Source organism: Zosterops lateralis (assembly GCF_965231275.1).
Source record: "Zosterops lateralis genome assembly, chromosome: 14".
NCBI lineage: Eukaryota > Metazoa > Chordata > Aves > Passeriformes > Zosteropidae > Zosterops > Zosterops lateralis.
The window spans coordinates 18,187,278-18,314,886 of record NC_139774.1 but is presented as its reverse complement, the minus strand read 5'-3'; the positions used below and the strand labels follow the sequence as shown (position 1 = coordinate 18,314,886).

At 51.5% G+C, this 127,609-nt stretch overlaps 4 protein-coding genes across 6 annotated transcripts; 2 read left to right on the top strand and 2 right to left on the bottom strand.

Annotated features, from left to right (window-relative positions):
- Window positions 1-6,003: 6,003 nt before the first annotated feature.
- Window positions 6,004-27,808, bottom strand: LOC310915128 (RNA-binding protein 27-like). 3 transcript variants are annotated; one of them, XM_083871770.1, is made up of 22 exons: window positions 27,699-27,808; window positions 24,964-25,082; window positions 24,065-24,189; window positions 22,428-22,534; window positions 21,654-21,844; window positions 21,171-21,254; window positions 20,605-20,868; window positions 19,853-20,086; window positions 18,783-18,917; window positions 16,662-16,811; window positions 14,636-14,780; window positions 14,203-14,356; window positions 13,122-13,379; window positions 12,905-13,033; window positions 11,944-12,066; window positions 11,360-11,434; window positions 11,087-11,251; window positions 10,557-10,661; window positions 10,279-10,470; window positions 9,929-10,015; window positions 9,377-9,487; window positions 6,004-8,776 (listed from the first exon to the last, which is right to left on the bottom strand). In XM_083871770.1, exons 1-22 carry the CDS (start codon window positions 27,755-27,757, stop codon window positions 8,690-8,692), a joined length of 3,099 nt encoding a protein of 1,032 aa, XP_083727896.1. In that variant the 5' UTR covers window positions 27,758-27,808; the 3' UTR covers window positions 6,004-8,689. The 3 variants fall into 3 exon arrangements, with proteins under 3 accessions (XP_083727896.1, XP_083727894.1, XP_083727895.1); XM_083871768.1 differs by lacking the exon at window positions 21,171-21,254; XM_083871769.1 differs by lacking the exons at window positions 16,662-16,811; window positions 21,171-21,254.
- Window positions 27,809-28,220: 412 nt separating this feature from the next.
- On the top strand, window positions 28,221-55,434 carry LARS1 (leucyl-tRNA synthetase 1). Its single transcript, XM_083871650.1, has 32 exons — window positions 28,221-28,259; window positions 29,212-29,330; window positions 30,748-30,835; window positions 31,410-31,490; window positions 31,909-32,049; window positions 33,109-33,270; window positions 33,936-34,048; window positions 34,431-34,494; window positions 35,042-35,109; window positions 35,463-35,688; window positions 37,178-37,265; window positions 37,357-37,433; window positions 38,090-38,143; window positions 38,804-38,944; window positions 39,670-39,747; window positions 40,611-40,696; window positions 40,795-40,860; window positions 40,954-41,036; window positions 41,674-41,812; window positions 43,840-44,052; window positions 44,907-44,964; window positions 45,751-45,814; window positions 46,426-46,609; window positions 46,810-46,900; window positions 47,736-47,876; window positions 48,420-48,560; window positions 48,641-48,751; window positions 49,590-49,700; window positions 51,747-51,851; window positions 52,964-53,059; window positions 53,539-53,671; window positions 54,339-55,434. Exons 1-32 carry the CDS (start codon window positions 28,254-28,256, stop codon window positions 54,542-54,544), a joined length of 3,534 nt encoding a protein of 1,177 aa, XP_083727776.1. The 5' UTR covers window positions 28,221-28,253; the 3' UTR covers window positions 54,545-55,434.
- Window positions 55,435-57,920: 2,486 nt separating this feature from the next.
- SH3RF2 (SH3 domain containing ring finger 2) lies at window positions 57,921-80,120 on the bottom strand (the record flags this gene model as incomplete). The annotated part of the gene is made up of 8 exons (XM_083871528.1): window positions 57,921-58,184; window positions 59,879-60,225; window positions 61,275-61,570; window positions 61,680-61,850; window positions 64,071-64,165; window positions 67,419-67,724; window positions 69,960-70,217; window positions 79,749-80,120. The coding sequence occupies 8 exons, from the start codon at window positions 80,118-80,120 to the stop codon at window positions 57,921-57,923; spliced, it is 2,109 nt and encodes a 702-aa protein (XP_083727654.1).
- A 9,983-nt stretch (window positions 80,121-90,103) lies between these two features.
- On the top strand, window positions 90,104-93,947 carry GRXCR2 (glutaredoxin and cysteine rich domain containing 2; the record flags this gene model as incomplete). The annotated part of the gene is made up of 3 exons (XM_083872136.1): window positions 90,104-90,207; window positions 92,512-92,727; window positions 93,768-93,947. Exons 1-3 carry the CDS (start codon window positions 90,166-90,168, stop codon window positions 93,945-93,947), a joined length of 438 nt encoding a protein of 145 aa, XP_083728262.1. The 5' UTR covers window positions 90,104-90,165.
- Window positions 93,948-127,609: the final 33,662 nt, after the last annotated feature.

Here is a 127,609-nt window from a genome sequence, read left to right as displayed (position 1 = left end):
TGTCTGCAGACTCAGAGGTGTCACTGCAGCAGATTTCAGAGATCATTCACCTACCTGTAAATAATTAATAGCATTTCTGGAAGAAAAAACCCAAACTCAGACCCTGATGAAACGTCGCTGGTGACTCACTGGAAATCTGAAGGCAAAAGTCAGATTAAAAGCGTGTTCTGTTTTATCCTTTGTCACAGTTCATGGATTGTTATCCATTTCCCTAATACATCAAAATATTCTGTTCTTATTTAGATTTTAATTCAAAGCTCATCACAGGGCAGTGCAAATAGGCTCTTGCTCTCTTTGTATTAACTCAATTTAGTTTAAAAAACATGCAGTACACGCTGACACAGGACTGACGGGAAGTTTGAAATAAAACCATGAGTTATTTATTACAATTATTACAATTTGTGCTCCTGCTTTGGAGGCTTTTCTCCCCTCCCCAGCTCACCCTGAGGTCTGGCCAGCTCTCCTTGTCTTCACTGTGGATCTGGAAAAAAAAAATCCTGTTTCCAGACCTGGGTCAGGATTTATGTGATAAAATAACTTCTGTTGCTAAAACGCAGCCAGTTATCAGAATCACAGACTGGGGATGGTTGGGGTTGGGGGGATCATCACTGAGCTGAACTCAGGGGGCTCCATGGGCCCACTCCTGTGCCTGGTCCATGAGGAGGAGGAGGAGGAGGAGGAGGAGGAGGAGGAGGAGGAGGAGGAGGAGGAGGAGGAGGAGGAGGAGGAGGAGGAGAAGGAGGAAGAGGAGGAGGAGGAGGAGGAGGAGGAGGACTGGAGTGGCTCTGGAAGGTTCCCCCAGGCCCTGAGCTCACAGAGCACATTCCCAGCGCCCCAGAGCCTGAGCCAGTGCTGCACCCCCATGATGTGGTTGTTCCACTGCACAATCTGATGGAGGAAACAGCTCGAGTTACCCAGACAGTCAATTATTCATCAGCTAAATGGCCAAGCATCAATTACCTGGCCTGATTCTCTTATTCATTAAGGAGATTGAAGGATCCACCTTAACAGAGCAAAAAAAAAAAAAAAAGTTGCTAAGTTACAGGAGCTGTCTGTCCCCAGTGTGGGGACACCAAAGGAAAGGTTTGGGGGTCTCTGAGCCCACAGAGTGTCCTCCAGGTGCTTTTGTGGAGCTGCCCCAGGGCAGGTCTGGAATCTCTGGGCTCAGGGGGAGCAGGAGGGGGTCTGGCTGTGCCCTGTGAGGTGCCACGGGGGCCTTGAGGGATTTCTGCAGAACTTGGAGGGTCAAAGGGAGGGGCCAGGGCAGGACCCCCATTGCCCTGGGGAGTTTTTAACACAGGTGGAGGTGGGATGGAAATTGTTTCACAGAGCAGCTGCCAGTGTCCTCACAGCAAGGACAGGATTCCTCTGCAGGCAGGGAGCACCTGCAGGTCCACACAGGGAGGAGCCCCCCACACAAACCCCCAGAGAGCCCCAGGGACTGAGCATTGGGCCAACTGCTGAACTTCCTCCTGAGGAGAGGGAAGGGGAAGCGTCTGGGGTCTGTGCGTGGCTTCAGATGAAATGAGAAGTGCTTTCTCTCCTCCTTTATAATTCAAATCCAAGCAGAGCTTTGGGGCTCTCAGCCAGCAGAGCCTTGAGCAGCTCCTTGGCCTCGGGCGGTGGCACAGGTGGCTCCAGGGGCTGTTTGTGGGTGACAATCCCAGAACAAATCCCGAAGCCTTTGCCATCAGCAGAGCGTTGTGGTTGCATTAGAACACAAGAGGTGCTGCAGCTTTGCCCTGCTGGAGGATGGGGCAGAACAAACAGCCTCGTCCAGCAGCAGCAGGTGGAAATCTCATTAACTTAGATTTGAATTTTTCAAGAAACAAGGTTTTGGTTTGAGGTCCCAGGAAAACAGGAGGCTGCTCTCTTGAAGGGGGAAGGGGGGACATCCTTTACTCACTTGTACATTAATTATATTATTTGTTACTTGTATCATTCACTGACATTAAAATCGTAATAAAGAACACATCAGTCCTCGATCAGAACAAACTCTCCCCTTCCTGCTGGAGAGGCTGGAGCAATGGGGCAGAGCTTTCCAGGGGTGGAACAGAACACTCAGGCATCTCCTTATATTTGCTCCTAATTCTAGAAATACATCTAAATGCATCTAACAGGACTCTGCTACCAGAAGTTAATGAGGAGCAAGCATTAATTATTCATTCCCTGGAACAGTAGGTCTCCATAATGTTTTTTGCCAATCAACAAGTGGAACAGCTGTATCTTGGTCAGGGCAATCATGGGGAGAGAGGAACAGCACTGACAGGCTGGACTGTCCCCAAAGTCTCACTCTCTAAGTCAGTGAAAGGTATTTGTCCCCAGCCCAACAAAGGTACCAGAAGGAGCACCATGAGCACTCTTGGCCCTGCCCTGCCCAGGAGCAGCATCCTCACCCCAGGGATGCTGATGGGAGGGTTTGGCCAGGGATGTCCCTGGAGCACGGGCAGAGGGAAGGTGCAGTTGCCCCCAAAGGCAGTGAGAGCTCAGGCTGTTCAAAGTCAGAGTTCACTCCCTTTGGAGTGAAATACTCAAGCTGACACCAGCAGCTGGGAGGAGCTCCAGGAGTTGCCCTTGCTCCTCTGCCACCCGCTCCTCTGACTCCAAAGTCACATGGAGCAGCACAAGGGGAGAGTGGACGGATGGAGGGAGGGATGGATGGATGGATGGATGGATGGAGGGATGGATGGATGGATGGATGGATGGATGGATGAATGGATGGATGGATGGAGGGATGGATGGATGGATGGATGGATGGATGGATGAATGGAGGGATGGATGGAGGGATGGATGGATGGATGGATGGATGGATGGATGGATGGATGGATGGATGAATGGATGGAGGGATGGATGGAGGGATGGATGGATGGATGGATGGATGGATGGATGGATGGATGGAGGGATGGATGGATGGATGGATGGATGGATGGATGAATGGATGGAGGGATGGATGGAGGGATGGATGGAGGGATGGATGGATGGATGGATGGATGGATGGATGGATGGATGGATGAATGGATGGAGGGATGGATGGATGGATGGATGGATGGAGGGATGGATGGATGGATGGATGGGTGGAGGGATGGATGGAGGGATGGATGGATGGATGGAGGGATGGATGGAGGGATGGATGGAGGGATGGATGGAGGGATGGATGGAGGGAGGGAGGGATGGATGGATGGGTGGAGGGATGGAGGGATGGATGGATGGATGGATGGATGGATGGATGGATGAATGGATGGAGGGATGGATGGAGGGATGGATGGATGGATGGATGGATGGATGAATGGATGGAGGGATGGATGGAGGGATGGATGGATGGATGGATGGATGGATGGATGGATGGATGAATGGATGGAGGGATGGATGGAGGGATGGATGGAGGGATGGATGGATGGAGGGAGGGATGGATGGATGGATGGAGGGATGGATGGATGGATGGATGGATGGATGGAGGGATGGATGGATGGATGGATGGGTGGAGGGATGGATGGATGGGTGGAGGGATGGATGGAGGGATGGATGGATGGATGGATGGATGGATGGATGGAGGGATGGATGGAGGGATGGATGGAGGGATGGAGGGATGGATGGATGGATGGATGGATGGATGGATGGATGGATGGAGGGATGGATGGATGGATGGATGGAGGGATGGATGGATGGATGGATGGAGGGATGGATGGAGGGATGGATGGATGGATGGATGGATGGATGGATGGATGGAGGGATGGATGGAGGGATGGATGGAGGGATGGAGGGATGGATGGAGGGATGGAGGGATGGATGGATGGATGGATGGAGGGATGGATGGAGGGATGGAGGGATGGATGGAGGGATGGAGGGATGGGAGTGTTGTCTGACAGAGCTCTCACCACCAGAGAGCACACAGAGGTATGTGATGTTGACTTGACTCCAAATAACTTTCACATGAATTACTAAAGAAATGTATAATTTATCAGTGTTTAAATAAATCACAGGAGCGCTTTAAGGCTGCCGGGCTATAATTAACTCCCCGTCACGGGGCGTGGGGCTCCGGCAGCGCCAACGCGACACCGCCGGGCTCAAAGGACCCGCTGCTAAAGGAATTCGGCTCCTAAAAATAAGATGAGTGACAGCAGAGCGGGCAGAGCCCTGAGCTGGGGGACGCTGGTGGCTCCTCCTCACCCCCGGGACGGGACGGGCGTTCCCAGAGCTGCACAGGGAGGGGACCCCGAGGGAGCTCCTGTCCCCACAGAGGGCACAGGGACACTGAGGGGCTGCTGGGGGACCCCGCTGGACTGACAGGGGTCACTGCTCCTGCTCCTGCCGGGGGTTTCCCCTGGCCTTGGGCACCCTCCCCTGCCCCAGCTGGAGGCACCGAGCGGTGTCAGCTCCTGTCACGGGCTCTCTTTGGGCTCCTGACCAGGTAAAATGTATTTTTGAACTTCAAATCCAAGAGGTGTTTCTGACAAAAAGCGTGTTTTCCAGATGCCATGAAAAGGTAGTGAAAAAAAACTTTTTTTTTTTTTTTTTTTTTTTTTTTTTTTTTTTTTTTTTTTTTGTGGGAAGCAGAGGGAAGCTCCAGGTGAAGGAGGCACACGAGGCTCTCCCTGCCTGCTCCCTGCACCCAGAGTCCCACAGGGATCAGCCCACCTGAGATTACCAAACAGCCATTGGAAATTATCTGTGGAATGATCCTGGGGAGAGAGAAAGAAAGTGCTCCAGTTTATGCATCTAGGTTCTGATCATCACAGCTGTAAGTCTGTCGTGGAATAAAGTGGTGGAAGCAAATAAAAACCTCCAGAGAAACATCAGACAAGCTCATTTTCCCCTTCTGAACACGCCTTGTGTCAGTGATCTCAGCAGTGAAGGCCCAGACACGTTACACAACCTGCTCCAGAGGACAGAACTGGGTCCCCTGTTTCCAGAGAAGAGTTAAAATTAGATTTCCACCTCTGGGAACCCTCTCCAGGAGTCAGTGCTGTATTCCACAGCCTCCACTGGAGACAACAGAGATTCTTGTCCTGACAATTGTACCAACAATTTATCTTTGTGTGACTGTTCCCTTCAAACAGTTCCTGTAGACATTTGCTCCCTTCCAAGGGGCTCCAGCAGGATTTTGGCTGTGGGAAGAGCTGTCCTGCCCTGCTGAAAGCTGCTGCTGTGCTCAGGGACTCTGAGACCACCTTTGGAATGGCTGGGGGAAAAAATACATCCAAAGCCACACACACACACAAATGCTACACTCCTTCCCATTTTTTATACACCCTTTTCGCATTAAAATGAATTTTAATCGTTAGGAAGCAGCAAGTGCTTTGGTCACTAAACCTTTCCTGCTCCATGTCAGCTTCTGTCTCCTAAAGGAATCGCTGCTTCCTGCAGAACGAGGCTGTGGGCAGGGAAAGGGGCTGGGGGAATTCCAAAGTTTAACTCCTGGCACTGAGAATGTCTCAAAGGCACAGATTTGTCATGGAGAGGCTCTTCAGCAGCACAGGAGAGAAACACAGGTTTTATATCCCCCTCCAGCACCTGCACACAGCAGGAACAGGGAGGGGCTGCAGGAGGGAAGAGCAGAACTGGTGAAAGGGCCAAAGACCAAGAATAAACATAATAATAGAACACATTGGTTTTCACCCCAGTGTGCCAAGGAGGCAGAAGGGGTGACACACAAATCCTGTGTCCTGCCAGGATTGTACCCAATAGCCCAGAACTCTGCAAATCTATGAGACTGGGAACCCACCCTGGACTGTACAACTTCCTCCAGCTTCTGCTGAACTTGGAGCCCCCCTAAAAATGAGAACCAGCCCTTACTGGACTCCCCCCACCCATCCCCTTCACCTGTCTTAATGCATTCTGTTCCAGGGCACTGAGGCACCTGGAAGATTCTCTCTCAGCTCTGACCTAAACCAAACCTGCACACACATTACACACACATAAATCCCCCTTCACACATCCCCTTCCCCCCAAAGAAGTGATAATGCTCTTTTTCTCAGAGTTGTAATTTTTTTTTGAATGGTTCTCCTTCCAATTTATTTCAGTTAGAATTTTGTCTTTTCTAAATCTCGAACCATTCCATACTATAACTTTATTGCAAAAAAGTCAACATGCATCTTAAAAATTTGGCCTGTAATCAATAAAACAATTACATATATGAATTTTAATGTGTAAACAATTAGAAATTCAACAATATCTGCTATTATCCTATTACACAAGTTCACAATCTGTAAAAACTATAGTACAAGGTTACTATACACCAAGAGGAGCTTTGTTCCTTTTCACATGATTTTGTTCAAGTGGTGTTTTCCTAAGCGGGTGCCTGGTTTCAGAGTTGAGGTGGTTTTGTTTATTTTGCCCAGGTTAACTCAGCAGGGGGAGGGAGGGAATTCTTTGCACAGTGACTTCCTTTCCCCATCCCCTCACCTTCAGCCCAGGCTGGTGACTTGGGGCACACAGGGACCCCTGAGGGCTGGTGAATATCCCAGTAAAGCATCACCACAACATGAGCTCAGCTCCACTGCCCTGCTGCCTATGGAAACAAGAAATCCAAGCCAAACCTCCCCAAGACAGGCCCAGAATGCCCTAAAATAGAGGGGGGTCCATGAGCTTTGGCAAAAGGCAGAGCAGCTTCACAGAGCTCCCCTTTCCTCCTCCAGCCCCCAGCCCCAGCTGTGGCCCCTCTGCCCCAGGCACAGCCAGGCTGGGGGCACTGCAGCCACCTTTGGGTGGCACCCAGCACCCAGACCAGCCTGCCAGGGGTCCTGTGGGGGCAAACAGCAATCCTGGGAAGCTCTTGGAGATGGCCCTTACTCCCTGGCCCCTGCCCCTGGACACAGGTGCCACCCCAGAGTCACTTTAGAGCTAAAATCATATGAAAAGGAATCCATTCTGTCTGTGTCGAAGGCTACTGCAATTTTTCTTACAGCTTAATTAATCCACTGTAATTTTCATTTTCCAAATACAAAAATACAACAATTCTTATTGAAATCTATACGCCGGTAATTTTAGTACACAAAAAAAGCAAAATATTTACAAAATTATACAGTTTAAGAAAAAACTCTGTACAAAAAAATATATAAATCCTTTTGATCCCTCTCTCCTTTTTTAAGTTGTCAGGACTTGGACATGTTTGCTGCAATGGACTTCTCAAGATACACTTTGTGCCACAGACATTAAAACCCCTAGAGGTGATGGGAGAAGAGCAAGACATTCTTGTAAATTCATGGGGTGAGTTTCTCCTCCATTTCTTCATGCCTGGAACTTAGTCTCAGCATTAGCAGGACAGTCCTAATTCTAGGAAGAGGAGAGGTTTGGAAAGAGACAGAATACTGGAGACATTCCCTTCAGTTGACAAGAAACAGGACATTGCACAAGGTGGATCCCTCAGCACAAGGACAGAGTCAGCAGGGCTGTCACCCCAAAGGGGGCTCAGCACCTCCCCTGGCCACACTCAGTGTCACAGGCAGGGGAAGGCTTTGGTGGATCCTGTCCTTCAGCCAGGAATTACTGGGGCCTGCACTCAAGGGAGAGGAGTGCTGTGCATGGACATGGAGCTGATTTTGTGTAGAAATGCACATCAAACATACTGAGGAGTGGCAAGTGGGCAGCCAGGGCAGAGCCTAGAGCCAGCCCTGCTCAGGGACAGCCCTGTGCCAGCCCAGGCCCTGCTGGGCCCAGGGACAGCAGAGAGGCACAGAGGATGGGACAGGAGGGACACCCAGCTCTGAGCACCCCTGGGACACCCACCTGCTTTGGGCCAGGCTCCACAGGACCTCCCAGTCCTGTGGGGTGAAGCCCACCCTGCTCTGAGCCCTGCAGGGCTCTGCCTGGAGCACAGCTGGAGCAGGGACAGGAGAGGGGCTCTGGCTGGTGCTCTGGGGTCAGCCCAGCTGCTTTTGAGGAAGACTGGAGCTCCTTCCATTCTTGCTCACAAATACTGAAATGCAATAACTTACACTGAGCCTTACACTGAAATGACAGAAGGAAATCAAGGAGGAGTGAAAATCCACTCCAGGGTGTGTTCCTGCTGATGTTTTCTGTGAAGCAGAATTTGGAGAAACAGAGTGAACTGGACAATGTTATAACAATACCCTGTTAAATTGTTTCTTCCACCTCCTCTCACAAAAAGCAGCACAACATAGAGACTGTGTGGCTGTCACAAATACTGAAGTAAATGATTTAAGAATCTAGCCACAAATAATTCCTACATGAGACTCCACAGGAAATAAAATGCTCCCTTTTTTCAACGAGCAAATGAGGCCAGTTTTTCTTTCATAATATTTAATGAAAATTCATCTTTTGCCTAACCCAGTAATATTGCTAAATAAAACCTGTAATATCTTTTCAATTATAAACTAACAAATCAATCACATTATAAAAAACCCAAAACAAGGTAATACAGGTGACACAAAAAGAGGACAAGAAAATACTGATTTCCAACCCCACCCTCCCCTTTTTTTTATCCTTCTTAAATAGAAAAAAATCACCACCCTGGTGAGCTTGATAATCCTGTAAGAAGTTCCTGGGCCTTTGGCTAGCTCAGTCTCACAGCTCTGTGTCCCAAATGTTTTCATACCAAACTGCTCATGGTAAATCTTGTGGTTTGAAAAGAAAGTAAAGCTCTTTTTGGCTCATCAACTTCCTTAAATAAACGTTTAAAAGATGTAGTTTGAACTATATTCCTAAAATTATACATTTCGAACATCAAGTTTCATCTTCTCCAAGAACGGGATTCATCCTCATCTTCATCGTCATCGTCGTCATCTTCGTGCAAAAATAAATCTGAGGTTTCAGTCTCCTGGAGGATGAAAAAAATGAACTTTCAGACACAAGTTCCGAGCTATGCCCAGGGCCACATCCCAGCTCACAGCACCAGCTGTACTGGTACTGGGTCTCACAAACACACAGCTACATCCAAACAGTTTTAGGGGAAGAACAGCAGCCTCATGTCAGGAAAGAGAAGGAGAGCAAAACTTCAGAGGAAGCAGGAATAAACCACCACTCATCCCCTCCCAAACAAGGTTTCATTCTGTTAAACGCCACAACAAAATAACCTTTAAAAGCTTAAGGTGTGAAGGTGAATTACAGGGAAAGACAAACAAATTCTCCTACAGTAGAGCAGGAGGAGTAAAAGGCTTTGCAGCCTGCACATTCAGAACCTGAGACTTGTTTACATCATTGACAAATTAACAGCCCATCCACAAAGTGTCTTTTTTTTCCCATTTTCTCTGTTTTAAATTGTGGAAAATGTACCTGACTACTCAAAACCAGTTGAGTTCCCGGTTTGTAAAAACATCTACTATGAAGTTTCTTCAGCACACAGGAAACTGAGTATCCTAAGAGCTCTCAGCTATTAGATTCCAGTAAGAATGATCAGGTGATTAAGAGATTTTCATACCTCTTCCTTGGACTCCTCTTCCTCGACTTCTGTGGACACAGAAGGTACCTTGGGTTTGTGCCAGGAGATCTGGAGCCGGCGGTCCTTGAAGCGCGATCCCTGGTTAGCAGCCTGGGCCGGGGGCAAACACACACACCCCTCAGGGACAGGACACCCCAGAGCCTTCAACATCAGCAACAAACCCCACCCACAGCATGTCTGAAGATCTCAAATATATAAACCACAATCACCCACTTCACTGTTCCAAGAGCAACTTCATCAGCCACACTCAAATTTTCCAAATCCTGCTCCTGCCCCGGCACTGTGAGAGGATGAGCAGAGCTCTGAACTGCCAGGGACACGCAGCTTTATCAGGGAAAGGCCTGTCTCATTGCTCAGAGCACCAGGAGGAACTTCCCCTTCAGTGGCACTACCTGCAGCAGCACCAAACACTATCAAGTTCAAACTGGGGGAATCAAAGCCTCTGAAATTTTAAAATACAAAGGTAGACATGAATAGTAAAAAAACTCTTATTTTAGGTATGTGAAAAAATATATCCATGATTCTACTTACATTCTCAGCTTCTGAGCGAGACTTAAAAGTTACAACAACACTTAATGGGGAATCCTCTTCTTGAAGATCTTCAATATCTCCAAATTTCTGTGAGGAAAAGTCCATTAGGACTGGCAGTAATGCTCTCCTCCACCTCCATATTCATGTGGTACAATTGTAGTGCACTGAAGTGACACTAAAATCTGATTTTTTGGACAGAAAAGCAAGAGCCAGAGGACTCCCAGCTCATCAGCCAGCAGTATTGTAGCACTTATATTTTTGGGCAAAAGCTCGGATTTATCGCTATTCTAAGACAACCTTGATTTTACAGCAGTAAAGGAAACAAATATTAATTTCCAGGTCCCACTTACAGAGAAGTGCTGTAACAATTCATCCTTTTCCTCTTCCACAAAGCCTCCCACGGTGAGTGCTTTGGGCCGGTGATCCACCACCATGTGGTTCAGCATCCCCCGGCCTCTGCCCCCGCGGCCCCGGCCCCGGCCCCGGCCCTGGGCTGCCACGGCCTTTCCTCGCCCAGCAGGCAGGATGCCCAGGCGGGCAGCCTGGGGAGAGAACACAGCCAGGGTCAGGGATCTGCAGCACCCAGAGTTCAGGAACCCGTGAGGAGCAGCAGTGCAGAGCAGCTCACCTCCACCTGTAGCTGATTGAGCTTTTTCCGCAGCTCGGTCGTGTCCTCTCCGGAGGAGAGTCTCTTGTGGAAGTCCAGCTCTGCATCCAACAGCTCCTTCTGAGCCTGGCAGAATGGGAGGTGGGAAGAGGAAACAGAAGGAAAAGGCAGAACTGTAAGGCACACTTGTCATGTTTTATTCCACTTCAGCAGGTCATTCTTGTATGTGATACAGACAGATCAGGACACAATAACTGTACTTTTCTCTAAAGTCAGTTTTGTTTTAATTGCCTCTGTGTGTGTGTGTGTGTGGTCCCCCCCATTTTTTGAAGGACCCAGAATTCTTTGCTTTAGAACTGGAACAAGCATGAATGAGCTACAAGCAAAACTAGGTCATGGAGTTCCTTCAAGCATGGCTTGTTTGTCCATGGTTACCATCCACATTAAAATGCCACTTGCAAATGTTTTATCTAATGCTGTTGCATTTTTAAGACATATTAATAGAAATAGTGACAGAAATCAAGCAGGCAAGTGTGTTGCCCAATAAATACCTCTGTCTTGGACTTCAGTTTGGATGGTGTGGAGGTTGTAGATGAAGTTTTCAATTCATCCTTTAACTGAGATATTTTTCCTGTTAGTTCTTTTAAAGTCTTCATAATTTCTGCTCTCTCTTCTGGTTTCATGGCCTTGTTTTTCTCCAGCTTGGATATCAACATCTATACAATAATAAAAGAACAGGAACATAAAATTCCAGGAAAAACAGCCCTGAACAGACAGGTATCTACAAAATCAGAATGTATTTACTAGCCACATCCCAGACTTACCTTCTGGCATTCTATTTGTTTTTCTAACATCTCTTGCTTCTTTTTCCTCATATCCTGCTGGAGTTTCATTGCCTCCTGTAAGAGGAGAAAATTCTTGCCATAAGTAAAAAGCAGTCTAGTATTATATGTACTCATAGAGATCAGATTGTCCTCTTCAAGCCATGGAACTGAAATCCACAACCAAAAGTACTGTCTGCAAATGAAGTGCGGCTGATTCCATAAATAAAAAATAAAATGCCAATTTCCTGCTGTAAGGTACCTTACTAACATTTTGTCCCCTTCAGACACCTCTTAAGGAACATACTGTGCACTGTAATGCAAATGTCTCACTACTGCAGGGATGAAACCCAGAAAACCTCAAGCAAACCCAGAAAACCCAACGTGGCCAAGTGCATTGAGTGAGACACCCCAAAAGGACACTCCACACATGATGACCCCAATGTGTGTTTGCAATTTGTCCTATAACAATGACCAACTCCACACCCACATATAAAGGAGTGGTTGAGGTGTCAGGTGCCCATCAAACCTTGTGTTTAAAGCACTTTGCTCCTTCCACTGTCAGTCAGCCATCAAGCATTAAGTACCTGTTTTTTTTTAAGGGCTTCTTGCACGTCGTGAGGCTTAGACCCTGCACCAGACTTCAGAGTTGTCTTCAAGTTTGGAGAACTGTAAACCATTTTTGAGTGGCTTGTAGAAGTAGGAAATATCTGAAGTAGTGAAAAACAGACGGTAAAATATGGAATATTTTAATGTGACTGTGATATATCAGCAGCAAATCTCAGTGGATCATGTTCCCTGAACTACCAACTCAGATGTTCAGATTTGTGCAAGGAGGCAGAAAGACCAAGGCAATTAAAACACATTGATAAAGACATCAGTCCAGTTAAAAGGATTTCTGAAAAAGATACTGTCTTTGCTTCTCCATAGCACACTCCCTTTGCATCCCAATTCCCACAGGACACTGCTGAGGGTGATGATCTGCACTTGCCTTGGTTTCACCTCTGCAGTTGCAGCCCAACATCCCTCTTGCTGATCAAGTAAGGCAGCAAAAGACACTCCATACTTCTTTTCTTAAAAGGACTTCCCCATGGCCCAGGACACATGCTGCACTATGGTATCAGTGGGAATTGAACAGTGCTGGCCTGAACTCTGGGTACAAATACTCTCTAAGCTTCTAGCACTGCTGTTACAGCACAGCATAAGCTCAAAAATTACTGGGACAGCCATTACATTTGTCAATAAAAGGCTGGTCTCACATACAAGTTGTCAGATTCGTTTACTACCAAGAACCACCAAAAATATTTTATGCTCTTTACAACACTGACAGTGTTGTAGGTGATTGCTCCTCAAGTCATTGTCTCTATTCCATATAAACAGTTGATGAAACAAACAAGGAAGAAGTGACTGACCATGGCTGCAGGAAACATCACTGAAAAGGAACAGAACAAAGTGGGAACAATTCACAAGTCCTCTTTGCTTGTTCCTTCCTGGCTGACAAGTCAAAGCTGTACCTGAGAGCAGGACCACGGTCCACTCTGAACATACCTGAGACTCCTCCACCCCAGCCCCAGGCTGGCTGAGCTCGGGCTGGCTCCCACCCGCTGCTCCAAGGCGTCTTTTCACGGGGACTTTGTTAAGGACGTAGGCACCAGATGCCAGGGGTTTGTTCATCACCTGTGTACCCACAGATTTGAAAACACCAGGGTTAGATACTCTGCTTTTCTGCAGCAGCAGCCACTTGGGAACACAGCTGAGCACGTACCTTGGCCAGGCTGCTGTGCACGGTGACGGCGGGCGGCGTGGCCAGGGCCTGCTGCTGCAGGTGCTGCAGGGCCTGTGGGGTGGGGGGCTGCTGCTGCTGCTGCTGCAGCAAGGGGGGCTGCTGCTCGCTGTCCCTGTGCCACAGCACCCGGATGAAGCGGTTGCTCAGCACGGCCTCCGTGCTGGAGATGGCCTTCCTCGCCTCGTCATTACTCAGGTACTGAATGAGCGCGGCCTCAGGATCGTTCTGGAAAGCAACCTAAGGCCAAAGGGCACACAGGCATTACTTCTCAAGAATGAAAACATTTAAATCGTTAGCAAACCCACCTACAAACAATGTGCAATGGTGAGCTGGGTATCATCCAGTGTATTAACAGCTCAAAACACTGGGAAGACACTCTATGTAATTAAAGTGAAGTAGCTGTTGTCAAACATTACATGTACTTGCAGCAAAGTCTATACACATTTAAATGAATGAATGAATGAATGAATGCTCCTCCACCAACAGCACCACACGCTCAGAGCACTGTGCAGTGCCCCTGGGGAATGTCTGGTGTCACTGGTGCTGACCCAAAGGACAAGCACTGCCCGGGGCTGCACAGTGCAAAGCCTCACCACACTCTCAGTGCAGCAGCATCTCAAAGTCTTGAATAAGCATCTTGTTCTCTAAAAATTTGGTATCACAGCAATAAAAATGTATCTCAGACTTTCTAAGTGTAGTGATTGAGACAGCATGGTTGAAATGCATTATTTCATCAGAGAGATGCAGAAAGCACCACAGTGTCTTCTGGGCTAAGACAAAGTTATCAAGAAATACAGAGGCTTCCCAGATAATCTGTCTCTTATTTAGACCTCTATCTGAGGACTTGAGAGGCAACCATTTTGTCTAGAAAAATAAACGTAAATTAAATGCTATTTTAACTACTATATTTTTTAAGTGCTTCTTCTGTTTTTTTTTACAGGGCAAGGACACCCAAGTTGGAGCCAGTTCTAAGATGCCAAGTGGTAACAGACTGAAGCAGGCTTCAGGGAAAATAAAATACAACACAGACAGAAAACTGGACATAGTTTTTTTTTTTTACCTGAATGTTTACAATAGTTCCAAATTTGCTGAAGTGTTCGTTGAGCTGTGTAATATTGTTCAGTTCTGGTGGAATTTTTCGAACTTCTAATTTTGTATTAGTATACTGATTCTTTTTCAAAAAGCCTGGCTTATTCTGGTTGTTATTTACTTGCCTAGAGAAAAGGAGAACAGGAAGAGTTCAGATAAATACACATGTGCCTAAGAAAGGCAGCAAACGTTAACACACATCTAAATGGCATTTTTCCCCTAAAAAATACACCCTCTACACACTAACAAAAGAGACCTTCCCCCTGACCCCACATTTAGTCTCCATATGATGTGGAGCCTTTCTGACCTCACCACCCCAAATTACAGAGACTGGTGAGCAGCAATGTTCACAGCACTGACAGCAATCGAGTACATTTGAATTAACATCTGTAGCTAATTCTTACTTTCCCAACCAGGGTTTCTTCAATGGTGGACACTCCATGCTGCTTGGAGATCTTTTCCTGCTGTCTGGTTCCAGGACAACTCTAGTGACATTGCTGTTATTTGTGATGGGAATGGGAGGTTCAGTTTGGATGATGATGTTGGCAGCTGGAGGGAAGGAAAAAGGCCTGTGTTATTCCACCACACATGGAAAATCCCTCACACAGCAAAACAGAACTGAGATTAAAAATATAAACATTAGGAAGACTTTACCAATTTGGTCAGTTTTGTTTCTGAACAAAATCATTCAGATCATTCCCCAGCCTAACTAAACATCCTGAGAGAAACAGACATGGTCCAGCTGGGAGGGATGGGGTTTGACCTTTAAGATTAGCAGTAGCTTGAAGAAACAAAGATAAAACTTCATTTTTCAGGTACTAAAAACTCAGATTCTGCATGAAAAAAAAAAAAAAAAAAAAAAAAAAAAAAAAAAAAAAAAAAAAAGAAAGAAAGAAAGAAAGAAAGAAAAAAGAAAACTCCAAATCCCAACAAAGCAGAAAAGGAAGAACAGAACCGTGGGTGCATCCCCAAGATTCAGGTTAGTGCTCTACAATGGGCAGGGGCTGAATTAACAACCAGCTTGCCCTGTGTGAACCCTTGACAGAGCAAAAGCAACCAGGAACCCCAGGAACAGCCATTCTTCCCACTGCCAGCCCTCATACCAGGTTTCAGCAACAAACTGTTAATTAAACTATTACACTCTTTTAAGACATTAGACTTAAAATTTGAAGGAAATTATACCAACACAAAGCTTGCTAGAAATTTATTTGCAACCTTTTCAAGATTATGCCCTTGGTGTTAGTCTCCTGTGAATGGCAAATATTCAACCCCTAAAAAGAAGTCTGAGTTATACAGCAATTTCTGTGGCTTTTATATGGCTTTATAAGCCAGGGCTCTGCTGGTTACACTGGTGAGAACAGAGACTGGGCATTTCTGGGCATGGCATCCTCACTTTGGAGGATGATGTGAGAGCAAACCTTTCACACCTGTGACAAAGACAGTAAAACAAGCTGTGTGAGGCCCTACACTGAATACTCACCCCTCCTCACCCCTGGGATGGGCTCTCTGAAAGAACCTAAGGGGCAGAATTAAGCCCCAGCCCTGTCTCTGTGACAGTCATTAAGATGCAAACAGCAACAGGAATTTCTACAATAACATTTAACCATATTCCTTACAAGATGAGTCATTGGAAGTAAATACTGAAAATAAAATTAAAAAAAATCTCTTATCTACTGAGTAAGAAATATTGGAGTGTAACAATAAAATCCAAAATTTATCATCTTTGGTTTTAAGAATCAGGGCAGGAAAAACACAAGGGAGAAAGGAAGTTTTGCTACCACAACTAAACTTTGAAGAGCCTTGACTTGTGCCCTTCCCTGAAAGATATTTGTACACATCACCAGTAAGAGACAGCAGGCACATCCATCCAGGCAGGGGCCAGGAATTATCTGAGTGCAGACTGGGATCCCCATGAGCTGGGGAATTGGAATGACACCTGGGATGTTCATTTCAGAGAGAACACCTGGCTGACAGAGTCAGCCAACACATTCCCCGACAGTTCCCTCCTTCACTGCCCTCACAACAGCCAAGGCAAGGAGCTTGGATCATCACCTCTGTGCCCGTGGCTGACCAAGAGCAGTCTGCAGACTGCCCTGCTAAAGCCATCTTTAGGCACCATTTTTCTTTCTAGGAACTCCCAGTACCTGGAAAATACCTTCAACAGGCTTAAGAGGTACAAAACCCCAACCAACCAACAAAAACCCTTGTAGCATCCCCAAGCAAGTGGTTATTTTTAATCAAAAAGGCTGCTTTGACTTTAATATGGGCATGTTAGCATTTAAAAAGGTAGAAATGTCAAAAAACAACAAAAAAAAAAGCTCAGAAACACTAGATCAGTGAGAAAAACTAGTGTTTTCAGCCTGAAAAGAGGGAAAAGTGTTGACGGTCTTGGATAAAAATAGCAACAGCAATGACCAGAACCCTTCCTACCTCGAGGGTTTGTATCCATCTCCCCAGATGTTAGGCCAATTAGATTTGGACGCTGCATTTGTGCTCTCGTAAAGAACTGCCGATACTGAGATCTACCAGCACTGGTAATACTAGGAGCTTCGGGGTTATAGCCATCTGGCTCATATGTATCTACAAAAAAAGGAGAGAAACGACAGAATTTTTCACGTGAGTTTAAGACTCGGGGTTAATTTTCCTTTAAGGAAGTGCACGGATGTCCAAGAGTCAGAAGCTGTTTTGGATGAAAGAAGAGAGGTGGTACAGCCACTGCAAACCCTCACCTGATCTGCAGGACTAGCCTTTCTCTTTTGGTTTTTATTCTGGTGCTGCTTGTCCAAAGCACACAGGTCACAATACAGAGTACTGCTGCCTGGAAAGGCCTGAGGTGTCTGTGACAGCATGCACAACATCTGGCAGTGTTTTAAGGGCAACAACACCGAGGCTTTGGTTTCAGCATTTATACTCTAGAGTCTAAGATGCAAAGAGATTTCCAGCCTCTGCTGCCCAACAGTCTAGTTCTCTTCAGAAAAGAATTTTAGGTGAAGAACATACTTAAATGATTTCACTCAAAGAAAGCTGAGAAATGAGGTAATGGAGCCAATACTTACCTACTGAATTCTCTTTATGTAAGAGTGAGATCAGCTGCCTAGCTTAGGTAAGGTACTAATGATCACTGTCATTAGAAGGGGTCACTGCAAGAATACAAGATGATAGAATTCACTCCTAGTGCTCCTCCAGCCCAAGGCCCAAATTGAGGATAACACATTTTTTTAACCTTAAAAAGGAAAAGCTGTACAAGAACTAGAATGAATGAGATCTGTGAAGAGCCTCCACAGGAACAGAATGAATGCCTGTACAAGGGAACCTGACAGACACGAACCCCTCCAAAATCTCAGTTCCTTATTCTGCAGCTACAAAGACAACTCTACAGTTAAAAATAGATGCCCCACAATATCCACACTGATAGCAGAGCCTGGCACTGCTAAACAAGAACTTTCTCTAACCTCAAAGGAGCTGAACCACAAACTCCTCTTCCCTGATTTAGAACATGATTGACTGCAAGAGGGCAACCAGCAGCTGCTACCACAACAGTCCAAGAACAGGACATGAGAATCTCCACAGAGGTTCTGGAGAACAGAATTGCTGTGAAGCCCTGTGAGCCAACAGGCAGAATCACCCATTAGAAGTTCTGGAGCTGAAAGGATCAGATGGTGACACCTGAACACCTGACAGGACTTGGGGATAACTGAAGAGATTATCTCATAAGAAATTTGGGTGTCTGAAGTTCTGAAAAGCATGGAAGTCACAAATAAAATGATACAGATCATGAATTGAACTAGATCCCCTCTTTGAATAAAATTCAAAATATTTATATTAAAAAAACCCAAATGAGATTATAAACCACTGACATTTAATTACCTTATTTTGGTCATACAGAGCATGGAAATGCCATTAACCCTTAAATTATCAAAGAAATAAACTTTGTTTATTTAAATTGAGCAATCTAGAACTTTCCAAGTATTTTGCTATTTTCCCTCATAGAAACATACTTTTAAAAATTTTGAGCTCTGTTAAGGAAATGGGACGTGTCCAGTGAAAACTAATAACTTTTAGAGAGCTAGAACCAGGGTGATTCCAGAAAAAGAACAGAAAAAGTACTGAAGTCTATGAAGTCTGCACAGACTATTGTACATATAGCTGGAAAAAAAAGCTCTCATCTGTATTAGTCCAAACTGGAGAGGAATAAAGCCAAAGTTAAACAGCTATTACAGGTTTGCAGATCCATCTCTCACTCACTAATGTCCTACTGAATGGCTCGAAGATGAAAGGAACATTTCTTATGCAACAATCAGATTGCTGTGAGCACATGAAGCCCAGAGCTCCCCACAGTGCACCTCCCCAGAGCAGGACAGAGCACTGCTGCCATTCCACTCCAGAATGGACAATGGGCTGAGCCAGGGAGAGCCATCAGACTTCTTTTTAGATCTGTATATATTGGAGGAAGACAGATCGTAATTTCTAATCACACATCAACAGAGAAAACTTAGAATTTTCATAATTTTTTAAAATCAAACAGGTTTAAACCAAGAGGCGTTTTCTTACGTTCTGACACTGTGTAGAGCAGGTTCTGAGGCAGAGGAGGAGGCAGCCTGGCTCCCACGGGTGCCAGGCTGGGCACTGCGCTGGTCCCCGGCTGCTCACGGCTGTTTATCAGGCTGGACTGAGTCAAGGGTGGTCCTGCAACGACACCACAGAACACATCACACCCTGGCAGCTCAAAGGCAAAACGTGCAGACAATTCAATGCTGTGTTTATGCCTCGCTCTGAGCAAGGTCAGGGTTGTAAATGTGTCCAAACCCACTACAGTAACAGTAAACTGAGAAGCCTGTCCAGGTAAGCTACTCTGATTCCAACACCTTTTCTCTTTCTCAGGAGAGACAAAGCTTTAAGGGAAAAGAAAAAAGTGCCTTTTCTTCCCCAGTGGTTTGTTAGTGCTAGAGATGCCTTAACCACAGCAGCTCCTCCCTCAGCTCATGGAGAGCCAAGGCTTGCTCTGAGCAAGAGATCACATCAGCAGCAGTTAGGGCCCTGGGGTGGGCACTCAGGAGCAGGGTTGGGGGTATTAGGGCTCCAGGTGAGGACTCAGGAGCAGGGTTGGGGTTATTAGCACCCCGGGGCAGTGACCCAGGAGCAGGTATCAGGCTATTAGGGCCAGGGACAGTGGGGCAGTGACTCAGGAGCAGGGTCGGGGTTATTAGGGCCCTGGGGCAGTGACCCAGGAGCAGGGTCAGGGTTAGTTAGGGCCTGGGGCAGTGACTCAGGAGCAGGGTCAGGGTTAGTTAGGACCCTGGGGTGGTCGGGGCAGTGACTCAGGAGCAGGGTCAGGGTTAGTTAGGGCCCCAGACGGGGACTCAGAAGCAGGGGTCAGGGTTAGGGCCTGGGGTGGGCACTCAGGAGCAGGGTCGGAGTTATTAGGGCCCTGGGGCAGTGACCCAGGAGCAGGGTCAGGGTTAGTTAAGGGCCTGGGCAGTGACCCAGGAGCAGGTATCAGGGCTATTAGGGCCAGGGGCAGTGAGGCAGTGACCCAGGAGCAGGGTCGGGGTTAGTTAGGGCCAGGGGCAATGACCCAGGAGCAGGTATCAGGGCTATTAGGGCCAGGGGCAGTGACTCACGGGGCACGGGCAGCACCACGGGCGGCGGGGGCTGCGGGTGGGGCTGGGGCACGGGCAGGCGCAGCCCGCGCACCGGGCCCGGCAGCGGCGGCAGGAGCAGCCCCGGCGGCGGCGGCAGCCCTGGTGGTGGTGGTGGGAACGGGATCATGCTCGGCAAGGAAACCTCGTCCACCACCAGAGGATCGTTCCCGTGATCAAACTGGCAGAGGTCGCCCAGGACGCAGTAGCCTCGCTCTGCAAAACAGGAGAAACAAACACAGTTTTGTAACATTTCAGGTTTTTGTGGAATTTCTCACTAAAGAAAACATGCATCCATTGACACGTTATTATACTGTAAGGTAAGGTTTCACAAAATAATTAAAGTTAGAAGAATCTTACATAAAAGCATACAAACTTACGTGCATTCGTCATAAAAGCTGTGGAAAAAATAGTCAGAAATACTGTGGTTTATTTTAAACACACACTGCAATCTGCACCAGGACTGCCAGTGGTTGAGGTATTTGTCTAGCACATAGAGAACTGTGAAAAAACTCCGTATGTTCTTATCCAGCAATTGCCACAGCATACTGCTGCCAGTAAGAATAGTTATTTCTCCAGCACAATAAAGGTCATCTCTGCATCTCTTACATCCAAGGTACACACCACATGCCACTGCAGTGTGACTTGCTGCTCACATTTAGAGAATACCTAAAAATAAAAAGTCACAGAAAATTTGAAATAAGGCATGGAACTGAAAACTAAGGAACAGTTACCATCATAATCTTGACATCTTCTTTTAGGAGGAGGGTTTCTGCCAAACGAACTGGGATTGCTGTGATTGTTGAAGTAATTTGACCAGCTCTCTGTGGTGCTTTCAAGGTGGTGTGCAGGTGCAACTACAGTTACAGCGCTGGGAATAGCTTGTGCAGAGGAATACTGTTCAGAGGATTTACTGGGAGATGCAGACACTGGATTATAGGAGCTCTCGACATCATTTTTTTCACTCTTGTATTTTGATCTCTCTCTCTCTCGGTGCTCTGTTTAAAAAAAGTAAAGTTGAGTAAAGCCTTCATGTTTTGCTCTGTATTGCAGAGCCATGAGCAAGAGATAATAACACATTCCCTGAAATACTCAGTTTTCTGCACACTGAACTGTTCTTGAAGGAGCTCAGTCTTACCAATGGAGTAATAACTAAATATAATTTAAATAGGGGTTTAACTTCAGAAATACCAAAGTTTGCTTTGCAAAATGCACATTCATTCCTCTACTAATTTCATTCTGGTTTACAGCTCTCTTTTAAAGGAGAAAGAGGGGCAAAAGCCTGAAACAACAAACCTACCTCTGCCCTTAACTAACGCGGTCTCAAGGTGCGTGGAATGCTGTAATCTGTGCCACTTACTTTTCCGACAGACCTGAACTAGCCCTAAAAGAACAATCATATGGTAACCACTGCAACTGCAAAGAAGCCTTCTCTAAAAAACACACAGTAATAAAACGAAAAGAGGGAAACACTGCTTTGTTCAGTCCTTAGGAAGAAAAAGGATAAAATCTACAGCTTTGTCAGAACACACAGCATAAAAATATAAGCTACTGATATCCACATCTGTGGATAAATTAGGAGGTTAGTGAAGAGAAAAACAAATCCCTTAATTGTTCTTCTCTGAAGAACAGCGTCTTAATTAATAATTTCAAGAACACAAAGCTATCAGAATTTGCTCCAACTTCTCAAGGGCGTCTCCTGCCTGCTACACCATTCAGGAGGTAGAAGCCACACTGTGCCTGCAGTGGGATCTCTCCTGGGGCAGCAGCTCTGGGTACTCACCACTCCTGCTGCTGTCCCGGTCCTTGCTGCGGCCCCGGCTGCGGCTGCGGCTCCGGCTCATCCCGCGGCTTTTGCTGCGGCTTTTGCTCCTGCCCCGGCGCCAGCTCGACTTCTCCCTGTACAGGTCACTCCTGTCATAGTACCTGTCATAGTCCCTCCACTTCCCATCGTCCCGCTTCTTCTCTCGGGATCTAGGAAAGACAGATGTAGATGGTGTCAGTGAAAAGAGAAACAAAAATAAAAAGGAAGCTTGCAACGCGGAAAGATACTTTTCACCCTCTCATCCATTTAGGCAGTGAAACACTCTGGTCAGAATTTCTCAAATTACACAGAGAAGTACAAAATCTTAAAGGCTGATTCACTGGTCTGTGGAAAGCAGAAGTAAGGACTGGCAAAGTGAGACAGTTACGATGCTCACACCAGAACAGGCTTTGGAAGTGATGCTGACACGGTGTGAACAACTGCCCCCAGACCCTGCAGACCCCAACAATGTCCTTCATTTATAAAACAAGGAAAATAGTGGAACTGATAACATTCCTAGGAATTTTAATTTGAAGAATACTATCTTTCTTTGCAAGAGGCCAACTTCTTGTGGAGACTTCTCATGCACGTGATCAGCATATGCACAACATATCACAGTCAAAGGAAGGAGAAAATCCCTATTTCTCACAAAAATCACTACCTACAAGGTAAAAAAACACAGTCAAAGACTGACAGCAAATACAGAAAAATTATATTGTGGCTCAAATATAAATATTGTGGCTCAAAGCTGACCTTTGCTCACTGGAATCTCCACGGCTCCTCTGGGGACTGGAATATTTCTTCTTCCTGCTCTCCCGCTCTTCTTCAACAGACTCTTGAAAATTCTGTTTAACACACAACTACCAAACAACAACGAGTATCACTTTTTTAATGAAGAAAATGACACCAAAATGTAGTTCAAGTTACAGACAGCAACCCAAAGAAAACAATACTCAAGCATTACTTGCCCAGAGTACTGAAGCACTACAAGTAATCAAGCACTCGAGTCTGTTGAAGGGTTTTGGTCTCAAAACTTGCTCTTTCTTTCTGCAGAAGAGACGTCCCTAAATAAAGCCACTTTGACATTTTGTTTCTAAACAGGATTCAGGAAAGACAAGATCTCTCTCCACTCTACTGCCTTATTTAGCATAAGCAATTCTACAAGTGAGGTATTTCCTGAACCTTTAATATGTTCAGTAACCTCTCCAGGTAGGGAAGTCACCAGCTGACATTTAAAATATCTGCTTCAAGGGAAAAACCTGCTCCCACAGTGGAACTGGTCACCTTTCTTGCTGGCCTCCCCCAGAGCAGGTTCAGAAATCTTTCAGCTGTACCACCACTGCAAACCACTGACCATTCTGCACTTCTGCCGCCATCTCACGCTGCTTACAAGTTACTGTAAACTTTGGTGGAAAAAGTTCACATGCACTAATTTTTAAAAGACTTTTTTTTTTTTTTTCCAAATTGAAACCAAAACGAAGTCTTCCTGCATCCTTGTAAAAGAGGATTATCTAGGGAGAACTGGCAGAAATACTCAAGACTTGTCTTGACAGGGCTCTGGAGAGCTCCACCTGAGGTGCACTAAGGTGTATCTCACGGTACCTCGGGTCCCCTCCAGCCCTGACCCCACTGTGATTCCATGGGTGGTTTATTTTGGGGCCTCTGAAGGAATCACAGCACACACACACCGAGCTTCATGGCACATCCTGAAGGCCTTGCTCATGTCAAAGTAACTAATTAACGTCCTGGATTCTGTGATGTTGTCCCATAAAGCTGTCCTAGATATCTTCTTTTCCTTACTGCCACTCCCCTCCAGCCCCCCAAACCTCCTCCTCTGCCCCCACCAGGACTTGCATTTGTTTTGGCTAACCTGAGTTTGGCTGACTGACAATTTCTGCAATTATTTGTCACCTTCTCTCAAAAACTTGATTGCTTTCAATTTTGCCAACAGAACTTAAATTCGAGGTAAAAGAGAAAACTTGGTAAAAAAACTCTACCTGACTTTCCAAAGTAATTATTCCAATACAGAGGCTGACACATTTCAATGATTTTTAAGCATGACAGAAAACACTTTAAGTAATTTCCACTCCTAACAGAAAATACAAAATTGGAAATGTTTTGGAATGTTTTTGCTGCTTCTCCCTCTCAAACTCTTCCAAGTAATTATCCACTGGTATTGCCAGAAGTGTGAATAGGATTTCTGAGTGCTTGATCAAAGGTAGACTCTGCAAAGGGATGTAAAATGTTCTTGTCTGAACAGTCACCTTCCATGGTTCTCTGGGCACAGAGATCATTCATCACAACAGAGTATATTTTTCTGTAACGTTTTGTCTCACAAATGTAGGAGAGCTAATTTTAAAATGAAAGGCAGGTAGAATAAATAACATTACCTCCTCCTTGACTTCTTCTTTCTCTTGCCCTGCAGGCTTTGCCTCTGCCTTTGTGGGCTCAGCAGAAGGAAGGTAACTCTTGGTGTACAAACTTTCAAAAAGTTTATCTACAAACCCTGAAGTTTCTGGGGATACAGATCACAAGAAAATACCGTTACATATACATTTAAATGCACGTTTACATTTACCAGAGAAGACCCTGAAAACAAACAGCTTGCAGCAGCAGCACCTCAGATTAATGAGCCTTAGCTCCACTGAAGTTGCTGGAATTACATTTGTGGCACCTGAGGCTGTTCACTTAGAGAAAGGAACTCCTCAGGTTTATCACAGACACCAACAGAGACTTCTCCTGTTCTAAGGGGCAAGCACAACAAGGAACAAGTCCACAGCTATCCACAAGTCCCATCAGCTGCACTCAGCAGCCTCTTTAGGGCAATTTTTATGAGAGTAAATAATTCTCAACACTCTCATCAGCAGTTCAACATCACAAGAGATGTACAATAACCTTCCCAGTGAGTGTCAGACTTTCAGGTGTTTAAACCCTTGACTATGAAGCAAAATGCCACACGTGAAGCTCCCCAGCAACCTGGAGGATTAACATGGATCAGGTTTTCAAAGGTCACTGAACACCTGCCAGAGAAGCTTCTGGCAACACGATTGACAATTTAAATTAAATTTAAATTAAATTGCTTTTATTTAAGAACATTTCCTCCCACTCACTGTGAAAAGTCCAAGTTACACTACTTCATCTTACAATTACTATTTTTTTTAATCATAATTTTATTCCTTCAAACTCTGTATGAAATATTCAAAGCCACCAAGAAAGATTCTGAAGGCAGTACATCACCCTCCCTCCTCCCAGCAAGAGCTGAAGCCCCAGGCAGCCGTGGCCACCAGACCTTTCTGCAGGAACACATCCAGCTGGTCAGCACAGAAAGCTTTCAGCTCCTTCTCGGGCTTGTCCTTCTTGACTAAGGCCACGACATAGTTGGCCAAGGCCGAGGGGTCAGCGTCACATCTGGGAGAGAGAGAGAGACAGAGAAGTGTGTTGGCTGCTGCAGGAGGCCAACCCCGGGGGCACAGCCCCTGCAGAGCCCCCAGGAGCTCCTGCAGCCCCCCTGGGCTCACATCCAGCACAGCTGCACTGGGCCCTGGAGCCAGCAAAGGGATTTTTACAATCACAGCCACGGATTTTAGTTGCCTTGTGAAGCCTCCACGTGACAAAGGTGCCCCTTCTCTGCTCTTCCTGAGCTCTGCTGAGGGAAATCCACCTTTCTCTTGCCCAGACAGACCCAGCTGTGGGCAGCTGAGCAGCCAGCAGTGCTGCTGAACCTCCTCCAGCCCAGCAGGCACATCTCAAATGGCTCTGCAAGCACAGCAGAGCCCGGGCCAGGGAGGGCACAGGCACTGAGAAAGATTAAATTGTTTAAAAATCAAAACATTCTTATAGAGGAGTTCAGAAAACGTCAGAGGTCCATTTTCAACACACACAGAGACTGTTCTGCACAGTCCAGTGAGTGTCCTGCTGTGCTGGGGTTTCCCCCTCAAGGACACTTCTCTGCCATATTTTACAGTCACCTTTTAATGCAGGTAAAGCCCCTAAAGCAGAGCAATTACTGACCAGGTTCTCTCCTCACGCTCCCTCAGCTGTGTCTGGCTCCACAGAGACACAAACTTTGTGCAGTGACACTTCAGCACTAATCTTTAAACTGAATATTGCTCTAGATCCCATTATTCATCTCCTAGGAACACTCCAGGTATGGAACACAGTAACAGTGTGGTTAAGTGACAGTTCCTTGTTTGGCCCCTCAGAAGGGGCAGATGGCAGATATCAACTGGGGACAGACACCTAAAATACTCAGATTTTTTTTTTTTAATTAACATTTAAAGAGGGGATTGTGAATTTTCTGAGAACAGTAACTCTGGAAATAGAAAGAAAAAATCTGAAGTGTATATACCACAAAACAATCTCAAGTAAGAAAAAAGAAAGCAAGCAAAAGGCAAAAAGCCAAGCAGAGGGCAATTGGTGACAGAAATAAAAATCCTCAATGAGCAGCAATCAAGCATCTCTGCCCTTATATAGCCTCCAACAACATCCAACCTCCACTGAAAGCCAGGGTAAATGGAGCAATTAAGAACAAAGAAACCACAAATTGACAGATTTTACAATTCTTACACACACATAGAGAAATAACCTGTACGTGATGCCTTCACAGTGTGATGTACTGGGGCCCTCACCCACTGACTATAAATCCCCAATTTCAAATAGAGGAGACAATTCTTCACTGCACAACCATCACCTTTCCTCCCTCCATGTGTCAGTCCCTCCCAGGCTCCCCATCCCGTCCTGCAGTGCAGGAGCACACAGGGTGAGTGCCCTCCTCCAGTGTGACAGTCTGTATTGTCACCCTAGTGCCACCACAGAGCCCCTGACTGCCAGGACCCACTGGCCAGTTCCTTCATTCTCTGCCTCACACTCCCCAGAGCAGCTCAAATGCCCAAGGAACCACTGGAGTTGTCAGGGAAGGAGCAGGAGCAGGAGTCATGCTCCAGCCTACAGACTTTCAGCAAGGTTTGACCTTTGTTACAAGGGAAAAACAAAGTTGTGAAGAACTTCCAAAATCCCAATACTTAATTATGGCAACTGAGCAGACCTGAGGCCTGTTTAAAACTCTTCCCACAGGGCTGGGTTGTACTTGGTGGGAGAGCAAAGCCTGGCCAGGCACTGACAAGCAGCTTCCCCTGGTGGGACCCACTGATCCCTCACTGTCCTGCTCCAACCATGGTGAGACCCCACAGAACCCGGGACAGCACAGATCCACACTCCTCTGCAGCCAGGATGAGTCCTCAGAACCTATAAAATACACGACACGACCTGGATCCCTGCTGACCCCATCCCAGCCCCACTCCCAGTGTGAGCAGCAGCAGGATGCACACGCAGAGGCCCCACAGTTTCAGTTATTCCTGGTTTTCTCAGCTCCTGCAGCAGCCCCTGGCTCTGCTCCGAGATGACAGGGCTGGGGCTGAGGGTGACAGCACAGCCACGGCAGGAGTGGGGAGCTCACAGAATCACAGAGGTTGGGAAAGAGCTCCCAGACCACCAAATCCAGTCTGTGCCTGACGCCCACCTTGTCCCCAGCCCAGAGCACTCAGTGCCACCTCCAGCCCTTCCTGGGACACTCCAGGGACGGGCACTCCAAACCTCCCTGGGCAGCTCCAAGGCCTAAGCTCCCTTCCCATAGGAAATTCCTGCTGGTGTCCACCCTGAGCCTCCCCTGGCCCAGCCTGAGGCCGTTCCCTCTCCTCCTGTCCCTGTTCCCTGGGATTAGATCCCAAATCCCCCCCGGCTGTGCCCTCCTGGCAGGGACTTGTGCAGAGCCACAAGGTCCCCCCTGAGCCTCCTTTGCTCCAGGCTCAGCCCCTTTCCCAGCCGCTCCTCATCAGCCTCCAAACCCCTCTCGAGCTCCGTTACACGTTGTAGGACAAAAAGCCCCCGGCTCTCCCCGGGCCTGGGCTGCCCCACGCTCCAGGCGCGCCGGGCCCGGGCCGGGGGCAGGCCCGTAACGCCTGGGCCGGGCCCGGCCCGCGGGCAGCGCCGTCCGCCCGTCCCGCCCGGGCCGCAGCCCGCACTCACATGGGCTCCAGCAGCTTGGCCAGCCAGGACTTGAGCGCGTCCACGCTCTCGATGATCATGGTGGCCCCGCGCCGCCCGCTCACAGACACCCCGCCGCCATCGCCGCGACCTGCCCGGCACCGCCCGCAGCGCAGCCTGCTGGGCACGGCCGGGGCGGGGCCGCGCGGCCGCCACCAATCATAGCGCGCCGCTCCGCGCTGCCAACCAATGGCGGCCGCCCAGAGCCCGAGCCCAGGGTCAGGGAGAAGCAGCAAGTTCGGTAGAGCAAGCACATGAACCCGCGGCGACATTTTGGGGGGGTGCTGTTAAAGGGACAGCGTGCCCGCGGGAGCGCTCCTCGGCCGGGCACAGCGCGCTCGTTTCCCTTTTCCGAGCCGGGACAAGGCGCCGCAGCGATCTCTCTGTTTGCTCTCCCTCTCTCCCTCCCTCTCTCCCCTCCCTTCACGCTAAAAAGGGCCCGGTCTCCCCTCGCGCTGCGCCTTGGTACGGCCGGGCCCCCCCCGGCGGGCGGCGCGGGTGGCACGGCCCGCGCGGCCCCGGCAGCAGGGCGGCAATATGGCGGTGAGTGCGGGGGACAGGCCGGGGGTTCTTCTGCCTTTGGGGCTCCTTGCGGCTCCTGGCGCTTCTTTGGGCTCCTCACCGTCTCCCCAGGGTCACCCTGCGACCCCGCGGTGTCCGGGAACAGCGTTCCCTAGCGGCGTGCGCGGGGCCTTGGCCCGCCGGTGCGGCCCCTCGGTGTAAAGGTCTTGAGAGCATCTCGGTTTTTGATAGGGAAAAGTCAATTCCTCAACCTTTATGAGTGCAGAATGCCTGTGTCTGTAATGCCTGTGTCTGTAACGCGTGTGTCCTTTAGCAATCCCTGTGTGTTGTATGCTGGAAGAATAAGATCCTTTAATACTCGCCATATGTTATACGATAAAAGAATGAGGGGAAGGGCTGCTGGATGCTGATTTAATTAAAATCGCTTGGAATGCTTTACCTGGGGAACTCGGTGAACTACAATTAGCGTTGTTACCAGGCCCTTTTCCCGGCGCAGGGAGTGCTGTTCCCTCTTTGTGTACATCAAGAGGAGGATACATCACATGGCTTTATGGAGAATAAAATAAAATCGGAATTGGATGGGTGTTTTCACTTATGATTGGTATCCTGTTCTACCTGCGCAGTTCAGACCTGTCTGAGTTTATTCTCTATTGGCAGCGTGGCCCGTGTGTGTGTCTGTGCAGGGTCCTGTGCCTGGCACAGGGTGGGTAACACTTTCCTTACAGGTGTCAGAGGGGGGATCTCGGAGATCACAGAGATCACAATGATCTCAGAGATCTCAGAGATTACAGAGATCTCAGAGATCACAGAGGTTACAGAGTCATCCCCGCTGCTCTGCTGGGAGGGCTCACTGCCTGCTCTGCAGCAGGGCTTGCCCTTCTCCAAGGAGCTCAGGAGTGCTCTGTGTTAGTTTACAGTTCTGTTATTCCTTCCCCTGTTCAACCCAAGCTCTCTTCCTTTCTCTCTTGGACAGGAGCGTAAGGGAACGGCCAAAGTGGATTTCCTGAAGAAGATTGAAAGAGAGGTGCAGCAGAAGTGGGAGCGAGACCAAGTGTTTGAGGTCAATGCTGCAGACAGGAGGGACCAGAGGAGGTGGTGTTGTGCTTGTTCTTTTACTGCTTGAGATGTCTTTTCATCAAACTCTGGTGGGGGGAAGAGGTGTTTCCTTTGTAATGAGCAGTGTCATGGCTCAGCTGGAGGGACTTGCTCACACATTGCTGACGTTTCTGTAGCTGATGACATGAAGGGCTGTCATCAAGGTACGTGTGTGGCTGAGTTCCAGCAGGATGAGAGAAGCTTTTCCATCCTCTGGCAGTGTCAGTGCCCTCTGTGCTCCTGAAAGCAGGTTCTGTTTGGTGACTTGTTCTCTCTGACACGGAGGAGGTTCCTGGGTGTGAGCCCTCACCCAGCACTCAGAGATTTCACCCTGGGGGAAGGTTGTCCTGCTCTGCTCACAGAGAACAGGAGTGTTCCAAAACCCCAGGCCCTGCTCTAGGGCAGCCTCTGGTGGGGATGGAGGAAGGTCCTGGGGAGGTCCTGGCTGTGGGGACATGGCTGGGCCACCTTGGCCACTGCTCCAGAGGGGATGGAGCAGAGCCTTTCACAGGGGCACAGAGTGCTCCACGGGACTCTTGCTTTTATTTCTGCCCCAGAATAAACCCTGAGGAACTTGTTTATTCCCTGGGCATGTGCAGCATGCCTGGAATCACAGTTCTTTTGTAATTGGTGGGATCTGTGCTCTCCACAGGAGTGCAGAGCCTGCCTGGGGGAACAGCTTTAATCCTGTGGGAAGGTCTCTGACTGGAAAAGCAGTGACCTTGGCAGCATGAGGTTAATATTGGGTGTGTGGGAAAGTCAGACCAAACCAAGATAATAACTGGAGTGGTGTAACAGGTGGCAGGTTCTTAAATTGTACATTTTGCAAGCAAACAAATGACTTGGCTCTTATTCCTGGGTGTTAATGGATTGAGGGAGTGTGTGAAGGGAAGAGACAAGGTGTGAAGTAGAGTGCAAAGGTAAAGCTAGAAATTCACTGTCCTAAATGTAAATATTTTCTTAACTGCTTTGAGAGCTCAGGTTCCAGGAACATAATAAGTCTTTGGAATACCCTGCAACAAAATATCCCTGTGAAAGGAGGGATTGCTTGCAGTGTGCCCTTAAAAATCTGAACTCACACAGTGGGTGATTAAATAAATGATTTTAAGCCTTTGCTGTAATTAATTTACATAAGCAGGATTAGAATTTATTACCTTTGGGAACATGTTATGTCTATTTCAATGTTTCTGTGTGATGTCAGTCCTCTGTGGGTTTTTTCTTTCCTGTTTATTTTTTAAGATGATAAAGCCTGTTACTGTATCAGCTCTTTAAAATCAACTGGCAAAGAAAATATTTAAATGTCACTGTGGGCTGATAGTAGCTGAACATACCAGTTACCTGTTTTGCTTGTGTATTGTCTGATGGTCATTTACAAAGCTAATTATGTGTTTTAATTCTTTGACTTTCTTCTCAGCAAAGGGAAGTACTTTGTTACCTTTCCTTACCCCTACATGAATGGCCGCCTGCACCTGGGACACACATTTTCCTTATCTAAATGTGAGGTAAAAATTCTCCTTTGCTGATTCCTTTAAATACTGCTCTAGAACAAATGCTGATTTTGTAGTTCAGTTTTGAGCTGACAGGGTGCCATGTCAATTCCTTCGTAGCTTTAGTAATGACTAACTAAACTTTCCTTTTTTCTCATGTTTTCAGTAGAGATACTGTTAGCTGAAGGGAAATTCCATTCATGTAATTTTTTATTTGATGAGATGGTGCTTGCAGGTGTTTCCCTTGTTTGTTCTTTGAAATGAGATTTTTAGGAGATGCTGCTGAATGGCCCAAACCTTACAGGAGATTTGTCCCCTTTGTTTGTGTTTGCTGTGCTGTGTGGGGCAGGTTTTGGGTGCTGGTGGGGAGGATTCCACCACATCCGTCCCCTGGCACCCCGTGGGCTCTGGTGGAGGCAGCCACAGGGGCAGGCCTGGAAACAAACCCTGACTTCCCCTGGCTGCCAGAGCTCCTGCCCAGCTCTGTCACCTCTCGGGGCTCATGTTAGAGGTGTCCCAGGTGTGTCTGAGCAGTGCTGGCCCAGCCTGGGCTGTCCCTGCTCCAGCTGTTCCCTTTCCCTGTCTGCAGTTCGCAGTCGGGTACCAGCGGCTGAAGGGGAGGAGCTGCCTGTTTCCCTTCGGGCTGCACTGCACAGGGATGCCCATCAAGGTGAGAGCTCTGCAGTTGCTGGGGGTTGTTTCTGGTGGGGTTTTTGTCCCTAAGGCTGTTTGGAGCCTTGCTTGCTGTCCATCCCCAACATCACTTTAATTTATTTAAAAACTCACCAGGGTAGTGTGATTTGGAACCTGAATTTGTAATACTCACATGTTGTGCTTGAGCTATAATGTTACTTTAGAGGATAAAGTGTTGGAAAACTAAATTTTACCTGTTGTATGTTTTCCTTGGCAAGAAAATCCTTACAGTAAACCTCTTCCTGTCCTGGAAGGTGTTCTGGAAGTGGCAGGATCTCCTAGATGTTAATGCAATGTCCAAAAAAACTTATAGCATGGAAAGCAAAGTGTTATCACTCCTTGGCTGTGATTGCAGCTGGTGCCCTGGCTGACTCACTCCCAATAACTCTCTTCAGGCTTGTGCAGATAAGCTGAAGAGGGAAATGGAATTGTATGGTTGCCCACCAGAATTTCCTGATGAGGAGGAGGAAGAGGAAGAAAATTCTGGTAAAAAAGAGGAAGAAATTATCATCAAAGACAAAGCAAAAGGCAAAAAGGTAAAGTTTAAAGCAAACCTTCCTGGACTGAGAGCTGTGCTTTCAAAACTTTGGTGTACACATTGTAGTCTTATCCTCCTTTGGGCTGACAGAAACCTCAACACAAAGATTTTTGTATTTTCCAAAGTAGCTGAGTTACCTTTAAGGTAGACTTGAAAAAATGTATTAACTGCATGGTTCCAGAGATACCATGTTAATGCATGAACCTTTATTGGTAAGCTGATGCACTCACTGCCTAATGGTGTTCTGAGAAAAAACAGATCAGATCCTCAGTAATACTCTCATTTTTTTTCTATTTTTTTTAATCATTTATAAGCAGGTTGTAGGAAACAGTCTTGCTTTCTCAGAGGCAGAGGATGTGTATTCCTGCTGTTCTGGTTATTGTTTTTTAAGTTGATATCTAGCCAGTTCTGTCTAGATAGGCTCAGTAAAATCACCCAAACTATTGTCACTTACCAGGTATTTAAAAGAGATTCAGGATTTTGGGAGTATCCCAAGTCCAGGAGAAGTTTAGAGGTGCTCTGTGTGTTGTTTATGTACACTCAAGAGATCGTCCCACCAGAACTGGTTTGGGGTTCTGCTGCTCTACGGGACAGAAGGTGTGACCTTGCCTGGGTCACTGCTGGGGAGAGACAGGAGATTCTCAAGGGACACCAGCTGGGAAAAGTGACAGCAGCAAAGGGTTTTGGTACAGGGGTGCAGGGCTATCCAGCCTTCCATAGTGCAAAACCCCCGTGGGTTTGAGCAGGGCCTCGACAACAGGAATTCTGTGCCAGGTTGTTGTGGCAGAGCCTCTGCAGATGTTGTGGACATTGGCATGGAGCAGCTGGGAAGGGGAGGGTTGGGGAATGGACAGTGAATGCAGGGTATGGTAGAATGGAAACTTGGGAATACAGGGTGTAAAAAGGAAACCCTCATCAATTACCCTCACTGTTAGAGGGAGGGTGTGAGAATATTTGTATTAAGTTGTGTATCTGGAATCAGAAACCATGACACTAAGAGAGGCAGATGCTCTTGTGACAAGACTGTGGCTTTTCCTAATCCAGACTGTTCTTCCAGAGCAAGGCTGCTGCCAAGACTGGAGCTTCCAAATACCAGTGGGGCATCATGAAGTCTTTGGGTCTGTCTGATGAAGAAGTGGTCAGTTTTTCTGAAGCTGAGCACTGGCTGGATTATTTCCCTCCCCTTGCTGTCCAGGATCTGAAGAGCATGGGATTGAAGGTGACTCTGGGTGACCCTAACCTCAGTTTTACAGGCAGCCAGACCTGTGTGGTTTCTGTGTTGGTGAATGTGCTGCTTCTCCTTGAGATTTTTTAGTAGTACTGTCAGAATTCCAGGAATGTTTCTGATATTTATGGAATTAGTCATTTAACTTTTTAATGCTCTTGAGTGATAATTAAGTGCTTTCTTATATAGAGCTTGTGCCCTGTACAGTGGCCACAGCTGGAAATGAGTCCAATAAAGACATTATCACCTGTGGTTCCCATGTGAGATAACTTGTCTGTGGTCAGTATTGACAGTAGTTCTGTTTAACATCACATCATTCTTCCTAAAACTACTTGTCCTGCTGACAACAGATTTTTGAAAATGAAGAGAAATAAAGATGATGAAACAAGGCAGTGCTGAAATTCAGCTCGAATGGTTGGTTAAAACTACTACAAAAGCCCAAAATTTCTCAGTCAGTGGAGGGACCCTGAGTCTTTGACATCTCTGCTCTGAGAGAGCAGACACAGATGTGCATTTAAACACCCTTTGTGGGATATGTACTTGCATTGTCTTTTTGGAGAGAAAACTCATTTTATTTTTAAAATAATAGTTATGGTATTATGAGATTCCTTTGATTTCTTGATTGTGCTTCCTCACTGGAGCCTCTTGCCCTTTTTCAGGTGGACTGGAGGCGTTCCTTCATCACAACAGATGTCAATCCCTATTATGATTCCTTTGTGCGGTGGCAGTTCCTTACACTGAAGGAAAGAAATAAGATTAAGTTTGGCAAACGGTAAGCTTTGAGTTTTTGGGAATGTGGGTAAGCTCAGCTGTACCAAAGACAGAGCCCTGTCACACATCTCTAGAGTGTGCTTTTAACTCTCATGAAACCAGAATCTTCCATTGCTGCTGCTCTGCCTGATGCAGTGGGGTGTAGTTGTTGTGCCAGCAAAGCATGTGAGATTTGTCTTCTGGGTTTAGTTTTTCCATGGGTACCAACTCCAAGCAAAAAAGGGTCAGTTCTGAAAGCTCTTGTTGTCACTAATGGAAACAGATCCACACAAAATCTGAAAATACTGTTAAGAGGTCTTTTTTTCCCAGAGAGCTATGGGTTTTTTCTTCTCATTCTATACACTATTTTACTCACTGCTAAATGAAAATACTCCTTTTTCTAGATACACAATTTATTCTCCTAAAGATGGACAGCCTTGCATGGATCATGACAGGCAAACAGGAGAGGTAATATTTTTTACTTGACACTTTCATGCATTGCTTAAGATCTTAAATACTGAATGGAAAGGAAATTGTATCTTGGAGCAAAACGTAGTTTGGATGTGCAGAGTCACTGGCCCTCAGATGTCAGTGCATGTGAGAATTGAATTAAGTCCTTTCTTGAGGACTTAATTGAGGATTAGTCTGGAACTATGGATAGTATTTTGCATCGTAGGTGGTTTCTGTGATCCTTTGGCAATCTGTGCCAAAAGCAGCATCACTTCATTGTGTTGTTATCTGTTGAAACTAAATAAACAAGCTGTTGTTAACTTAGATGTTGCTGAGACAGTGTCTGTGAGGAGTTGTTGGCTGTAGGAGGACAGTATAACCTCTCTGCAGTTACATTTTAGTGTACAGCCTTTCATATGAATGGAAATAGGATTTACTGTGAGGAAAGCATCAGTACCTTAATAGTGTTTGGATTAGGTTCCTACCCGTTTGGAATAGGATTTATTTTCTTTCCTGCTCAAGAAGTTTCATTTATTAATTGTTGCATTGTTTGTGGGAATTGTAGGGTGTTGGGCCTCAAGAATACACGCTGATAAAAATGAAGGTGTTGGAGCCTTACCCTGCAAAATTGAGGTAGGTCTTGACTTTTTAGTGGCAGATGGGCTGTGTGTCTCCTGGCCAGAACTGACCATTGAATTAAACAGTCTGTTTTGCCTAATGCAGAATTTAATTTCACCTTGTTTTTTCCATCATTTCAAAGACCTGATCAGAGTTTTGAGCTGCTCTATTTGCTGTGTTTGTGTGAAACTCACGATGGAATTAAAAAAAAAAAAAAAAAAAAAAGGAAAGGAAATGGAAAACCCACAATGAATTAACGACCCACTTTTGTCTCTTGGCAAACGTCGCTTGAAAGTTGATGTTAGTCGACGCATTATCCAGAATGATTTTATTTTGATAACTTACTCAATACCTTTTTTCCCCCACAGTGGCTTGAGAGGGAAAAACATCTTCCTGGTGGCAGCCACGCTGAGGCCAGAGACCATGTTTGGGCAGACCAACTGCTGGCTGCGCCCGGACATGAAATACATCGGCTTCGAGACAGGCAGCGGGGACATCTTCATCTGCACCCAACGTGCGGCCCGGAACATGTCCTTCCAGGGCTTCACCAGGGACTGCGGGGTGCTCCCCGTGGTCAAGGAGCTCATGGGGGAGGTGAGCCCTGCTGGGAAACACGGGGCAGGAGGGGCTTGTGGATACGACTGCCTGGCAAGAAAAACCTGTGAGTGAAATAGAAATGAAATTCAGCTCTGAGATGTGATCATGGCAGGCAGGAAGACGGGGATGAGCTGGAGATGGGTGGAAGGACAGAAAACAAAAGGACCCAAGGGTGCAGCCCCTCTCCACCCTGCCAAGGCATCGGGGAAAAGGTGGATAAGAAAAGTCTCTTTAGAGTTTAGAATACAGGATGATGTGGTGATAGAGCAGTTCTCATGGGCTGCAGGCAAAGTCTGTAGGGTTTGTATCTCGGGCTGGTTGGTCACTGTAAATTAGAATATTCAACACTAAAGGAGATGGAATGGATTGGAACAAGGTCCTCCTCCCTCTCTGACCCCAGCACTCTTCTTATCTCTCTTACTCCTCTCAGCTCTCTCAGCTCTTTTACCTCCCTCCCCTCACCCTCTCTCTCCTTCTCTCTTTGGGGTTCCCTCCAGCCCAGGCTGGTGGCTGAAGGCAAAGCCCTTTTTTCCCACAACCCTTGCAATAAAACCCCGTGTTTCTAGAATATCTCAGCCACATTTGCTGCTGGGAGAACAACCTGGTGCACTTAGCTGGGGACAGATGCATTCCTATTCCCTCAGCATGATGTGGGAGTGGTAATAGTGTTAAGTGACACTTTTCTGCTTGCTGGGAAGAGTGAATGGAAAGGGAGGGGAAAAAGTAACAGCTAGAAGGGGTTATTTGGAAAAGGCTTTTGTTGGTACAGACATTTCCAGTGTGTGAATGAAGCTTTCTTAGCTGAGCAGTGAATGTCAGTGGTTTTGGGGTTTGCTGTCCTTAACTTGTGTGCTCTGTGCAAGGGTCATCAGTGGTCTTTATTCATCCTGGTACAAAGCACCTTCAGCTGTTGGCATCCCTTGATCTCCATTCACTACAGCTTGTCACCATCTTTCTTGATCTTGCTTTGAAGAATTAAGTAAAAAATACAGATTTTTCCTTTGTTAGTAGACAATATGTGAATTCAAGCAAATTAGTGAGGTAGAAGACAGCTGCCACATCTTGGCTGCCTCCTGTCAGTGTGTGAATATCTTGACAATATGCTTTCCTTCCTTTGTTTAATGTCACTTTTGGCACTGGCTCCCTAAGCCATTTCTGCCTTCATGCTGTTGTCCTTCAGACACTTGGAAACAAACTGTCCTTCTGTCTCCTATGCTTTCCAAATTCTACATAGTAGTAGTAGTTAAGTTTCTTGGTATTTGGTATTTGACATTTCTACCAATAAATTACCTATATCCTGTTTCAAATACCAGTACCAGACATTTTCATATGTACTTTCTCCTTGTATATAAAATGAATTTAATTTGTTTGTAATGTATCAGGAAAACTTACAGAAAATTTGAAGACTCTCAGCCAGGAGAAGAGCTTACTCTACCAGGCTGAAAGCACCTGATTTACTGTAATGCTGTTCCTTTGTCCTGCCCAGGAGATCCTCGGTGCTGCACTTTCAGCTCCCCTCACCACCTACAAGGTCATTTATGCCCTGCCCATGCTCACCATCAAGGAGGATAAAGGTAATTCTGCAGCACAGCCTGTTGGATGGGCACTGGCATTCAGCGTGTGGGGACTAATCCTTTCTTCTGTTTTATCTTTTCCTTTGCCAAGGGACTGGAGTGGTGACAAGTGTTCCCTCTGACTCTCCAGATGACTTTGCAGCCCTGAGAGACTTGAAAAAGAAGCAGGTCAGTGTGTTAACTGAATAGTTTCTGTTTTCTTTCTCTAGTGAAGAGGGTCAAAAGTGAATATCCAGTGGGTAAAATGAAACTGGCTTTGATTGGCATTTTGTCATCTCTAACTTGAAGTCAAAGCAATTAAAAATAAATGAAGTTTAAACCAACTGGGCTAGGACAGATGGGGTTTTTTCAGACTCCAGGTCTGAGTTTTGGACCAGAATCAAGTAACTTGTGCTGCATGTTAAAGTAGAGAAGAGCACCAGTGAAACAGAAGTGAACTCCTGTTGTGGAAATGACTTCCAAAAATGAGATTAAGATTCCCTGTGAATTTCAAATGAGACTGAAAGTGGTGGTTACCAACTGCAGGAGTATTTCAGCATCTGAACAGCTGTGCCTGGGTGCTGAATTTTTGTCCATTCATTTCAGGGTAGACCAATATGAGTTTTTCTCCTTTTAAAAAATGTAGACAATTATGGTAAAGATTCACCTGGAAATGAGGTGGGGATCGAGCTCAGGTGTCAGAAACGGTGAGAAGGCAGGGAAGTGGCTTTGTCTGATTTGTAATAAAACATTACGTACAAAAAAGACACTATGAATGGATAAAAACCTTTCAATCTAGAAGACTTCTATCTATTGCTTTTTTTTTTTTTCTTCCACCTTTCAAGGCTTTGAGGGTGAAGTATGGCATCAGAGATGAAATGGTCCTGCCATTTGAGCCGGTGAGTGCCCCCAGACATGTCCATCTACAGCACACAGGGTGTTCTGCTCCTTGATGAGGAACGAGCCAGGAGCTGTGCTTCCTCTTCCAGAGTTTCTGTTTAAAGCCCTTCTCAGCTGAAAAACTTAAAATGTTCATATTTTCCTCTAGTTACAACATTTGATCTGTTAAGGGTTGCAACCAAGATTTGTTATTCTATGCTATACTTCAGAAAGAAAGGAAAGTATCAAATTTTTATGGGAGTTATTGTTTTGGGAAATGGGATGCATCATTATACTGGTACCTGTTGGGTGGTAAAAACTTAGTGCCCTCATGGCCAGATTAGGAGAGTGTCTGTTCAATGCCAAAAGCTGGAGTCCCTCAGTGGCAGTGCAGTTTTCCCTCGAGGCTGAGGAATTTTCATTAGAAAAAGGAGGTTACAGGTAAAGCCCCCCAGTACTCTGCAGTGCCCTTGGTTCCTGGGACACTCGGGGTGTGTGTCTGTCACAGGATATCCCTGAGCAGCCCAGGAGCCACCCTGGGGCTGCCAGAACTTCTGGGCCACGAGTGGAATTGAGGAATCTGTTGTAATCCCTGTGTAACTTGTGTTGGATGCTGTGAATGTACAGGGTGAGCAGTGGGGGGTGCAGGAGGGGTTTGACAGCCCTTTCTCAATTCTCAGGTGCCCATCATTGAAATGCCAGGCTATGGCAACCTCTGTGCTCCATTTGTCTGTGATGAGCTCAAAATCCAGAGCCAGAATGACAGAGAGAAGCTTGCAGAGGCCAAGGAGAAAGTGTACCTGAAAGGATTCTATGAGGGGGTAAGTAATACAAGGTTTTGGTAAGCTGTTTCTTTGTGAGTTTAACTTGGAGAAAAAAAAGGCAGGTAAAAAAAAGATTAAAAAATATCTCAAGAAAAAGAGACAGTGTCCTTTTTTCCCAAAAAAGTCCTGAAGGACTTCTCATTTAAACTCTTCCTGCAGTAAGGTTCTGCAGTTGGAGGGGTGATGCAGAATTGGAGAAAGTTTCCACTCATTCATTCCTGTGTTCTCTGAGCATTATAACCTGGTTTCTGAAGGAGTGATCACCTTCTGGGGAGCTGATCTGTTTTGTTGCAAGTACAGATAGAGAAACTGATACTAAATGAGCAAGGTGTTATTGTTTGCAGGTTTTTTGTTTTGTTTTTTTTGGGCTGGTTTTTGAAAATTATTTTTTGGTGTTTGTTTTGTTTACTTTTCTTTCTCCTGTCTTTACCTCAGTAGCTCACCATGTGTATTTCTCAGCTGTTCTTTTGTAAGCAAGCTATAGTTTTTATTTCTGATTCTTTGCAATCTGTCATCTGTGTGGATGCTGACATGTGTACAAACTGTTTTTGAGTAAAGATGACTACACATAATGAAAAAAACCAACACCTGTACGCTTTATTTTTTGCATGTCAAAGATTGCAGCACCTGCTACTTCCTTGTATTGATTTGAACACCTATGGCACCTATTTCCTGCTAAATTTTGAAAAAAAAAATTATCTCCTGTGACCCATCTTTTACAGGTGATGTTGGTGGATGGATACAAAGGACAAAAAGTTCAGGATGTCAAGAAGCGCATTCAGAAGCTGATGGTGGATAAGGTGTGTGACAGTGTGCACACAGCTGCTTCTGAATTATCCATTTTGTCCTTTTCACAGGGCTGAGTCACCAGAGAAACAAACCCCTGGTGTGGTTCTGCAGCCCCCTGGGGGCTTTGGGTCAGTGCAGAGAGAGGGACCTGGTGTTGCTGGGCTGAGTGGGCTGAGCAGCTTTATTAGAGTTCTCTTGTTCCCTGCCTCATTCTGTCACCCTCTCTAGGACGTGTTCTGGTGGTCCAGTTTATTCTTTAATACAGCTGGGAGGGTACTGGAAGTGTAGGACCTGAACTGTCAAGTCTCTTCCAAGCCAGTGAAGAGGATGTGTGATGTGCAAACGCCCCATTGCTGGGCTCCTCTTTCAGAAAAAGAGAGCAGTAAACAAACAGTGATTGTGGCATCCCTCTAATGAGACTCCCTGAGGAGGGTTGGGAGTGGGGGAGGCTTCAGGCATTTAGTCATTATTCCCTTGTTGTTGTGGGATTGTTGTGTCCACATTATAATGCATCAGCACTAATGGTGTGTGCAAGTAGATTTGAAGCTCAGCATCCCATTTTCCTTTGCCTTTCCCCCTCCCTCTGTCCCCCAGACTTTCCTAGCAGATGTTTCAATCAGGGGGTGTAGTCAGTGGGGAATATTTGGTGCTTATGTCCTCCTTTTCCTCATGCATTCTGTTCAAAGTGCTGTGAGCTGGTACCTTAGAGCAGTACAGAGTCAAGCCTTGTCACATTTTACCCGAGGGGGCAGAGAGCTATGCTGTAAACGCTGTAAAACCAAATTAAAATGGATACTTTTTAGTAAGTTGTCAGGATTTTCAATACTTTGCTAAGTAGTTAACCCTCAGCTTTCATTGCCTTTTCAACTCTTAGGGTGAAGCCATGATTTATATGGAACCCGAGAAACAAGTGATGTCGAGATCTGCTGATGAGTGTGTGGTGGCCCTCTGTGACCAGTGGTAAGTGAAACAAAGCTGCGGTTATAAACTTGCTCCAGCTGTACAATTGCACACTGCTTCTCAATTGCCTTGTTACAATAAACCTCTCCTGACTGTAGGTATTTAGATTATGGTGAAGCGAGCTGGAAGAAACAGGCGTCAGAGTGCTTGCAGCACCTGGAGACGTGAGTTATGAACGTGGCTGTAAAGAGGAGTGACTCTGCTGCTGTTGGTGGGGTCTGACAGGATTGAGGGCAGTAAGAGCTTCTTTCTTACAGGTTCTGTGAAGAGACGAGGAGAAATTTCGAAGCCACCTTAGGTTGGCTACAGGAGCATGCCTGCTCCAGGACCTATGGCTTAGGTAGGCAAAACATTCCTTTCTCAGCTGGTGCTTCATAAGGATGGTGCTCCTTGGTGCATTTGGAAGGCTGAAGTGCAGTTTAACATCTCCAGTGGTGTAGGGAAGTGTAGGAACAACGTTGTTCAACTTGTGTCTTGGCCCAGCATCCCAGAGAAGGTGTGCTTTGTTGGACCTGCATGGGGCTGGTAATACCTGCACTACTGCAGGTCGTCTGTGCAGCATCTTGGTAGCTTTTTGCCTGGAAAAAATTGATTTGGAAGGGACCTCAGAAGAGGCAACTTTTACCATTTCTTTCTCTTGGAGGTTTTCTCCTCGAATTCTGGTTACCTTTCATCTTGTGTGGTCTGACATGGGACAGCTGCTAGAAGTGCACTGTAACCCACAGCAGATGTTCTTGAGCTGAGCTGTGTCAGGAAACAGCTTGAAAATCAGCAGCTGTTTGCTCTTGAGTAAAATATTCAAATGCATTATTTAATTTTTAAACCAAACACTTTTAAAAGCACAAAGCACGAGTACTAATGTACATAGGTATGTTTATGTGTTCCACTGACACTGATAAGCTGCTGCTGTGTGCCCGTGGGTCGTGCCTGTGGGTCAGGGTGGTGCTGGTGGTGCCTGACACAGTTTCCCTGTGCAGGGACCCGCTTGCCTTGGGACGAGCAGTGGCTGATAGAGTCTCTCTCTGACTCCACCATCTACATGGCCTATTACACCGTGGCTCACCTGCTGCAGGGAGGGAACCTGAGGGGACAAGGAGAATCCCCTCTGGGCATCAGGTAAGGAGAGTGAACCAGTAAGTTCTCTTGTTTAATTGGCTCTGCTTATCTCCTGAATTGCTCTGCCGAGGAGGGTGAGTCTTTGCTTTTGTGTGTAAAAAGCATCTTTATTTAACTTAACCTACAGTGAGCTGAGTTAGAACAGGTCTGCAGAGGGGCAATAAGCGAAGAGAGGAGTGTAATAGGCACTCCTATTACAGAGAGTGGAAAAATGCTTCTGAAAGCATCTCTGAAAGAACTGTGTGGAGAGTAAATCACCTTTTTCAATACTTGTTTGACTTGCCTTGAAATGGGCCTTGGCAGGCTGTTGGGTAATTGGTTTCAGTGGCTGCTGAGGTGTCTGCTCGCTGAGACTGCTGTGCACCACAATGAATTGTAGGCTCCAGTGTACAGAGGGAGCAGGATTTAGCTCTTGGTTTTTGTCATTGTCACTCTCCTGGAAGCTCAGAACCATCTTTTATCTACAACTTGTCTGTGGAAGTCTTCAGGGCAAGGGGGAGGAGGAGTGTGACCTCTTGGTTTGGAGTGGCTTTTGAAGTGTGGTGAAAGGGCTCAGAGAGATGAGATGGTACAGCTCAGTCTGGAGTTGATGAAACACTGCACATTGTGCCTTGAATCATCTGCTCTATTTCTGAGTAGTTTATGGACTAATTTCTGGAGTAATTTGCATATTGGAGTGGAAACTTTTCTTACTCGATGCTGTAACTAATTTGAAAACCATTTCCTAAGAAAAGATTCTGATTCTTACAGACAGAAATACCTCTGAGACTGGACAGGGCTGTCATTTGGGCTCAAACCTCTCTAATTACAGAGAAACGATGCACGAGCCAGTCATGTCTAGAAACAAGCTTTGAAGTGAGCATCCTGGGCCCTGAATTACAGATCTGATGTAATTAAGCATGTGCAATTAGAGTGCTCTCCTATGCAAGTAGATAACATCTAGCAGCCTTGGAAAGTGCTTTTTACTGATATTTGCTCTGTGGTGTGAGGGAAAAGGGGATTTATGGCCCATCCTTGCAGTCATTTTCAATTACAGTGAATTTGGCACCAAACACAAGCCCAGTCACAGCACAGGAATTTAAAGCACAGAACAAGAACTGCCAGAACCAAACCAGCAAACCTGTGCCTGTAGGATTTATTCTGGACTGGTAGTACAGACCATCATCTGAGGTGTTGTTTTAATGTGTACTGGAAGTATTTGGGGTCCAGAATGCTTTTCCTCTCTGCATAGCACAGGTCAAAGCCCTTTAGCAGGTGCTAACACAGAGCAAACTCTGGATTGAAAACATTTAATTGGAGTTCATGCAGTATCTGGTGCACTCTGCTGAAGTTCTGAGAGCCAGGAATAAAAGTCTCTGTAGAAACCAGAAAGATTTGTGTTAATGCAGCCCAGTGGCCACAGAGCTGTGGGTATCAGTTGTATCTCATCAGTATTTTCCTTCAAAATTGTGAATCCTACCTCTGGTAATTGGTCAGATGTGTCCTGCAGTAAATGTTAATTTTAAATGTTCATTCCATTCAAAGTGGGAAAAGGCCACAAATGTTTTCCCTTTAGGAGGCAGCCTTGGACTGTGCAGCAGTTCTGTCCTGTCCTCCTGCTCTTTGGCTTGTGGGGAGCCAGGACTGGCTCCATGGACATCCCAGTGAGGGGCTCCCAGGGTTCACTTGAGGCCACAGGGGGGGCTGAGGCTTGGGTGGTGACATCTGGAAATTAAATGATCAGGTTTGCAGGATATTCAAGATTATGCTTTTATTATTAATCACTTTTTCTCTATGGGAGTCTGTATGTTTTATTGGGAAATCTCAAAGGGCAGTTCAAGCAGGGCATGGCTTGAGCAGTTCTGGATTTGCTTCTGACAGTGGATTCAGTCACCTGAACTCAGGCAAAGGCCCTGAGCACTCTGTCCATGTCTGCTGATCACAGGGACTGTGAGAAAGGAGCAACAGGCTTGAGCTGCCTTGTGGAAGGTGCTGTGGAGTGTGAGGAGCTTTTTCTGACTCTGCAATGTGGGACTGATTCTGTGCAGGGCACATCAAATGAGCAAAGAGGTTTGGGATTACATCTTCTTCAAGACAGCTCCATTCCCTAAAACCGACATTCCAAAAGAAAAGCTGGATAAGCTGAAGGAGGAGTTTGAGTTTTGGTACCCTGTGGATCTCAGAGTTTCTGGCAAGGATCTGGTTCCAAATCACCTCTCGTACTACCTCTACAATCACGTGGCCATGTGGTCAGAGCAAAGGTAAGTTGGGATGTGATTCAGGTAAAGCTGGACAATTTTGCATTTCTGTTGCTTTGCTAATGGCCTTTGGACTGTACAACATGTGGAATTGTGTTGAAAATGTGTTTTTTCATATTGCAGCTTTGATACAGTTGTCTGTAATAGGAGTCACTGAAATGGAAGGGGGTTTTTACCATTACTTCCCCTGTGTTTTCTGCATTATCTCCTCCTATGGATTTCCCAGTGTTGAGTTGTATTCCTGCACTGGAATTTATGTGACTTTATTATTAAGTCTCCTTAATTCCTTCTCGAGGATGGTTAAAAGAGCCACATACACTCCCATGGGCTGTGCAGGGCTGCCTGAGAATCTTTGCCCGTTGTGTGATGCTTTTATGGTGAAGATATTGTTTGCATTCCCTTGAACTTTGGTTTGGGGGTTGTATAAAACTGCATATTGGAAAAGTGGGTTTCTGATGTGTAATAAAGGTGATTGTGGGTAATTTAATATCTCCTTCCTTCGTGGGTAGAGATGTGGAGCCAGCACTACTGTGTGCTCTTGGGCAGTGCCACTCACTGGCCTTTAAATTAAAAATATCTGAACAGAGGAAGGTGACATAAATAAACTGTTACTGCAGGTGCACTCCTTCCTACCTCGCATTTCAGCAATGATAATTCTTACCCTTTATACAGTAGCTCTTTTCATCTTCAGAGACAACTACTTAATATATTTAAGACAACCCTTAGGTATTTTGTTTTTTTTTGAAGATTCCACTTAAGGCGTTCATCTCAAACTGGAACATAAAATGTTTGTTCCTTTTTTAAAAAGAGAAAATGTATTTGCTTGGCTAAAAGATTTGTATGTTTTCTTCAAACAGAGACAAGTGGCCAGTAGCTGTGAGAGCCAATGGACATCTGCTCCTCAATTCTGAAAAGGTACAGTGAGGTTTTGTGTGATGTGGCTTTTGTTTTTTTCAAACAGGCATTTGCTACCCAGACTGGAAACTTCTTCTTGGGATGTAAGCAGGGGAAATAGGGACATTTCTTCATTAGTGCCCTCCAGTTTTTCATTCATTAGAGGTAAAAACCTGCCTTGCCTGTGATTCTGTGTAGCACTTTCACCTAAGTCAACTCCTGTGTAGTCTCACCAATTTAGTGAAGAGGTCAGTGCATTTCTATTAAGTTTTAGGGTAATATAGAATATTTATTTATTTAACTAAAGTTTAGCTTTTTAGAGCATTGGAGTAGGGACAGTGAGAGGAAAAGGTTTGTGCCAATAGCTTGTGCCAATATGTGCAAATTCTGACACTGAATTGAATTAGAAGTGCCTGAACCCAGGAATTAGGCTTTGGAGACTCTGATATGAATCAAAAAAACCCCCAAAAAATCCCTAGTGGAGTCCTTGAAAAATCAATGCAGGGTCTTTTTAAACTGTTGTTTTTAAAACAGGGTTGTTTTAACAACAGGGTTGTTAGTTTTTAAACTGCCAGTTTTAAAGTAGTATTTAAGTTTAATTTAGGGAATTTCTGGGATTATATTTTGTTACTGAGTGCATGCAGAGTTGAGTCTGCTTTTGCTGTGAGAGCTCACTCGGATTTACCAAAGTGCTTTTTGCTGTGATTCATGAGAAAATTGTTTGCCCAAACCCTTGCTGGGTCTGTCTTGCTTATCCACCAACACAGGGGATGTGTGAGAAAACAAACACTCTTATCTTTCTTTCAGATGTCTAAATCAACAGGCAACTTCCTCACCCTCACTCAAGCTGTTGACAAGTTTTCTGCAGATGGTGAGTGCATTCTGACCTGCATCTGATTGTCAATTATGCCAAAACGACTGAAATGAGTGTTCTGCTCTCAGATGAGTTTATTGGAGAATTGAATGGCAATAAATCTGCCACTTCCCACCTGTTCTTGTTGAAAAGCTGAACTCCCCTTGGAAGGCTGGGATGTGTGTTAGCACAGCTGGTTCAGCCAGGAGCTGCTCCTGGGGCTGAGCCCTGCAGGGATATCAGCCTGCTTGATCTTTCTGCATTCCCTGCAGAGACCAGAGCACAGGACACACTGCTGGTGTGCAGGGGCTGTGTTCAGGTTTGTGCCCTGTGTATCCACGTGTGCCACACTCCTTCCATGCCCCCGTGTTTGGGGCAGTGACTGTGCTGGTTCTGGTGTCTGTCTGTCCCTTCCCAAGGAGGGCAGTGCTCCTCTCCCAGGGGAAGGGCAGGGCAGTGCTCCTCTCCCAGGGGAAGGGCCTCCCTTGAGGCATCCCTGCCTGGCCAGGCAGTTTGTGGCCTGGCTTTGCCTTTGTTACCTGCAGCTGGGGTGAGCTGTCCTGGCTGCAGGAGGCACAGGGCTGCCTTGGCCAGCTGGTGGCACCTGGCAGCTGGTCCCTTTCCTCCAGGAATGCGCCTGGCCTTGGCTGATGCTGGGGACACTGTTGAAGATGCCAACTTTGTGGAGGCCATGGCAGATGCTGGTATTCTTCGTCTCTACACGTGGGTGGAGTGGGTGAAGGAGATGATTGCAAACAGAGACAGCCTGAGGAATGGCCCAGCCAGCACCTTCAATGACAGAGTCTTTGCCAGGTAGGTTAATAATACAGTTTGGGACAGATTTTTCCTTGCAAGGAGGAATCCTGTAGTTATTTTTTTTTAATAGAAATTAATGAATTTCTATTTCATTCCAGAGTAGGTTATGGGGTTTGGCTGCATTGGTGACAGTTTTACAGTGTTGCCATTACGTGGGGCAGAGTTTGTGGTGTTGATGCTGTCCCTTCCCTCCCCAGTGAGATGAATGCAGGTATAATGAAGACAGAGCAGAATTATGAGAAGATGATGTTTAAGGAAGCTCTGAAAACTGGCTTCTTTGAGTTTCAGGTAGGAGGTGTAAGAAAGTGACACCCAGTATTTGTTACTTTGTGGATTTCTTTTGATCCCTCTGTCTCTGATCCTTAATTATACAGCAGAATTGGAATCAGAATTGTGTCAAGAAATAAAAGTACTTCAAAGGAATAAATGTGGAATCATAGAGGTCTGCTTGTGTCAATTTACAAAGGTCCAGGGGAAAGCAAATTCAATTCTGCAAATAGTCCTGATAGCTAATATGAGCAAGAAGCTGCTTTAAAAAAGACAATAAAAAGAGTATTGCCTGTCTTTATATCTTCTGTGATAATGGACTCTTCGTCAGAAATCCAGATAATTCATCAACAAAATTGTTTGGAAGCATAGTGCTTTTTGATATCCTCCATAAACCATGTCTCCAGAGTGTCTGCAGAGCCATGCTGCTCCATTTAATGAATTACACATACTCCTTCATGTGGCTGCTTTGAGATTCTCAGGACTAGGGTTAAATAGGCTGAATTATGTGTAATGGTAGATCATATTCATTGCCTTTTTCTTAGTCCTTATTAGTATCTGTATGTAAGTTATTTGGGATGACAGCACCTGATACACAGCTGTGAATGCTTTTGTCTTTCATGTCTGTGCCAATAAACAGTTTTTTAAAGTACCACATAAATGCAAAAATCCAGTGGCCAGCTGGCAGATTCACACGTGGGTACTTGAGGAAAATACAATTCTTAGAAGTCAATAATGGACTGTGACAAGCTGCTCACGTTCTGGAGGCGTGTTGGAGCCCAGAGGGGTGTGTGTGTGTGACTCTGGGTGTTTCTCCTGGCAGCAGAGGCTGATGGTGTGTTTGTTGTTGTTGCAGGCAGCAAAGGACAAGTACCGGGAGCTGGCCATCGAGGGCATGCACAGGGAGCTGGTGTTCCAGTTCATCGAGGTGCAGACCCTGCTGCTGGCTCCCATCTGCCCCCACCTGTGCGAGCACATCTGGTCCCTGCTGGGGAAGGTACTGACCCTTCAGTTCTGTCATTGTTTCACACCTGGCTCTCATGGTTTTCAGTAATGACCATGTCAGGCTTATTCAGATATTATTCATGTGCAAGTAGAAAAAAATGTGTCTGAGTCCAAGGAGTCATATTGGCTTATAGTCATACTGGCTAAAGGACAAGTACAGGGAGCTGGCCTCTTGCTGTGATGATTGATATGTGCAGCATTAATACCAGTCACTATTGTCTGCTCACAAAGAGGTGATCTGAAATTAAGTGAAACAATGCAATAGTCGTACACTTCTGTATAAAACTTAGTTTTGATATTTTTTAAGCCCTCTGCTTGGCCTTCTGTGGCCATGTGGTAGTTGTGATTGTATTTATAGTCATAACACACTTGCAAAGAAGTGTTTGTTGGCTGTGTGCCCATTCCTTTAGGGCACTGTGGGTGGGCGCTCACTGGGGTCCAGACTGGCTAAACTGTTTTCCAAGCTATAATGGCTGGAAGCCCACCAGCTGACACGTGTTGAGCTCAGTGCACTCCTGTCTTGCTGTGCCCCAAGGGTGACTCCATCATGAGGGCCTCGTGGCCAGCAGCAGGGCCCGTGGACGAGGTGCTGATCCGCTCCTCCCAGTACCTGATGGAGGCGGCTCACGACCTGCGCCTGCGCCTCAAGAGCTACATGGCCCCTGCCAAGGGAAAGGTGAGCTCCTCTCTTTGTCTGCTTGTGTGGTGGTTCTGTGCTGCCTGCAGACTCCTTCCTGATGGTTTTTATTTCCTCAGAAAAGTAGCAAGGAGCCCTCCCAGAAGCCTTCTCACTGCACCATCTACGTGGCCAAGAGCTACCCGCCCTGGCAGCACACCACGCTCTCCGTCCTGCGCAAGCACTTCCAGGTGCTCACCCCTCCTCTGCCCTCCAGCTGCTTGCCTGCTCTTTGGGGGGCTCATTTTCCATCTGTAGAAAGTTTATAAGCTAAAACTTATTTATTTCAATAGATTTTCTTTATGCTTTTACAAGTGTCCGGTGAGTTTTGATGCTGAGTGAAAGTGTCCCGAGGACTGCCATTGATTTGACAGTTGCATTTCATTGGTTTTGACAATCTGAGTAAAAACATGCCTGTGCTCTGTTGTTCTTTCCATTTGTAAGTGCTTAGCTTTTAAGTGTTCTTCTTTACAAGTATATTTTTGAGGAAACATGGTTGACTGATGGACTACTGCTGCCTTACTCTGCAAGTGGCCTTAGAAGCTTTTTTCTAGTCCTTGAGTAAGTGTCTGTCACTCAGCAGGGTCACAAATAGCTTGAAATGGAATGTCAGTCATAAGAAGAAATATATTAAAAAAGCAGAAGGATCTATACTTCTGACATGGGGAAACTGCTGAGAGTGGCTTTTGGGGTCCTGGGGAACCATCCTCAGCTTGAAACACACCAGGGTTTAGCTGACACATTTGGGAGTCCTGACTGTTCCAGCTTGTGGCAATGAGATAAACCAATATTCCTGATGTAGAATTTGTTCTTGGGGGCATTCACCTTTGGGCATTGTATGAGCTTTTTTTTTTTGTGTTAGTGTTAAGTGCTGTTTGGGTTTCAAAAGGATGAGAAAACTATCTATGGAATCAATGATGCTGCCAAAGCTTGCTGGTGTTCATGGGGAAGCAGGAAAGGTATATGATATTGAAGGGCAAGTTTTTTCATGATAACTGTTCTCTTTAATGCTTGTTCGTCCCTGTTCAGGCCAATGGAGGTCAGCTGCCAGATAATAAAATCATTGCCAGTGAGCTGAACACCTTGCCGGAGCTGAAGAAGTACATGAAGAAGGTGATGCCCTTTGTTGCCATGGTTAAGGTAAGTAGCTGAGGGACAGTTCTGGCACAGGAAAGGCTGTTGTGAGTGCAGTGTCTCCCCCTTGCCCTTTGCTTCTTTGGCATCTTCATGGGTTTGTTTATAAACACCCTTTACATCTGTAGAAGAACTACATAATAAAAATGTCTCTGTGTGAATTAGCCCAGGTGAGCTCTGGGCCTGGCTGAGCCTTGGTGCTTTCTGTGTTTTGTGGGTGATATAATCTGTATCAAACATACCTGGACCCCCTGTATCTGACCTGTATCCTCTTTGACTTCTCCAGTTTTTCATGCTGAAATGAGTCAAGTGTTGCTTTGGAGACACAAAAACTGGAAGCTAAGAATATGGCCAGAGTTGACTGATTGCAGTGTGTTTAAGGGAGGAAACAATAGGCTGTTCTGAGCCTTTAATGGAATTATGAATTTCGTGTTTATTACTTTATGTTTATCACTTAATATTCTGATAGGCCATTATTGTCCCCGAGTCATGTGAGCCTGTGAAAATCTTGGCTTCCTTTAATTTAAAGAAATTTCCTTGTGCTTGCTGTTGCAGATGAAAATTCAATACAGCAATTAGGGAGAGCCAAGAACAAAGGATTAACAATTTTTTTTCAAAAAATGGGTGGGAGGTTTGCAGTGTACGATTTAAAACCTTTTTGATGACTTTTCATGTTCTGTAGAAGTTGAGAGGGATTAGTAATGGAAAAAATCTTAATGAGTGTTAAAAAAAAAATTACTTTTTCTCCTTAAAAGGAAATTAGCTTTTCTCCTTTAGCTTGATTTTCGAAATGCATGTAATGATGTCTTCTATTTGTAAACTTTGTCACGTTTTCTAAGTGGAGCTGTTCTTTGCTGTGTCTGTGGGGTTGTTCTGATTGTTCCTTTCCATGGGAGCTTGGAAGCTTTCAGAGGAGCAGAGAGCACAGAGCAGTTCTGCAGCTTCTGTCTAAGTTTGTGAGAACAGTAGGGACGTGTTAGATCCACTGGTCCAGCTGGGAAAGGTCAGACAAGCTCTTGGTCCTAAGAGTTAGGGCTGAAACATGAAAATGTCTTTATTCTGGCAGCAGTGAGTGATCCTGGGGCATGCAGGGAAGGGAGCTCAGTCTTGCCTCAAATCCATCTTTTTGCTTCCAAAGAGCAGCAACCTGTTTCCCACAGAGACACAGAAACATCTGAGCTCGGGCTCCCCTGAGCAGTGGCTTTCTCTGAAACCAATTATTCATCAATTCCAGGGTACAAGGAGCATTTCTGCTTGTGCTTCCTACTCATCAGAGCAGGTCTGAAATGCAGGAGCACCTCTGTGATTTACAAAGGGAAGCAGTTCCACGTTAAAAGGGAATCTTTCACATTAAACTGATGAGGAAACCAGGAAACCACAACCATGCTGAGGCTGACAAAGCAGAGCTTCAAAGGAGACAGCTGGCTCAGCATGTGAGAGCCAGGCAGGGACAGATTAAACTCCAAAGAGGAAGTTCTGTTTCAGTTTAAAAAAAAAAAAAAAAAAAAAAAAAGAATCGTGTGGTTTTTATACTGCCTTTAATACTGTGTCTCTTGTGACTGTTGCTGCTGGCTTTCTGGACTAATTAAGTTACTTTTATGTTAACGTACAAAGTGGTTGTTATTTCCCTGCAGAGAACTCGCTGTGAGCACGTCCAGGTGTTGTGGGCTTGTCCTTTATTTTAAACTGGGTCATAAGCCTGAGTTTCCTGCTGTGAAATACCACTGAAATGCTGACTGATTTTGTGAATTCTCAACCTGCACATTAAGTAGGGATTTAAATAACTGCGAATGTCAAACACCTTTTCAATTCTATATTAAAAACGTGTTCTAATTGCTCTTACTCCTCCCATCAGTGTCACCAGCTCCCTGTAGAAGAAATCCTGTTACAAGAAAATTATTGCTCCAATGTTAATGTTGTGCCAGCAGAGAGCTCTCGGATTTACAAGCCTGTTCTTTTCATGACTAATGTGGATAGTTTGCCATTTTGAAGCATCATTTTACTTGCAGCCTTTAGAGGGTTTTAATACTTTTTCCAACCACCCCCCCACAGGAAAACTTGGAGAAAAATGGTTCTCGTGTGCTTGATCTTGAACTGGAGTTTGATGAGCGTGCAGTGCTCATGGAGAACATTGTCTACCTGACAAATTCCCTGGAGGTTGGTACAGACTTGGCATTTTTGGGATAGCAGCAGCCTTCCCTAGGGCTCTGAGCCTCTTTATATTAACTTTGGGGTGTGCACTGTTCAAGTAACAGTTTTTAATCAACTTTCCATTTGTCAGATACGTGCATCCAGATCTGTTCAGTGTTGGCATGAGCTACAGGGGTGGGTGTGCACTAAAACATGGTCCCAGAAAACAGGGCTGGTTTTCACCTCAGTGCTGGATGTAGCTGTGGCAGTGACATCCCCTGGCACTTCTGGGGAGACATTTTTCCCTGAGCCAGTCTGTATCTCACGTGTATTTTTCTCTGAGCCAGTCTATCTCACATTTCCAGCTGAAGAAATGAGAAGGAGCTGCTTCAAGGCGTTAGCAAGACCAGTCAGTGCTTGGGCAGCTCCACTGGCACTTGGCTGCAGCAGGTTGTCTGCCCTCTGCCAGGAGCTCCTCTCACTCTGCTGTGGCAGAGCCACCCAGTCTGGTGGCTGAAGCAGTTGTGCTGCTTCATATGATGAGCAGAATTTAGTTTAATTGGCAACGTGGTAATGAGGGGACAGCTCAGGCATGTGGTGTTAAAAAGCACAAAACAAACAAAACTAGACAACCCCAACACCAAAAGTCAAAATTGAATGCAATTGTTTTTTTAAGAATTAGAAACTATATATATTGCAGAGCTGGATGTAACGTGGACAATATGAAACAAGTGTGACTTCACTGGGCTTGTCCCATGTCAGGGCAAAGCTGAGAGTGAGCAGCAGCTTTTACTGTAAATTATCTGTAAATCTTCAAAGGCCCCTGACGTGGGGGAGGGAGCAGGGACAGGGACACACAGCTGGGAACAGCCAGAGGGGCTGGGGGTCCCTGGGGTCCCTGTCCTCAGACTGACACTGGGGCCTTGGGCACTTCTCACAGGGATTGGGTGACCCTCAGAGGTCCCTTCCAAACAACATTTTGTGGGTTCAGGTGTGCTTTTGTTGCTTTATGTCAGTGCAGGTTTGCTTTCCCCTTTCCTACATGAACAGCTGTTTTATGGGGCTGTAACCTCTGCTGTTCCTCTAAAGCCATTAAACTCCTGCTCGTTCCCTCCTCCCCCATTTTTTTTCTTTTACAGTTGGATCACATTGAGGTGAAGTTTGCTTCTGAAGCAGAAGATAAAATCAAAGAAGACTGCTGTCCTGGAAAACCATTTTCTGTATTCAGAACTGAGGTAAAATCAAAAATTCAGATATTGGAAGTCTGAAAACTTAATTTAAAAACTTCACTTGAAACTTTACTTTTGTCTGGGTTTTTTTTAAATTTAAAAACTTTGCCATTTAAAAAATTTGATCAGACATGAATGCTTATCATGTATGAATATTTCTAACCCTAAAAGTAAAAATACCATTGATTTCCCTAAATATGTCTTAAATCTGTGTTACACTTTGGGCTTATCATGTATGAATATTTCTAACCCTAAAAGTAAAAATATAATTCGTTTCCCTAAATATTCTTAAACCCTTGTTACACTTTGGGCTGCATTTTAGAGCTGGGGCAGTGCTGGTATCCAGCATGGCCAGGCAGGTTCTAAAGGGATTTTGTCTCTCTGGAAGATTTATTAATAGCAGATGTTTATTTGGTTTAGTTTCATGTTTCTCCTGGGGGATCCCATGCACAGGGTCTCCTTTAAGGTGTGTGTTGTTCTGGCAGCCCGGGGTGTCCGTGTTCCTGGTGAACCCTCAGCCCTCCAACGGCCACTTCTCCACGAAAATGGACATCAGGCAGGGGGACAACAGGGAGACCATCATCAGGCGCCTGATGAAGCTGGACAGAGGCATCAAAGGTAGCAGCAGTGCAGGGGTACAGCTGTGCCACCTGCTGAGGGGACACACAGGGCTGGGACAGACCTGGGACATGACCCGTGTGTGCAGGGACGTGCCAGCTCCTGGCGGTGGAGGTTTGGGAATGGCTGCAGACACTGAGATGGAGCAGGGACGCCCTCCCTGTGTTCCCAGAAGGTGTCAGTGTGCTGTTGGGCACGGGGCTGGCAGGCTGCACTTGCAGGGAGGCTTAGCTGGAGGGTCCCAGGCTCCTTGCTCTGCTCAGCAGTCTGATTACTCTGCCTTTTGATAGGGAGTTGAATTGAAATCAGCTCTCACCTTCCTCTTCCTCCCATCTCTGCAGTTCATTCCTCAGAAAATGAGGAGTAACTGTTCAGTTCCTCAGACCAGTCCTCTGAGCCAGATAAAGCAAATTCAGTGCTCGGAATGTGAAGTCAGGAGCTGGTGTTTCTGTGTGGTTTGTCCCCATTTCTGTTGTTAATTCACTGTGTAACCACTGGAGGACATTGTTCTGTTGGTGTAAAGCTGAACAGGACAGTTACTGCCGTGAGAATCTCTCTCCTTGGAGCAGGTGTGGAGGTTCCAGGGGCTCAGCCTGGCTGTGCTGGGCTCTGTGGTGCTGTGGCCTGTGTGCAGCTGCCCTGGCTGAGCAGTTCTCTCTCTGTGCAGATCTCTCCAAGGTGAAGCTGATGAGGTTTGATGACCCCGTGCTCGGGCCCCGCCGCGTTCCTGTCCTTGGCAAGGAGGAAGCAGGGAAAACTCCCATCCTGGAACAAGCCATCTTCCACATCGACCTGGCCCAGAGGCACGTCTGTGTCACTGAGAACGGCCTGACAAGGGACATTGGGGACACCATTGTCTACCTGGTTCATTGAACTGGCAGTGAGGAGGTTCATGTTTTGAAGCATCTGTATTAAACAAAGACAAGAATTTGTTCTGTAAAAAAAAAAAAGCCCACCCAAACCAACCTGAGTTCACATGTGAGTTGCTCTTTTAAACAGGGTTTTAATAAAAATATTTTCCTCTGGTGTTTTGGCTTCTCTTGAAAAGAAACGGTGACCCTGGAGCCCCTTCCTTTCCAGCTGTGGGTGGGGTTTTCAGAATCAAATTTGGATGTCACACTTAGAATTCCTCTCCTTTCTCCAGTGCCCTGTGCTGCTTCTCAGCTGCATTCAGCTCCCTCCAGACCTGGTTCAGCCAAAGGCTTTAACTGAAGAGCCTGGGGCTGCCTGCTGGGGGACAGGGGGGCCCTGGCAGGTGGGAACTGTGTGACACAAGGCAAGGAGTGTGATGGTGCCACCTGTGCTGGCTCCACGTCCTCCCGACACATTGGATGTCTAAAGTCTCATCATGGTTTATTCTCTCCTGGTGCTGCCCCAGGATTGGCCTTTCCATTCCATTTCATACCTGCAATCAGGTAACCCTCTGGCCCAGGTAACCCCCCTCCCCTTGCCACCTGTTCCCAACAGGCAAAACCTGAAATGAGAAAGTGAAAATAAACATTCTTGGGCTTTTTCATGCAAAAAGTTTTAATGGTGCCACAGCAGCTGCCGTGGGCTGGTGTCTCACACGGTGGGTGCCAAAGCTTTCCTGAGCCCCGTGTTTCCCCAGTGCAGGAGGGGCTGTAATCCATTTGGCCCCAATTAATTTAATTATCTACAGGCTACAGAGCTAAGCATTAGTGCTATAAACTTAGATGAATAAACTTACCAAAACTTAAAATGTCTTTAAACCATTGCTTTTTTTTTTTTTTTTTTTTTTTTTTTACAGAAATACAAAATAAATAGCTTGAGGATTAATACAAAACAAGAAACTAATCTCTTCTCGTTTATTGACTTTTCTCCCAAATAGTACCTTGAATTGAAAAAATCTTTTAAAAAATGAACTTCACTTCATGGAAAAAAAATATTCAGCATCCCTGAATTTGTACAAGAGTCTCTGAACAATAAACGAAACATATTTGATTTATTCCTCCTACCCATCACCAACTAAGCAAAGGTTATACATCCTACTGTTTCTAAGATATATATGTAAAAATAGTAATTTATGATTCCTCACTGATGGTGACCTGGCTGTAACATTTCATTGGAGCATTGCCTGGGCTGGGTGCAGAAAGGAGACAGTGGAACTCCCTGCTTGGTCCTGTAAAGGGAACTTTTGTTGACCCTTTCTGCCTCTAAGGTCTGTTTTGGCTTTAACTTTGTTGTAAACAGATCTTTTCCCCCCTTTGTTACCCTCACAGTTCTCCTCAGGCTGATGCAGAGGATCCATCACTGGGATCCAGTCTGGGATCCATCACTGCTTCCCATTGGGAATGTTTACAAAGGGATCACCCTGTGGGATCAGCCACGGGCTTTGCTGGCAAGTCCTCATTGCTCCATGGACAGCTTGGGGTTCTACAACTGACTTCGTGGATATTTGAAAATGTTACTTTTTAAATGGGACAGATACTGAAGTTTATGATGAAAAACCTGAAAAGTTGAGCTGTGATGACACTTCAAACACACCGTTTCACAAACTAACTGCCATGACTGTTGGGCAATGAATAAACCTCCTAAGAATGAAAAATGTGTGATTTTACACAGTCCCAGGCTGCTCTGGTGTTTCCAACTGAAACGTTTTGGAGCCAGAGTTTGCATTCTTAGTTCCCAGAGGGAGAGAGGGGCTGATGGAGGGAGAGTGCAATTCTGCTCGTTTCTGAGTGTGCTGGGGGATGTGGGGGTGTCTCTGCCAGAGCCAGCTGCTTTCTGCTCCAGCTGTGAAGGGGTCACAGCAGTGCTGAGCCCAGAGCCAGCTGCTTTCTGCTCCAGCTGTAAAGGGATCACAGCAGTGCTGAGCCCAGAGCCAGCTGCTTTCTGCTCCAGCTGTGAAGGGATCACAGCAGTGCAGACCCCAGAGCCAGCACAGCCCCCCGAGGCACCCAGCTGTCTCTGAGGTGGCATCACCCTCATTCCTGCAGCTGCTGCCACCTCTCACACCTGGGCACAGAGCGTGCTGTCAGCTCCTCAGGGTGTTTTCTGCAGGAGCTGGAATAGACAGAGCACAGGGTGAGAGCAGATCTGTGCCTTGGAGCTGCTCTGCCACCGAAAATCCCCACAGGCAGACACAGCTCTTAAAGTCTGGAACAGGGAAGTTCCGGGGGCTGTGGTGTGGTGAATTATCCATTCCCTTGGTGTAGTTTTAGGAAAAAAAAGTCCTTCTCTGAGGCTGTGCCAGGGAGAGTCTCCACTGAGCACTGCAGTTCCTTCCCTGGGTCTGTATGAAGGTGACCAGGGTGGGATGTTGGGGCAGTTTTGGGGGGAGCACAGCTCTGCCTGTCCTCCCAAAACCTGTTGTGCAGAGGTTTGGTGGAGAGCAGGCACAGCTGTGAGCCAGCACAGCTCTGGGACTCACAGGAGAGTCCCTGGACTGGGGCGGGCTGGGAGCCAGAGCTGCTGGGGCAGGGGGGGGCCTGGGGCAGGTAAAATCTGATTGTGCTTTCTGTTACACGGACAATGCTTCATGCATCTGAAACCCATGAATTCCAGTTAAGATATTTACAAGAGCCACATCCTGGGCGGGCGGTGGGAAGGGCTGGAAGGGGCTCTGGGCAGGAGGTAGCTGACAGGTGACCAGAGGAGAACAAGCGATGAGGAGAGGGGAGATTCACTGCCCTCACTGCAGAGCCTGGGGACTGCAGCGATGGCAAAGCCCTTTCCGTTGGCTCTTTGCCCTCCAAATCACCTTTTACACTTCTGTGTTAAAATCCCTGGGCTAAAACCAAAGAGAAAAGCGAGCAAGCAACACCCCAACAAAAAACCCGAGTGACCCCCTCCCTCCCTCCCCTCAAAGGCAGCATGAACCATCAGCCGGGAGCTGACTGATCCTGATTTATGGTTTATCCTGAGACAGGCAGGTGATGAGCCAGCATCTGATGATCTCTGTGGGCTTTTCTGCAGCCCTGAGGAGACCAAAGCAAGTGTAACAATTCCTGCTGATACCCGCACGATTTCCTCCCGTGGGGCAGGGAGTGACCTGGGCTGGTCAGTCCTGGGGAGGCCACTGAGCCCGGCGTGTTCTGTGCCCTCGGGGGTCCCCAAGGGCAGGGCCGGTCCCTCGGGGGTCCCGCAGTCTCTGGCAGCCCGGGCAGTCCCCGGGCCGGTGATGCGGGGTCAGGGGAGGATGCGGGGCTGCCCCGGGCCCAGGGAGAGGAGCAGGAGCAGGAGCAGGAGCGGGAGCAGGAGCGGGAGGAAGGCGGGCGGGGGCACCCGCTCAGTTGGCGGAGATGCTGCTGTAGCTCTTCTTGATGGGGAAGGTGAGTTGTCCCGACAGGTCCAGCGACAGCGCCTTGGGGTGCAGCGCCCGGCGCGGGTGCAGCGGGCTGGAGCCCAGGCGGGGCGAGTACAGCACCAGCAGCTCGGGGAGCCCCGAGCCCTCGGGCTCCGTGCGGCTCCGGGCCAGCCTCGGCGAGGGCTGCAGGCTGTGCCGCTTGGGCGGCGGCGGGCTGTGGTTCTGGAACCGCACCGTCTTCACTTGCTGCGGAGAGGGGCCGGGCTCAGGGTCAGGGTCAGGGTCAGGGGGGAGAGCAGACCCTGCCCACCCTCCCCAAAATCAGGGGGGAGAGCAGACCCTGCCCGGCCTCCCTCCCCAGGGTCAGGGGGGAGCAGACCCTGCCCACCCTCCCCAGGGTCAGGGGGGAGCAGACCCTGCCCGCCCTCCCCAGGGTCAGGGGGGAGCAGACCCTGCCCACCCTTCCCAGGGTCAGGGGGGAGCAGACCCTGCCCGGCCTCCCCAGGGTCAGGGGAGAGCAGACCCTGCCCACCCTTCCCAGGGTCAGGGGGGAGCAGACCCTGCCCGGCCTCCCCAGAGCCAGGGGGGAGCAGACCCTGCCCACCCTCCCCAAAATCAGGGGGGAGAGCAGACCCTGCCCGGCCTCCCTCCCCAGGGTCAGGGGGGAGCAGACCCTGCCCGGCCTCCCCAGGGTCAGGGGGGAGCAGACCCTGCCCTCCATCCCCACTGCGGGACCGGGGGGCGTTCGGGGGCTGCGGGGTCCCTGCAGGGAAACCCAGGGGGATGTGCGGGGGATGGAAGGTGGAGCAGAGCCCCGGGACAGCACAGCTGGGCTGGCAGCTCCCGGGGCCAGGAGAGCTGCTCTGGGGCGGGAGGGAGCGCAGCACCCACCAGGAGCTCTGTCCTGGCTGATGCCGAGGAGCCCTGGAGCCCCGAGCTCGGCTTTGGGTGCCCTGGAGCCCCGAGCTCGGCTTTGGGTGCCCTGGGGCTCTGAGCTCGGCTTTGGGTGCCCTGGGGCTCTGAGCTCGGCTTTGGGTGCCCTGGGGCTCTGAGCTCGGCTTTGGGTGCCCTGGGGCTCTGAGCTCGGCTTTGGGTGCCCTGGAGCCCCGAGCTCGGCTTTGGGTGCCCTGGGGCTCTGAGCTCGGCTTTTGGGGCATTTGGAGCGATCTGGGCACATCTCTGGGCACTCTGGGAGGGAGAAGCTGTCACTAGGGCAGTTTTCTAGAATTTTCACTAGAATGATTTTGCCTTCATGAAATTCCCCTCTGGCTGCCAGAAGGGAAGGAAATTCCCGTCCCAGATGGCTCAGCCCGAGTGGCACGAGGGAGAAACGGGGGAGTTCTGCAAAGCTCCGCCCGGCACCAGCCCTGGGCCTTCCAAACTGCGATTCATGACCTCAGAAAAGTCTCGGGATTTGCTTGTGACTGGGCTGGGTGACAGGGACAGAACTCCTGCATCATCCTGCCTTTCCTCAGGGTTTAATGTGAACAAACACCCGATTTGTGATTCACTGATGTGTCAATGCCCGGATCTCTATGGGGAGAAAACCTGGTGGGGACAGAGCAAAGCCCTGGGGCTTGGCCCTGGATATTTTGGCTGACCCTGGGGATGCTCAGGGCGGGTTCTGGCCCTGGTTATTTTGGGTGACCCTGCTGGTCCCAGGGGATGCTGGGGGGGATTGGCTGTGGTTATTTTGGCTGGCCCAGGGGATGCTCAGGGGGTTCTGGCTGTGGTTATTTTGGCTGGCCCTGCCGGCTCCAGGGGATGCTGGGGGGGATTGGCTGTGGTTATTTGGGCTGGCCCAGGGGATGCTCGGGGGGTTCTGGCCCTGGTTATTTGGGCTGACCCTGCCGGTCCCAGGGGATGCTGGGGGGATTGGCTGTGGTTATTTGGGCTGACCCTGCCGGCTCCGGGGGATGCTCGGGGGGTTCAGGCCGTACCTTTTCGGCGCCGTTGCGGGAGTTCTCGGGTTTCACCAGGATGGAGGGCGGGGCCGAGGCGGGCGGCTTTGGGGGCGCCTCGCTCCTCCCCGGGGGCTCTCTGGGCTCCAGGATCACCGAGCTGCACACGGACGGGCTCCGGCTCTCCCCCGCCCGCAGCAGCGCCGGGGAAGCCTCGCAGGAGAAGCTCGGCCTCGGTGTCTCCTCCGGAGGGGCGGCGGGCGGGGGGGAACCGCCGTGGGGGTAAATCGGGACCTGCTGGGGCCGCCCCGCGGGCGGGGGGCGCCTCAGGGAGCCCGAGATCTGCACAGGGACACCCCCCTGGCCCGGCCTCTGCAGGGACCCGTCTGGGGAGAAAGGACCGGGAAAGGGCTTCGGTCAGGGGTCCGGGATGTGCGGGGAGAGCGGTGGGGGGGGGGTTACAGCCCCCACTGACAGCCCCACTGACAGCCCCACACCGACAGCCCCACTGACAGCCCCCCCACTGACAGCCCCACTGACAGCCCCCCCACTGACAGCCCCACTGACAGCCCCACTGACAGCCCCACTGACAGCCCCCCCACTGACAGCCCCACTGACAGCCCCACTGACAGCCCCCCCACTGACAGCCCCACTGACAGCCCCCACTGACAGCCCCACTGACAGCCCCACTGACAGCCCCACACCCACAGCCCTGCCCACAATCTCCCTGCGGTCAGCCCTGCCCAGCCCTGTCACGGCACCGATTTGGGGTGTAAAACACTGACAGTGACCCCCGCCAGGGCCCTGCTGCCTCCTGGGGCAGCTCTGGGAGCACACTTGGCTCCCCAAACCTGGACGTGTGTTACAAAACAGTGTACAGGATGAGGACAAACCTTGCAGCCTCCTTGGGAAAGGATATAAACCACCGAGCTCTGCATAAAGCTCTGCGAGGAATTTCCCCACGCTGAATCAACCCCCGGAATTCCCAAAGCAGGGTCGGGGCCCAGCAGCCACTGTGCTTTGGGGAAGGAGTCCCTGTGTCTGGGGTGTCCCTGTGCTGGGGAAGGTGTTCCCGTGTTTTGGGGGAAGGTGTCCCTGTGTCTGGGGACGGTATCCCGGTGTCTGGGGTATCCCTATGCCTGGGGAAGGTGTCCCTGCGTCTGGGGCAGGTGTCCCCGCTCTCCCCCGACCCCAGGGCACTCACTCCTCCTGCTGTCCCCTCTCCCAGCCCGGGGCACTCACTCCTCCCGGTGTCCCCTCTCCCAGCCCGGGGCACTCACTCCTCCCGGTGTCCCCCCTCCCCAGCCCGGGGCACTCACTCCTCCTGCTGTCCCCTCTCCCAGCCCGGGGCACTCACTCCTCCCGGTGTCCCCTCTCTCCCAGCCCGGGGCACTCACTCCTCCCGGTGTCCCCTCTCCCAGCCCGGGGCACTCACTCCTCCTGGCGCTGCCGCGGCCGCGGCGCAGCGGGGCGGGTCCCGGGGCGGGTCCCGGTGCCGGTGCCGGGGCTCTGCCCGGGGCGGGGGTCGATCCCGGGGCTCTCCCGGGGGCAGGGGCCGGTCCCGGGGCTCTCCCCGGGGCAGGGACGGGCACGGGCAGCAGCAGCGGCCGCAGGACCCGGCTCTGCCTCGGGCCCGCCTCGGACACGCTCCCCTGGGAGGACAGCGAGGCGGTGGACAGCGTCCAGGAGGTGTACAGGGAAGGCATCTTGGAATCGGACAGGCTGGATTTCCTGCGGGGAGAGAAGGGTCAGGGATGCCGGGTCCTTCCCGCCGGGGGGACCCCTGCCCCCGGCCCCCCCTCCCTCTCCGCCTTTTTGTCCCACGGCAGAAATCCCAGACCTGAAGAGGGGAGCCACGTAGTTGCCGGGGAAGAGCCCGACCCTGCCGGTGAGCAGGGACATCCCCCGCAGCCACCCGTCCTGCTCCTTGCCGAAAACACGGACCCCTTCTCCCTTCTGCAGCTCCAGCTCGTCCGGGCCGTGCGCCGTGTAGGGGTGGAGAGCCACACACCTGGGGAGGGAGAGAGGGGCTGAGATGGGGCAGGGATGGGGCAGGGATGGGGCAGAGCTGGGGCTGAGCTGGGGCAGAGATGGGGCAGGGATGGGGCTGAGATGGGGCAGAGAGATGGGGCAGGGATGGGGCAGAGAGATGGGGCAGGGATGGGGCAGGGATGGGGCTGAGAAGGGGCAGAGCTGGGGCAGAGCTGGGGCAAGGATGGGGCAGAGATGGGGCAGAGATGGGGCAGGGATGGGGCAGAGATGGGGCAGAGATGGGGCAGAGATGGGGCAGAGATGGGGCAGAGCTGGGGCAGGGATGGGGCAGAGCTGGGGCAGAGCTGGAGCAGCCCAGGGCTCCGGGGGATGCTCTGGATGCTCCTGGTGCTGCCCTTTGCCCCGACCCTCCTCAGCCCCTGCTGCCCTCGGGTGCTGCCGTGTGTGGACAGAACTGGCAGGGGACAAACAGCCCCGTCACCTCAGACTGGAGGGGATAAGAATAAAAGAGCCAGCAGGGATGGAGAACAAAGCAGCTTGGCAGGGTGGTTTCTGGCCCAGAGCTGCCAGCCCAGGGTGACAATTTGGGGAGGAGGAAACTGCTGCTCTGCTCCTCACAGGTGGATCAGGGCCTGGCAAGTGCCTGTCCTAAGGCAAAGCTCTGGAAGGAGCACAGTGATGGTGCCAAGATAGAATCAGGCAATTCTGTCTTTGAGACCAGAGGCCTTGGATCTGCCTGCCCCGAGCGTCACCAGGAGGTGTTGGAGGCCCATGAAGAGCATCACTCCTGCCTCATTCCTGCCTCTTTCCTGCCTCATTCCTGCCTCTTTCCTGCCTCATTCCTGCCTCATTCCTGCCTCATTCCTGCCTCATTCCTGCCTCATTCCTGCCTCTTTCCTGCCTCTTTCCTGCCTCATTCCTGCCTTCCTGCCTTCCTTCCTGCTCTCCTGCCTGCCTCCTTCTACCTGGTGGGACACAAGGATTGGAGCATCTGCCACTGGGGCAGGGGAATGGACAGAGCAGGAGTCAGGGGCAGGTACACGGCTCCACTCCACAGCAGTGAGGAAATCAGACCAGAAATTCCCCCTAGACCTCTCTTTTGTGACCCTGGAATTGGCACCAAGGGCTGGAGCTTTTTTCTCCTCACTGACCCACACGTGAGCACACAGCAGAACAGCAGCAAAATAATTTTTTTTTTCAAAACTTTTCCCTATCTGTTCTTTAAACAACTTGAATTTGTCTCCAGTGTAACAGATTTAATTGCACTGTTGTTTTTTTTTTTTTTTTTTTCAAGGGAAATGTGATCTGCTTCAGGAATCAATGAATTACAGCCCAACAGTGCAATTATCAGGTGTTTTTACAAACCAGAAACAGCAGTCTGGGTGGTCAGGGGCTACCCCAGAACTCCCAGAAGGGTTTCTCTCTCACTCCTGGTCAGCACAGGTTTGGCCTGCTGGGCCAGTCCGTGTGAGGGGCTGTTCCCTGGGGTCTGGCACAGCCCAGGGGGGCTCAGGGGGTTTTTCTCCCTCTGCAGCAGCTCGAGGCTGTTGAGGAGCCGCCCCAAGGGGAAGCTGTGCAGTGCTGCTCTGGCCCTGCATCTCTGCAAACCAGGCACCCCCCGGGATGATCTCACACCATCCCTCTGCAAATCATTGTAAGCTCTTGGGAAATCTGCCATCCTTTGGGTTAAGTCTGTGCTGGAGCCCGGGCTGACTGATGGTGGATCCCAACACAGCACAGAGCTGTGGGTGCTGCTCCTGGGCACCAGCATCCCACAGCCCAGGGGTGCTGTGCAAACAGAATTTTGTGGTGCTGATGTTGTTTTAGATGCTTTACTGAAGTGCCAGGGTGGTGGATCTCACCTCGGTGTAATCATCACAGGGTGTTATCTGCAAATTTTAACTCTGTGAAAGTTTTCAGAAATTGGAGTCTTCAAACCACCAGTGACCATGAAGGTTTCGGGATAAATAACTAGAGGCACTTAAGGAGTAATTAGTTTCTTTACATAAAAATATAATAAAATGTGTGGTTGGCAAAGGGGCAGAGCTGTTTCTCCACAGGTAACAGTGAGGCAGAAGATGCACCCAGCTGTGGTATCAGGCCCCTGCCACCCCCTGCTCAGAGCAGGCAGGAACATTCCCACACGGATCTGCCCTGGGATCCCAGCCGTGCTCTGCTCTGAGAGCTCAGGTGAGGGAATCACACCCTGAGCCCAAGGAATTCCCATTTCCTCACGTACAGGTAAGCTGGGCCGTGCTGCTGCAGGTGGGGCAGGGTGACAATGGCTGCTGGTGGCCCCAGGGGTCCTCCTGAGGGGTAGTAAGAGGTGCTGACCTGCGGGAGAAAGAAAGTGAAGAAAGGAAAATATTAATCTGGTTGTCAGCTTCCTTCAGTTAACATCTGACTGGCTTCACCCACCCTTCAAAAAACCACCAAAGACATTTCGGAAAATAGAAGAGTCTGGAGCATTTGGCTTAGAAAAAGACCAGGCAGCAAGAGGAGGACTCAGAATCACAGAATGGTTTAGGCTGGAAAAGATCTCCAGGCTCATGGAGACCCTGAGACTGATCCCCACCTGCTCCTTTCCCCACTGTCATTCTGCACCTGCAGAGTGGAACCAGCCACCCTGATGTCCCCACTGTCCCCTCTGTCCCTCTGTCCCCCACTGTCCCCCTGTCCCCTCTGTCCCCTGTGTCCCCCACTGTCCCCTCTGTCCCCCACTGTCCCCTCTGTCCCTCTGTCCCCCACTGTCCCCCTGTCCCCTCTGTCCCCCACTGTCCCCTCTGTCCCTCTGTCCCCCACTGTCCCCCTGTCCCCTCTGTCCCCTGTGTCCCCCACTGTCCCCTCTGTCCCCCACTGTCCCCTCTGTCCCTCTGTCCCCCACTGTCCCCCTGTCCCCTCTGTCCCCTGTGTCCCCCACTGTCCCCCTGTCCCCTCTGTCCCCTGTGTCCCCCACTGTCCCCACTGTCCCCCTGTCCCCTCTGTCCCCTGTGTCCCCCACTGTCCCCACTGTCCCCTCTGTCCCTCTGTCCCCCACTGTCCCCACTGTCCCCTCTGTCCCCTGTGTCCCCCACTGTCCCCACTGTCCCCTCTGTCCCCTGTGTCCCCCACTGTCCCCCCTGTCCCCACTGTCCCCCTGTCCCCTCTGTCCCCTGTGTCCCCCACTGTCCCCACTGTCCCCTCTGTCCCTCTGTCCCCCACTGTCCCCACTGTCCCCTCTGTCCCCTGTGTCCCCCACTGTCCCCCCTGTCCCCACTGTCCCCCTGTCCCCTCTGTCCCCCCCCGTCCCTGCTGTCCCCTCTGTCCCCCTGTCCCTGCCCAGGCCAGCGGATCCCGGATGCGGCTCTGTGGCCACCGCAGGATCTGCAAAGATGCAAACCGGGGCTTTAATCTCCTGTTCATTCCAAATCTAATCCCTGGTGCTCATGTCTGTAATGCGGGGCTGGAGCTCTGCCTTGGCGAGGGCCAAGGGAAAAAGCAAAGTGACTCACCCGCTGTGGTGCTCTCCAGTAAATTAAATTAATTAAAACACCCCGGCAATCCCAGCTTCTGTCTCGGCCCTGGAGTGGCAGGTCAGCTCCAAACCCTCTCTGCCTTCCTCCTGTTCTAGTCCAGGCAGGACTGGACCAGGTGCTCATAAAGGTGACTGGAAGTTATAATTCTGATTTATTAATTACCAAATAAAAATGATTGAAATTTGGGTATCTGGACTTTCTTTTTTTTTTTTTTTTTTTTTTTTTTTTTTTTCATTGGAACACAATAACAGCCTTTTGCTGGTTTTCCTGATGGAACTGGAACTGTGTTGGAATGTTCCCTTCTGGGTGAAAAGCTCCCTGTTTTCCATCTCTGTGCTCCCTGTGCCTGGGAGCAACCATCATTTACAGCATCCCCAAAGCTGCCTTTGCATCTGCAACACGCAGAGGGGAAAAAAGACTGAAAGGGATATTTTCGAGTCGCGTAGAACTGATTTGAGCATTCACTTCTGCTGGTGCCCTGCGAGTCCCTTGTGAGCACAAAGGGTTTAACACCGTCCCTGTCCCGAAATCTCTCCCTCACTCCATGTCCCTCCCAGCTGTGTCACCACCGTGACACAGGAATGTCCCCACTGAGAGAGTCCAGCTGGTGCCCCGAGGGGAGGGGAGCCCTCCCGGCCCCATCCCGGGCGGGGGCAGCCCCTGGACACCCATCCCATCCCATCCCATCCCATCCCATCCCATCCCATCCCATCCCATCCCATCCCATCCCATCCCATCCCATCCCATCCCATCCCATCCCATCCCATCCCATCCCATCCCACCCCATCCCATCCCATCCCATCCCATCCCACCCCATCCCATCCCATCCCATCCCACCCCATCCCATCCCATCCCATCCCATCCCATCCATCCCATCCCATCCCATCCATCCCATCCCATCCCATCCCATCCCATCCCACCCCATCCCACCCCATCCCATCCCACCCCATCCCATCCATCCCATCCATCCCCTGTGGCCCCGCAGAGCCCGGGGGTGCGGGGGCAGCTCTGGGTTTGCCAGCCGCGGGCCGGGAGTGCCGGAGCCGGGCTGGGCCGGGGAGGGATCCCAGGGGCGGGAGGGATCCCAGGGCGGGGGTGCCCCGCTGCCCTCAGCCCGCAGCCCTTGCACAAGAGGCACATGCACAGACACGGCCACCGCAGCCCCAAAACTGGTTCTGGCTCCGCCTGAGCCCGGCTTGGCACCCGAGGGGAAGCCGGAGCCGGAGGAGGAGGAGGAGGGCTGGGATGGCGCTGCTTGTTCCCTTTTATGGGCCGGGATGAGCTCCCGGGGCTGGGGGCGGGCGGCTCCTGATGGGACCCTGCAGCCCCCTGCCCTGGGCTGCCCTGGGCTGTCCTGGGGTGCAGCCCCCCTGCCCTGGGCTGCCCTGCCTGTCCTGGGGTGCCCTGGGCTGTCCTGGGGTGTACCCCCTGCCCCCTCGGCCTCCCAGCTGTGCCAACCCAGGCTTGGGAAGGGATCTCAGCACTGCAGCTCAGTCCCTGCAGCCCAAACCCAGAGATGGAAAGGAAAAGCTGCCCCTTGTCCCAGCAATGGCAGATTCCTCTGCAGACCCCTGGGAGCATCCCTGCTGTTTGGAAACAAGCAATTTCCAACCCTTCCAAGGCCAAACCCTAACACATCCCCTCTCCTGGTTCTGCTGGTGGCAGTAGCTCACACTGAGATTTGGGTAAGATCCCTTTGGGGGTGTGAGCCAAGTTGAATTGTGGAACTCCTGTAGGATTTCACTTCCCCTCAGTGACCCAGGACATCACATCCCGCTCTCTGCAGGCTGTGCTCAGTGCAAAGTGCCTGCCTGGGGCTGGCTGACTGCTCTAAAAAAGGCTGGAGCAGCCTTCACCATGAAAAATTTCATATAAATGTAAAAAACCCCCTGTTTTCTCCCATATCAGCTGTCTGTGAGGATTCTGTGCTCAGACCTTTAGCCAGTGTGGGAAGAAGGAACGAGGCTCCTCTGCCTGGAGCGGGTAAATCCCACAAAAAGGGTCAGTGTGTGCCCCAGCCCAGCTCCCTGTGCCCCAGGCCAGGCAGGGGCTGCAGGACGGTCCCTCCTTACCTGCAGAGGGCTCCCGCAGGGCAGCTCGGGGCTGTCGCTGCTCTGGGTGGGCACGCTGGGGTTGCTGGAGCTGATGAGCACCGGGGGGCTGATGTGCAGCGCGGGCCGCTCGGCGTGCACCATGCGGTTCAGCGTGTTCAGCGCCGTGGTGATGCTGAACTGCCGCAGGCTCTTCCTCCGCGCCTCGGGCACCTTGGGGACCTCGGGCCCCTTGGGGACAGCGGGCCTGGCCTGCGGGGACACGCCCTGCGGCTGCGGGGACCAGTGGCCCTTGGTGGCCTGCAGGAGCTGCTGGGCAGGGCTGGGCTGGAAGAGACAGCAGGGGATGGGATGGGATGGGCTGTCAGGGGTTGCCCCTGGCACAGCTCCCCCTGCTCTGCTCAGCTGCTGGCACAGCCCACAGATGGGCTCTCAGGGGTTACCCCTGGCACAGCTCCCCCTGCTCTGCTCAAGGGCTGGCACAGCCCACAGATGGGCTCTCAGGGGTTACCCCTGGCACAGCTCCCCCTGCTCTGCTCCCCTGCCCCTGCAGAGCTGCTTTAACCTGTAAAGATTGCAGGTTATCTTTAAAATCCTGGGCTCTGTCATTTCTCTGATTTGTGGTCAGTGTAAATTTTACACCATTCTGTGTGTAAAATTTTCCGTTCAAAGCTGACAGTGAAATTAAAATGGGTTTGAAAAGCTTGTGCTAAGACAAGGGGTTAATGAGTGCTCCCCCCAAGACAATCTTTGTCCAAAGCTTTGGCTGGCAGAGGTGCTGGGAGAGCTGTAGTTAATAACTCTAACTCTGAATTAGAAGGGCTGTTTGGACCCCTGTGTCCCTGGACACAAGCGGGCACATCCTGCAGCAGGACACAAACCCTGCAGCTCAGGGTCTGGCAGGGGCTCAGAGAGGCCTCAGTGATGGTGGCACTCCCAGCAGGGTTAGACCCACCCAGTTCCATCTCTGCCAGCCTGAACATTCATGGCTGGATGCTGCTTCCCTTGAAAACATCCTGAGGATTGGGGTTAACGAGGGAGAGGCAGCCCCAGGTTTGCATACGGGCACTGTTCACACAGGACTTCTTGGAAACTGCTGATCAGGGTGTTAGTGGCAAAGGGCATGTGGTGACAATGTTCCCTCACCACCACGGGTGCCAGAGGAATTAATCATGATTTACTGTTGACATTAATGAATTGCAAAACCTGGAGAATCTCACCCGCTCGTGGGAGGCAATGTGCTCGGTGCCTGGGATGGACGGGGACACAGGCAGGAGAGGGGCAGGTGGCTCCCAGGCATTGCCATTTTACACCAGGGGTAGCTCTCTCATTCTCCCCTCTCCAAAATAAGGTTTAAAGCCCACAGTGTGTGTGTAGGTACACATGCGCCATGGCCATCCTGTCATTTCTGCATTTGAGCAAACTGGAAACATTTTTTCTGCCTATCTAAATCCCAGGAGACATCAGAAAATGGGGGACAAACTGTGTGTCAGGGCTGGGAGAGCCCCCATGTCTCCCACAGTAGCCTTTGCCTACCTCTGCCTTCTCTAGAATTAATTTCTAATTCCTTGGTGGCTGCATGTGTCCCTTAACGAACTTGTGTCTGTTAATGCCAGACTTGAATAAGTCATTACTGAAGCCAAAATGAATTCATTAAACGAAAAGACATTAAAAAAAAAATGTATTAGAGCTTCAAATAAGATGTTTTGCTTGTGTCCTCCTATAAAACAGCCGCAAAGCAGAGCTGGCTGTAATTATGGGCATTGCAAGTATTAATTTTATTTCTAGGAACCGGTGCCATTTACAGGCTGCATCTCAAGCTGAACTGCACAACACAATTAATGTCTAGACCAGTGCTGGCAGAGCTCTGCCAGGGTGGCTGGAAGGTCTCTGGGGCCCCAACGCCGCCCGTGACGCGCTGGGCTGGCGCCTCCTGTGTCCCTCTGCCCCTGCTCTGTCACCCTGTCACCCAGGGGCCTCACAGGGGAGGGGCAGGGCTGCCAGCAGGGCCTCAGGGGGCTGGGGACCCTCAGACACCCGAGAGGTGATCCCGAGGAGCTGGGGATGGCTCAGACACCCGGGGGTGAGGGTGGTCCCTTCTGGGGGGTCAGGATGTCCCTGTGCTGTCCCCACTGTCCTGTACCTTTTGGAGGGTCAGGATGTCCCTGTGCTCTCCCTTTGTCCCATAGCTTTTGCAGGGTCAGGATGTCCCTGCTGTCCCCCATGTCCCATACCTTTTGGAGGGTCAGGATGTCCCATAGCTTTTGCAGGGTCAGGATGTCCTTGCTCTCCCTCCTGTCCTGTACCTTTTGGAGAGTCAGGATGTCTTTGCTCTCTGCCCTGTCCCATACTCTTTGGAAGGTCAGGAGGTCCCTGTGCTGTCCCCCCTGTCCCATACCTTTTGGAGGATCAGGATGTCCCTCCTGTCCCCCCTGTCCCATACCTTTTGCAGGGTGAGGATGTCCCTGATGTCCCCCCTGTCCTGTACCCTTTGGAGGGTCAGGATGTCCCTGTGCTGTCCCCCCTGTCCTGTACCTTTTGCAGGGTGAGGATGTCCCGTACCTTTTGCAGGGTGAGGATGTCCTTGCTGTCCCCCCTGTCCCGGCCCCGCAGGTCCAGGCTGAAGAGAGGGCGGGGCAGGGGCAGGTGTTTGATGACCTGCACGGAGCTGGCCGGGAAGACGCCGCTGCTGCCGTTGAGCTCCCCCAGGTACCAGTTCTCGTCCAGCTGCCGCAGCAGCACGATGGTGTCCCCCTTGTTGAAGCGCAGCTCCCCGGGGTTGTGCCCTCGGTAGGTGTACAGGGCCCTGGCCCGTGGCACCTGCGGGGTGAGAAACAGCCCCTGCAGTTTGTCCCACACAGACAGAGTTCCCCAAAAGCGTTCCCAATTAATGGGAAAAAAATAAATGCAGAGGTCTAAGGCTTAAGCATGCATTTATTAGGATTAACTACCCACATCCTTCCTTGATGGGTTTTACTAATGAAGACAAGCTCCCAAATGCTTATGCTAAGTTTGTATCAAGATGAAAAGCAGGCTGGACTTGTTTAAGAATATTAAGAAACAGTTAAGGCCTTAAACTAGTCTTCTCAAGGGTTCTTACTGCCTGCTGTAAGGGCTCCTCCAACACAATATCCATTCTAATGGCCCAGGTGTTTCTATCTCAGAAGGACTGGAGGTCACAGCCATCACCCAGCCGACCTGGTGGCTGTCACCTGCCAGGAGAACACAGCACAGTGAGCTGAGTGCAGGTTCTGTGCTCCTGTGGCTCTGTCCCTGCTTTAACACACAGGACTGTGAGTTCGTTTCAGCCTTTTCCTGGGGTATGGGAAGAGGTGTTTAAATGTTATCATTGCTGCAGTGTGACATGGCAGAGATAAGCCAAACCCAGAGGAGATGCAGGGACGTTGTGGCCTTGGCTCTCACGAAGATGGAATGACCAAGTTCCCATAAAGTGCTGAGCCCAGCCTGGAGCAGAGCTCTGTGTGGGGCTCCTGCCCTCCCCCAGCGAGGGCTCCTGGGCACAGAACAGCCCTACACTTTGATACTCCAATGCTGAGCTCCATTCCTGGCCTCAGCTGGTGGCCCAGCCCCGTGCTGGGAGTTGGGGAGCTGGGACTGTCCCTTGCTCCAGAGCCTGAAGCAGGAGTGCCAGTGCCCAGGGACAGGAGGCTGCTCACTGCTCCCCCCTGAGCTCTGCAGCTCTGCCCTGTCCTTCTCCTCCCTTTGGAGGCTGTGAGGACCATGCCATGGCCACCCCCTGCCCCTCACCTCACAGGAGCCTCCTGCACCAGTGACACATTCCCCAGCTCCTGCCCTTTGCTGTGGTGTCCCCAAACCCAGCTGTGCCTGTGGCCAGGGCAGGGCTCCTGCAGAGCTCCCTCTCTCTCTGCCACCTTCCAGAGCTCAGCAAGGAAACTAATCTCAATGTCAGTTTCCAGAAATGTGGAAAACATCAAATTTCCCATGGAAATTGTTAAGTTTTTGGAAACAAGGCATCTTCCAGCATCCCCAAACCCTGGTGCCTGGTAGGGGGAAGGAACCAAGAAGAGAAAAAATTCCATGTACTGCTTTTACTTCAAAGCCTTTGAAATGGGAAGCAATTAGTTTAATGTTTAGTTCTAATTAAGTCATTCTCTCTCTTAATTTGTGCTCCCAAATAAACACATGTGCCTGGCTCGGTGACACCCACAGCACTGTGCTGGGAGAAAAGAAAGGGGAAAGGGAGGCTGGGGCCAGGGCTGCTCCCCACCAGAGCACCAGGGGTCAGGGCCAGGGAGATTCCTGCAAACACACCTGGATGTGTGTGAGAACAGGCTCTGGGGCAGCAGCTCTCCTGCAGGACCACTGGGACCTCTGCCTGCTGTCACACAGACAGGAGCAGCTCAGGCCTCGGATTGCCCCAGGAACAACCAGAAAACAAACGGGGCTTCCACAGAGTGTGAGAACAGGGCTCGGGGAGGAGGAGCAGCCCCGTCTGGGATGTGAGGGAATGCAGGATGCAGCAGAACATTAAAGGCGGCGCGAATGAGTTATGGAAATGTATTAAAAAAAAGAGAAACTCTGAAATGAAATGCATACCTGGTGCTAACTGGGAACAGGGCAAGGAACAGGGTGCTGAGAGTCTGGAATATTCTTTCTCCAGCAGCAAAGGGATGAGGCAGCAGAGCAGACTGGGATAAATACCCGAAACCCAGGGGGGACAGGTGTGTTTGTGCTGTGGGTCTGCTGAACACATCCCTCCACTTGGATCTATGGATGGTTGGAGCAATGGGCTCTTTCTCCCTCTGACCACACTCACAACCTTCAGCTCTTTAACCCTTTCCTCACACTTTGCTCCCCTGACAAATCTCCCAACCCAAGTCAGCTTTTCCCAGAGTCTGTAACTTTTGATATTTAAAATTTTTTTAAAGAAATTTTGTTTGGCTTCTCAGATACTGAGCCAAAAATGTCCCATCTATTTCCCAACTTTATTTAGGCTTTATTTAAACTAAGCCTTTACCTACCCACAGTGAGCAACTAATGTGGTTTTACTGTACAGGCCTGTCACAAAATAAAGCTGCAAGCTGAAGATTTCAGAAAGACATGCAGAGTCCCTGTTTTGGATGGGTTTGTAGGGTGCAGGAGGGAACAGCTGGACCCCTCTGTGGCACCCTCGGGGCTGGAGCTGGGGTGGGGCAGCAGAGCCCCCGTGGGTGGGTGGGAGGTCAGTCACAGCCATCACCCCTCCTGTGGCTGCAGCTCTGAGCCCTGTCTCAGCCTGGGCTGTTCCTGCCCGCTCCAGGCTGCCCCAGATCCTCTGCAAGGGACCTGTTTTGCTTTATTTAAAGTAGGTTAATTGCAAAGGCAGAAACTGGGGTGCTCATTAAGGCACGATAAAGCCGAGGAGCGCCCGGAGGGCTGAGGGCACAGGGAGAGTTCTCCCTGCCAGGGCCAGCGCAGGGTCCTGCCAGGGCCACGAGGACCTTTGGTTTGGTTTGGGGGAGAATTCTCCCATTGGAGTGTCCAGCTGCTCTCAGTAAACCCAAAGCAGCATTTTGGTTTAGCAGGGGCAGCAAATGCTCGGCCCAGTGTTTGCACACCCTGGATGGAGTTTGGGGTCTGTCTGAACACCCAGTGAGAAAACACTGGAGCAGCTCTGGGAAACACTCATCTGGAAGTTTGTGCACAGTATTGCTGCCCAGCAGCAGCAGCAGAGAGAGAGAAACCACAGCAAAGAAACCCATTTTGGGGGTGCCTGTTACTGGTTTTGATGCTGCCTCACTTTTCCTGATTTTCCCCTCTGTTTTCTCCTCCATCGTGCCCGAGTGAGGCCCAGGAGCTGCTCCAGGCCCTCAGAGCAGCTGGGCCCAGGTGCCCCTGGCCATGGGGGAGCCCTGGGGAGAGGAGGCAGCAGGTCAGGCCAGGTGTGCAGCAGAACCCCCTGCCAGCAGCACCACCCCTGGGGGAGATGCTTTTCTCTCCTTGGCCACTCTGCCAGCAGGGAAGGTCATGGCAGATGCACTCCAACTCCTTGTCCCCATTCTCAGTGGATTCGAGGCCAACAAGGGAGAAAAGATTTTATTTTTTTCACTATTTTTGGCATTTGGCATCAGTTGTGCTGGGCAGACATCCAATGCCTCTGAGTCTCCCTCCCTCTGCACAAAACAAAGATTAAAAATATGTCTGTGTGTGTGAGGAAGCAATTTGGGGCATCTCTTCCTAGCAGAGAAATGCACTCTGGTTATCTGAAATGCACTGTGGTTATCTGAAATCAGCAGGGACTCCTGCACGACCCCTGCTCAGAGCATGGGGATTTACAGACAGGGAAGAGAAGCAGCCCGCGGTGCTGGCTGGGGAGGGGATCACTGCGGGCAGAGCCAGGAGCACAGGGAAGGGGAGAGGCTGCTGATGGAGGCTGGGAATGCCCCTAAACCTTGTCCCAGCCAACTCCCTGTAAAACCAGACCAAAGGCCTCGTGCAGGAGGCAGGAGAGCACCGGGCACTGTGAGTGCCTCACCCTGGGGCAGCCAGTGACTCCAGGACAGATCCGAGGGCACAGCCCAGGCCGTGATCCTGCTGAGCCGTGACTGATCCTGGGCACGTGGAGCTGGGGATTATCCACACTCTGACAGCCAGGGATGTGCACACGCCGGTTTTTATAGAGATGATCAATAACATCTCCATCCCTTCTGCTCACCGAGAGCTGCCTGCAGCACCCTGCCATGGCATGAATGAGCCCCATCACCTGCTTGTGTGCTCAGCCAGCACGGTTCAGGGCTCTGCAGGATCCAGGTGGATGAAAAGAGCTATTTGAATGTAAATTAATTGCCATTACAATTCTGTTTTTCTGCATTTCGGCAGAGGAGATAACTTCAGCCTTGTCACAGAGAACAAAACCTTCAAAAGTGAACTTGTCATTTCAATCTCTTCACGTAATTATATTCTGAGGATTCAGACAGTTGGGTGGTTTCTGAATTATTTCTTCCCCTGAGGAGGATTGTTCCTGTCTTCCGAGCACAGGCAGAGTGTGTGCAGCAGGGAGAACAAAGCCAGTCCCTCCTGCTCACATCAGCCCTGGGGCTGCCCCACTCCCTCCAGGGCCTGCCCAAACGGGAGGCCAGCACTGGCCACGGCTAATGCTGGTGGCCACAAGCTCCTGAGCCAAGTGGCCACCACGGGGAGATGCTGGAGGTGTGGATTGTGTGGCTTTAGCTGTTTTTGTGCTGCTGCAGCTGCTGGGGAGGGGCAGAGGGGCTGGGAGCACTGAGCCCTCTGCCCACTCACAGCCCTGGGGTACCAGGGCTCCTGTCACCCTGAACCTGGCCCGGCCTTGGAATGCAAAGGTGACGTGGAAAATGGGGGGAATGATTGAAAACACAGGGCAGCCCCTCTGATGGAGAGGAGGGGAGATGCTGAGGCACCAGGGCCAGCACCCAGCCCCAGGGGAATCCCTGGAGAGCTGGGGATGTCCCCAGGGCTCCCCAGGGGGACACAGCTGGATCGGGCTTCACTTGGCTGTGTGACACACAGGGGACAGGGAGTGAGCAGGAGGAGTGCCCAGGGCTGGACCTGAGGGTGGTTTTGCTGCTGGGGCTGGCAGAGCTGCAGGGGCACAGAGAGCAGGACAGGAGGAGAGGAGAGGGAGGACAGGGCAGGGCCGTGCTGGGCTCAGGCTGCAGGGTCTGCAGGAAACCCTCTCACACCTCTTGGCTTTAAGCTGCTCTATCAGATGAGTCTGTGCTGCTGTCAGCACTCATGGGCAGTGGTTAAGTTGTGTGTCATGGCTTTAAGCTGCGCGGAAAACAAACTGTGTCAGCCCTCGGCGTGCCCGGTCATGATGCTCTGCCTCAGCACCACCGTGCTCAGAGCCTTTATTGTGCAGGGAGGAAACTGCATCCTGCTCCCTGCTGCTGCTCCTGAGCCCTGGCCCTGCTGGGAAGGGGAGTGCTGGGGTGGCTCCTCAGGCCATGCTGCCAGTCCTGGGCACTGTGGCCCCTCTGCACTCAGAGGTGCTGCCAGCAGGGACAGCTCTCCCCTCCCTCAGGTGCCCCCAGCCCTGGCACTGGGCCCCCTCCCCACCCTCCCTCTGCAGGGACAACGACAAACTCGGGCCAGTGACCAGCTCCAAGGCCACGGGGACAGTGGGCAGCAGGGAAATGTGACAGAGGGGGCTCAGACCCCGAGGCTCCAGGCTGACCAGGGCCCTGTGCAGGTGAGCTCACACAGGAGCCCTGCCGTGCTATTCCTGACTCGCCATCTGAGCCTGACTCATTGCCTTGGAAACAAATTAAAACACTTTTATGTGTTTGCAGCTCGGTACCTAATTTTGTAAAACCAGGGAAACTGGCTCCTGCCGTTGGCCGTGGAGGTCTCTGGGCTCCCCAGTGCCCGAGGTACCACCCAGGAGTGCCCTGTGCTGGCCCTGCTGCTCACACAGCTTTTGGGGTGTGTGCTGTGCATCAGCCTGCGTTGACCTCACTCCCTTTGTAGTGGATAAAAGTGCTAAAACTACACACAGGGAGAAAACACAGCAATGCCACCAGCACTGGGGGAGCAGCTCCTCGTTCTCTCAGAATGAGATGGACCCTGATGGGACATGGCAGTGGAGGAGCCTGGGGACAAATCCTTCCTCCAGACAGGCCCTGAGACCACACAGAATTCTGCAGCCACATGAAGCATCTCTGTGCCCAGCTGAGGGGCTCTGTGGGCTGAGAGGATGCTCTGGTGGGAAAGGAGGCAGCAGCACTGCTCCAGGCACAGCCCAGGCCTGGGCAGCACCCACAGGTGTCCCCACAGCACCTGGGCAGCCCCAGGGATGGGACACACCTTTTGGGGTCACTGCTGTGACTGCACAGGAACTGCTGGGGGTCTGGGCAGGGTGGGGAAGGGGCTGGCTCAGCCAGGGGGGGCAGGAAACTCTCTTGCCTCTGCCAGGGGCAAACATGGAGACTGCTTTGAAGAAGACTCCAAGAAGCTCCAGCAACCCAAGTGCTGTCTGTCAAATGCAGAGAGGAGCTGGAGATGATTCTGGAGGAGGAGAAAATACCAAGACGCAGGCACTATCTATAGACGTCCGTGTGAAGGTGGGACGTTGGAGTGCAGGGTATTTTTATCCCAATAGAGGTGTTATCTGTCTATCTCCCATGAAATGCTGGAAGGGGGTGTTGAGCACTCAGTTCATGCGAACAGAAAATAGCCCAAGTCACAGTTAAATCTGCGTGGTCCGTGTTTTCCCAAGGCAAGCTGTCACACTGGGAACTTTTTTCCTCTGGCTCACTGTCCCATGTTTGTTGCATGACAAAGTTCAGCACCCCAGTAGCTGTTGGGGGCCTGGATGGAGTTTTGTGCAGGGTGCAGCTGGGCCATCCCAACCCCCTGAAGAGGCGTGGGAGGTTTGTGCACACCTCAGCACACATGGTCTGCTTGCTCACCTGGGGCTGCAGCCAGGTGAGGAGGAGCCCCAGCACAAGCTGTAACCACACCTGGCACATGCCAGGGGCGGTTCCTAAGAGTTCAAAGGCTCCAGCGTGGCTTATTTACACATACACCTCCCAGCAAGCCCTTTTATTCCTAAATCCCAGACACTTTATTATGTGCAGATCCTGAGGATCCAAAGCCTCGTCCTCTCCGTGTTGGTGCTCAGGAGCTGCAGGCCTGGCTGGGGTGCCAGGGGCAGCAGTGGGCAGTGCAGGGCTCAGGGGTGGCCCAGCCAGGCCGTGGTTACACACACAGCTCCATGTGCACAATCCCTGCACGTGCCCGCACCACGTTCCCTCCTAGGAAGTGGATTTTCAAAAGGGATTTAAATGCCAGCAAATAAATCGCTTGGGATGGGCTGTAATTAGAAAATTCCCTGTTTTTTAACAGCTGGCTCTGGGAAATTCCTGACCACAAACCAAGTGCTGTATTTGTGCTAATCCAGCAGCTCCGTGGGGGCCTCTTGCTCCTCCTGCTCAGGATGAGACGAGCTCTTGGCTCGCTGGGTGATGAGAGATTTTATTTTTTGCCTTCATGGAGGCTCATGAGCATGAAGAGCAAAGAGCTGGCAAGGAAACATCTCTGCTGAGAGAGAAACTTTGATCCAACTTGTGATGTTCTCAGCTCCAGGGAGTAAAGGAAATTTATTTATAGAGCAGCCTTGGTAAAAGCAAACGCTGGCCCCTCTCCTGGCTGGGGGGTGGCTCTGGCTGCAGAGCTGTGTGAGGCACCCAGTTGTGTTTGCTTTAGCACAAGGTGGTGGAGAGCACTGGGGTAATCAGCAGCCCTTGCAGATTGGGGCAGTCTGGTTTTGGGGACTTTCCTCTGCAGCAGCACAGGGACACTGAGTACCCAGAGCTGTGGTGGGGTGAGCAGCACTGCAGGGCTGCTGCTCTCACTGTGATTCCTGACAAAGAGAATCTGCTCTGAGCTTCACAAACATCCCGAGATCTCTGCTTACCCTGGTGGCTCCAGGAACTGAAGCATCCATGGGGCAGAGTGGTGACAAATCACCCTCATCACAGTCTCCTCTTTGCACTGCACAGATGTGTCCCTGCTGTGCTGGGTGACACGCTGCTGTCACCGATCCCAGCTCAGGGGAGGCTCCAAACCCATTAACATCCCACTGGAGCACCCAGAGTAACCTCTGCTCCTGAATGCAGGCATTGAAAACCACTAAAACCAAAACGTGACTAACACATTGCATTCTTCACCTTGCAGCAGAGGATTCCGAAGTGTTTTACAATTAAGTAACTAATTAAGTCTAAGGGTATTTCAGTGTAACGTGTTTTATATCCCTCCCCAGAGAGGCATAGGAGCTCAGAGGGCTGTCCCAGTGCCAGGGAGCAGCCACGGCTCCCGCAGTGCTCACTGCCTCTGCTCATTCCCAGGAGTTTGGCCTTAAGTTGGTCTTAAAAGCTTTTGGGAACTACAGATGGATGGATGCTGCCATTATACACCAGGAGCAAGTTCCCACCTGTCCTGAGAACCAGTTAAGGAAACAAGAAATGAGTGAGAGGGAAGAAAACCAGACAAGTGTATTTGTGCTCTTTTATCCAGGGCCAGGAGAGTCCAGTAGGAAGAGCTACAACCTTCTCCTTGTCAGCTGGGATGGTGCCTGGGATGGCAGAGCTGGACCCTGTCACTACTGGTGGTTTGTCCCTTGCAGGAACAGCCCCAGCAGCTCCTGCAGCTCCCCTGGAGAGCTGGGGGCTCCCAGCAAGGTCAGAGCAGGGCCCTGAGCAGGGGAACTGCAGCCCAGGGAGCTGCTGCACTCTGCCCCTGAGCCCTGTGCTGCAGCCAGGGGAGTGCTCTGGGCTGGGCAGGGTCCCCCAGTGCCCCCAGCCCTGTCCCTGTCCCTGCCCCTGTCCCTGTCCCTGTCCCCGCCCCTGTCCCTGTCCCCTGTGCCAGGCAGCCCTCCAGGAGGGGACACTCTCTCAGGCTCAGCCTGCCCAGCGGGAACACCAGGGAGAGCGGCTCCCCGGGGATTTGGGTTTTGGTGTGTGATCCATCCAGATCCCTCATCAGCACCGCAGAGATTCCCTGGGCTACCCGTGGCAGGTCCCAGCCCCAGGACACAGCCCTGGGCTCATCCCACAGCCCCTGGTGGCCCCAGCACGGGGCACACACCTGGGCCGTGCTCTGGGCAGGCTCTGGGGTCCAGCAGACCCCTCAGACAAGCTTTTGGAGCTTTTTGCTATTAAAAGGTTTTAGAGACGTGTGGGAAAGGTGAAGCCACAAGTCTCTACCCCAAATTCCATCTCAGCCAAGCTCTTTAAACAGGTCTAAACCATGTCCTCACTGCTCAAGAAAAGCTTTTGTATTGTTAAAGAAAATTATGGAAAGAACTTAGAATTTTAAAATTAGCCTAGTAAACCATCCCTAGGTACAGTTGTAAGCGAGTCAATATTTTAATTAATATTTTTAATGAGTGAACCCCCAAGAACTTTGGAAGGAACAGCAGCAGCACTGGGCACCCCCCTTCAGTTCCAGTGCAGGGAAACTGAGGTGCAGCTACAGAAATTCCTCCTGCACCACTAACAGTTACAGCTCTGCAATCACTGACCTAACTGCTATCAGCCAAAAGCAGTGAATTGCCCCAAAGTCCAAGCACCTGAAATGCCCCCAAAAGCCAGGAAGCATCTGAAAACTCCGGGAAGTTTTCATAAGGAGAAGGGCAGGCTGCCTTTGCCTCAGCCTGGGAATCAATTTCTGCCGTGGTGGACTTGAAACAGCCAAACATCACATCAAAACAGCGGCCAAATTTGCAAACAAAACACCCAGTCTCGGTTCAAACCCTGCAGTGCTGCTATCAGAGAAGGCTCCTGGCTCTGGGTGCACGGCAGGAACCCCGGGACGCTCCCGGGCAGGAGAAAGAAGCAAAAAGCCGCTTACCCCTTCCATGTGCGGGCGGGGGCCGGTTCCCAGGCGGTGCTGGTGCAGCTGCAGCCCCCTGGGGACCCTCCGGAGGGAGGCGGGGGAGGACAGGACCCCCGGCCTGTGCCCGGAGCCCAACCTGGGCGCGCTCTGGCCGCACCTGACGCCATCCAGCAGGCGGATGAGCAGCAGGTTGGAGGGCAGCTGCTCCAGGCTGCCCAGCACCAGCGTCCTGCACTCGGGGCACCGCAGCTCCTTCTGCGCCTTGAGGATCCTCTGCAGGCAGCGCTGGCAGAAGGTGTGCTGGCACGGCAGCACCTTGGCAGAGGCGTCCAGCTTCTCAAAGCACACGGGACACTCCAGCAGCTCCAGCAGAGACAGGTCATCCATCTTCAGGGCAGATCCCCCCGGGGAGCGGGGCCGGGGCCATCCACAGCCCCAGTCCAGCGGGGCCGGGCACGGGCAGGGCAGGAACAGGGCTGGGAGGAGGGAGCAGGAGCAGGAGCAGGAACAGGAGCAGGAGCAGGATCAGGAGCCGGAACAGGAGCAGGAGCAGGAGTGGAGCCGCTGCCGGAGCGGTAACGCAGCCACCACCTACATCCAGAGCCGAGCTGCCAACACACCCCTGCGCCCGCAGCCAGGAGTGGGATGAGTCAGCCCTGAGTCACCGCAGACAGGGGACGGCCCGGGCCGGGCACAGGGGATGGGGCCGGGCACAGGGGATGGAGCCGGGCACAGGGGATGGAGCCGGGCACAGGGGATGGGGCCGGGCACAGGGGATGGAGCCGGGCACAGGGGATGGGGCCGGGCCGGGCACAGGGATGGGGCCGGGCACAGGGGATGGGGCCGGGCACAGGGGATGGAGCCGGGCACAGGGGATGGAGCCGGGCACAGGGATGGGGCCGGGCACAGGGATGGGGCCGGGCACAGGGATGGGGCCGGGCCGGGCACAGGGGATGGAGCCGCTCCGGGCCGGGCACAGGGGATGCAGCGCTCCCTCTCCCCGGCACCCCTGGCACGGCACAGAAAATCCCCGTCCCAGGAGCTGAGCGGCGCCGATAACCAGCCCCCCGAGCTGTGGGTGCCCCCCCGGCCGCTGCTGTTCCCGGTGCCCCCCGGGCCGCCCCCGCCCCGCCCCGGGAGCGGCTCCAAAGGGCCGGGGGACCGGGGCCATCCCCGCCCGGTCTGGCCGCCCCAGCTCTCGCTGAATCAACCCCCAGCGATTATTCCTCCCACAGCCGGAGCCGCCCAACCTGTTCGGCTCCCGGCCGGGGGCTGCGCCCGGCGCCCGCCGGGGATCAAGCCCGGGCCTGCAGCGGGGACCGGGGCCGGCATTATCCCGGGACAGCCCTGGCATCGGGGATGGCGTTATCCCGGGTCTGCACCGGGCACCGGGGCCGGAATTATCCCAGGTCTGCACCGGGACAGTCCTGGCACCGGGGCCGGCGTTATCCCGAGTCTGCAGCGGGAACCGGGGCACCGGGACAGCCCTGGCACCCGGGCCCGGCACCGTGCCAGCCCCGCTCCAGCCCCGCTCCCCTGGCCGGGGCTCCGGGCGGGCAGTGACCGCTTCAGCCGCTCCTCCCGGGGATGCTCCCCTGGCCAGGGGTACCCGGGGGCACCGGGGGAGCCTCAGCGGGGCCCGGCTGACCCTCTGACCGCCTCCTGGGGCCGTTCCCTGCGCTCCAGCAGCTCCCAGTGCTCCCAGTTCCCGGCTGGCCGGCAATGGGCTGTGCTGGGACAATGGGGGGACACAAGTGGGGACAGCAGCTGCTCCCTGTGCCAGCCCGGCCCGTGAGACCCGGGCCCAGACACGGCCAGAGGGGTCCGAGGGGCCCTTCCTGCCCAGCCAGGCCCTGCTTTGGCCAGGGACCAGCCCAGGTCCCCGTCACTTTATTCCCTCTATCAGCCGGGTCCCTGTCTCGGGTCTGCCCGCCCGCACACACTGATGGGTGGCCTGGGGACAGCAGGACGGGCAGTTAAAGGTCCAGGACCATTTCCCTACAAACCTGGCCGCGTTTCAGCCCTGTGTTTTCAACAGAAGATCCCTACAAATATCAGCGATTGGAGGAGACACGGGGAGACTGACCATGACCAGAATCTGCCTTTACTCAGGTTTTCCAAGAACTTATACACCATTTCAGTGAGGTTAATAATTTCTACTACAACCATTAGGTTAAAAGATCATACAAACAACTCATACATTTTTCAACATATCCATGTAGGGGGTTGATTGAATCTTCTTCGTTTAAGCAAGTTTCTAATCCCATCTTCTCATGAGCTCAAAGTTGTGTTTGTTCTTTCCAGGGCATCCCAGTCACCAGACTAGATACGTAATTAAGTCTGTCTCACTCTTGTAAATTCCCATATACAAATATTAGGGGACAAGAATAAATCCCAAGGTGTCTCAGGTAACTCCATCAGGCTGCAGCTGTCCCTGCCCTACTCTCGGGATCCTTCAGAAATACAGTGTGGAAAGGGTTAATGCGTTTTTTTTTCAAAAATTCTTCCCCCAAAATCACGATTATGTCAAAACAAAATATTTCTGTATTTCTGTAATGTAGTGGCCATTTGGCTAAATTAAAATATTGACAAACATCTTGAGGATAATCCAGGGAATCAATGACCTCCCCCTGTCCCATCTCAAGTTTCCTTTTGCTTTGTCTGTCCCAGGGTGATGTGCTGGGCTGAGGGGCACACCGTGTTAATGGGGGATGCTGCAGGCAGCACCAGCTCCTCTCCCAGCACTTCCAAACGTGACACAAACTTCACTGAAAACAAAGGTGGTGAAGGTTGTTTGTCTTTTTCACATATTCTTCCCTATTTGTGCTCTGTGATTAGCACTCAGTTTGTATTTTTGTCTGGTTAGAGTAGAAAGGAAACTGGATTTTGAAGCACCCTGCAGTGGGGAGGTGCTGGGAGTGAAGCTGAGTGAACGGTTCTCAATTTGGGATCAGGATGTGAGGCTTTCCTGGAGTTCCACTCCACACTCAGACCATTCCCCTGAACTTTATTATCTGTCACTGCTTCTCTCTTTCACCATGGCTCGTAATTGGGGTTAAAAAATAAAGGCAGAGCTAGAAATCTGCTGATGGATCCCTTTCATCTGAACAGCCTCTGGTGCCAATGCTGTAATTATCCCAGGGCTGGAGGCTGCAGGTGCCTGGTCTGCAGGAACAGAGTCTGCCCTGCCTGGGCACAGCCCCACTGCTCCACTGGAGCCTCTGCATCTGCCCAGGGCATGGATCCTGCTGCTGGAGGGATGGAACCACTGAAATGTGTGCTGTGAGACTGGGTTACTCAAAGGGGTTGATCATAGAGCTGGGAATTGGGAGACAACTTTGAGAGCAATGTGCCCACCTTTGCTTCCACACCAGGTGGTTACACACACACATCTCCCCCAGGGGTGCCTCTCCTGGCTTCCCCCAGCTCCAACAGGGATCAGGAAACAGCTCCAAGGGATCCCAAAGCCAAGTGCAAACGTGCTTTGTCCTCCTCACCCCCCAGGAGCCGCGGGGCCCTGGGCTGGGGCTCAGCGCTGCTGCAGCCAGGGCTGTGTGTGCCGGGAGAGGCGGCACCTCCAGGGGGTAAAAAAAGCCTCAGCCACTCTGCGCCAGGCAAGTGGATGCCACATGCCTCCTTCCCGGGGGAAGAGGGACCTTTCAGGCTGTTTTTAGCTGCTGGAGGGCAGGGAGAGGGGGTGCCTCTTACAGGCTGCTACAGATTATAGATCTGAGCTGGCAGCTCATCCTCCCACCCACCCACGGACACGGCGCCCAGTGCTGCTGCTGCTGCTGCTGGAGGGGCCAGGGCAGGACCCGCCCGTGTCTGCAGCCCCCAGGCCAGGATGGGGTGCTGCCCCTGGCAGTGTCCCTGTCCCTGGGGAGGCTGGGCCTGGGCAGTGTCTGCAGGCTGTGGGCAGTGCTGTGGGCTCTGAGCGCAGGGTGGTGCTGATGGCAGAGCCCAGCACACTCAGTAAATAAATTGTGTTTGCTCGGAGACATAATTAGGCCAGCGTGACTCTGCAGGGATGTGCTGAGTGTGTGGACCTGCAGCCAGCACAGAAAGAGCCTCTGTAAGATTTCCCACCTCCCAAAGCCGTGCCTGGTGTCCTGTGCTGGGCAGCACCAGCAGCCACCCCCTCCCTGCCCCCAGTGCCCACCCACAGCCCCTGGGGCACCCACAGACAAACCCTCAGGGGGCTCTGTGGGGTTCAGAATCTTTTTTCCCCTTCCTGAGGTACATGCACACCAGCTGGAGGATGGAAACCAAACACTGAGACCCCATCTACACTTCCTCAGGAGGAGGGGTGAGGGGAGCTGTTTATGAAGCTCCCAGAGGGCTGAGGGCTGTGTTTTGCCATTACAGCCCTGTGCAGTCTGGCTGCTGGGGACTGTGAAGGCTTCAGCTGATTCTGAAGTAGCTGGAGGAGAGTGGTGCCTGTCCAGAAATAGAAAAGTATTTTTAAAATTAAATTTATTCACCGATTCTCATGAAGACAGATTGTTGTGTGTTTGTTGAAGTGTCATTAGGAGTAGTTGGCGGTGGAACCAGGCTGAGCAGCACTGAGAGAGGATGGACGTGTCCTTCCTGTGACTGGGGGGGTCACCCAGGCCACCTCCTGCTCCTCCTCCTCCTCCTCGTCCTGCAGCCTGGTCCCTGCACCTGGGAGGAATGGGATGGGGTGATTTGAGCTGCACCAGGCCTGGGGCAGACACAGAACCAGCTCTGACACCTCGGAGCTGCACGGCCCAGGGCTGGGGCAGTGGGCAGCCCCTGCCCCTCCTCTGGGAGCTGAATCTGCCCGTGAGCCCCTGGCCCCAGCAGACAGTGCCCAGTCCCCCCAGCAGCTCTGGGTTTCTGGTACCCTCACCCTTTTCCCTGCAGTGCAGAACCACAGAGCACCAAACACAGCACCCTGCCTCTCTGGGACTGCCCCATCAGTGCTGCACCTGCAGGGCTGCAGCTTTAATTCTCCAACTCTCAGGGTGTCCAAGCAGTGTGGACCTGAAGCCAGGCCTTCAGGAGCTGGTCTGGGTGTAGGTTTGACTGCAGAAAACATCAGGCTACAGTTACACAATTGAACACATGGAAATGACCCCCAACTGCACCACCTTTAGTGCTGCCAGCTGCCTCTGGCCAGCAGTGAGAGCTGCAGCAGGGGCAGGCAATAAACCCTGCTGCCCCCAGCCCCAGGAGGGGTGAGCACTGACCAGAGCACTGCAGGTGCTGCTGCTGCTGTGCTGAGTGAGGGACAGCCTGGCTCAGCTCCTCACTGCTGCTGCTCTGGGCAGAGCAGTGTTCCCTGTGGGAGGAGGGCTGGGGAGCAGGGCCAGGCTGCTCCTGAGCCCCCCAGGAACACACAGGGGGCCTGAGCCCTTGTGGTGGGGTCACCCTGTGCCGGCAGGGCAGTTCCTGTGCCTGCAGGGCAGAGCAGAGCTCACTTCAGGTGGGTTTATCCAGCAGAGCCGTGTGTTCTCTGTGCCCTGGGCAGTGCCTGGTGTGTTCCTTGCCCACTGCACTGGGGTAAGTTCTGTTCATGTTCTCTGCCTGTTCTCTGCTCCCAGGCTGTGCTGCTGCTCCCAGGAGCAGCCCAGAGGGAGAATTGTGTCCACAGATAAAACTCAGCACCTGGGAATTTCCCTCTTTGAAGCGCCTTTTCCTGGTTTTCCCTTTGTTCCTTTGTGCATTCGGGATTTTTGTGCTTACCTGGGCAGGTGCAGGGTAAGCCGGCTCTCCCCGCGCTCCCGGAGGTGCTGCTGGGCGTCCTCCCCTCCCGCTGAGCTCACCCCGCAGGAATGTGCAGCGGGCCCTGCCTTTGCCGGGGCAGGGAAACCTTCTGAGCTCGGATTCCGCCAATTCACGGCGAGTGTGAAGGTGTGTGCGCCTATCTCCCTGCCTGTGCACCCTCATGAATTGTGGGTCCGGCTCAGTGGGGGGTTAAAGCATCCGGGATTTTAAATAATTTGGTATTTTAGTGAAAACGGGAGGCTGAGCACAAAAGGAAAGGCTGTCAGCCCCCTCACGAAGGCAGATGATGCAGCACAGCTTGGTTCAGCTCTAATCAGGACTCCCGAGGAGATGTTCGGTGTTTGCACCAGAGGCTCCAGCCCTGAGCTAACCCTGCACCCGGTGCTGGCTCTGGCTGCTCCCCTCCACAGCCCTGCCCCTCCATCCCCGCTGTGCCCCAGCCCCTCGGGCTCAGCCCCCTCTGGAACACGGAATTTGGACACAGGAGGGATGTTTGGAAAGGCCAGCGCTGGGGTGGCTGATCCAGGGCTGACAGTGAACCATCAGCTCCTGACTGCCCGGGGATGCAGGAGCTCAGAGTGGGTGAGAGAACAGCTCTGGGGTGGGACAGCAGGAGAGCCCCAGCCTATGCCGGGCTGTTCCCACCCTCTGCAAAAGCCACTCAGGTCCCTGTGGGAGCCAGGGCTGTGCTCTGACTGGGAGGGAAGGAAACTCCTGCCGCAGCTCCCTGGATTTCCCACAGGATCTGTGCCTGCCCCTGGATTTCACAGCAGGAACAAATCACCTGCCCAGTACTTCATGTCTGTGTAAGGCCCTGGCAGAGGATGATGATGGCCAGGAATGCCAGAAATGTGGGTCAGGTTGCTTCCCCTGGAGACAAACCTTAGTGCCTCCTGCTCTGAACATCAGAGCTCACACCTGAGCCAATCCTGCAGTGCATTCCATGGTTTGGAAATTGTGGTGTGAGGGCAGTGGGTGCCAGGGCTGCCTGTGCAGGTGCCACCCACTGCAGCTCCCGTGTCTGTTGTATCTGTTCTCTGCCAATGACACCCAACAGATCCTGTGCATCTCTGTAGGAGCTGGAGCACTGACCAGGCTGCCCCGGGGGATGGATTAGGCCCCTTGTGAGGCTGTTCCCACCCTGGGGATCCCAAACCAAACCCCGGACTTGGCACAGCCAGCCCTGAGCACTGTATGGCCTGTCGGGTCTGGCTGGGGCAGCTCATCTTTAAAAGATCCTTCACACTTTAAAAATTGTTCATTTAAAAAAACGTGATGTTTGATGTCAGATAAAAGCTGACAGATGTCCTGAGCTGCTGGCAGGTATCACCTGGAGACAGCTGGAAGCAGGTTCTTGTCTTGGCTCATGTGGACAGGGTTAATATAAAAATCTCAGCCTCGACTGTCCCAGTGCTGCTGAACAGGGAACCCCTGAGCAGAACACTTGTATTTGTTGAGGTTCACCTCCAGCTGCAGATGCCAGCACCTCCTGGCACAGGGAATGATGAAATCCAGGTGCAGGCTGCCGGGCCAGAGGGAGGGGTGGCTGTGCTGGCTGCCTGTGGCTGCCCTCCCTGGCTCTGCTCCTTCTGTCACAGGGTGCAGGGAAACACCCCTGGTGTCCTGGCAGCTCCTGGGATGGTGTGTGCTGCTCACAGGGCCCTGCTGCAGCCCACAGCCCATCCCCATCCTGCTCCCTGTGCAGGGGAAGGAGGGCAGCACCGCTTGCTCCAAGGAAACCCAGCACTACAAAGCGTTTTCCAGCAGAACTTGCAGGTGGAAACACGCCTTCAAAGCCCAGCTCACGGTGGCTCTTTGGGGCCTGCTTTGCACAGCCCCAGGACTGCTGCAATAGCTCTGGAGCAGCGGTTGTGCTGCCCGGGGCAGGGCTGGCCCTTTGTTCTGCAGAGGATCCCCGGCCCTCCCCGGGCTGCGGGGGGCAGGAGGGGCCCTGGCACACGGGTGTCATTGAAATGCAGTGGAACGGAGTCTGGAGTCAAATATAGTGCTGAGATGATCCAGGTCGTGCGACTTGATGATTTCACTGCTGAATGGCAAATTATTTTTTGTTGTATTTTTAGTAAGGCTCGTGGGGGCTGTGGAAAACAAACCCCCGCTGGCCCCGGGAGCTGCGGGGGCTCCGCCTGTGCCAGGGCTCCTCCATCCTGCATCACCTGTGCCAGGGCTCCATCCTGCACCCACCCAGGGCTCTGCACCCACCTGTGCCAGGGCTCCTCCATCCTGCATCACCTGTGCCAGGGCTCCATCCTGCACCCACCCAGGGCTCTGCACCCACCTGTGCCAGGGCTCTATCCTGCACCCACCTGTGCCAGGGCTCTGCACCCACCTGTGCCAGGGCTCCTCCATCCTGCATCACCTGTGCCAGGGCTCCATCCTGCACCCACCCAGGGCTCTGCACCCACCTGTGCCAGGGCTCTATCCTGCACCCACCTGTGCCAGGGCTCTGCACCCACCTGTGCCAGGGCTCCTCCATCCTGCATCACCTGTGCCAGGGCTCCATCCTGCACCCACCTGTGCCACCCCCTAGGCTGAGCACCCCACACCCTGCAGGCTCCAGGGGTCACAGGTGGAGCTGGGGATGGCCTCATCAAACACCCCCTGGCAAGTCCCATCTGGGATATTTAATGTGGAAGCATCGACTCGAGGTGTTCAGAACAGCTGAGAAATGCAGAATGGGGCAGCTTGGGGATCTTTCCTTTGCAAGAGTCGTCAGTACACGGACACAAAAGAAGCTTGTGGCTCTGGGACTGCACAGCCACCGATGCTTTGCTGGGCTCTCAGTGGTGCCCATGCTCTGCTCTCTCATTGCTGCTCTGAACTTCCCTTCCTGCCTGATTGTTCCCTTCAGCAAAGGAAAACGAACTGCCAGCGAGGCATCTCACACAGTGCCATTTGTGTCAGGCTGTGGCTGCTGGGGACCCTTGGAAAAGCTGCAATTCTGGGGCCTGATGGTGGGAAGCCTTGGAAAAGCTGCAATTCTGAGCCCTGATTCTGGGGACCCTTGGAAAAGCAGAAATTCTGAGGGCAGATGCTGGGGGACACTTGGAAAAGCAGCAATTCTGGGGCAGATTCAGTGGGCTCACAGTGGAACGGAACCATCAGGCTCCCAGGTGAACGCAGCAAGGGCCGAGTGTGATTCATGCAAATCAGAGTTTTCATACAAGGAGTTTTCCCCTGGTGTGAGATGGGGTTGGATGGGATGGGATGGGATGGGATGGGATGGGATGGGATGGGAAGCTGCCATCAGCCCTGTGTGGGGCTGTGCAGGTGCCAAGGGCGGCTCCAGGGCTGGGTGCTCACCCCAGCGTGCCCAGGCCTGTTCTCTTGGCACAAGAAACAATTTTTGCATGTCCTTGTGATGAGGCTTCCAGCAGCAGCCCAGGGGACCCTCAGAGCACTCTCTGTCATGACAGAAACTGCTCCTGGCAGCTGCTGGGCTGCTGGAAGGTCTGTGCAGTGGGATTATTTAAGAATTTAAGAAGCAGGCAGCTTCTTAAACCTTAAACTGTCATCCTAGCATTTCATTAACAGACTTTTAAAAGACATAGTGAATTAACCTATTGAGAGAATCCAGCTTTAGCAGTGCTGAGTTTGAACTGAAGGAAAAAAAAAAGTTAAATGAAGCTCTCTGCCTACATCCTGCCAAGGCAGAGTCTCACCTGATGTGTAATGGTGGAGATGCACTAAAATCTTGGAAATATAAAAAAAAAAAAAAAAAAAAAAAGGAGATTTTAACTCCTGTTGGGGACCTGTGTGATTCAAGCAGGTGCTGGGAGACACTTAAAGCCCAGACAGGAGTTATCTGTGTTTTGTAGCATAAATATTGTTTATTTTACCCCTCCAAAGGCCAGAGGAGCTCGAGATGCAGCAAGGGATGGGCACAAGAACCAAACCCACAGTGACAGGGACAGGGAGGGGCCAGCCCTGGGGTGAGGGGTGGGATCCCTGAGCAGGGGCTGCCCTGGGATGGAGCTTTGGGGATCCTGGGGAGATGATCCCCCCCAGCTGGGGCTGCACGAGGTGGTGACTGCCTCCTAAAAATGAAAACCAAACCCAGAACGGTCCAAAAAAGGCCCTAAAAGGCATCAAGAATTGCAGATGGGGATTGAGCACTAACAAGAGAATATCTTAATTAGATCTCACAATTGTAGAGGAGCACATTGGATTAAAATGGAACTGAGCTTTGTGCTCTCAGGGTTGCAGTGTGAGAATGGGAGAGGAGTTATTCACATTTGCAGTTTGTGAGGCTGGGTGGCTTCTTCTCTGAATTTGTCTTTTTAACTTTTTACCTCATCAGAAAACCACGAAAAGCCACTGGGATGATTTATTTGGGGTAACTCTTACCACAGCACGTGGCAGAAGCATTTCCATGGTTTCAGAAATTTCGGGCAGAGTTTCCTATTTAATCCTCCCCTTCCAGGTGAATTCCTTTCCTCCTGTGGTGTCCAGCCTGGCCCCACTCCCCAGCCTGCTCCTGCCTCCCCTGGCAGCGACATTTCTCTTTGTGAATCCCCATCAATATTTAACACGGCGGTGTCAGTTCTGCTGTAAGATGAGAGGAACCACCAGAAACCCTGAATTATACATCGTGCTGGGGAGAGAGAGGCTGGAAGCGTTTTCTTTGGGGGCTGATCTCCAGGACCCGCAGCCTGAAATCCCAGCGATGGAGGAGCCCCAGAAGAAACAGAGCCAGCGGCCCCGCAAGGTGAGGTTCAAAATCTCCTCGGCTTACAGCGGCCGGGTGCTCAAACAGGTCTTCGAGGACGGGCAGGAGCTGGAGCCGCCGGCCAAGGAGCACTCGAGGCGATTCCTGCGGAGCAGCTTCGAGCCCGAGGAGCTCTGCGGGCCCGGGGAGCCCCCGGGCAGCGGCTGCTGCTGGCCCACCGCCCTGACCGCGCAGAGGATCAGCATCCTGCGGGAGGACCCGACACACGGGCCCCTGAGCAGCGACTGCCTGCCCGGGGCCGGCCTCTGCAGGGTGAGTGCTGTGCGGGCTGTGCCTGCCTGGGGACAGGGTGACAATGGGCTGACAGTGCAGGGAGAGTGCCCGGGGCCGGCCTCTGCAGGGTGAGTGATGTGCGGGCTGTCCCTGCTCTGGGGACACAGTGACAGTGGGCTGACACTGCAGGGTGAGTGATGTCCAGTGATAACAGCCTGACACTGCAGGGAGAGTGCCCGGGGCCGGCCTCTGCAGGGTGAGTGATGTGCGGGCTGTCCCTGCATGGGGACAGGGTGACAACGGGCTGACACTGCAGGGTGAGTGATGGCCGGGCTATGCCTGCCTGGGGACACAGTGACAATGGGCTCACACTGCAGGGAGAGTGCCCAGAGCCGGCCTCTGCAGAGTGAGTGGTGTGCGGTGACAGTGGGCTCACACTGCAGGGAGAGTGATGTCTGGGCTGTCCCCGCCTGGGGACATGGTGACAGTGGCCTCACAGTGCAGGGTGAGTGCCCGGGGCCGGCCTCTGCAGCGTGAGTGATGTGCAGGCTGTGCCTGCTCTGGGGACACGGTGACAATGGGCTGACACTGCAGGGTGAGTGATGTCCGGGCTGTCCCTGCCTGGGGACACGATGACAACAGCCCCACACTGCAGGGTGAGTTCTGCTGTCCGGGCTGTTCCCACTCTGGGGACCAGCCACAGGCTAAATCCTGCCCTGGGGACACAGTGACAACAGCCTCACACTGCAGCCTCATCCTGATTGAACTCTTGTCAGGCCAGGACTTGGAAAGGTTGTTGTGACTCTCCAGCCGTTATTCCAGGAATTCCATGTGCTGACTGTGCCACCCGTGGCAGGATGCTCAGGGTCTGCAGGCAGGAGGGAACAGTGTCTGCCAGCTGTGCTCCAGCTGTGCTCTGGCTTCTCCCAGTGCTGATCTGCATCTGTCCATTGGGTAGAGCAAAAGAGAACATTTTCATACATATTGATGTCTGTACGTGGGAATCCTGCTGTATCTAGATCAGTCAAATGTAAGGAGGACGTTAAGTTAATTAGATATATTTAAAACATTAAAGCTGTGAGACTTCAGCTGGCAGGAGGCCAGTGCTGCCATCAGGTACCAGGTGTCCATCCACATCCTCTGGCAGCCACAATTCCTCTTTGGCTGCTTTGACAATCCCACCTTAGTTTCACTGGCGATTTTCTTAACACGTAATTAATGCCACTGATAGAGAAGCGTTTCTTTAGTCCTAATAAAGAGGCAGCACACACACAATATCTGTAAATACTTTTAATGGCCTTGATTTGAGCACACTGAAAGACTGTTAGCTCCTGGCACTCCCCAGAGCTGTGGGTGGGAAACCCAGATGCTGATATTTGACCTGTTCACACACTGGACACGCAGTTTGCCTGAAAACATCAGACCACGATGAATCTCTGCTGCCCAAAGACAGTGCACTGCTGTGATCTTATCCACCCCGTTATTTTGGTTTGCATTCCTGGGGTAAGGCTCCTCTCCCTGCTCAGTCTCCCCAGGCATAGACACCTCAAATAACCAACCCCAGTGTCCAGCAGCAGCTTGTGCTCCACCAGCCTGCCCTGGGTGCCTGGAGTCTCGGTGTCTGCAGCACCCACCAGGCTCTCCCTTCTGCAGGGGGCAGGGGCTGTGCTCACCTGCCTCTCCCCACAGGGGAGCCCCAGCCACCCCATGGCAGCTTGATGCGACTCAGGGCATTTTTCTAGGTGGACATCTCCTTTTGCACGGCTTCATGACACGCACACTTGGAGTGAAATATGAAGAGTGTGTAAAACAATAGGCCCCAGTAACTCCATATGACACCCAGAGAGGAGGGAGGAGGGACCAGGTCAGCAAAGTGCTGCTCTCAGGGAAATGCTTGGCCAAGTTTAGCTTTAAAATAACTGGGAAAAAAATACAAATTCACCCATTAGGGCTGTACATCCCTTGATTTTCTGAGTGCTCTGGGGGTGGTCAGGGGAGCTGGTGGAGGGGACCATCAGTGTTTACAGAGTGAATTTATACTGGTGAGACACTGGTAACTTCCTTCTTCAGACTTCCCCAGTCATAGATTTTGGCAAGATCATCATCTACACCAACAACCTGAAAATCATCCGTGCACCCATGGACCAGAAAGAGCTCATGAGGAGAATGATCCAGACTGAGGGAATCAATGACTGGACGTTCGTGTACCGGGACAAGAAAGAGCAATTCAGTGTTGGACATAGAAAAGATGGGGACAATAAGGTCATTTGTAACCAGCATCTGCAGGTAAGAGAACATGAAAAGTGTTTTTCTGCTAAATCCTGGTAAAACCACCCAAGCCCCATCTATGTCTGGCTATGGGTCCTAAGTTTGGATAAAAAGCACCTCTCTGTTCCTTGTTTCCCTCAGAGGGTAACAACCAACTTGTCAGGCCAGGATCAACTCAACTGTGCTGAGCTGGTGGGGACACTCTGGGGACAGCAGTGCTGCTTCCAGGTGCTCCTGTCTGCCACTGATTTCCTCCCCTGGAGTTGGCTGGCATTTACAGAGCTTGGCTGGGCTCCATCCCTTGTCGCCCCTCCCAGTGGGATGAGAGCAGGCCAGAGTTTCTCCAGCCTTACAAGGCTAAACACAGCTGCTCTGTGGCTGAGACTGCTCCAGGCTAAAACTTTAGTATCAGCTGAAATAAGGTTGTGCCTTTACATTTGCTTTCTCACGGGGGAGTCTTTGTTGGGCAGAATCCCAATTAGTCTGGCCACGATTTGATCCCACAAACCCCAGAGTTGTCATGTGGAGCTGATGGAGTTTCAGGAGCTGAGTCTGGGCTGTGCTGAGCACAGATCACCACGGTCCTTCTGCTCCCACGGATTTCAAGGTGGGATTTGAAAGAGGCTGCTTGGCGCAGGGGAGAGAGGCTGGAGAGAAGCTGTGCATGGTGGTGGGGAGGGATTTGGGGAGAGAGGGTGATGGGCCATCCCTGAAGAAATGAGACATGGCTCAAACCTGGGGCTCCAGAGTGGAAATGGTGTGATGAGAAATGACAGGAGGATGGGTGGAGCTGAGCAGAGGAGAAAGATGACTTTGGAGTATTGTGTTATAAGCCCAGTCACATTAACTTCTCATTTTCCAGCAGCAGCCACAAACTGTCCCTGAGCATGAGGGAGCCTTTTTGTCAAAGTCCTTGCTGTGGAGAACTGGTTATCCTGGGCAGAGTGGTGTGTCAGGAGTGACTGTGATGGCAAAGATGAGGAGACAGAGTTTCCCTCTTCTGACTTTGGTATCTCACACCCACTAACAGATTTTTTTTTTCCTGCTCTCAGCTTCAGGAGGTCGACTCTATCTACGGCTGCTCGCAGTGCAAAGGCTCTGGCTGTGCCCCCTGCTCGCTGTGCCACGGCAGCAAGTTCTCCATGCTGGCCAACCGATTCCGGGAGTCCTACCGGGCTCTGCGGTGCCCGGCGTGCGCCGAGACCGGGCTGCAGCCCTGCCGGGTGTGCGCTGCCTGAGCCCCGGCCCTGGACTGTGCACATCTCCCCTCTGCCCCCAGGCACCCTGCAGCCCCCCTGTGCACCCTGCAGCCCGCCCTGTGCACCCTGCAGCCCCCCTGTGCACCCTGCAGCCCACCCTGTGCACCCTGAAGCCCCCCTGTGCACCCTGCAGCGGGGCTGGGCCTGGCCTGGTAGGGTCAGTGTGCCCCTGATGCATCCCTGACCCGCAGGGAATGGTCAGCGCTGGGAGGTGAAACACCTGTGTGAGTGTCCCTGCAGCTGGAGCTCGGCCCAAAGCGCTCCTGGGCTGCCCTGTCCCTCCCGGGGGTGCTCCAGCAGCAGGGACAGCTCTGCGGACAGGACCAGGGCAGGGGCAGCCGGGACTGGGGCTGGGACCAGTCTGTACTGGTGGAGTTGCACAGGCATTACTGGGACCAGTGGATTCCAGCCCAGGTCTGAGCTCTCTTTGTCCCAGCAGTGCCTCTGCACAGGGGGTACTGGGACCAGTCTGTACCAGTGCAGTGCACAGGCATTACTGGGACCAGTCTGTACTGGTGTAGGTGCAGCTGGTACTGGGACTAGGACCAGTCTGTACTGGTGCAGTGCACAGGGGGTACTGGGACCAGTCTGTACTGGTGTACTGCCCAGAGGGTACTGGGACCAATCTGTACCAGTGCAGGTGCACAAGCATTACTGAGACCAGTCTGTACCGGTGCAATGCACAGTCATTACTGGTGCCAGTCTGCACTGGTGTAGTGCACAGGCATTACTGGTGCCAGTGGGTTCCAGCCCAGGTCTGAGCTCCCTTTGTCCCAGCAGTGCCTCTCTGGGTTTAATTTCCTGATCACAAATAATGGCACTGCCATTGCAGTTGTGTCCCTGTGCCCTGCAGGGTCTCAGGCATCTCCTGAGGTTTTGCTGATCTGACACAGGGATTCCCCTGGGGTCTGATTTATGGGGGGAATTGAAACCCTTCCCAAACCTGCAGGTATAAAAACATGTATGTGAATTTATTATAGAAGTTATTAAGTTTTAGCCTCCCTACAAGGAAGGGCTGGGTTAAAACTCCCCTGTTTGCTGCTCAGCACTTCTCAGGACCAGGCTGAGGGTGAGCAGGACTCTTGCTCAATACTAACCCCGTGTTGTAATCTGCAGCAGGTAAATTCTAATTAGTGAGATGAAGCAATGATGGGGAGCCTTTGCAGGCTGCTGCTGGTGCACAGAGCACAGGGGCTGTGAGAGCCTGAGGCAAACAGGGGAAATGCTATTTTTTTTTCTCTAAAACATTAACTTATTACTTTTTATATTCAGGAGTGATGTCAGTGCAGCCTTAACTCCCATATTACCTCTGAAACCCTGATGGGTTAGAGGCTGCTCACATGTGCTTCACACTGAGGCTGCAGGCCCAGGCAGGATAATTTATGGCCAAGTTTCTCTTTTCCTGTGGCAGGTTACGGGGTTTCTCTGCAATACTGAAATTATTCAAAACAACACTGTTCTATTCCTACACTTCCACATGTCTGCTGCTGAAATTGTGCTGGGGGTACTGAGAGTTTCTTTTTCAAAAAGTGCATCAATCTACAGGAGATACTTGATTGGGTTCATTCATCATATCAGTATCTGCAATGTGAGAAAATGTTGTCCTTGGGGTATCACTGAGGGCAGGTGAGACTTCCCAAATCTGAAATTGCTGTCAGGCAGATCCCTTCCCTCAAGAGACCTGTTTGATCTCAGTTTGTTGGGCTTGTTGGAGAGTTTGTGCTGGCTTAAGATAAGAAAAAAGTAACCAGGCAAAATTGCCTGATAGTGTTTACAATAAAACTAGATGCAAATACGCACTAATATAATCAATATTTATTGTTCTTCGGTAATTATAACGTTCCTCAACTGCTGTCACTCCTCCTGGCTGTGTGGACATGTCACAGGGGCCGTGCCTGCAGCCTGAGCTGAGCTCTGCCCTTGCCCAGTCCTATCCCACAGTTTCCAGTGCCCTGTGCAGAAAGCACAGCAGGATTTGCTTCCCCAGCTTCCAATGTACTCCTTTTATTTTTGGTAATATGCTGACTTGATTTACCCAATAAACTCTCTTATTTCACATGGCAAAAGTTTGAACTTTCCTGCAGCGTCCTGGTGAGCTGAGTGTGGAGGCACTGGGCTGCTGGACACAGGTTGCTGGTTTTATTTCTGCTGCTTTCAGAGCCCCCATCCCTCCATCCCTCCCCATGGTGGCACAGGGTGGGGGGTCCCAGCTGAGCCCCAGCTCTGCCCTGCTCCAGCAGGTTCTGTCACCAGCCCAGGAGGACAGATGTGGCCCTGGCCATGGCCCAGCCCTGATGGCAGAGCTGATGAACTCGCTGGCAGTGCCCAGGGCTGGTGACAGTGCCCAGAGCTGGTGACAGTGCCCAGAGCTGGTGACAGAGCCCAGGGCTGGTGACAGTGCCCGGGGCTGGTGGCAGTGCCCAGGGTTGTGACAGTGCCCAGCGCTAATGGCAGTGCCCAGAGCTGGTGGCAGTGCCCAGGACTCTGACTGGTGGCAGTGCCCAGGGATAGTGGCAGTGCCCAGGGATGGTGGCAGTGCCCAGGATTGGTGGCAGTGCCCAGGGCTGGTGACAGCGCCCAGGGCTCTGATTGGTGACAGTGCCCCAGGCTGGTGACAGTGCCCAGGGCTCTGACTGGTGACAGTGCCCAGGGCTGGTGACAGTGCCCAGGACTGGTGGCAGTGCCCAGGATTCTGGTGGCAGTGCCCAGGACTCTGGTGACAGTGCCCAGGGCTCTGACTGGTGGCCATGCCCAGTGACCTGCACCTGCAGCCTGGCCCTGCTGCTGCCACCCCAGGAGCTGCAGGGTAACTTCTGCTGGGGAACCTTCCACCAAAAACTGTCAGATCTTTACGAGCTGGATGACTTTATGGGTCAGGGCAGGAGTGGAAGGTGACGTGTTGCACTTCTGCAAAAAAACAACAAGTTTTTCCTGTTTGCCGAAAGATGACGTTGGAGTGGCTGAACTCAACAGGCTCTGCCTGTGATCTCAGGGGGGTCAGCTGCAGGGTCTCTGCTGGGAATGGTGGATGAAATACAGGAATCTCTAGAAAAATGTGGTGGCACAGTTTTGGTTTAATTGATCACCTATTTATTTTTTTTTTTTCTGGCATTTAATGGCTCACTAATAGAATCAGACTCCTGGAGAGTTCGTGTGCCCTGTACCAAACCCCAAACTGTCCTGTGTGTGATATTCTTTTACAAAGGAAAAAACCAAATATCCTCACTCAAATATCCAACTGCCAGGACTCTGAGCAGTAAAGACAGGCAAAGATGCTTCGTCTGGAGTCCATTTCTCGTGCTTTTTGGTAACTTTCTACAGCTGTTCTTGTTTTGCCTTAGAACAGGAGCACACAAAAAGGCGTTTAAGGGTTCCTCTAAGGAAAAAAAAAAAAAAAACAAACCCAAGAGCAAAAAAGCAGCCATTTCTCCTGTTTCCCCGCTGCAGAACCCCGGAGTTGTCTCTGCAGGCTCCTCAGCCTCATTCACTGACTGTTGTTGGCTGCCACACCATGGCCAAGCCATGGATGTGCTCAGCACCGCCTGGGAAACACTGGGAAAAGAGAAGTCAGGGCCACCTTTTGCTGACTTTCCGGAGCGTTTGGCGGTTCAAGGTGGAAGGAGGAGCAGAGTTAGAGCTCTTGGTTGTGAGGGGTTTGAGCCAAGGCAGAGGTGCAAATGGACTCGTTTGTTTCCCGTGTTGCACATCCCTGTGGGAGCTGAGCAGAGACTGGCAGCAACAGCCTGGAGTGCAGGACTGAGAGGGTAAAATAATCCCTTTTTGTACAGTCCTGCACGGCTTTAACCCAGAAGGCAGCAGCACTGAGGAGCTGATTCCCAGGGTCACCAATAAATGCCTGACTCGAGGCCTCCTGCCCTGGTTCTCTGTGTTGTGACTCTGCAGGTGGAGCCCTGGAATGTTGTTGTGCTGCAGAACAGGCTGGGGAGGTGTGACCAAACAAGCTCTCAGGGGAGGCCACAGCCAGAGCTCTTGGGGTTCTTCGAGGGCACGTCAGTGGCAAGACAAACCCTGGCCCGCAGAAATCCCAGGGGTGGCCCCAGTGGGGGGTTTGTGTATCAGCTGCAGCCTGTGGTCCGTGAGGATGGAGCACAGAGGTCCCCAGGACAGGGGAAAGTGCCACTGTGGGGTTTGGGCTTCTTGGGCAGCCTTTGATTGATTCCAGGGGTTTTTTTAAAGTGATTCCATGGCCTGGGAACAAAACATTCTGTTCAAGTGATGAATTGATCTGTATTTGAAATATGCACGTCTGTATGTGAAAGGGTTTTGTATTTATCAGTCTTTATCACAGTGACTGATCTGTGCAGTGGGTTTTTAATTTACATTCATTCCCAGCCACCACCCTTCCAAAGCAGAAAACAAGTGGAGGAATGTGGAAAGCTTTAGCTGAATTTGCAATATCACTGCCTTATTTCCCTGCAGTTAAAAAAGAAGGAATCGGAATATTTATGAATTTAAACATTATTATTTTTTTTGCAAGCCTTTGAGGCCGTCGCTTTGATTTATGTGGGCAACATTTGATCTGCACGTAAACCCAGCCCTTCATTGCTTTGGGATCTTTTTGATTTTATACAAACCGTTCTGTGTGAGCTGCAGAACTCGGAGCAGCCCCAGTGGAACTCAGATTCCCCTCCAGCAACTTGTGAGGAAACGCTGCTGGCACCTGCTGCTCCTGGAAACGATGGCAAATTCCAGCCAGGAAAGGTATGTGGGGTCTGAACTCCCTGGGCTCAGAATAATGGCCAAGGTGACCAATCCTGCTCGTTGCTGTGAGTGGAGAACAATCCATGCATTTGCTGCAGGATGAGCACAGAGCACAGAAATTCTTGGTGTAGTTTTATTTGCTGGGTTTTTGCAGGTGGAGAATGGCTGGAGCAATGGGAGGGATGGCCCTGGGACCACTGGGACCCCCGTGCTGAGGAGCTGAGGGTTCCTGGAGGCACCCGAAGCCAGCAGTGGGGTGGGAAAAATAATTCCGAGCTGTGGGTGGCTCCAGGCAAAGTCAGCAGAGTCAGCTCGGTGCTTGCCTTGGGTCCGCTCAGGGTGATGGAGGAGAAAAGTCCTGGAAATGAGGAAATCACTCTGGAAAGTGATTTATTATTTATTACAGGAGCTCATGAAGGATTTTAGGAGCAGCGGGCACCCTTTGCAGGGACACCTGTCTCTGTGTGCCAGGGTTTGTTTGGCATTCCGAGGGATGGGGAGCGGGCTGGGCTGCGGGTGGGGACTGGGGGTCCTGAGCCGGGGGGTTCCTGAGCCGGGGGTTCCTGAGCCGGGGGTTCCTGAGCCGGGGGTCCCTGAGCCGGGGGTTCCTGAGCCGGGGGGTCCCTGAGCCGGGGGTTCCTGAGCCGGGGGTTCCTGAGCCGGGGGGTCCCTGAGCCGGGGGTTCCTGAGCCGGGGGTTCCTGAGCCGGGGGGTTCCTGAGCCGGGGGTTCCTGAGCCGGGGGGCCCTGAGCCGGGGGTCCTGAGCCGGGGGGTCCCTGGGCAGGGCTGTATCTCCCGGGGTCTCTCCGGGGTCCCTGAGCAGGAATGGCTATCTCGAGGGGATCTCTCCCGGTTTCTGTCCCGGGTCTGTCCCGGTTCCCACGCGCGGCGCTCCGGGGCGGCCACACGGTGGCGCCACTGCCCGGGAGGTGCCGGGGACAGAGGGGGGGACAGCGGGGACACAGAGGACACCACGGACACGGGGGACACTGGGGGACAGCGGGGACACAGGGGACACAGGGGACATGGGGCACACCGGGGGGCACACGGGGGCAGCGGGGACATGGGGGACAGCAGAGACAGGAGGGACACAGGGAACAGCGGGGACACAGGGGGGAGACGGGGAACACGGGGATACACGGGGTCACACGGGGACACAGGGAACAGCGGGGACACGGGAACAGCGGGGACACGGGGGATAGTGTGCGGGACACGGGGCACAGCAGGGGGACACGGGGGACAGGAGGGACACACTGGAGACACTGGGGACAGCAGGGACAGCGGGGACAGCGGGGGGACCCTGGGGACAGCGGGGACAGCGGGGTGCGGAGGCCGGGGGTCCCCGAGGCTCAGGCTGCCCGAGCCCCCGGGGAACAGGACCCCGCAGGGGCTGTGCCCGCCTGGACACCCGGGCTGGGGGCTCTGGGCTCCCCGCTCATTGCCCCCGCCTGCAGACCCGTAACGTTATTTCCTTCACGGTTCCGTGCGGGAAATTGAGCCTATTTCTGTTTAAATACCGCCGTAATAGAGCCTGCTATTTAGTGAAAGATTTATGTAAATGGCTCTTTGTTTCACACGATTGGGCCTGGGAGAGCGCGAGTTCCATCGATAATGTAATTATGGCACTGCTGCCATTGCAGAGCAGCGCGCGCTGGAGGAGACTCCAGTTCGGGTACAGAACAGGCCCGGGAAACCTTGTGCTTTTTAAATCAACTTGTGTTCTGCAGTGAGAAAAACCAGCAGAGCCAGGTTTGTCAGACAGATTTATTTATTTATTTATTTATTTTTCCTGGAGTTTTCAACCTTTTAACTTAGAACACAAGATTCTTTTTACATCAGGATTTTGTTATATCAGAGTTTTGGAGCACCTGTGATTGCACATGGTAATTGCACACCGTAACTGTGTTAGCCTTAAAATGCAATTTCCCTGCCCTTCCTAAAGCCTGGTGTTTTCCTTCCCACCAGGCTGATGGCAGTGTTTCTTCAGCCTGGCATTTCCATCAGCATGGGAGTCACAGTAACCTTCTGGTGTTATTTGGGATCACTGAGTTATCCTGTGCTTTGCAACACACAGTTTGTCATCCAGGTGAATGCTGATTGCCTTTTGCCGTGGGAGTCAGGTCTCCCCTCTGTGTCTCACTCCCAGGCAGAGTTCTGTAACCTCCCAGCTGGGGTGTTCTGTCACTCCTGCCCTTAGAGGGGCAACACCTTGTGACGTGGTGTGGACCCTCACAGAGGACAGCAGGCAGCAGCAGGTCAGACATGGAAGGCTCTTTATCATCTGACTCCAAAAGCTTATATACATTTTGTACAGAGGGCCCAGATTGGGAGGTCACAACCTCCTGACCCCATTGGTCACTGTGACCATCAGTCAAGTTCTCTCTCAGAGAACAAGAATGCAAAACACACAGATAAATTCTAAGAATACAATATTGTTTACATGAAGTAGCGTGAGGAGCTGCTGCAAAGACTCAAACACTTGAAACCAAGAAATGCAGGGTGACAGTGTTCACCCTGTTCTGTGCACTGTTCCTGCACAGGAGGGTGCCCTGCAGCACCTCATCAGTGTCTGGGCTGTGTTAGGGAAACAAGTGCCTTAGGACATGGGGGGAAACAACCCACTTTCTTCCTCCTGCAGGAACTGCAATCAAATACTCATTCTGCATGAAACAGCAACTCTCAGGCAATTATATCTTTAGTCCCCGATGCTTTAATCCCCAGAGTTTTAGCCCCTAAATTCTTTGTTATGAATTTAGAGATGTGTTTTGGTTTGGTTTGGTTTTCCTGCCAGGTGAGAGCCCCAGGCTGCTGTCAGTGCTGCCCTTCTCTGCAGGGGCAGAGAACACTCCCCTGCTCTCTGTTCCTGGAGATGCCTCATGTTACCCACAGGGTGTGTTTGATCCAGCTCAGAAACCAAACCAAACAAAGTTTCATTTCCCAGATCCCACCGGATGCAGCTGTTTGGGAAGGTGCTCCATGATCCCACAGAATCCTCTCCCCTGGGCTCCCTGCCAGCTGGCTGCTCCTCCAGGGAGCGTTCTGTTCTTCATCTGGGTCATTAAATATTAAAAGGCAAAGTGATTCTAAAAGGCAGCCGTTTTTTTAGAAGTACTAAATAACTGTAATTTGTTTCCTAATAGATAGTTTTGTCCTTGTCACTGAGTCCAACTCAATAGGGAAAAAAGTGTGTGCTGAGGCAGGACTGCTCTGTAAATCCCGTGCAGACTGTGTTGGCCCAGGGAACGAGCCTGGGTATGGAGCTGGGGTGGGGACAGGGCTAAACCAGAGCTCAGGCTGGATGTTGGGCTGCTCACAGCACCTGGGGTGGAGGAAGGATTAAACCAGAGCTCGGGCTGGATGTTGGGCTGCTCACTCACTTCCCTGAGCTCCTCTCTCACCCCAGTCATTTTGCACCCAGTGCTGCCAGGAGGGGTCTCTGGGGGTCCTGCCAGACCCTGCCTGGGCTGTGGGAGGGTCCTGTCCCCACGCAGCCTGGCCCTGGCACTGGTGCTGGCCCTGGCACTGGCATTGGCACTGTCCATGGTCCTGACGCTGACACTGGCCTTGGCACTGGTCCTGTCCCTGGCACTGTCCCTGGCACAGACCCTGTCCCTGTCCCTGTCCCTGTCCCTGTCCCTGTCCCTCCCCCTGTCCCTGGTACTGGCACTGTCCCTGTCACTGCTCTGGGCCCCAGGGCCACCACAGTGTCTGTCAGTGCCAGTTTGTCCCCCGGGCTGTGCCAGGGGTGGCAGGGCTGGGTACAGGAGCCCTCCTGAGGCACAGGGCCTGTGGCAGCCCCATCACAGCCCCTCTGGCAAAGCAGCATCAGCAGCACTGGGTTATGCTCAAAAAAACCCCCAAAAGTCTTCCCCAGGTGCTCTGCAATTTCTGCTGGTACATTTGCTGTGCTGTAAAGTCTTCCAGTTCTTTGTTTTTATTTTCTTTAAAATGGTAATATATGCTGCTGTGACTCTTCCCTTCTGGTTCTCTTCTCTCATCAGGTTTGCATTTGGGGATTACTTACTGGGGACTTTCAGTGTGCCAGAATGTAATTCCTGAAATTGTAAGAAAGGTAATTTAGTCAAGTTGTAAAACCCTAATGCTTTGCTGTGGGTTGTGTTCTTTAAAAGGATCACATTTCCTCAAGCGTTTTTTTGTTAAGAATTAGAAAAACTGCTGTTAAAGAGAAGTCTGAGCCTTCCCCCTGCTCCTTGCTCCACTGGTGGGTTGTGCTGGAAATTGGCTCCTCTGCTCCTTCCTTGGCCTCACTGTCTCCAGTGGCAGGAAGGGGAGCACAAAGGTGAGGTGACCTGCAGGTCTGGGATTACCTGGGCACTGAGCAGCTCCCCTGAACCTTTTGGGTTTGTGTGGCCCCCGGTGGTGGCTGAGGAAGCTCAGTGCTCCTGTTTGGGATAATCTGGCTGATGTGCCCTCCAGAACCCTCAGTCCTGCCTCTGAGGCCCAAAACACTGAGAACTGATTCTACCCTGTCCTGTTTGTTTATTTGTTTGTTTACATCTAGAATTCTTCCATTCCCCAGATCAGGCTGTTAATCTAACCCGACTTGGAAAAAGAGTCTTGACTTGGTATGCAGGAAAGAATCACAGCCCTGCAAACTCCCTGTCTGTGTCCTCTGCAGGTGAGGAGTCTGTGAGACTGGGGGAACTGGGAGGGAGCTGGGAGCACCCACCTGGGGAGTGCAGAGCCCTGTGCCTGCTCAGGGGCACAGACCCCCAGAAATGGCTTTTTGCTGCCTTTTGAGAGGGGTTTGAACAAGATTTCTCAGGTTCTTGAATGCATTTGGAGCAGCAGCAGCTGTCGGTGTCCTGTAGCTCTGCTCTGCCTTGTGCACACACCAGGTCGGGTTCTTTGGCCAGAGCACAAGTAATTGCTGGAAATTAATTTTATGTGCTGCTCTGCAGGCTGAGCAGGCTGCCTGCTGCTCTGCACAGCAGGTGGGGCAGAGCCTCTGCTTTGCTCTCGTGTCCACCAGCAGATGCTCGGACAGACGTTTAAAAATTATCAGCTCCCTCCTGCCTGCCAGCCCTTGGCAGGGAGCTGCTCCTTCCCAAAACAATCCCTTTCCTGGTTTCTGCTGTGCCCCAGAGGCCTGAGCTGCAGGGGCTTGGCCTGGAGGTCGTGCCTTGTGCAGGGTGGGACCTGGAAGTGTCTGGATGCACATTTACAGCAGGATCAGAGTGGAATTTCTAATTCCTGTAGCTTTGAAACGAGCAGGTATGTGATACATGTGACTGTCTTTAAAAAAAGAGATTGTTTTTTTCCAGCTGATGTCAACCCCATTAATTCCTGCTTTGTTCTGGTGTCTCTTGTAATTCGTCGTTGCTGTTGCCTGGTGCTGTTCCCTGGGAAGGGTGGCAGGGCTTGTCCAGCCAGGTCCATGTGACTTCAGAGAGCTCCGAGGGTGTTGAAGAGAAAAACTTCAGAAAAAATTAAACCCCTTGTGGCTCAGGCATTTTTGAAAGCCCACTCTGGGATGCTGGACACATTCCTCCGGCTTTTTAAAGTGCTTTATTTCAGAAGTTTCCCCCTCTGTCCTCTCTGGGGCTTCCAGAACTGCATTGCAGCTGGGCTCTGTGCTGGGCTCTGTGCTGGGCTCTGAGCTCTGTGCTCTGTGCTCTGTGCTCTGTGCTGGGCTCTGAGCTCTGTGCTGGGCTCTGAGCTCTGTGCTGGGCTCTGAGCTCTGTGCTCTGTGCTCTGTGCCCTGTGCTCTGTGCCCTGTGCTGGGCTCTGTGCTCTGTGCTCTATGCCCTGTGCTGGGCTCTGTGCTGGGCTCTGAGCTCTGTGCTCTGTGCTCTGTGCCCTGTGCTGGGCTCTGTGCTCTGTGCTGGGCTCTGTGCTGGGCTCTGAGCTCTGTGCTCTGTGCTCTGTGCTCTGTGCTCTGTGCTCTGTGCCCTGTGCTGGGCTCTGTGCTCTGTGCTCTGTGCTCTGTGCTCTGTGCCCTGTGCTGGGCTCTGTGCTGGGCTCTGAGCTCTGTGCTCTGTGCTCTGTGCCCTGTGCTGGGCTCTGTGCTCTGTGCTGGGCTCTGAGCTCTGTGCCCTGAGCTCTGTGCTGAGCTCTGTGCCCTGTGCTGGGCTCTGTGCTCTGTGCTCTGTGCTGTGCTCTGTGCTCTGAGCTCTGTGCTCTGTGCTCTGTGCTGAGCTCTGTGCTCTGAGCTCTGTGCTCTGTGCTGTGCTCTGTGCTGAGCTCTGTGCCCTGTGCTGGGCTCTGTGCTCTGTGCTCTGTGCTGTGCTCTGTGCTCTGAGCTCTGTGCTCTGTGCTGTGCTCTGTGCTGAGCTCTGTGCCCTGTGCTGGGCTCTGTGCTCTGTGCTCTGTGCTGTGCTCTGTGCTCTGTGCTGTGCTCTGTGCTGGGCTCTGTGCTCTGTGCCCTGTGCCCTGTGCCCTGTGCCCTGTGCCCTGTGCTCTGAGCTCTGTGCTGGGCTCTCTCCTCAGGAGCTGTGGGGCACCCCCGGGATGCAGAGATCTCCTCCCGGCGGGGTCAGGGCTCTGCTCTGGGCAGGGCCAGGAACCCGCCAGGGGTCGGTGCTGATGGAACCCGCAGAGTTTCATCTCTCTCGGGTTCATTTCTTTGGTTTCAATGCGCTGAAATAACCAAACCAGCACTGCAGTCCCTGCAAGGAGCCGTGGCTCAGGTGTCGGGCAGGCTCTCACTGTGGCTGTGGATGAGTTTATCCAGTTTAATATTGACAGTCACATCCTTTATTATTTTCAGCTTAGAGAGCTGCAAGTCAGGGAGCAGAGACTGACCTTCCCTGGTGTCCCTGATGGAACTGGGGCAATTGAAGTGACACTCGCTTGGTCCCAAAGAGTCAATTTAACCACAGCACAGCTCTTCCTCTTACTGCCAGGTGTTATTTTGTCCTAAATAAATGTGGATGTGGGGCTGCCAACTGCTCCATATTCCAGCAAAGAGAACTCCTGAGTTTTCCTGCTGCCAAGGAGGGCATGTGAGTGTCTGGAAATATCTAGCAGCAAGTAGACATTACCATGAATAAATGATAAGCCATGGGAAAGGCATGATGAGGCATATCTGGGTATCTGCAGGCCAGGGAGCACCATCTTGGCTGAACTCCTGCCACCATCCCAGTGTTCTCTGTGCTGCTGTGGGGCTGCAGCCTGGGAGGGTCTGGGGCTCCTGGCCTCTCCTGCTGCACTATCAGACCAGTCTGTGTCCTCTCAGCTGCCCCCCTGTGCTTGCAGCTGCCTGTGTGTGGGGCAGGGGCGATTTCCAAGGGCTGCACCTGGCTGTGCCCTGAACACCTGGGCTGTGTTGGGTACGAGCTCCCCTGGGCAGGTCCCTGGGGCCAGGGAGGGAGCTGGGAGGAGCTCCCAGTGCCAAACCCAAGGGAAGGTCAGCAGCCAAACTCTGCTGTAATTAACTGCTGGATTTGTGCTGAAATTGTGTCCTGGCCAATCCCTGCGTACCTGGGCAGGCCATATCTGCCTTTCTGCAGTGGAGAATTGTGTGCAGCCTGAATTTTGGTGTTATTTGCCGTCCCTCAGTGTTTTGGTTTGACTGTTTTCCCCTCCTCCCTGGGAGCCTTCCTTCACTTTTCATTCTGTTTGCTTCCCTTGCCATCAGATTTCCCTTCCTGCCCAACCCTCCCCTCCTCCCCTGGCCCTGGGGCTGCAGTCTCACAGGGTGGGTGCAGCTGGGATTTCTCCATCGCCATCAGATTTCCCTTCCTGCCCACCCCTCTCCCCTTCCCTGGTCCTGGGCTGCTGTATCTCAGGGTGGCTGCAGCTGGGATTTCTCCATCGCCATCAGATTTCCCTTCCTGCCCAATCCTCTCCCCTTCCCTTGGCCCCGGGGCTGCAGTCTCACAGGGTGGCTGCAGGTGGGATTTCTCCCTGGTGGGGAGAGCTGCCCGTGCCTCAGGAGCAGGACTTGTGAGCTGGAGCTGGGAATTAAAGAGCTCTCCCACACAAAAGCTCCCTCTTTTGAAGAGCTTCGCATTGGATGTAACTTTTAATTTGGCTTTGAAAGCCAGGCAGGCTTTGGAAACTCTCCCTGACACTATCTGAACAAGGATATTGCTAGACTTTTTATACAAAAGACACTTTAATTAAACTCCCATCATGAAAATAATTAGACCAAATTTGCAGTACTTAACTAGTCAATAATTTAGTAGTTGGAGCTCATTAATAGACTTCTCCCTGTGCCTGTGCTGTGCTGCTGTGGCCCTGCCAGCTGCCTGCCCGGGGATCAATCTGGGGTCAATATCTTCCCTGAGCCCCCATCTCCTGTCCCCTGCAATGGTGGCTCTGAAGGCTGAATAAATAAATAAATGAGCTCCTGTCAGAGCAGCTCCTGGGTGCAGATGTGGCTGTTTTGTGCTGCCCCAGCAACCCCTCTGTGCCAGCTCTGGGTGTCCCATCTGGGGACAGTCCTGCTGGACCTCTGGGTGTCCCCTCTCAGCCATGTCCCCTCTGGGGACAGTCCTGCTGGAGCTGGGGCAGTGCTGGCCCTGGGAGGGGACACCACAGCCCCTCCTGGCACTGCTGCTCCTCTGTCTCCTTGTGTTTGCCTTTGGGCTCATCCTGCAAAATGTGGAGAGATGAATCCCCTACTCAGGGACTGAACACCAACTTTCTAATGCAGAGTTTGCTCAGTATTTACTAAGAAAAAGGAAAGGGAGTTCTGCTCTGTCCCTGTTTCTTAGGACAGGCTTCTCACAGACAGGGAGCTGAGTGTTGGAAACTCACACAGTCAGGTTTGGAAACAAGGTGTGAGGAAGGTAAGTCATTTATTACTTGATTTCTTCCCTGAATTAGGTTCTATTTTTTTTCAAATCGCCAGATTATCTGCACTCAAAATTAAATTGAGTCCTGATTCTTTACATCTTTTAATTGATGAAAGAAATGTTTGACCCTTTCTTTTGTCTACGGAGAATAAGCAGAACGGAAATGGATTTACTTTTATTATGGTAATCGTTTTGTTTCAAATACCTTTTAGAACAGGGCATGTATAACTGCATCAGTTTCTGTAATTCATTCTCATCCCTGATTTCCCCCAGGCATTGAGACACTTCTTCTTCCTAATGCCTCCTTGTACCAGCTAATACTGTAATAACAATTTGTGGTTCTATGGCACCTTTACACTGAAATAGTCAAAAAGTAGGCCCTGGGAATTTCTATAATGGCATGGATCTTTCTCCAGCCATTAGATGGTTTCTGCAGCTGGATGTATTTACAGCAGCCCCAGTCACTGCCCATCCAGCAGCTCTGGCACTTCAGTGGATGTGTGTCAGTCAGAATTAATAATGGGGGTAATGGCTCAGCAGTGGAACATCCCAGGGGATCCAGCATTCCAGGGGTTTTCATTCCAGAGAGCTCGGCAGTGGAGGATCCAGCATTCCAGGGTTTCCATCCCAGGGAGCTCAGCAGAGGAGGATCCAGCATTCCAGGGGTTTTCATCCCAGGGGATCCAGCATTCCAGGGGTTTCCATCCCAGAGATCCATGTCCTGTTGACAGAGCAGATCCAGCAGCCACATCTCCTGCAGCATCCCTGGTAACAAGGGCAGTGGGATCCTGGTCCTCTGGAAGTTTGTGCTTTGCAGAGATTTGGGGTCAGTCATGCTGTGCACACCCCAACTCTCCATGGGGACCAAGTGGAAAAATCTGATGAACTTTGGTTTGGTTGGTTTGGTGTTTCAGTGGTGTAGCAGCATCCTGTCTGTTTTCCCACTGGGGTGGGCAGGTGTGGGATCCCAGAGCCTGGGGGCACCCACAGCCCCCGTGGGCACTCCTGTGGTCTCTGCAGACAGTCCTGCAGTTCCCTGGGCATTCCCATGGCCTGTGGACACTCCTGTGGTCACTACAATCCTCTGGACATCCCCACAGCCTGTGGACTCTCCTCTCTGCTGGTGCAGGGTCTGATGGCCTCAACCTCTCTCTGGTGCTTCTGCAGCTGCTGGTGGTGTCTGTGCCCTGAGCTGCTGATGGAGATGTGCTCAGTTTCCACAGCTGGTTCTTCCTTTGCTTGTTTTTTGCAGCAGGAGATGTTTGTGCCGAGGCTCCAGAAGGGCAGAAGGAGCAGTGGGAGCTGTGCTGAGGTGGTGACACAGTGGGGACACTGTGGGGCTGACAGCCACAGGGGGAACCTGCAGGGACCCCTCACAGCCCTGGCTGTGCCCGCAGCTCTGTGGAGGATGAACCACAGGCACAGCAGCCCTGGGAAGGTGTGTGGTCTCACCCCGTAGCCCCTCTCAGCTGGCTCTGGGCCCCTCCCCAGGTGTTCCAGAGGGATCCCCCCCTGGCTCAGCCACATTCTGGAGCACACCTTGCCCAGGTGCTCTCAGAGGCAGCACAGTGTGACATTTAAAGTTTTGGGATGTGCATTGCGAGAATGGCAGTGATGGATAAACCATCCCCTGGCCTCTGTGCACTCCTTATCTCCCACCCCTGAGCTGCTCCTCCTGCTGCTGGCCTGGCCACCAGGCTCTGCCTCCCTGGCACCTGGAGGTGGCTGCAGAGTGTGAGAGGCTGCTCACAGAGCTGAGCCTTATCTCCCTGATCCTGACAGCCCCACGCTGCTGCCTCTGTCTGCTGGAGAGCTCAGGGAGATAAGGGAGTCAGGGCTCAGCAGAGTGAGGGGCAGGAAATGGAGTAGGGGATGAGCTGCATGACGAGCAGGAGAAAATACTCTGTGAATATTAAATTTTGTGCATGGCTGGGATAAAGCTCGTGTGTTTACACAGTCCAGATTAAATATCTGTATTTTGTAGAAAGAGAGGGAAATGTTATGCTTCGTAAAACTCTTCAAGGACACCAAAGGCTCTGATTTATTTAATCATTATTTTTGTAACTGAGACATGAACCTTTTCTGTGGGTAGGGTGGGGTTTTTTTAATGCCTAATGGACTGTCAGTGCCATTTCACAACTCCTCATATTTCTCACATTTCTCTTATTTTATTTCAACTCTGAATAAAAATATATGAGATAAAAGTTGTCCTGTCCTACTTTGGGATTTTTTGGTAGAAGTCATAGTGCATTTGGGTGGAAATTACAGCATTTATATTTAGTTTTATTGCTGGTTCAAAAAAGGTGTTAGTGAATGATGCCCACCCACATCATTGCCAAAAACTTTCTTTGTGAATAATTCGGGGTCTGAGCAGATGTGTCAGTAAATCCCAGCCCAGCCCAGCCTGGGTCTGCTGTGAGAGCAGGACTGTTCCTGGGAGGGTCAGGGGGCTCTGGGACCTGCAGGCAAAGTCTGGGCAAAGTTTCCAGCCCTGGAGGGGACGTGGTGAGCCAGGGCTGTGTGTGGGAGTTTTAAAAAACTTGATTACAACGTGGCTGAATTAACTTGGCCATGTCCAAGGCAGGAGATCCCAGCACAGGTGACAAGTTGTGAGAAAAGTTCTGAGCCAAGTTAAGGCCACACAATAAAGAATCCTTCTGTAGGAGGAAACTTCTGCTCTGTTGATGCATTATTTATCCCCTGTAAGTGCTCCAACACTTCTGCCATTTTCACTCGGTTTCCTCTCCGAGTTCCTTTTGCTTGACTTGAACACATGGAGGTGGCAACTGACTGCAGGATGTGGGGTTTGTTAAGTGCTGAGCTCAAATAATAAATCCTGAGCTGAACCATGGTCAGTCCTGGCTACAAGGAGAAGGGAAGGAACTGGGGGCTGTGTCCAGGGACAGCACAGAAGGTTCTGCTGGGCTGGGGACGGGCCCCTGGGTGCTGCTGGCTGTTGTGACCTGGGTGCTCCATGCCCCCATTGCCTTCCCTCGAGGCTGGTGCTGGCCCTGTGCAGCCCCCAACCCCACAGTGAGACCCCACAGGGCTCAGAGAGGGTGTGGGGTGTGTTACAGGGGTGTCTGTCCCTGTCACCTGCAGCCAGCCCAGCTCCTGGCAGATATCCCAGGTACAAATGTGGGGAGCCAGTGGTGCTGGAGGCTCTGGGGCTGCTGCTTTGTGTTTCCCTGGTGGTCCTGCCACCCTGGGCTGGGACGGCGTGTCCTTGGGGGCTCAGGGACAAAGTTACTCACTGGAGGGGTTACCTGGAGCTGCTCCTGCCCTGGGGACCTGAGGAAAGGGATGGCAGGAAGGCTCTCCAGGAGCTGAGTGCCTCCTCCAGGGCTCTGCTCCATCAGGGAAGCTTTTAGCTGCAGCTGTGGAGTGCAGAGTTTAATGGGCAGGTGATGTTTGCTCTGCATTGCAAGTGCATCCTTGCCCTCTGAGCAGGGTAAATTTAGCTCCCTCAGGCCTGGCCTCCTGGGGCTGGGATTTGTGTTTGAACTTTAGTTGAAAGGAATATATTGATTAGGCTTTGATTTAGCTGTTCCTTGCTGAATAGACACCAGGTAATGACTATACCTGCCCTTTCCCCTTTTATTCCTTTAATGGAGTCCCCTCATTCCCCTTCTCCTCCTGCAGAACATTTTTCCTGCAGGTCTGCAGCCCTGAGGAGGAACAGGAGAAAAATCAGCTGTCACAGTGCCAAGGTGATGGACTCCATCAGAGACTGCCCTGGCAGAGCCGGGAGGTCTCACTGGCTCCAGGAGAGCTTGGTCCTGTCAGCAGGGCATGGCCAGGTGGGACTGAGGGGCTGAGGTACCTGCCTGTGTGTGCACAGGTGTGTGTTGGTGCTGCCCAGGTGTGTTTGTTGGTGTACCCAGGTGCTGCAGGCTGTGCCAGGTGTGTGTTGGTGCTGCCCAGGTGTGTGTGGTGTGTGCACAGGTGTGTGTGGTGTGTGCACAGGTGAGTATGGTGTGTGCACAGGTGAGTGTTGGCAATGTCCAAGTATGTGGTGTGTGTGCACAAGTGTGTGTGGTGTGTGTGTACAGGTGTGTGGTGTGTGTGCACAGGTGTGTGTTGGCACTGCCCAGGTGTGTGTTGATGTACCCAGCTGTGTGTTGGCAGTGCCCAGGTGTGTGTTGGCACTGCCTAGGTGTCACAGGCTGTACCAGGTGTGTTTTGGTGCACCCAGGTGTGTGTTGATGTACCCAGCTGTGTGTTGGCAGTGCCCAGGTGTGTGTTGGTGTGCCCAAGTGTGTGTTGGCAGTGTCCAGGTGTGTGTTGATGTACCCAGGTGTGTGTTGGTGTGCCCAGGTGTGTGTTGGCGCTGTCCAGGTGTCACAGGCTGTACCAGGTGCCCACGCCAGGGCTGCCCACCTGAACCGTCACATCCCTGGCTGCCTGTGGGTCACTCTGTGCCAGGTGTGGCCCGAGGAGCCCCACGGGCTCTGTAGGAAAAGGACAATTTTGTATTGGCACAGCAGAACAAAGACTTCCCTCCACACTCCTTGTTTTGGTCGGTAACTGATTCCTGTGAACTGGGGCTCTGAATACTGAGCAGTAAATATTTATGAAATGTAATGGCCAAGACTAAATACGTTCATTAGCATATTTATTCTTATTGAGTTGCTGCTTTGCGTGCCTGAGGAAATTATCAAATTGCTTCTGTTTGAACTGCTGTGTACAATTTTGGGACTGGCATTTTTAGTCCCACACCACTCTGGATTTTGGAATTAGGGTGAGGAAGCGTTTGTGTCGGCCCCAGCCCCAAAGTCGGTTTGTGAATAATAAAAGTTCAATAAAAATCCATTCTCTTCTCCAGAGCCCAGTGACCCATCTGTGTGGTGCCGGGAACGGGAGGAGCACTGAGATCCTGGAGAGGCCAGGAATGGGGAAAGGGAGCCGGGAATGCGGGAAGGGAACCGGGAATGTGAGCAGGGATTTGGGAATGTGAGCAGGGCACTGGGAATGTGGGCAGGGAGCGAAACGAAAAAACCAGATCTGATGCCCCCTCTCTGTGCTGTTTTTCCCCTCAGCTTTTCCCTTCTCCAGGGGCCCAGGGATGGTGCCCCCTGTATTTACTGTAACCCCCACAGGTGTATTGAACACCCCGACAGGGTGGGGCTGCAGGGACCAGCACAAACCCCCAGCACTGCCCATCCCATCTCATCCCATCCCATATCCCATATCCCATATCCCATATCCCATATCCCATATCCCATATCCCATATCCCATATCCCATATCCCATATCCCATATCCCATATCCCATATCCCATATCCCATATCCCATCCCATCCCATCCCATCCATCCCATCCCATCCCATCCCATCCCATATCTCATATCCCATATCCCATCCCATATCCCATATCCCATCCCATCCCAGTGTGGGTGCCCAGCCCTGGTCCCTGTCCCAGGCTTGGCTCTGCTGGCCCAGTGTTTGTGTGTCTGGAGCAGCAGCAGCTCCCCGAGCATTGGCTCCCAGCACAACATTTTCCCCAGGAACAGGTTCCTGCTGTAGAAATTTAACTGCAGCAAACCCAGTGTCAGGACAGAACGAGCTGCTCTGGTGAAGCTCCAGGGATGGGCTGGGACTTGGACAGGGAGCTCCGGGAATTGGGGGCAGAGGGGAACAGGAGGTGTGAAAATAACCACACAAAAATCACAGTGTGGGATCCCACCTGGGACAGAGGAGCAGGGAGCAAACCGGGGAGAGGAGGAGGAGGGAGGAAACAGCCCTGGGGAGAGGGTCTGGTGTGGCCCAGGGGGACACAGAGGTGACCACGACCTGTCCATGGGGCAGAGTCTGGCCTGGTCGGTGCCAGAGCTGTGCTGTTCCCAGTAAAACACTGCTGGAAGTTTGCCCTCCTCAGCCCTGCTGCTCATTCCCACCCTGGCAGCAGCTGACAGCTCCGAGTACACCAATTAATTCAGCTCGGGCTAGCTGTGCTGTGATCTAAACCCATCATTTAAACGCCTTGTTCCCAGCTTTCAGCTCTGTGTGATTTTTCGCCGTGTTTATTCGTTGTTTTGTAAATCGTTTCCTGCCTGTCTCGCTAATGGGACAAACATTCCAGTGGGAGTGGCGGGATTTGGGGCATTACCTGCTTTAATATTTATGGGATATGCAGCGGTGCCCTGGGGAGCTGCGGTTCCAATTCCCTTTGCAGCCGGGAGCACCCGGCACAGGGGACAGGGACCTGGGGCTGGTGGCTGGGGGTGACAGGGGACAGGGGGATGTGAACCCTGGCACAGGAAGAAGGGACTTGGGGCTGCTGGCAGAGGACAGGGGGATGTGACCCCTGGCACAGGGACTTGGGGCTGGTGGCTGGGGGTGACAGGGGACAGGAGGATGTGACCCCCGGCACAGGGGGCAGGGACATGGGGCTGCTGGCAGGGGACAGGGGATGTGACCCCTGGCACAGGGACTTGGGGCTGCTGGCAGGGGGTGGCAGGGGGACAGGGGGACAGGGGATGTGACCCCTGGCACAGGGACTTGGGGCTGGTGGCAGGGGGTGGCAGGGGGACAGGGGGACAGGGGATGTGACCCCTGGCACAGGGAGCTGGGGCTGCTGGCAGAGGGTGGCAGGGGGACAGGGGGACAGGAGGACAGGGGGATGTGACCCCCGGCACAGGGAGCAGGGACATGGGGCTGCTGGCAGGGGACAGCAGGGTCTGACCCCAGGGCTGCCTGGTGTCTCTCCCCTGGCCAGGACACCCCCGGGTGCCTCTGGTCACACTCTGGGCTCTCCAAAACAAACTCCACACAGAGTTTGCTGTTTCCAGCTCTCTCACCTCGAGATTGTTCACACAGTCAAATCTTTTTGCTGAATGTGACTGAAGTTTGTTCAGTTTTTATTCCCAGGCAATAAAGAGCCCACCTGAGCTCCTGGCTGGAGCCTGGCTTGGCCCAGAGCCTGGAGCAGCTGGTGCTGGGGCAGGAGGGGCACAGGCAAGAGCCCAGTTCACTCTCTGTCTGATGCCATCGAGCTGCCGTTTGTGTTGACTGAAGCACCAAAGTGACCAAAAGGCCTGGCAGCCCAGCCTGCATCTCCTGCACTCCTCAGAAATCAGGTTTTAAAGGTGCTGACCAGTATTGGGGGTTGGATTGAGATGGTCTTTAAAGTCCCTTCCAACCATTCTATGATTCTATGTGACAGCGTTTTTCTTCCTAATAAAATTAATATCTTCAAAGGAAATAAAGTCTGCCCAAGGCTGGATCCTTTCAAAGGGAAAAGAATTCCATTTGCTCCCAGGATCCTTATGCAAGGTTGGGAGAAGGGAGTGGTGGTTGGGAGGCAGGATGTGTCCAGAGCTGAGCACTGGAAAACTCCCACATTCGCTGCTGCCTCGTAAACAGAAGGTGGTGAGAACATGAGTGACATTTGGAGGGACATTGCTGCCATCTCGGGTCACCCACCCTGCCTTGGGGACAACACACATCACATTTCACTGGGTTTTTAAACTGCCAGACACCGTTTGTGTGAAACAGAAATGGTTCCAAATGTCAGGGATGGGTTTTCCTTTGTGCAGGAATGGAATGTTTTGTTTCCAAGGGCTCAGGCAGGTTCAGCCCTGCTCCCCAGAGGGGTGTTTGGGGTGCCTGTGGGGTGTTGGCTCCTCACCTGGGGCTCTGTCCCTGCACTGCCCCTACAGACACGGCTTTGGGAAGGGGTTTGTGGACTAGAGCTGAGGGCTGGGCACGGACTCTGAGCACAGATTGCAGTGGTGGGTTCTCTGATTTCTCTGTAAAATCCTTCAGGCCTATTTTTCTCTTCCTTTGGCTTTGGCTCCCATTTGCTGTAAACATCAGCAGAGGCACAGCCTGGTCCCTCTGGCAGCCCAGCCCTGTGCAGATGATGCCGAGGCCATGAAAGTGCCAGGATTTTATACGAGTTTCCCATTGACACCACGGGAAGGACCTTGCAACCCAAAAGCTCTGCCTTGATTGATTCCCTCTCATTACGGCCCTGAATTATTTGCAGAGGGAAATGACAAGGCTTTATTTTCTCATGGTGCTTTATCTCTCTGCAAAACGCATCCAACGGAGCTGCTAATGGAAAAGCTTTTAACCCGGGGCAGAGGGTGATCCCTGTCCGTGTGGGTGAGGAGGGATGCCTTGGGCTGACAATGCTCTGGGCTGCAGAGCCTGTGCCACCCTCCAGCCTCTGTCACCTCCCACCTCCCAGCCTCTGCCACCTCCCACCCCCTACCCTCTGCCACCTCCCAGCCTGTGCCACCTCCCAGCTGTCCCCAGGGCATGGGGAGAGGGGACAGACAGCCCCAAGTGACTGACAGAGCAGTGGGGGAGAGCTGCTGGCTCCAGAAGCTGAAGAGAACAGAAAGGACAGGTTTGTTTCCCTGCTCTGGAGGCAGGGAGGCTGCACGGCGTGTCCTGGTTTCACCAGTGCCTTCCAGAGCTGAGGGATGCTGCTGGTTGTGCATAAAAAAATAAAATAAAATAAAATAAAATAAAATAAAATAAAATAAAATAAAATATTAAAATAAAATATAATAAAATAATAAAATAAAATAATAAAATAAATCAAAATAAAATAAAATAAAATAAAATAAAATAAAATAAAATAAAATACAGACTCCCAGGGGCATGGGAGGAATTTTTGGGCAAACTTTCCCTTCCCAGGCAGGCAGAGCACAGAGGGCCTGGGATGGAGCTCTTCAGGTGCATCCTGTGCCAGCAACGCTTCTCCTTTGTCACATCTTGTTGGGTTTTACTTTTCCAGCCTACAGCGTTTTCTAATGATGAAAAAGCAGGCTGGCTGGGCATCTGGGGAGAGAGATGCAGCTCTGAGGAAAAAGATAAAGAGCTTCTGCAAATATTTATGTACAGAAAATCGAAGGAATGGTAATGAACCTCATTTCCAGAGGAGCTGGACGTGTTTGTGTGGCTGGAGCAGGAGCAGGAAGGGGCAGCTGCTCACCACAGACTGAGCTGGCTCAGAGGATTCCCAGGGACATGTCTGGAGGGGAGGGGAGAGAGTTTTGTGCTGGGATGTCCTGTGTTGTGGTGTAGGATGTGCACACAGTATTTATCCCATCCGCATCCCCATGAGCTGCTGGAACCAGGTGGGGCAGTGTTTTCCCAGGCCCCTCCTTTGGGCTCTTCTGCTCATGGCCCATCAATGCCTTGCCCAGGACTCACAGGGAACTCCCTCCAGGAGCTCTCTCTGTTTAATGGGCCATCAAGGAGCCACTGCACGACTCCTCATCCCATTGGGAGATGCTCCCAATGCCCAGGGGGAGGAGCCAAGCATTCCCACCTGGAGAGAATCTGGGATTTGGGACAGGACAAGCAGCCCTGAGCCACTGGATTCCCAGAGGAGCAGAGCTCCCAGACCTTTCTGTGGGATCACTGCTTCAGGAAGAGCCCCTCACCTGGACTGCTCCCCCCACCCTGCTCAGGGTGTGTTCTGACTCTGTCAGTGCTCCTTTGTGTTATTGCATTGATTTTATTTTATTTTACCTCTTTTCTTATTAAATCATATTTCTGACTTGGAGCCTCTCACTCGTTTTGCTTTCAAACCACAACATAAGCAAAGCCCCAGCTCTGAGGTGATTCTCCCCAAACACTCACAGCAGACAAGGACCACAGCCAGCCTTTTGATATCCTCCTGTGACATCACACACATCCCATCCAGGGCTCCCCAATTCCCACTCAGGCTCCTGCTGCCTGTTCAGATAAAACCTGAGCCTGCCCTTGGCAGCAGTGCAGAGTTATGTAAGCAGTGACAGCCCCAGCGAAGCAAACACAGAGAAGTGGCAGACAGGAGTGTGGCTGGCAGGAGGGAAAGCTCTGTGCCCAGCACAGGCAGCAGCTCTCCCCAGGTGAGCTCTGCTCTCTACAGATCTGCAATCTCAAAAAACTCCTGTTTACTCAGTGATGGGGCTGCCCAAATCTCGTTCACAAACACAAGTTAATACTAAAACACCAGGAACCAGGCTCAGGCAGCCTTGACAATTCAGATTCCCGGATTGGGATGAGCACATGTGTTTGAATGTGATTTTTTTCAGGGCTGAACCTGCCGTGATTCATCAGCCACAGCCACGTAAAGACAACATGAAAACAAACGTATTAGTGGCGCTTTTTTTGGGAGGTGGAAGCGCTGCGTTCTGTAAGTCAGCAGTTTTCTCAGTCTGTAGGATCCTGTTTACTACAGCTCCCCTCCCCAGCTCTCGCCTCGCTGCTCTGACTCACAAATAACCGCACAGCCCTGGAGCAGAGAGCTGGGCTGCGGTGGAGGGCTGGAGGGGAGGGAGCCGGTGCTGTGCGGGCACCGACACGGGCTGGGTGCTGGGGGAGCCGCCAGGCCCCGGGAGGGCAGCGGGACAGGGGGTCACTGCCTGGGGACAGCCCTGCAGACATCCCATCCCTGCAGCATACTGGGCCCCTGCAAACATCCCACTCCCTGCAAACATCCTGAGCTCCTGCATCATCCCACTCCCTGCAAACATCCCACTCCCTGCAGCATCCCGGGATCTCTGCAGCATCCTGGGCTCCTGCAAACATCCCACTCCCTGGAAACATCCCAATCCCTGCAGCATCCCGGGATTCCTGCAGCATCCCACTCCCTGCAGCATCCCAGGCCCCTGCAAACATCCCACTCCCTGCAGCATCCCGGGATCCCTGCAGCATCCCACTCCCTGCAAACATCCCTGCAAACACCCCAGTCCCTGCAGCACCCACTGCCCTGCCTGGGCCCGGTTTCACTGGAGAATGATCCTGCATTCACTCCACGTTCAGCGAATCCATTGACAACCTGTCATTAAACACTGTCAGAAGTGTCCAAACAGGCGTCCCATACTGTTCAATTTCCCTGTTTGCTGCTATTTTTAATGCAACAGATTCGGCACAGAAAATATTCGAATTGATCCTGGATAGTCAAAATTTCACTTGAATTCAACATTAAATGTCATGTCAAAGTAGCAGGTTTTGGACCCTTTTTGAGACCCTTTTTGGGAGAAACAGAAACCTGAGTAACACCTTTTCCTTCCTTGCTTGGTGCCACCTGTCCTCTCCATAAATCCTGCCCTGTGCAGACCCAGCCTGCCCTTAGCCTGCCAACAGACTCTCTTAGTGTGGCTGAGACCTGAAGGGAGGGATTATTTCCATTTTTAAAACAAACCTGCACCTGTACTGTAAGATTTTGAACAGCCATAAAGCCAAGAATAAAAAAGAACCCAAACGCAAAGCTCCATCCCTCCACCAGCCCTCCCAATCCTGCTCCCTGAGCTGCACAGTAACACTGCTTTGGCCACAGAGGCCACACAGCTTTACATCAAGCTTATTCTGTAATGAAGATTAATGCCTTCTCTAGCTATAGTTCAGCATTAAAAAAAAAAAATTAAAAAGTTTTACTTGGAGAAAAACCTCATGAACTGCACTCTTCCAGCCTGCCCTAAATTAAAGGGACTTTTTCAAGAGCCAGTTTGCACGATTAAAAGAACATTTGAAATATAAACCTTCCTTCAACAGCTCAAAAGCAAGGCAAAAAAAAAAATGATATTTCATTCTCTGCCAGTAATTGCACAAGGGCTCAATATTAACCTGGTCAATGAAATTCAATCAGCTGAAAAGCACAGGTAGCACTGAGCAGACCAGGCCATTCCTTGCTGGGGACATTTTCCTGCCAGTGAAACAAAGGAGCATTTATCCATTTATCCTGTCCACAGGAGTGGGGCTGTGAGCATCTCACAGTGTGGGCTGAGCCCACCCCTCACAGCCCACCCTGAGCCCCTGGACCCTCACAGCCCACCCTGAGCCCCCAGCCCCACAGAGCCCACCCTGGGCCCCCAGCCCCTCACAGCCCTGAGCCCCCAGCCATGAGCCCCCAGCCCCTCCCAGCCCACCCTGAGCCCCCAGCCCTGAGCCCCAGCCCCTCCCAGCCCACCCTGAGCCCCCAGACCCTCACAGCCCACCCTGCAGGGCCAGCCCCTCACAGCCCACCCTGAGCCCACCCCACAGAGCCCACCCTGAGCCCCCAGCCCCTCTCAGCCCACCCTGCAGGGCCAGCCCTGAGCCCCCAGCCCCAGCCAGGGCTGCAGGGAGGGAAGGTGGGAGAAGGAGGATAGAGGAATTTCTGGGGAAGTCACCCAGTGACACTGAAAAGCAGAACACTGAGTCAGTCCCAGAACCAGGACCACCCTTCTCCAGCAATCCCAAGGCCACCACTGAGCCGTGTCCCCAAGTGCCACATCCACAATCTGCTTAAACCCAGTGTGGGACCCCCATGTCCAGCTCAGGGACAGCCCCAATGAAGGCAGCACCCAGCTGAGGAGGGCAGAGCCTTTGCTGCCCCGGTTTGTCTGTCACTGCTCTCATCCACAGAGCCAAGAGAAAAGGCCTTTTCTGCTCCACAAATCCCCATGGGGATCCCACATCCAGAGGCTCCGTGGAAAGGTTCTCCATGGGACAACCCCAGGACATCAGCACAAGGCTGGGGCACAGGGGAGGGAGAAGCTGGTTCACCCTGAGCTGATTTTAAGGTGCAATTCACCAGCAGTTTCCCAGCTCAGCGACGGGCTCTCAGAAGGATAATTATGGCTGCAGTTCCGTGTTTACAGGTTTGCCAGCTGGTGTCAGACACCGTGCTGGGAGGCAGCAGAGCTGGGCTTGGCCTTTCTCAAATCCTCCCTTTGTTCACCCTCAGTTTATCTACAGCTCCAGCCAAACTGAAATCCCGGAGGAGAAGCGGCAGTGGCATTTTGGTGACAGCTGTAAAAGGGGTTTCAGAGCACCCAGCAGAGCCCTCGGGCACAGGGAACATCGCAGGCCTGTGCTGCTCCTGCACCAGCTCTCCAGTGACAGAAATGATGCATTAGTGGCCTCCACTGCCACCAAACCAGCCTCAGCCCCACCCTGAGCATCTCCTGTCACCAGGCGTTGCCCTCGTGCCATGAAGCCAGAAATGCTCCTTCTTCACGTCCCTTTGATTGAGGAGGAAGCTCTTGAGCCTCATTTGTCTGGAAAAAGCCACTGAACACTGCCAGGATAGTAACTGATCACAAAGGAGCTGAGGAAGGGTCAATAATTATCTCAGGTGCAACTGGAAGGAGCCAGGACCTGCAGGCACAGCCCAGCCTGGGCTCAGGCTGCCCCACAGCCCCTGTTCCTGTGGGACCTGAGAATGGCAGAGCCCCAGGAGCTGGGGAGGAGTGCCCAGCCTCATGTAAATACTCCATCGATTTTCCTCCTCCCTCCAGATGGTGCAATTCAGAAAAATTGTTTTTAAATGCTGCCTCCCAGAAGCAGCGAGCGGCACAGCCAATAACAGGCACATTTCAGGTGAGCACTGACCTCCTTCCCTCCCTCCCCAGCCAGCTGAGGCATCCACAGCCCTGCCAGTGCCGTGTACTGATCTCCTGCAGCCCATGGACTCGAGCAGATGGGCTCTAATTGGAGCTGCAGCCCCTCAGCCTCTTCCCACTCCTCGTTTATGTTTCCAGCAGGACTCAGAGATGGCTGTGGAAAACAACTCTGATTCCTTGCCATGTTCAGTTCAATCCTTTTCTTTCCTTCTGAACCCAAATAACCACCCAGAGAAAATTAACGTGACTGATGAGCCCAACTTGTTTTCTGCTTCAGAGTGGTCAAAACACTGCAGTGACCAGAGAGGGAAAAACTGCCTGGAGGTGATGGGCAGCCCAGGATGGATGGACGGATGGACACAGGGATGGACGGACACAGGGATGGACGGACACAGGGATGGACAGACACAGGGATGGACAGACACAGAGATGGATGGACACAGGGATGGATGGACACAGGGATGGACAGACACAGGGATGGATGGATTGATGGACAGACACAACACCCCTATACCCTGAGCATCATTGGTATCAAGGTACCAAACAGAAGCTTTAAGGAGCAGCAGTGAAAAGTTTGAATTTTATTACCAGGAGCTGGTAGAAAACCAAGATGTGGAAAACCTGGCCAAGGCTGCTGCACTCCTGGCTCCCCTGGGGCCACCACGGCTCAGGCTGCACATTCACCCCCCACTGTTCCTCCTGTACAGGCAGCAGCAAACACCAGCCTCAGAAAAATTAAGACTTGACTTTTTGGCAGTTTTCCCAGTACTTTTTTTTAAAAAAGCTGTAAAGTAGGTCACTGCACAATATGGAATTTCCCAGATATTTGCACCTTTTAGTAGAAACACTGGAGGGAATAAATTTACACTGTGGGTGAAAATGGGCTCGGGGTCATCTTAAAATGTGAAATCCAACTGTGGGCCCTTGGCTTGCCCTGGGAGCCCTCCCTGCTCCTGGAGCATCCCCCGGGCTGTGAGGCCACCTGAAGGGATCTCCATCCTCACTCCACACCTTCCCCAGGACCGGGGGGACACAGCCCTCCCAGCCCCGGGTCTGCAATGCCAGGGGACCTTCCCACCCTTCCCCAGGAGTGTCCCCAGGCTGAGGCTCCTCCCTGGTGCTGGTGACACTGCCCCGAGCCCCAGGGCCAGCAGCCTCCTGCCAGGCCAGGAGTGGGGAAAGAGCTGCTCCCTGTTCCAGCCCAGCCCTCCCTGCAGAGGGTTAAATTGGGGTGGTCCCATGTTGTGGTTTGAAAGCAAAACGAGTGAGAGGCTCCAAGTCAGAAATATAATTTAATAAGAAAAAAGGTAAAAAGGTTAAAATAAAATCAATGCAATAACACAAAGGAGCACTGCCAGAGTCAGAACACACCCTGAGCAGGGTGGGGGGAGCAGTCCAGGTGAGGGGCTCTTCCTGAAGCAGTGATCCCACAGAAAGGTCTGGGAGCTCTGCTCCTCTGGGAATCCAGTGGCTCAGGGCTGCTTGTCCTGTCCCAAATCCCAGATTCTCTCCAGGTGGGAATGCTTGGCTCCTCCCCCTGGGCATTGGGAGCATCTCCCAATGGGATGAGGAGTCGTGCAGTGGCTCCTTGATGGCCCATTAAACAGAGAGAGCTCCTGGAGGGAGTTCCCTGTGAGTCCTGGGCAAGGCATTGATGGGCCATGAGCAGAAGAGCCCAAAGGAGGGGCCTGGGAAAACACTGCCCCACCTGGTTCCAACAGCTCATGGGGATGGGGATGGGATAAATACTGTGTGCACATCCTACACCACAGCCCAGGACAGGTACAAAAGATGTGCTAAAGAGCTTGTCTGAATTCCAGGAGCTTGTCTGTTGGTCAGTGTGCTCTCCCACATCAGCTCCTCTCTAATGGCTTTACCATGGACAGGGCACTTGGTCCCCTTTAAATACAGGGAAAGCAATGAAACCTGCTGTGGGTAATTTGCCTTGACAACATTTAATTGTAAAACTGGGACAGGTCGGAATTCATCAGCACTGAGTCATCTTCCATTAATTCTACCTGAGGTTTGCTGAACTTTGAGGTGCATCAAAGCTGTCCCTGTTTTCCAGTTTCCAGTCCATTCCTGCAATGTTTGTTGTGGCACTGAAGGCTTTGGACACCAGAGCTCCAGCAGGTTCCTCATGGTTTATTCCTCACTTAGTGGTCCTGTCCCTTTGCCACCTACCCAGGGTCTTTCCAAAGGCAAAGCCTGCAAAGGCCAAGTTATGCAGAGAATTTCTGACTGTGGGAATGTGAAGGGTTTAAAATGCACAATAAATAACAGCAGCAAAACACTGGGCTCTGATGTGTTCTGCCAAGAGAGTCTGTGCTGCTCTCAGCCTCATGCAGCTGGCAGTTTTGTGTTTCCAATATCTTAAAAAGTGGAGCCACGGAATTTCAATCACCTTCCATCTTACCAAGAGCCTGACTCCTCCAGAATAACTCAAAGGGATTGACTCAACCATATTTTTCATGTTTCCCAAATGAGCAGCGCAGCGCCATGGAAATCAGGAAATGGGCTGCAGGGCCATCTCCATCTGAGGAGATGAAGGTCAAAGACACCTTCATTCTTCTCAACGTTTTTGCTCCCAAATGGGTTGTAAAAATGAGCACAGTGCAGGCAATTAATTGTGGAGAAACCCAATTCTTCAGGCGTGTTAAAGGATGGGTTCCTTTGGTGGCAGGCTCTGTGTGGGGTGGTGTCACCTCCTGCTCCATCTGGGGCCTCAAACTGATCTGCATGAGAGATAACAACACTAAAATGGCTTCTGGCAAGCTTGACCCTTGTTAGGAAAGAGGGGACAGGAAGGACTTATGACTATGACTGCATGGTGAGAAATACTGCAGATGTAAAACCTGTGAGTGAAATAGGAATGAAAGCCAGTTTGGAGATGTGAGCATGGCAGGCAGGAAGACGGGGATGAGCTGGAGACAGGAAAACAAAAGACAAGAATGTTGCCTTTCCACCTTGGCAAAGACATCCGGGAACAAGGGCATGAGAAAGGAGTCTGTAGAGTTTAGAATATCAAATGACATCCCCGTATGTGCAGGTTTCCATGTGAGGCATCTTGCAGCTCTCAAAGAATGCCCACATTTGCCATTGCATCAAACCTCCCAACCTTGCTGCCTCGTGTTTTCTTCATTCATTTGGAAAAGGAGACCTGGAAGTTTTGTACTGAACATGTTTAAAACATGTCCTCAACCAGCCGTCACTTCCTGGTACATTTGTGCCTGAACCCAGAGCTCAGAGCTCAGCCTAGACACCAAGATTAATGCTCAGTTTTGGGTTTTTTATGTGCAACCCTCACCTGTGTGAGGAGAAGACTGTGCTGAACGTGCTCATTGTGAGCTAAGCAAACCATTTTTAAGGCTGTGCCTGCAGAGCAGAGGAGGATTTCAGTCATGAACTCCCTGAGCTCATTTCAGCCCTGAGCCTCCCTTAGGGCAGCACCATCCCTGTGCTCGGTGCACAAACTCTGCCCCACAGAGGGGTCTGGGGCTGCCCCAGGGCTGTGGGACTGGGGAGGGGTAATGTGCAGCTGGGCTGGTCAGGCACAGCACAGCAGCCTTGAAAACCCTCCCAGAGAGGAGAACAGAGAGCAGAAAAAAATCCGTGGTGTTTGCAGTGTCCCCCATCCATAAGGTACAACAGGGCTGTCCTGGGCTGCCCTGATCCCGTCCTGGGCTGCCCTGGTCCTGTCCTGGTCCATGGTCAGGTGTCAGCAATGTGCTCCAAAAGCAGCACAAAGGAACCTGCTCTTACTAAAGTTTTCATTCTTCCTTCTGGCTGCATTCACTGCAATGGGCGCCTCCTCTGGTCCTGTTTTATGGCTGGTCAGTGTTTGCCAGGACATTTCCACAGCTCTTCCCTTTCAGAGGTGTAGGGGCTGTGGTGTGCTCCTCCCCATGGGCTGGTTCCTGCTCTCTGGAGCCTTTTCCTGCCGTGCTCCTGCTGAGCAGGTGATGGGGGCACAGAACAAAACCCCTGCATGAGGGCAGGGCTGGGATGATGGTCAGGGCTGGGATGATGAGCAGGGCTGGGATGATGGGCAGGGCAGGGATGATGGGCAGGGCAGGGATGATGGGCAGGGCTGGGATGATGGGCAGGGCTGGGATGATGGGCAGGGCTGGGATGATGGGCAGGGCTGGGATGATGGTCAGGGCTGGGATGATGGGCAGGGCAGGGATGATGGGCAGGGCAGGGATGATGGGCAGGGCTGGGATGATGGTCAGGGCAGGGATGATGGGCAGGGCTGGGATGATGGGCAGGGCTGGGATGATGGGCAGGGCAGGGATGATGGGCAGGGCTGGGATGATGGTCAGGGCAGGGATGATGGTCAGGGCTGGGATGATGGGCAGGGCAGGGATGATGGGCAGGGCAGGGATGATGGGCAGGGCTGGGATGATGGGCAGGGCTGGGATGATGGGCAGGGGTGTCATGGCACAACCTGAGTTGTGGCTCCAGCTGGGCAAGTGGTGCTGAGCCACTGTCGGGCAGAAATGGCCTTCACGAAATGTTTTCTTTATCAAGAGCTTCAAAGAAGCTTTTTAGTTGTGGTTGCAAGTCAGATCTTCAATTTTATTATTCTGCAAGGTTAAAAATCAGCTGAATTGTAATGTTCTTTCTTCTGGGGTCACTGTGCAGCACTCAGCTAGAAAGGAGGGAGATGCTTTTCATCTCTTCTGAGGCTGAAGCTGGAGTTGTTTTGTAGTAGAAAAACAGCCACAATAGCAGTGCAATGAATTTTATTAAAAGCCCAAACAAATGCATTTACATGTGGCCAGTATATTCTACCTGCTCCATGTATTGCAGTGTGTGCTGAGCTGCCCTTATTAAAAATGGGCAGAAATTTATAAGGACTGTGTTTGTTTAAAGGGTGGAAAAAAACCTTAATATCGATTTAAGGTGTGGGATATTTTTTTCAACTGCAGCTGATGGAAACTGTTTACTGAGTTCTGTGTGAAAACCTCCAACCTGTGAATTTCAATTTCATAGTTCATTCGCACGTGGAAGTTAATTTGAGGTGTGAGCAGCTCTGATCTGATTAGCGGGTCAGGAGCTCTGGCGTGTCTGGATGGAGAAGAGAGAGCTCAGTCTGGGTCTGTGCAGGTGGACTCGGGTTCCCTCCCCAGGGGCAGTTTGGCGCTGTGTTGGTGTTTCACTGCTCAGTGCAGTGCCAGGGAGTGGGAGTGCACAGACACAGCAACAGCTACAAATCCCTGGGTGGTTTGGGTTGGAGGAGACCTTGGAGCTCTTCTTGTGCCAAGCTCTGTTACTTTTGCCCTTAGAGGGGTGACACGTTGCAACGTGGGTGCGGACCCTCACAGAGGACAGCAGGCAGCAGCAGCAGCAGATCAAACATGGAAAGCTCTTTATTATCTGACTCCAAAGGCTTATATACATTTTGTACAGAGGGCCAAGATTGGCCCAAGGAGGTCACAACCTCCTGACTCCATTGGTCAATATGACCATCAGTCAAGTTCTCTCTCAGAGAACAAGAATGCAAAATATACAAATAAATTCTAAGAATACAATATTGTTTACATGAAGCAGCGTGAGGAGCTGCTGCAAAAACTCAAACACTTGAAACCAAAAAATGCAAAGACAACAAAGCCCTGCCCTGGGTGCTCCAAGCCCCGTCCAGCCTGGCCTTGGACACCTCCAGGGTGTTTTTGTACAGGGTGTGAGACCACTGGAGCTGCCCCTTTCCTCCATATTCAAATCACAGAAATCACACTTTGATTTTAGGACTTTTGCCAGGAGCTTCACTTCCATTTTGTCCCCACCTAATGCAGAGCAGAGAATGCCTTTTCGTGTTTATTACCCACGCAGTTGCCTCGGCTCTCCCAAGATTTTATCCAAAGTGACTTGCTCTAACCTTGTGGAGATTGCGGCGATGGAAGATGCATCAGCAATTTTCAATCTTATTTCGTTTCCAGGGGTGCCCATCAGCTGCTCAGCAGCGCAGTGAATGAGCTCACGGGGGCTCCTCTGTTACTCTCTGAAAGGAACCAGTTTTTGCTCAATGAGACAGGTGGGAGAGAGGCAAGGTGAACTAAAGTTTACCTTTTTTTTTTTTTTTTTTTTTTTTTTTTTTCATACATGTCTAACAGGATACCATTAAATATTAAAACTATGCAGTTAATTCTGCTGTATTTACCAAAAGAAGATTTTTTTTCTGAGGAGTGGTTGTTATGGAAACAGTAGCCCTCTGTCCTTCCACTTGGAAAGGATTTATTTTAAGGGAGCTAAAACCCTTTAAATATTCAGCAAGTATAAAAAGGTGAGATCATAATATTCATCTTACATATTCCCTGCAAAGCTTCAGAACCTTCCCTGATACCGAGAAGCAGGAAAGGCTCCAGAGCCTGTTTTTAATGTGGGAAAGGGAAGGGACTGACAAACAAGGGAACTGGGACGTGGGTAAAGGGAACTGAGGCTGCTGGAGTGGAGGGACCTGTCCAGGAGACCCCACTGGGCACCATCCTTCCCTTGGGGCCTGGACCCTGCTCCCCTCCTGGCACTGCCACTCTGGGACTTGCTGTGGGACCTTTCTATTTATAGGGGATCTATGGGACCCTCCTATTTATAGGGGTTCTATGGGACACCCTCTGCTTGTAGGGGTTTTATGGGACCCCTCCTGTTTATAGGGGTTCTATGGGACCTTTCTATTTATAGGGGTTCTATGGGACACCTCCTGCTTGTCGGGTTTCTGTGGGACACCTCCTATTTATAGGGGCTCTATGGAACACCTCTTATTTATAGGGGATCTGTGGGACCCCTTCTATTTATAGGTGTTCTGTGGGACCCCTCCTATTTATAGGGGTT

What these genes read in the sequence shown, in the direction of transcription:
- LOC310915128 (XM_083871770.1), bottom strand. Translation starts at nt 27,757, where the DNA reads ATGATCATCGAGAGCGTGGACGCGCTCAAGTCCTGGCTGGCCAAGCTG. An exon ending in GAACTATTGTAAACATTCAG is followed by an intron (nt 13,380 to 14,202) that starts GTAAAAAAAAAA and finishes CTTTGGCCTTAG; the next exon opens with GTTGCTTTCCAGAACGATCC. An exon ending in AAGCCCTTAAAAAAAAACAG is followed by an intron (nt 11,435 to 11,943) that starts GTACTTAATGCT and finishes CTCCTCTTACAG; the next exon opens with GAGGCAATGAAACTCCAGCA.
- LARS1 (XM_083871650.1), top strand. An exon ending in CCTTACCCTGCAAAATTGAG is followed by an intron (nt 35,110 to 35,462) that starts GTAGGTCTTGAC and finishes TTTCCCCCACAG; the next exon opens with TGGCTTGAGAGGGAAAAACA. An exon ending in TGCTCCTCAATTCTGAAAAG is followed by an intron (nt 44,965 to 45,750) that starts GTACAGTGAGGT and finishes TCTTTCTTTCAG; the next exon opens with ATGTCTAAATCAACAGGCAA.